Below are 140498 nucleotides of genomic sequence, written 5' to 3'. Positions count from 1 at the left end.
AATATCTTCAAATTGAGACTAAATCTGCCCCATTTAACAGGACTGCACAGTAGTCACTCAGGCTGAGTTTTTAAATGGGGCCATCACAGTACTAACATGACTCGTGAAGCAAAAGCAGTCCTTTTGTTGTTGTTGTTGCTTTGCTGCACAGTATGTTTGACTTGTTGTTGTAGGAGAGAAGTTAGATTAGGTTCAGGCTCCAAGTGCTTTAAAATGTAATTTTTGGGTGAACTGCCCCTTTATGCAGCATGATGAATCAATAGTCAGTTGACTCTAACTTGTCCATAGGTAATGAATGTGGCGTGAATGGTTGTCAAGGAGTCTGCCTGTTGTCCTGTGACAACTGAGATGGTCTGCAGCCCCACCTCAAGCTCCCTGAACTGGTCTTTGCAGACCATGAGAGAGCAAGTGGTAAATTTACAGCAGGCGAGAGTACTCTGCTGCTCTGTGTCCAATTAAGTAGTTTAATGCAGCTCAAGTCAGAGCACCTTTCATTAGAGAGATTCAGGAGCTCCATATTTTCCACCTTTAGTTTTGATCAGAGACTAAATCCTCCCCACCATCGAGGTCAGGGAATGAGCCACTCACCAGCTGTTCCTTGCTAGAGGGGCTGTGTTCCTTCTTTAAAATACCTTTGATGGTGATTTACTGCTTTCATGTCAGGCAGCATGCTCGGTCAGCTCACGTTTTTTCTTTTTCTTCTTTGTAAACTCACGTGTGACTTACCAGTAAAATTTTGATGTCTTTCATGCTCGAAAATTCTTCCGCCAAGTGTTGAAAGACCGAAAGAGAGCGTTTTGGTTTATGCACAGGCATTATTGATGCTGTGTGTAAATTAATTGAGCCTTGGTTTATTGCTATATTTTTGAAATCCTCAAACTTTTAGCTGGGCCTTTTATTCTTTTCAAACTTTCTGTCCTATATACACTGTTACAATAGTGTATTCTAATATTTAACATGACCAGAGGGGCAGAGCGAGGATGATGAAGGACTGCACTAAGGGTCAGTATAAAACAGATCATTATATGGACGTAGAAATTTTACGATGACATATATAATAACGTTCAGGCGTGCACTGCCTGTCGTACATACTGATCATAAATAGAACCCGTGTGTACCATGAGACAGACGCAAATGACCAGGATGGATCAGATCTCACATTCGTCTTGGTGTGTGTTGCTCCAAAGCCAAAGATTTTGACGCGAGGACTGTAAAGATGCTTTTATTCTCTCCCACTCTTAGCTGGGGTATGTTTTAGATTAGGAAGTTGTAGGAGTTGTCTACATGTGAGGACATGACATGAAGGTCAAATAAACTAGTTTCTTATAGGGTCTTGTCCAGCACCTCCAATGCAAACTCTCTACACACACTTATTATTTTGGACCGTAGTCTAAAATCACATGGAGCTGTACAGACCACAAACAGATACTTTCCTAATTTGTTTCCCTAATTTTGCACAGACAAGATTTTAGTTCTACTTGTTAATGCAGCTAATAGTTTATCATTGTGGTTAAGTGGCATATATAATAAGTGGGACAAAGTTCAGTGTGACCACCTATAGCAGATGTATTTGTTTTTATCGCTGTGACACAAACACGGAGAAAAACTCCCTCCCCCACTAAAGACAATAAAACTGTGCCTTGTGTGAGGAAAGCATGCATGTAGCTGCCTTTCATAGGTTGCCTTACTGAATGCTTCATGTTAGTGCACACTTTGGAGGGCAATAACATGTGTCTATTTAAATGCCTTTTTGCATAAGAAAACAGGATGTAGATTTTAAAAATCCTCTTTCTTTCTCCGCAGGATATGATTTGCTTCAATTTCCACATCATTCAGATTATTGTTTATTTATTTATTTTTTACCGCCACTTTTTTCACCAGGAGTAAAAAAAAAAAAGTTTACTGTATGCTTAAAGGCGATGTGGGACAATTATCAGCGACCACGATCGTGATTAAGCTTTCTGCGGTACAGCACAGACATGCACATCTTTGCCCCTTGGTCTTCTGCTTAGCTGCAGCAGCATAGCCCACACCAACTAAACCTCAAGGTGCTGCTCCTCAGCCCAATAATACTTTGGCACTGCAGCGCCGCCCTTCTTGCTCACGCCTGCGTGTGAGCCACAGAGACACATCGCGGCGTCATTGGACAAAACCGGGCGATATGTAAGAGCGGCACCTGCACGTGTGTTTGCATGTGAGCTGGGCAGGCTTTGCTAGTCAGGACATGATCCGAGCTTTTTGTCCCACTTTTTGTGCAGTTTTTTCTTCTTTTTGGTTTTTCTGTCAGAGTATATCAATTAATATAATCTTCAAGTATTTCTGATTAATATCTTATTTGGGTTAGATGGTTATAGTTATTGCCTGTTCGTAAATTTAGAAAAGGTGCTATAAACCCTCGCTGTCTGTGTTTATGTGATCGTATAACATTAAAAGAACTGGAAAGAAAGCTAAATAACCGAATAAGGGTGGGGAAAAACTCGGTTAAAATACGTGTTGCAATAGTTTTTTTATATCTTATTTAGGTGAACATGTATATAACTCGGTCAACCAATGAGAGCGCAGATAGTTTTCAGGAACACGCCCCCTCGCGCTGTAATATTAATATTCATGAGGTCAGACTCAGCCGGCCAATCAACACAAAGCCAACAGGAGGTTTTTTCACAAGGAGGCGCGGTTTGTTCTAAAAAACAAAAAAACAAACCTTTCGACTGTCACGGTTACCGAGGAAGTGGGTTAGAGAAGCTCTAGTGGATAAAATTCGTTTGAGTGGATTCAGTGGATTTTGAAGCAGTCTGTGACGGCGGTTCAGCGGGCTGAGGAGCTGGCGTTATCAAGCTAACGAGCTAACCCGCCGTGTTTGCATCTTTTTTTTGCACTTGCTCCGCGGTGAACTTTGAATAATAAAGAGACAATAAAAAAGAATTATAAAAATGTCTGGAGAGCCACTTCTCGTCACGGTGGAGACTGCCGCTGGGGCCCCGAGTTCATTCCCGCTGGTTTTGAAGAAAATAATGGAAATGCCTCCGCCGAATATACTGGACGGAGACGACGGTAAGCGCAGAGCTGACGAAGAGGAAGAGGCGGATGTCGGCTCTAAAACGAGTTCACCCGAATAAAGAGGCTGGCGAATAATAAAAATAATAATTAAAACAGTCTTCTTATCATAACAGTGTAGCAGCCTGTATACGGTTGGCGCTGCGTGTGCTAACACCTCTGAGGGCATATTAATTTTGCAGCGCTAGCTGCAGTCGCTATGTACCCTAGAAAGGCCTCCTCTTTTCTCCTGGGTCCGATTCTGCTCAGCATCCAGACTTTTCTAGACACGCCCCTGAGTTTAAATGCAATTATTTTGCTGTTGTTGACAGGAGGCACTCTTTCTCCGGTTAAAACAAAGTAATATTTTGATGATAAAACCTGGTTTTAAGTGAATAAGAACTTAAATAAGCGTGATAACATTCTCGGCCTGGTTGTTTTTCCCCCTCACTGTGTGTTTACTGTGGATATGAGTCCTTCAGTTTAAAAACCGCATAACTGAATCATAGTCATCTTAAATGGCGTTCACTGTTGCTGCTGTTGTACTGTATACTGGATGTAGTGGTGTCAGGGTACTTAAAATAGTTTTCTACAGAACAGTGACAGATGATAGTGGGAGGGGGAGGAGATTTTACTGTAACACACTGGATAGTTTGGGGTAGAAACAGAGAGAAGAAAAAAAATCTTCTTTCTCAGCACTGAATACATTATAAAGCCATGTTTTCTATGTCAAAGCAAAATATATATAATATAATATTTGTGAAAACTCCATATGTGTGTGTCTCTGTGTATATTCATGTGTATCTTTCCTGTTTCAGACACCGACAAGGAAAAGCTGTGTCTTGGAGACACCGATGACCTGGGTGGAGGAGGGAGTGACATGGGTCCTTCGGCCGCTCTGACCCCAGCTATCTGGGAGAAAACCATCCCCTATGATGGTGAGAGCTTCCACCTGGAGTACATGGACCTGGAGGAGTTCCTCATGGAGAATGGCATTCCCACGTCACCAGAGGAGAACTTAAAGGGCACGCCAGAAGGAGACGCCATGAAGACGGAGAACCAAAAGGCTACGTCCTCTGCACAGACAAAGATCACCAAGCTAGTGTCTCCATTGACTCTGCTGCCCATTCAGGAGCTGGACAAGAGTCAGGAGGAAGTGGTGATCATCACAAAGAGTGATTCTGACATCACCTGTGATGTTGTTACAGGTGAGGCTCCTCTTGGCCCTGTATGATGTCAGAGAGAGCAGAGTGTTTATGGGGGCCAGAAGGAAGTTGCTTACAGAAGATAAGGCTTAGTTTGAACTGTGATTCATGCAAAGCTACTCTGACAAAATCTAAGGATAAAAATACAGAGTTTGTAGATAAGTATAATTGTATAAGAAGTATAAAATCCCTGCTGGAATTGTCCTAAATAGAGGTAATAATGCATGCTTATATTTCATATTTGGTTGTGTCACTATGTTAGCGAAACAGGATATGGTGTGATCTAACAATGTCACCTAATCCTGAAACAAGCTGTGGGTGGTAACTATTCTGGCGGGACAGCAGAAATAGAAGCTGGTGCAGCCGCATACTGGAGATGGCAGACTTTACAGTTGGTGTCTCATATTTCTGTTTTTGTTTCTTATCTGTGTGCTCAGAGGTGACCACTGACGAGGACAGGGTGACTCCTGAGCCCATCATCCCTGAAGAAATTGAGGTTGAGGTCAACTACGAGCCAGATCCTACAGATTTGGTCCTGTCGAGCGTGCCCGGGGGCGAACTGTTTGACCCGCGCAAACACAAGTTCTCTGAAGGTGATCTCAAGCCACAGCCTATGATTAAGAAGGCCAAGAAGGTGTTTGTACCCGACGAACAGAAGGTATGCTGGCAACTGGATGAGGAAGACCACAAAAAAATGCGCTTTCAGTCTAGCAGGCTGCTTCATTGTGTTTATGTGCCTCGTGGCAAATCGGTAAAACAGGAAGACAGTTGGAGCTCAAACATGTAGGGTTGTATAATCACACTAGAAACATTGCTGATGCCAATAGACTGGCAATTATATGTCAACTTTCTAATCATTCACTCATCGCTTTATTCAATGCTGTGTCTAATATACACGCTCTAAACTTGCATGTATCGGGGTAATTTGGGATTACTGTTAATAACTGATAAAAATGAAAGTGGGAGGCATGTGAGCTTGTTTTTAAAAATGTCATTTATTTTTGAAGGCGGGAACGCTAGAAAACATTTACAGTCACTGCCTGAAATAAACAGGAAATGTTTTTAAAAAAAACAAACAAACAAACTTTCTATTTATCTTTGTGCGGTTTGGAATTTCATCAGTGTTGGAGGTTTGAAAAAGGATCTGCTGTTGAGTTCTGCGACTCACCATGACTCAGCGATGTTATAATCTTGAAATCAGTTTTTTTCCCTGCTTCCTGCTCCTCGAGAAGAACGCTGGTTTTGTTTACAGGGACAAAGGAGCTTGGCTGTCAGCCATATTTGCAGGATTAGGCAAACATGGGTGAGATTCAGGCTGAAGTGCGTTGATTAGAATAAAGAACACACAGTAAGCAAGCTGTTTCTTTTCTGTTTTGCTCCCCCAGGATGAGAAATACTGGCAGAGGAGGAAGAAGAACAATGTGGCGGCTAAACGTTCCCGCGACGCCCGCAGGCTGAAGGAGAACCAGATCACTGTCCGAGCTGCGTTCCTGGAGCGTGAGAACACGGCGCTGCGGACGGAGGTGGCCGAGCTGCGGAAGGAATGCGGCCGCTACAAGAACGTTGTGGGGCGATATGAAAACAAATACGGACCACTGTAAGGGACGAGGAAAACACACATGCGAAATACACAAAAGGACATGCAAACCGAACAGTGTCAATATTTAGAAAGATAGATATTTTTAAGACCTGATCTTTTGCCATGTGACCGGATACAAACCTACCGTACCGCTGAAGAGAGGGATGGCCTTAGCTGTAAGAGAGGGGGAGGAAGAGGGGAGAATGAGACCCCTGTATAGCCTACACTGTGATGAAAGTCCGTCAGGGGGCTTGATTTGAATAATTGTGAGTGTATTTGGTGAACAAACCTGCTTTCATTTGAGTCACAATAACGTGAGAATGAGTAAAACAGCAGAGGCTTTCCTTCCATGTGGTACCTAAGAAGGTAAAGGGAGAGGAGCCTAAAGCCTCACTCAGCCTTCATGTTGGATATTCTACTTTACAATAACTTCTTGGTAGTCCCACACACCAGCCTTCAGAGCTGCCAGTTGCTGATGGAAACATTGCTTAATACTGGCCTCTCTTCTCCCCCCTTCCTTCCATTGTCATTCATCCTTGTTCTCTTCTCTTTTAAGAGCGGTGCCAGATGACGAATAGACAACAGTTGATTTATTCATTTATTTTTCCTAATGAATAAATAAATCCTTTGGTTGTTACATGGAAGAAGAGGATGAAGAACAGACGAGCATGTGTGAGGGCCGATGCTGCCAGCGAGATGTTATAGCATGTTAAGATATCAAATTTTTTAAAATCATTATTATTATATTTAGCATCTGTGCAAGTGAGAGGGGTGTGTGAGGATATTCAAGTGCTTCTTTGGTGCACCTCGCTTCTGAGGTGTCATTTTTTTATCATGTTTTGTACGACTGATGCTGAGATGAGATTGTTTGTGATGTTCGGGCTTTGATTTCTACATACAGTAGGTTTGGTTTTGTTTTTTAGGTGGCACATGTAATGGTTTAGGCTACATGGCTTCCCTATTGGGGTTTGCAGGTTGCTTCCAGCAGTTTTCATAGTAGTTTTATATCATAATATAAGAGATTGTGCAAAGAGTTGGGCTTTTCTTTACCCACAAAGACTTCTTTTTTTGACTGTGACATTTCCAATAACCTAAAAGCTTCTTCAGGGGATTTCTGTGACTTGGCAGGAAAAAACAAACAAAAAAAAAGCAGCCATGTTCACTTTTCTTCATGTATGAGCTTTCTACTAGCGGCGGCTCAGAGCTGTACATAAACGCTTAGTCCTCCCTGTTTCTGTGCTTGTCGCCCTCGTGCTGTGTCCCTCACAGAGTTGTTGCCTCTCTGCGGGTTGTCGATGTGGACTCGTCCATTTTCTGTCAGCAACACTTCAGAAGTGTCTGTGTAGAGTCTACTGATGCATGCACTGTAAATAACTCAGGCTAATGTAATACATTAAAATGTATTTAGCATCATAGACCATACATACAGTGCTATTTGAGTTTTTTGAAGAATCTTTATTTACCATTTACACCTGCTTCCGTATTACAGGTTTTCTGTCGAAACGCACAGTGTCTCTTCAGTCTCGGTAACACAGACTGTTGTGGGACGCCTCTTTAAACCCTTTGAGTGTTTTCTACGTCTAAAGCCATTTCAATGCAGCGAGCAGTCTGCCAGTGTACAGTTAACTTTGCATCCAAACTACAGCTGTGACTTACCCGCCGGTTACTTTGCTGTCCACTTTTGACAAAAAAGGGAAAGCGGTTTATTTCTCTTTCGCTGCAGGGCTTCCACATCTATAACTGTTCTCACTTTGTAACCTAAATAAAAGTGAACATTGTGTTCTTTACAATTTTTTTTTTTTTTCCATTTTTTAAAAAACAGCTTCCTCTTAATGAGTGGGCGTGTGCATTTTTGTGAAGTACAACTACAAGTAGGATTTTTGTGTAAATATTCCAGACCTCTTTAACAGAAAATTGTTTCACTCAAAGCTTTTTTTTTTTTTTTTTTTTTTTTTTTTTTTTTTTTTTTTTGTTGCAATGGTTGTTGCAGCTTCTCAGGAACAGGTCATTTAGCTAACTTTGTTGTGTGGGGTTTTTTCTTTTTTTTTTTTTTTTTTTTTTTAAACCTTTCTGGTTACATCTTTGTAAAGAAACATCTTTGAGTGTGGCAAGCTTTTGTCTTGTATTTACATTATGTAAGATTAAAGCCTTGTAGACCGAACTCCTTGAGTCTCTTGTTTCTTTTTATGCCATCTTATTGTCATGACTGCAGGATCTGAGGAAAACCTGGAAGGACAACTTTCAACTTTGGTACAAACGTTTACTTGAACCCGAGAATCATCTGGACCTCATAAACCACAACTTTGTATAAATTATAAGGGTTCACACAATTTTCTTAAGATCAAATAATTAAAATCAAGTTTTCTTGATGTTATTTAAGGCCATACCTCAGGAACAGGGGGCACATTAGTTCACTGGACTTTTTTGGTCATCAATGGATTTGAGTGAATGAAAATGACTATTCTGATTCTTGACAGATTTAAAGCTATTGTTGAAATTGTGACGCACTGAGCCTCTAACTAATCTGCTTATCTCAGAGTAGTTTGAGGAGGTGGATGTTCTAAAACAGGGGTCGGGAACTCCAGGCCTCAAGGGTTGGTGTCCTGCAGGTTTTAGATATTACCCTGGGTTAACACATTTAAATCCAATGATTAGTTCATTACCAGGCCTCTGGAGAACTTCGAGGACATGCTGAGGAGGTAGTTTAGCCATTAAAATCAGCTGTGTTAGATCAAGGACACATCTAAAACCTGCAGGACACCGGCCCTCGAGGCCTGGATTTCCCACCCCGTCCTAAAGCAACCCAGGTGGTGCTGCTGAGAGAAACTACAGGAAATGTCAGTAAACATGTTCAGTATCTCACATATTACTGCAATATGTCAGATTGATTCCTTTGTCTTTTTTCCTTCCCTCACCCACAGCTGAAACTGGAGGTTTTCTGTTAAAAGGGAGTTTTTTCTTCCCACTGTTGCTAAGTGCTAGCTCATATGGGGTCATCTGATGGCTGGGGCTATTGTAGAGTTTACCTTACACTATAGGGCAACTGTTGTTGTGATTTGGCGCTGTATGAATAAAATTTAATTCTACCGAAGAGCTGATCACCATTGTTAAAAAATAGATATATGTTCTTATTTGGTTTTTAACAGGCTTGACATCTTGTATTAGTTTCAGCGACTCTTTATGGGGCGATCGTGGCTCAAGAGTTGGGAGTTCGCCTTGTAATCGGAAGGTTGCTGGTTCGAGCCCCGGCTCGGACAGTCTCGGTCGTTGTGTCCTTGGGCAAGACACTTCACCCGTTGCCTACTGGTGGTGGTCAGAGGGCTCGGTGGCGCCAGTGTCCGGCAGCCTCGCCTCTGTCAGTGCGCCCCAGGGTGGCTGTGGTTACAATGTAGCTTGCCATCACCAGTGTATGAATGTGTGTGTGAATGGGTGGATGACTGGATATGTAAAGCGCTTTGGGGTCCTTAGGGACTAGAAAAGCGCTATATAAATACAGGCCATTTACCATTTAAATTTTGTGGCGTTTCCTATAAAGTTTTTTTTTTTTTTTAACCAGATGTGTTTAGTGGAGTTTCATGTATGCACGCATAATCAGAGTATAAGAAACAGGAAATCATCGCAATCATTGCTTTCGTGTAAGGTAACTAATACTCCTCAGCTGTACATGGACCCAAACCACAATATAAGAGAGACTGAAGCCCCTCACTGAAAGGGGTCAAGGGTCAAAGGGGGTTTCTTTTATTCGCCACCCATCTGTACCTTTTTAAATGATTACTAAAAACAGATTTACGTTTAAAAAAAAAAACAAAAAAGAAAAACGATATTTTTTTACAATGAAAATGTTATTTCATTTTGGCTCTTGCCCCCTGTGTTCAGCGGTCCACAGAAAGTGGGAGTATTTATACCATTAATGGTAACAGCTCAGGTCTTTCCAGCTCTTTAATTGCCCATTTTTGTGACGTGTTCACTGATTATTTAAAAACCTTGAACGCTAACAAAGCAGTCATAGAAAAAAAGTACAAAATTGAGTTTTATTGACAAATCAAACAAAAGTTTTTTTGTGAGTTTTAAAGAAAATCTGAAAGACTAAACGTTGCACTGGGTCGTCGTGGTCGCGTTCACCTCTTCTTGAAGCCGTACTTCTTTCGTTCATAGAACAGATCTGTTTTGGAGCTGCCCAGGTTTACAATCTTAGGACATCCATCTCGCTGGAGAGAGAAGAGAAAGACATTTTTTATCTTAAAGAACAAGTCTCTTGGATATTTTGCTGCTTCAGTATCCGGTGTCAAAGTGAAGAGAGGAGCGGGAAACTCACATCTTTCTCCTGGATGGTGCATTCTTTGCAGTAGTAGGCGTCGGACACACCAGGCCCCCCACATATGACGCAGCGCCCCTGATAGGAGCCGTAGTTACACTCATCGCAAATACGCACCAGTGTGCAGGGTCTGACGTAGGAATCACAGATGACACACTTTCCATCACCTGGACAGAGAAGAGAGGAAGAAGAAAGGTTTAAACTTACACCGGAGGAATTTGAGTTTAGACTTGTTTGTGCATTTTGGGGTTTTTTGGACTAAATAGCTGAGACAATAGGAATTTACAGATATAGTGACTATGTTGACTGTAGAGTTTACAAATAAAACAACAGCAATAAAATCAATGATTAAAACTAGAGATTAACATCTATACTCTGACTTATTTTCAAAAGCAAAAAGGTCATGTCTGCCAATACACCCCCTGGGTGGTCATAGAGAGTGGTGGGGTTGAGAATAGTTCCCTCCCTGCTCTTCTTTCTTCGTCCTCTAATCAGCGAACCAAGGTCAATCATTTTATAGTTTCGAACTGCGTTAAAATCTTTAGTCAGATCAAAAAAGGTTGTGCTCTACCAGACACTTCGATCCATACACCGATATATTGTAATCATGCATTTCCACCCTCATGTTTAGTCGCCTCTTTTGAGGTCTGGACACAGAAAGGTATTATTACTCTCAAAGACTTATATATTGACAGGCAATTTGCATCATTTACTCAGTTGCAGAACAAGTTCTCTCGCCCTGCGTCACATTTTTTTCATTATTTACAGATAAGAATACTCTGACGAACATAGTTTCTTAATTTTCCATCTCTTCCGGGAGAGGGGTCAATTTTTACACTCCTTCTGAGCTCCCCGGATTCTAAAAAGTTGGTTTCTGGTTTTGTGAAAGCTTTTTCAGAGTATTTAAATTTTAAATATGACTTTTTGAAGATGGCATGGGAGGAGGAGCTTGGTTTGCAAATTGGAGATGAGGTGTGGGAGAGGAGTCTGAGTAAGATTCATTCTTGCTCTATAAATGCAAGGCATCAGTTAATTCAATTCAAAGTAATTCTCAGACTTCATTACTCAAAAACTAAACTGCATATGATTTTTCCTTCTATCAGTCCGATATGTGATCGTTGTAAACTTGGAGAAGGCTCTCACTCATTTATTTTGGACTTGCCCCAAACTGCATAACTATTGGTTGGACATTTTTAAATGTTTTTCTGATATCTACAATTGCACATTAGATCCGGACTCAATAACGGCATTGTTTGGATCTTCCTCTTCCCTTTTACACCTCAGCTCTGCTGCACAAACTACAGTTTTGTTCGGAATAGTAATTGCTAAGAAAATTATCTTGACTCTCTGGAAGTCGGATATTGTACCTCAATTCAAAATGTGGCTAATAGAACTGACTGCTCTACTGCACATGGAGAGGATTAGGAACACATTAGCGGACAATCTTAGTAATTTCTTTGTTGTGTGGCAGCCATTTTTAGATCATGTATTAAAACAAAGCTCTCTTTGATCAATCGCAAATAATTCAGTCTACCACCATAGCGTTTTATTTCTGTTTATTGTCAGTGTTGAAGTAGTATTTTTGTTGTTGCAGTGTAATCTTTTGCATTATATGTGTGTTTTTGCCCTTGTTGTTGTGTTGTCTGTTTTGTTTTATTGGTTTTTTTGTTTTGGGGGGGGGGGATTGTTTTTGTGTCTGTTTTGTCTTTTCTTTTATATCAAAAAAAATAATTAACATACATTAAAAAAGTAAATATTACTGGTGTAATAAATAAAAAAAAAACCACACAGATTAAATACTGATTGTTATGAACGTGGTTATAAAAATACAATTAGGTGATTAAACTTGAAGTTAAATAAATTAAACAAAAATATGACATAAACAGACTTTAACACTAGTTTAAAATACATGCCGTTAGTTGTTCCAGATATTCCTCACAGATAAAACACTTACATTTCTCGCAGAGTCTCCCGATTGCTGCGGGATAGAAACGAAACAAAGTCAGTCAATGTGACAGGAATTCACACAAAAAAACAAACCCCACTTTCTTCTAGTTACGATACCCTTCTAGCCACCAGAGCCCACAGACCTGCAGACACTTCCAGGCTAACACATTTTCAATGAAATCCACGCCATGTTAGCATGGATGCTAACGCTATGACCTACAAAACAACAACAAGGGACTTCCAGACTGCAGCAAAATCCACTGTGCCGAATACTGAAACGTAAAATGAGTCCAAACTTACCAACACCAGCTTGTTTTCGACAGAAGATCAAATCTGGATGATGTTTAGCCATCTTCGATTTACGTAGGTAAAACGCTTCTCTTTCTTTTTCTTCTTCTTCTGCTGCTGCAGCTGGTTCTTCTTCTTCTTTGTCGTTTTTTGGCAGTTGGCAAACAACGATGTGGTGCATTACCGCCACCAACTGGCTTGGAGTGTGGGCCGGAATTCGCTCATATCAAATAATCGGAAAATAAATAAAATAAATAAATACTACAGGATATATATATCCATTCATACAAATGAGTTTCTTTTAGAAACTGAAACAAAGCCATAAAACGTTCATATCTAGAATTCCTTTGCAATAAATCCTTTATATCTAGCTTAATCCCCACCAGATTTTGAATCAGTTGTGCTCTTTCTTCCTGATAATTTTGATTTTGGTTTAATTTATTCCACTGCGATTACATTTCCCTGTTTGACGTTGCCCTATAATGAACAGTGTACTGTTTAATCCAGTGTGGCCAAATCTGAATCAAGATATTATTGTCTCCTCTCTCCTGGTCCTCCCTGTGCTTCTCATGTTTCTTGTTTTCCTTTGAATGGAATAAAACCATCTCCCTGTCCTCTCCTCCTCCCACAGCTTTTTGCCCTATTTCCCACATTATCTCTTTTATCGTACTCTTCATTTCAGCTTTGCTAATACTGACAGTTAAACTTGATCTCCTTTAGCAGCCTAATATTAATTTGATCTATTTGGATTTCTATTGTTTTCCGGGTTGCTGTCCATCCAAAACTCTTTGACTCCTTCACCTCCTTCTGCCAACAAGGTTTAATTGTTTCCATTGTGGGGTGATCTTTTCATGGGAAAATATGTTAAATGGTAAATGGCCTGTATTTGTATAGTACTTTACTTGGTCCCTAAGGACCCCAAAGCGCTTTACACTACATTCAGTCATCCACCCATTCACACACACACACATCCACACACTGGTGATGGCAAGCTACATTGTAGCAACAGGTGCCCTGGGGCGCACTGACAGAGGCGAGGTTGCCAGACACTGGCGTCACCGGACCCTCTGACCACCACCAGTAGGCAACAGGTGAAGTAGGACACAACAACCGAGACTGTCCAAGCCAGGGCTCAAACCAGCAACCTTCCGATTACAAGACGAACTGCCAACTCTTGAGCCACGATCGAAAAAATTTAAGATATGACACATTGATGCCATGTAAAGTAGTCAGTGTACAGCTCTAATAACAGTGTAAATTTGCTGTCGCCTCAAAATAACTCAACATACAACATACTCAACATCTAGACCGCTGGCAACAAAAGTGAGTACACACCTAGGTGAAAATGTCCAAACTGTCCCCCAAAATAGCAATATTTCGTGTGGCAACCATTATTTTCCAACACTGCCTTAAAGCGTTATGGCTTGCTAATCACCTGCATGTGCTCCAGAGCAGCGCATCTTGAGATGCTTGACGATTGCTCTCCAGATTCCTTCATCAACTCCTTACGTGCATTCATAGCCATCAGAGGTACAGTTCTCCAGATAAGATGCAATCGAGGCACAAACTATGTCAGCACGAGCAATGATTTACTGAAGAATTTAAAGAAAGACATCAAGCAGAACTTTGAAAACTGGACAGCGAGTTTCTCATCAACACCCCAGCACCTAGTCATATGAGTTGTGTCTGGGAAAGACAAATTATCATTCGCAAAGTGTACTCACATCAGCCCTTGAACAATGAGCCAAACAACTTGACAGCTCCTCTCTAAAGACATTCCAGTATGAAGTCATGGCAGTGATTAATAGCATTATTATTTTTTCCCTCCTCCCTCTTACCTGCTATTAACAAGTTCCTGTCTCTTAGGATTCTTGCTTGTTGGACATCCCCTTGGACATCTTCTTTTTCAGTTCCCTCGATACTGCACTTGGACTTAACTGCATGTTCTCATCCTCCTTCCTAAACTTCAGTATTATTTTGAATTCCTCTCTTACTATCTTCTTCCAAACTACAGCACTCCCTTCATCTGAACTTCTGCTATCGCCCGTTTCTAATTTGGCATTCCAACCAAATTTTCATCCTCTCCCCACTTACTACCTCGTCCTCGTCCTTTCCTAACTCCGTTCAGTCCTCTATACCCATATCATCCTCATCCTCTACCTGAGTCGACATTTCAGTCCAGTCACGACCCAGCTTATGCCATCCGCCGTTCACCTTCTTGCCCAGCTGCTGAGATCGGCAGCACCACCCGAGTCCATAACATAGAAAATTGGGGGCAATTTGACCAGTTCAATTCAGTTATTCAAATAATCTCCAGCTGCAACAGTGAAGTGGTTTACATGTGAATGAAAACCACCACAGCTATGAGTCCATGATCTAATACGAAGTCAGGTGAAAAAAAAGTTCACCCTTACTGAAGCAGTCATGTGAATTCAGAAGGATGCTCTCTGTTTCGTTATCATCAAGTTGTTTCTTAGTCGTTGTGTTTTTCCTGCTTCGTGCTTTTGTTTCAGTTACTGTTACTTCAGTTTACCACGGGCCCCGCTGTTCCCTGTGTGTTGTCAAGCCTCTGTCGGTGATGTTACCCGATTTTAGTTATTTCCTGTTTCATTTTGGCAACCTTTGTCCAGTGCATTTGGTATTTTGTTTTACCTTCCCTGTCTTCTTTTCCTCATTAGATGCACTTGTGTTTCCCGTTACCTGATGTGTTTTTATTGTGTCAGTCTCCCGTTTGTCCTTTGTCATGCCCTCCCTGGATGGTTGTGTGTTTCCTTATTTCACGGTTCCTTGAGATTTCTATTTTTTTTTTATTTTTTGCTTCTGATCAGCCACTCCTTGTATTTTTGTCTTTCTGAAAGTTGAGCGTTAAAGCTGTCCTTTGAGCTGATGTTCTGTCTCAAGTCGTGCATTTGTGTCCACATCCTGCCTGGCACACACGAATTTTGACACTCAGACTAGCTTCAGCTAGTGTTAAAGTTCACGACAGTACAAGTAGACTTAACAAAGATGGCTTGTTTGTAAGCGTTACCAGGAAAAAGCCTCTTCTCTCTATAAAGCAGCACAGCTTAGACCTCTACTGCATGACTTGTTTAATTTTTTTTCTCCACTAAGCGGCAGCACGCTTCGTGTCACAGCTGGACGTTAAACTCCAAAGAAGAAGAAGAAGAAGAAGGCCGCCTTACAATTGTGTTACGTCATCACCGACCCTCACATCTTTGTCAGTGAACAAAATGGCAACTTACTGTCTCACGGTCGCTCGGCTCCAGGTAAGAGACAAATTGACTAATTTCATCGCATTTGTCCAGCCGAGGCGGATGCCACCTTCTTTATGAGATTTAATAAATCTGACTGAATGCTGTGCTGACCCAGTTCAAGCACCGAGAGGCTGAAGTGGAGAGATAAGCTGAGACACTAGCACTGCTTAGTTGTCCAGGTCATCGTGTCCCGGCTGCTCTGAACGCATCTAGCTAGTTTGACTCAGGCTTAATAAATCACGACTATAGTGACTCCGTTTACCGGGCGTTACAGTGGCTGTTCGGAGCTGTCTAATGACCGTGGATGGCTCGGCTGTAATTGACAAGTTTTGGTTTTAACAGCAAGGTTAACCGCAAGGTTAGAGCTCCCCGCATACGCACAGAGAAGCAGCCTGCAAGACAGGGAAGTAGATATGAAATAACAGAACATATTCTAGGCCCAAAGCAAACATATTTATTCAGCTAGCTTTAAAGCCGAGTGATTTGTGTAATACATGCAGTAACCGCAGGTTTTCTTGTTGGCCAAAGAGACCAACAGGTGTCAAAACTCCCATTATATGAACCCGCATTGAACTGTCACTGACGTTTATTAGAAGTCACATGCGGCTTAAAGCGAGAGAGAAGCAATAATAAACACTCAACCTTGTAAATCAAGTCTCTCACACACATTTTATGGTTTTATTGAATTACTGTACTCACATTAAAGAGCTTCAAATTTTTGAGGGGACGTTTGACACTCTTTCCAAAGGTTGACAAAGTATTTTTGGCAAGTCTTCTGGGGAGGGGCGGTGACTCTCACATGTGACGCTTGAGAACTGGGAGCAAAATAGCATTCCTAAGTTAACTTCCCATTCTGGATGGTTTTGAGCTTAGCTGTTACTAATCCTGCTCTTCCAGCTGTGCCTCACAATGATTTTCAAAAGACGACCAAAGTGCTAAAAATATTTACACTCAAGTAAATCCAGATTTGTGTCGAGGAATGGTCCTTCTCTGCTTTGTTGTTCTGCTAACACTGTGTTTGTTTTTATGTCTCCAGCTGGCCCTGGGCCATGGTGCACGGCGCCTGCACATCTCCACAGCGTACAGAGCGAAGGCCAAAGTGTCCATGAGCCGCTTTGAGCCCACTTCCTTCATCAGCTACGAGAAGCTCCAGTCCAACATTGACATTGTGCGAAAAAGGTCAGCACTACCCTGATCTGCTCTATATTTGCTCTGGCACACATCAATGTTTCCTGCAACACTCGGCTTATCTGTTTGAATGCTTGGACTGTAGTGTTTGTTTTCCCTTTAACAGTTTCTCGTCATAGTTGTAGTGCCATTTGTTATCATCAACTACACAATCCTCCCTCCAGGTCCCTTTTTTTAATGTGTTATCTGTGATTTGGGAGATTGTAGTTCTGTCACGCATCTACTCATTACATTTTCCTCACTGAATCTTCTTCTGTTGGATCTTACAATCTCCCGAATATTTTTATTTATTTATTTTTTCCTCCAGGCTCAACCGTCCCCTCACCCTGTCAGAGAAGATTGTGTACGGTCACCTCGATGACCCCCACAACCAGGAGATCGATCGCGGCCGCACCTACCTGCGCCTGCGTCCTGACCGCGTGGCCATGCAGGATGCTACTGCTCAGATGGCGATGCTCCAGTTCATCAGCAGCGGGCTGCCAAAAGTGGCTGTGCCTTCCACCATCCACTGCGATCACTTGATTGAGGCTCAGGTTGGAGGACCCGAGGATTTAGCCAGAGCAAAGGTAAGCCATGTCCATTTCCACACTGTGGCGACTTCTTCTCATTAAAATATAACCTGAAACTGAGCTGTAGACGCGACTCTCTTCATAGGACGTGAATCACGAGGTTTACAACTTCCTGTCCAGTGCTGGGGCAAAATATGGCGTTGGCTTCTGGAAACCTGGCTCTGGAATTATCCATCAGGTATTTTTTACTAAACGTGCAAACAGAGCTTCAGTCAGACTATGACAGCTGTGATTATTGGGCTATAACAATGCTTTTTGTGTATTAACAGATCATCCTAGAGAACTATGCCTATCCAGGAGTAATGCTTATTGGCACAGATTCCCACACGCCAAACGGTGGTGGGCTTGGTAGCATCTGCATTGGAGTGGGTGGAGCTGACGCTGTAGATGTCATGGCGGGAATCCCCTGGGAGCTCAAGTGTCCCAAGGTTAGCGGATTGCAAAGTTCATCTTGCTCTTTTTTTTTCCTCTTTTTTTGTCATTTCATTAACGTTCTGTCTTCCTCTAAGGTGATTGGCGTGAAGCTGACAGGCACCCTGTCCGGCTGGACGTCTCCTAAGGATGTCATCTTGAAGGTGGCCGGCATCCTGACTGTAAAGGGAGGCACTGGAGCCATCATAGAGTACCATGGACCAGGAGTCGACTCCATTTCCTGCACGGGTTAGTAATCAAAAGCTTATGAGCTTGAAAGTGTTCATACAGTACAACTTCCTGTACCGAACACCAAGAAACAGCAGGATCGGAATGACTTGCTTAACCCTTGTGAGCACTTCAAAAATCCATCCTTTCATGATCCGCCCCAAAAAGTGCTCTAAAATATTATATATCAATATTTTTTTCCACTTTAAATGAGTCAGTCTTTTAAAACTACTTCTTCTTAAAATATCCATATCAAGTTTTAATTATATTTTCATTGTTTTAACCCTTTAAATCCCAGTTTGGGTACATGAGCGCCCTGTTTTTTAACAGAAAAAAACTAAAAACTTAAATATTTTCCATAAAAAACATTTGAAGTAATATTTGATAGTTATTATAATTAGGCCTTTAGATGGTCCAAAGATTGGCACCAACATTCTTTTTTTTTTTTTTTGAAAATATTTTTATTGAAAAAAGAAAACAGTACTTGCAGTTACCGAAATACAATCAACCTTTCTTAATTTTCCTAAGTAAATTAATATATATATATATATATATATATATATATATATATATATATATATATATATATATATATATATATATATATATGTATGTATGTGTGTGTGTGTGTGTGTATATATATGTGTGTGTGTGTGTGTGTATATATGTGTGTGTGTGTGTGTATATATATGTGTGTGTGTGTGTGTATATATATATATATATATATATATGAAAAAAACAACAAAAAAAACAAAACACAACGCGCCCCCCCCCCCCCAGTCCCACACAGATCAACACAACCATCAAACATATTAGAGGAATATAACAGTAACAAAAGTAGATTTAAACAGGCAATACCTCTAGACTAGCAAAATAAGAGATAAAGGGTTGCCACTTGTGAAAAAATTTGGCTGTGCAACCTCTCAACGTATATTTAATTTTTTCAAGTTTTAAAAAAAACATGACATCTTTAAGCCACCGGGAAATAGTAGGATACTTAGCAGACTTCCAATGCAACAATATTAGACGTCTCGCTAATAGGGATGTGAAGGCTATAATATCCCTTTGTGTGGAATCAAGTGTAAGTGAGCGAGCAGGAATCCCAAACACAGCAATCAGAGGACAAGGATGAAGAGTTACCCCAAGAACAGTTGACACAATAGCAAAATACCTTGTCCAGAAACCTTGTAGCTCAGGGCACAGAAAAAACATGTGGCTAAGGTGACAAGGAGAACCATGGCATTTATCACATTTATTTTCCACTTCTGGATACAATTCAGAAAGTCTAGACTTAGAGAAATGCACCCTGTGTATGACCTTAAATTGAATAAGTCCAAGACGAGCACAGGAGGTGGAAGATCGTATCCTCGTTATAGCCCGTTCCCAAGACTCCTCATGTATTCGAAATCCCAGTTCTTCTTCCCATGTACGCTTAAGCTTAACATTAGAGTGGTTACTAAAAGACAGAATAGCATCATAGAGTTTCGAAATGGTTCCTCTGTGATGAGGAACAAATGATAACGTAGTTTCCCACTGCTGTTCTGGAGGTAAAGAGGGGAAATTTGGGAAACACTTGGCAACAAAATTTCGAATTTGAAAATAGCGAAACAAATGGGTAACAGGGAGATTGTAACGAGAAGACAAGTTGGGAAAACTATCGAAAACACCATCCACATATAAATGTTTGAACTGTTTTATACCCTTGTCACACCACACTGAAAATGTCGAGTCCAAAAGTGAAGGGGGAAACAAATGGTTTTCGCTTAGAGGACCCGAGGAAGACGGCATTACAAAATTAAAGTGACGTCTAAACTGAAACCAGATTTTGAGTGTGTTAAGAACCACCTGATTATCAGTGTACAGAGAGGGTCTCACGGGTAAAGAGGAATAGAGCAAAGCCAGTAAAGAAGAGCCCTTACATGATGATAGCTCCAATTTACACCACGAGGAACCAGAAGATTTTAGCCAGTAGCAAAGTTTATGGATGTGAGCGGCCCAGTAATAGACTAAAAAATTAGGTAATGCAAGTCCTCCACTAAATCTGCATCGCTGCAGCAAAGTTTTAGAGACCCTAGGTGGCTTCCCTCCCCAAATGAAAGAACCAATAATCTTGTCCAGTGAAACAAAAAAATGTTTCGGCAAAAATAAGGGAATTGACTGAAATAAAAATAAAAATTTTGGTAAGATGTTCATTTTAACAACGTTAATCTTACCGATTAAAGAAAGGGGGAGATTACCCCATCTTTGAATATCAGATGTGACCCTAGATATAAGAGGAGACAAATTTGCTGATTTAAGGCCAGCTAGAGAGCGAGTCACGTTAATCCCTAAGTACTTAAACCCAGACGGACTGAGACGAAAGGGTAGATCGGACTGTTGAAGTTGACGTGCTGCCGTATTAACAGGAAAACACTCACTTTTCCCCAAATTCAATTTATAACCTGAAAACGAACTGAAGTTCTCCAGAATACTTAAAACAGCAGGGATGGAGCATGCGGGGTCAGTCATATATAATAACAAGTCATCCGCATACAATGATACTTTATGTGTAATTCCATTACGGATGATTCCCCTGAATACAGAAGAAGATCGCAATGTAATAGACAGAGGCTCGATGGCAATGGCAAAGAGTAAGGGAGACAAAGGGCAACCTTGACGACAACCACGACCCAGCGCAAAATAATCAGAGTAAATATCATTAGTATGAACACTGGCTTTAGGGGACGAATAAAGAAGCCGAATCCAGGAAATAAATTTATCACCAAAACCAAATTTCTCTAAAACTGCAAACAAGTACTCCCACTCCACCCTATCGAAAGCCTTTCAGCATCTAAAGAAATCACAAGTTCAGGAAGTTCAGATAGACGCTTTGAGTAAATAACATTAAAGAGTGTACGGGTATTAAAAAACAATTGCCGTCCCTTTATAAAGCCATTCTGCTCTTCAGATATAATTCGAGGAAGCACATCCTCAAGGCGAGATGAAATTACTTTAGCCAATACCTTTGCATCGGCATTAAGCAGAGATAATGGCCTGTAGGAACCACAGGAGGTTGGGTCCTTGTCATTTTTGAGAAGGAGCACTATGGTTGCTTGTGTGAAAGTAGGTGGTAATGAACCGGTTTCCAAGGATTCGTTAAACACAGACAAAAGCAATGGTGCCAATTTACCAATAAATGTTTTATAGAATTCAATTGGAAACCCATCCGGGCCCGGGGCTTTATTAGACTGCATAGCTGTAATAGCTTTTAATACTTCTTCAACAGATAATGGGGAGTCCAATTGCCCCGCATCATTAGCACCAATAACAGGGTTTGAAAGATTATGAAGAAATGCATTCATTTTAGCTTTATCCGTGGGAAATTCGGACCTGTACAACAAAGAGTAAAATGTTTTAAAGGTAGAATTAATTTCCAAGGGATCTGTAGTAATATTGTCATCAGAGTGTTTAATAATGGGGATCACACGCGAGGAGGCCTGACGTCGTAACTGATGTGCCAACAAGCGACTAGCCTTGTCACCATATTCGTAATATGAGCCACGACTGCGTAGTAATAAGTGCTCAGCCTCTTTGGTTGACATAAGATCAAATTCTGCTTGCAAATCAAGGCGCTGCTTCAGTAATTCTGGAGAAGGGTTCAGTGTATAACTTTGATCAAGGTTACTAATTGCAGCTATAAGTTCTTTAAGCCTGGCATTAATCTTTTTATTAGCACGGACAGAGTAAGAAATAACTTGACCTCTCACGTAGCATTTAAGAGTCTCCCATAGCAGAGAATATGAGACAGAATCATCCTGATTGAAGGACAAGAACTCCTCAATAGAGCCTGAAATAAATTCACAAAATTCTTTATCCGCCAGAAGGAGAGAGTTAAATCTCCAAAGTGGAGGGCTACGTTTATGGGTAGAAAGATGAACATCCAATAGCAGAGGAGAATGATCAGATATTACAATACCAGAATAGTCGGAAGAATTAACACATGAATTAAGAGTTCTGTCGATGAAAAAATAATCAATCCTGGAATAAGACTGGTGGACCTGAGAGAAGAATGGAAAATTTTTTGATTGAAGGGTTGCGAAATCTCCATGGATCAACAAGATCATTCTGTTTCATAAAATCTGAGAATGTTTTAGACATAGATGATAGAGTCAAATTACGAGGACTAGATCGATCCAAAATTGGATCAAAAACACAATTCAGATCACCACCAAGGATAAGCAAATGTGTATTCAGAAAGGGGATGTTACTCAGCAATCTATTAGCGAATTCAGCATCATCAAAATTCGGGGCATATACATTTACCAACAAAACCTTTTTCTGCATTAGGGTACCAGCAACAATGATGTATCTACCGTTCCTATCAGCGACAACATTGGTCAAAGTGAATTGAACTTTCTTATTAATGAGAATGGCCACTCCTCTAGCCTTCGAATTAAAATTTGAGTGAAAGACCTGACCTACCCAAGGGCAATATAACCTATAATGATCCTTAATGCGAAGATGAGTCTCCTGTAAAAATGCTATGTCAGAATTTAGAAGTTTCAAGTGAGTAAAAACCTTAGATCTCTTAACAGGGTTACCCATACCTCTGATATTCCAACTAATGAATCTAAGAGGCATACCTGACCCAGCAATGCTGGGGTCTATATTTCCATTAACCATTTACAAAAAGGAAGAGGAAAAAGACCAAACCAAAATGCCAGTGGCCATGAAGAGCCGAAATGGGACAGCCCCCCCCCCAACCCAACCCTGAACACAAATACACCCCCAAGTCTCCACAGAACAGAACAAAGGAGACAGCAGTGTACCCCCAAAGTAGCAAAAATGATTCACCGAAGTGACTGGACTAATTGTTGTCTAAATAAAAATAAAAGCGAGAGAGGGAAAAATAACCTCTCACCAACTTCTCTACAGCATAACAGTGTGCGCGTAACAGTAAACATGTTTTTTTTAAAAAAGGGAAAAAATAAAAAGGAAACCAACCAACCAAAAAAAGATCTCACAGTACAAAATATGACTTCCTCAGAAGGAGAACTTTCCAACAAATCACCGAAAGTGCATAAAATTTAAAAAAACAAAACAAAAACAACATACATAAATAGATAAACAATTAAAACAAAAACAACCAAACAAAAAAATAAATAAATAAAAATTTAACAGAAACGAAAAACAACTCAGTCCTATGCAAATCAATGCAGCAAGCTTGGAGAAGATTGTGCCGGACTGGTCCGAAGTTCAAGAGTATATTATATGATCCAGTTTCAATAAATAACAATGAAAATAAAAGGAACCAGCACACCAACAGTACAATAACCAGCACAATGGCCTAAGAAAACAATGCACAGGTGGCGTTAAACCTAAGGAGAGCGTGAACCCTTAGCAGCATTACAGTGTCAAACTGAGGCGCTAACGAGGCTCACCCAGAAATCAAAGTTTTGACATAATCACTGGCCTCCTCTGCCGAAACAAAGTCCTTCTCGACACCCTTATATGTGATGCGGAGTCGCGCTGGATGAAGCAGGCCATACCGAACACCGTCAATGCCACGGAGTTGCTGCCTGACCGTGTTGAATGCAGCACGAGCCCGTGCCACCCTGGCGGTGTAGTCGGGGAAGACTGAGATGGTCCGATCTCCAACTTTAATCTGTCGGCGTTCTCTAGCACGTCGTAAAATGTCGACACAGTCAGTGTGGTAATGAAACCTGCATACAATGGCTCGTGGACGGTCGCCAGGCTTAGGTGCGGGTTGGAGGGTCCTGTGCGAACGATCCAAAAGCGGCTCCTTCCCCAGATCAAATGCTTCTTTTAGCAAGGAAGCTACGGCGGCAGTGGTGCACGTGTCAGGGCCCTCCGGTACTCCCACTATCCTAACATTGTTGCGCCGCGATCTGGACTCCAAATCTTCACACTTACTTTCCAGCTTGGCTACATGAGCTGTGAGACCCTTGATAGTGTTTTTCATCTCAGCTATATCATCAGAGCAGACAGTAAGTGCGTGCTCCATCTCCTTCACCGTACCTTTTAGCTCAGACATGGTAGCGTCATTTGCAGCTTTATCGATCGCCAGCTGCGTCTTCACCGCCTGCAGGTCGAACTTAATGGTAGACAAAGCATCACCCAGAGTATCCTGAAGTTCCTTTTTAAAGATGTCGGCGATATCTTTCCTCAGCGAAGCCAGCAACTCGACCTTGAGAGCCTCAATATCAGGATTAGCTTGACATGTGGGGGGCTTTGCAGGAGACGACGGCTCACTCGAGGGTGTGGTCGCGGTTTGCAAACTAGGCCTCAGTTGTGTCTGAATAGTACTGCGGGTTTTAACATTTTTTGCTGCCATTTTACGCCGGCCCGAGTAAAACTTCTCAACAAGACAATCCACAAACCAAAACAGGACTGAAAATACGGCCAAAACGCGCGAATAAATAACAATTTAATCGAAATCGGCGGGAGCTCCCAGACTCGCGTCCTACTCCATCAAAGCTCAACCGGAAGTCTCCCAACATTCATTTTGATCCATTATTATTTTTTGTGCAGGAGCACATTTTTAAAAATCCATCCTTTCGTGACCCTCGGGACCAAAAATGGTCCCAAGTGACCCCAAGGGTTAACTACAGCCTGTCTGTGTGTGCAGGAATGGCCACTATTTGCAACATGGGAGCAGAAATCGGGGCAACAACCTCCGTGTTTCCTTACAATCACCGCATGAGGACCTACCTGAAGAAGACTGGACGTGCAGGTGTGTGCTGAGGTCACAGCTGATGTGTTGGCGTCCTTTTTAAATACATTCATAATCACCTAGAGAGTGATGGAAACCTGCAGAGTTGTGTCATTTTAAACTCTACTCATTGATTCCATCTCCACGTGTCTGTTCTCAGAGATCGCCGCTGTGGCTGATGAATACTCGGATTTGTTGGTACCGGATCAAGGCTGCGAGTATGACCAGATCATCGAGCTCAATCTGGACGAGGTGCGTCCCGTTTTAAGTTGAAACAGAATGCATGTAAAAGATGGCTATAGCCACTGTGACTTCACCAAGTAAATTGTATGTATTTAAAGAAGTTTGACCATCATGATGTTGGACACTAAACACACTGTTGACTTGTATTAGCTGATTTGAGGCCTAGTAGACAACTGCTCACCTAGTTGGTGCCTACCCATCACTCGAAGAGGCCACAGGCTTAATAATTGACCCTCTTAGGCTTAATACAGTTTTCAGACATGTTTTTTGTTGTTGTTTTTCTGTATTACTGTCAAGTTACATTATCACAGAATGGTCTGCTTTGTTGTCATTTTTCTGCCCCAGAGGTACTATCAGACTGTAATATCCCAGAGTGCTGTCACAGCTTTTCAGTATATCTCTAATTACCTTCTGCACCAACACAACTGATCATGACTGTAACAAATCAGAAGAGTGCAAGTGAGAGATGCATACACGCCCGTAATGATGAAGTTTGTGTGGTCCATTCAGCATTGTGCTGTTTGTTCGTGTAGCTGAAGCCCCACATTAATGGACCTTTCACTCCTGACCTGGCTCACCCAGTGTCTGAAGTCGGTGCTGCGGCTCAAAAGAACGGCTGGCCGCTTGAGGTGAAAGTTGGTACGTAACTCTCCACTGATGAATAAGCTTCAGGGCTTTGTTTGTACTTCATGTGATTATGGACTTCTAATTACAGAGCTCAGATTACAATTACAGAGCTCCTTTAGCAGTTACATAAAGCTACATTTAGGTGCCTGCTTATTTAGAAGGAGATGCGCATGTTTTGAATTGGGGGATTTTTACAGTAGATGAAGTTATAAAGTTGCTTTTTTTTTTTGTTTGTTTAAAAGGTCTGATCGGCAGCTGCACTAACTCCAGCTACGAGGACATGGGTCGTGCCGCCTCTGTGGCCAAACAGGCTTTGGATAAAGGCCTGAAGTGTAAAGCACAGTTCACAGTCACCCCCGGCTCAGAGCAGATTCGTGCCACCATTGAGAGAGATGGATATGTGAGTGTCGGCACATGGAAGCAGCGGAGAGTTGCACTTTCATTACAGTAACAACAGTCTAAAGCAGTCTAAATTTAACCCTTTTTTTTGTTTGTTTTTGTTTTCCTGCAGTCAAAGATCCTTGGAGATGTTGGAGGTGTGGTCCTTGCAAATGCATGCGGACCCTGCATTGGACAGTGGGACAGGTAGATGCTGTCTCAAAGTGTTTGACTGCTTTGACTGCATACCGAAAAAAATGTGTCTTAACTAGTGCCGTCAGCGTTAATCTCGTTAAAAGGACGTTAATGCCATAACCGCATTAACGCAGCAAATCTCAGTTAGCGAGTTAGCGTGGATTGCCCCGTGCGTGGGGCTGCACGGCGTCAACGCGTTAGCGCGGTTAGCTCGTTAATGTGTTAGTGCCGTCCAGCTCCACGCACGGGGCGATCCGCACTAACTTGCTAAATGAGATTTGCTGTGTTAATGCAGTTATGGCATTAACGTCATTTTAACGAGATTAACGCTGACAGCACTAATCTTAACATATTAAAACACTGCTTCTATTAGCTAGCTAAAGACATTCTGTCTTCCCGTTCGGTGGGCTTTGGTTTTAGAGTGGCTGTTGCTCTGTGGAGCCTTGACTTGGAAAACTGCAATCTTTTTGTTTGTTTCAGGCGCGATGTGAAAAAGGGAGAGAAGAACACCATCGTCACCTCCTACAACAGAAACTTCACTGCCAGGAACGACGCTAACCCCGCAACGCACGCGTTTGTTACCTCCCCCGAGGTAAACCCACAGCAAATCAGCCCACACTACACACAAGCCTCCTTTTCACAGCTTAAAGCTTCCCCTCTCCTCTCGTCCATCAGATCGTTACTGCTCTTGCAATCGCTGGCACATTAAACTTCAACCCTGAGACAGATTACCTTACAACCCCAAGCGGGGAGAAGTTCAAACTGGAGCCCCCAAATGGAGATGAACTCCCATCCAGGGACTTTGACCCTGGCCAGGACACCTACCAGCACCCTCCTGCTGATGGCAGCAGCCTCAAGGTGGACGTCAACCCTCAGAGCAACCGCCTGCAGCTGTTGGAGCCCTTTGACAAGTGGCACAGAAACGATCTGGAGAACATGCAGGTCCTCATCAAGGTGAGGGTCCTGAAAGGGCATTGGTCTGTCAGATTTGGCCCTCAAATTCTGATCAGAGTCAAAATGTTTATACACTGGGGTCTGTCTATCTGTGCAGGTGAAGGGAAAATGCACCACAGACCACATCAGCGCCGCAGGACCTTGGCTGAAGTTCCGCGGTCACCTCGATAACATTTCCAACAACATGCTGATCGGTGCGGTCAACAGCGAGAACGATGCTGTCAACAAGATCAAGAATCACCTGACAGGAGAGTATGGAGGAGTCCCTGACGTGGCTCGTCACTACAAGGTAAAGACCAGAAGGAATCACTGAGTCTCATTTAAAACCAGAAATCTCTTCTGACATGCTTTCTGTCATGTTGCGTGAAGGCCAACGGCATTTCCTGGGTTGTGGTTGGTGACGACAACTACGGTGAGGGCTCGAGCCGAGAGCATGCTGCACTGGAGCCCAGGCATCTGGGAGGGAGAGCTATAATTGTCAAGAGCTTCGCTAGAATCCACGGTACTGCACAAACACGAGATGAGCAGAGGAATCGTAGATAGTAGCGTCACTTAATTCGCACCTCAACCTGATTTTGTCATATCCTCAGAAACAAATCTCAAGAAGCAGGGCCTGCTCCCCCTGACCTTCAGCAACCCATCAGACTATGACAAGATCCGCCCCGACGACAAGATCTCCATCAGAGGACTTAAAAGCTTCGCTCCAGGAAAGGTGAGCGGGTGAAGAAATACTGAAAAAGCAGTCATAAACGCGACTGATATTCTTGCTAACAATCATGTCTTCTCCTTTTTTCTTTTTCCCCATCCTTGGCAGCCTCTGACCGCAGTCTTAAAACACAGCGACGGCACTGAGGAGACCCTGCAGCTCAACCACAGCTTCAACGAGACACAGATCCAATGGTTCCAGGCGGGCTCCGCCCTCAACAGGATGAAGGAGATGCAGCACTGAGAATGAGGAAGATGATTGTCAGAGGGGGGGAACCGTGGTGAAGATTGTGAAGAATAAGGAGGATAAAGTATAATGATTATTTCATCGTCAGCATTATCTTACAGTTCTGGCTGATTTAATGTGTCTGTATGCCTGTAAGAGTTAAACGTAGAGCCAAGTGTGAAGCTAATGTTCACCGTGGAACAGTTTGCTCCGATGTTAAAATTTAATTCATCAGTACAGAGTTATTGTAAGCAGCCATGTTTCAGTGAATCATTGATAACCGGTTAGAGATTCTGTTATAACAAAAAAACGAGGGACACACTCGCACACTTTGACACACTAATCGGTGACATAATACGCTGCAAGCTGATGCTCTGCTAGTGCGTTTGCAGTGTAGAGGGCAATCACCTTATTGCTTTAGGATTGTGTTGACCTCTGCATGGCAATGTTTGGCTTCATCCAAATTGTCCCAGTGTTATTCCAAAGTTCACCCTAAACAGCTAAAAGCTGCCGTGCATTGCATGTCTAAGCCCATTTAGTCCATTTAGTGATGGTCAAAATCCAAATGTTGTTAAGCCATATGCACGTATTTATTCCCCCTGAAGTTTAGCTCGTCTGCCCCCTGGTGGCCACGAGGATGTGGTTTGCTGCGTAGCAGGTCTAGCATCTTCATATAAATGCCCACTTTAACACCAAGTTTGACATCTTTTCCTTTATCTAGGAATTTGATCTAGGGCATTCTGGGAAACTTAGCTTAGCTGCAACATGTGGGACGCACTGAACATCAGATTACTGTGTATCTAACTGTGAGAGGGGGTCCTTTGTCTGGTTGTACTTCATTACAGTACATATTCATTTTAAGACCCAAAAGACGGTGTTACATTTCATGCTGTATTTAAAAAAAAACAAAACAAACAAAAACAACAAACCACATGCTTTAATGCTGCTCGTGGATACAGTGACTGGCACTCTTTTTTTTCTTTCCTTGCTAATATCACAACCACTATCCCTAAACTGTTCCCAGTCAGTCCTTGTGTCTTTACAAGATCAAGCACTTCAGCCGACCCACTCCCAGTTATTTATGTGTTACTTATTTATTTTTTTTCTGCAGACTTACCTGCACCTCCATAAAAGCACAGGGTTAACTTGGACCTCTTCAAACCTATATCGTCAGGTTTTTGGTTTAATTTTTTGTTTTTTTGGAGGGCTTTGGTTTGCTGCTTCTTTTGTTTATTTTTTACTCCACCAATAAATACGATGGCATTGTTGGGGAAATGCTTAAAATAATTGTGACCAATCAGAGTTTTAAAAAACATGTTAATGAGGACACTCATAAGAAACCCAGACCAGTGATCTGTGAGGGTGTCAGTTTAATTAAAGGTCCCTCTGAAACCTTCACATGACAGAGTCTAATGCTTTTCCAAACTTCCTGGTACCCGATGAAGCTCACATCAGGTGAAGGATTTAACCCCCTCCCGATTCTAAACCAGTGTATGTCAAATGTCCGCTTTAGTGTGCTTTCTGTGTTCTCTTCCTCACAAATGATATTTTCTGTATAATAGAAATGCAGTGGGTTGTACAAACAATAAAAATTCACAGATCTCACTTATTTGCCTGTGTTCTAGTGATGTGACTTCATATGAGCTGATTTCTTCTTTTCTCCCTCTTAATAAATGTTTTAAAAAAAACATCCTCACAATATATTTCACACATTTGGAACTAAAAAGGAGACTACAGAAAGCGAGGTTGGTCTTTGATTTCTGATATTCTGGATTGATTGAAGACCTTTAGATTCCTAAAGTTAAAAAATCTGTAAATAGTGGTGTAGTCAGATGGGTGTGGATCTGGGGGGAATGTGACATATTTTTACACACGACTAACACTATGGTAACCTCATTTTTTTATTTTCTTTTTTTTAAATAAATCCTCTGGTCCTTTTCCTCTAAGCCAATCAGTTGAAAAACATGTTTGCAGCTATTTTAAACAAAGTGTCAGTTCTGAAATGTCACAGAAACACGGGATGGCTATAAAGGCCCGGAAACGATTTTCAGGGAGGAAATTTTTAGTTACAAGACAGTGAAGATGTGTAACTGCAAAAATACAAGCTGCAGCTGTAAAGAAATTTAAATACATATTTAATTCCTGAGATACTGTAATATAAGAAAAAGAAGTGAACACTGTCAATTTGTCTCTATGTAATAAAGAACAGCTGCTGTAGTAAATGATTTGGAGTGAAGGGAGCTTTAATAATGACCAAATTTCATCCATAATTTAATATTAAAGTGCAAACTCCAATGCTTTAATGAATTTGGGTTGTACAGTTAACAAAAAGAATCGTTTGCAGGTGCAGCTGCGCAATATAAGAGAGAACCCCAGCAAGCCTTTTTTTTAAGCAAGTGACTGGCGACCGTGGGGAAGAAGAACCCCCTTTTCTTAAGAGGAAGAGACCTCTGGAAGGTTGAGGAGTGAGAGGGGAAAAGAAGAGCACAGGAGAGTAAACAGGACACAAATTATTGCAAAGAATGAATGAGAGGAAGGTCTAAACTCATGTCTTGTTATCAGACACAGGATAGCTTTCAGTCATCTGAGACATGCGAGCCAAGCGGTCCAGTTAAATTAGCTTTTGATGGAAAGCTGTCAAAGAGGTGCCCATGACCACTAATGAAATTGTGTCTTATTATTAAATCAAAGCTGACATGACTTTTAATTTTCAAGGACACTCAAGCACAGGCCTGTGACTCATATAAAACCATCTGTCTCACACTATTAAAGCACCAGAGACTGCTAAAACATTAAAAAACACGCTTCCCTCCGCGCAGAGAACAAAGAGTGGGGTGTAGGATAGGGAAGCCGTTGTTTTCACCACCAACCCCCCCACCTCCTGCACCCCCGCCCCATCTCTGCTGCCTCCTTTTCATTTGCTGCTGCTTTTTTTCTCTCCTCCTCCCATCCCACCCGTGTGCGCCGCGTCCATACCAAGATCCACTGACTTATCCGCCACATGTCCCCGCAGATTCAACTTCATAATTGTCTTACGCCACATTAAAGGACGGGGACGTGTTGACCTGACAGCTGATCGGCGCTTTTACAGTAAGTAATCGTTGGATCGATCTGGCTGATGGAGGGATTTACGCATCCAGCGCTCCTCTTCTCTGCGTCCGGCCGACGGCGGCGGTTTCTGGCAGTGTTGTGTTTAAATCTCTGCTTTCTAACCCAGAGCTAACATTTACTATAGTCTTCTTCTTCTTCTTTTTTCTTCCTCTGCGTGTTAGTGTATGTTAGGTGTGGGGGTTTTCTCGCCGTTAGTGGAGCATCCTCTCGCCTTCTTGTCTCAGGCTGCCACTGTGTGAGAATGTTCTGGAAACAAGCCGCCTGAAGGGCGCTTATTTGCTGCTGAATTATTCAGACTCCTCAGACACACAAATGATACTATAAAATCATTTGGGCGGTTTGTCTGTTTGAAAGGATGATGTAAAGTTTAAAGACAGGCTGTGTGTGTGTGTGTGTGGGGGGGGGGGGGAGCTGACGTGTGTCCCATACTGATGCAGAGGACCACAGACGGCCACAGTTTCACAGGCAGGGAGGTGCTTTCTTTTTGGCCTTTTGTCTGTCTCCTCGGAGCTTTTGTAGCCCCCTTCCTTCCTCTAGATCAGCCTTCACCCCTCCTGGTTAAAATGTTTGCTCTGACGGTGCAGACTCATTAGACAAATCCATTTTAGTGGCCTACTCTCAGCCTAATATATGGGCCAATGACAGAGGAAGCTGTGCCTGTCAAGTTTCTGAATTATTCAGGCTACATTTTTGTGCTTTGTCATCCATCAGTCATGCCATCAGTCCTGTCCTCTGTGCCGCCGTGATGACAGATGCGTGTGTTCGTCACCATCACTGCATCAGCTCTGTCTATCCAACAGGATCCCCAGCAGAGCCCTCGCTCAGCAGCCATTTGCAGTGTTTTTCTTTAGAAAGTCAGAGATCAGAAGCACTGCTTTGAGGATGCTGTGGACTTGAAATCCTTTAATATTCACAGAAACCAGCACGAACCTTTAGAGCTACTCTTAGGCACAATTTGGCTTTTTCAAATCATCTTTAAAGCTCGTTTGGTGATTAAATTTCTAATATAACCATTTCATATTTCACTACATATATTGTCTATTTCACAATTACTTGGTCGGGGCTTACCAACCAGTGACACGGTGTCATGTCATCAGCATCTAAGAGGATGGAAGCCTTGCTGAGGTTTCAGCGAACCATATATTAAACAGAGGTAATTAGTTGCCTCAGGTGTGGGAGTACTGTCACTCTTCTTTTGTCCTCCACTTGTTCAATTTTCTCCCTTTTTACATAGATGTTGATATATGCCAAGACTTTCACCTCAGTACTGCAAAAGTACTATTTTATGCTTGTGAGCAATAGTTCTCGAGGATTTCTGAAGGTCTTTCAAAAGTTTTCTTTGGACTTTGAACCAGTGTCGTATCTACATATAACAGGCAACTTAGGAAATACCATTTTAAATGAAATAAGAGCTTTGACTGTCTTTCAGGAAACCTGTAGAACTATTCCTGAAGCTGCCTAGGAGAGTTCAGAGTGTGAAGAATAAAGATGGTCTCAAAACATAAGCTCCTCCTGTAGCTTCTATTGATATTTCTGAAACTTGTATTCATTGTAATACAGCAGCCCAGTTGTTAACCTCTGCCTCAGGATCCTGTGGTCTAGTTCAAAGATGGCGTCAATCCCACTACACATGACTATATTTAGACTGAGAGTAAGAAACAGAAAGGGTGATATTGGATGGAGCCTGTGGTATTCAGTCTGGCACACATGCGTCTCATCAGTCTTTGTCAAACATTCAGCCTGCAAGCCTCAGTGATTCACTGGGAGGTGCTTGCTGATGGTCCCAGTAACACACCCGCCCGCATCTGCGTTTGTTTGATAAACCAGGTTTTAGCGTTAGCCGTTTAACCTCTGTTGAGCGATGCCCCAAAGCCGTTTGTTTCATGAGCTTGCTAATATGGCATTCATCATCTAGTGGCTCTGAAACGAAGCAGCTCGTTGTTTGAATGCAGACCAATCCTGTAATGGATGTCAGTCCGGTAGAGTGCGGCACTTTAATCTAATAATATGTGATGAGGTGGCCTTCCAGGAGAGCTTTGATATTTACATCATAATGGGACCTTTAGGCTTTATTGGTTTAAGAGGTGATGTTTGTTTTCCATAGCCTGAAGGAATACTAAGCCTTTTCAGTTTATCAAACAATTTTAGAGTCACTGAGTTTGGAGATGCTATACAACAATACATGTATGCTAATGTTTATGCATTTTCTAAATTCTTATTGGGGTCATGATGTTTATAGTGCAACAATGTGAGTAAAGGAAAGCTTTAAAGAACACATTGCAGTTTCATTAAAGTTAAGAAAAACAGACTCCAGGCACATAATGACACTATATAAATTAAACTGAGCTGTATTTGTAGCAACACTAGCCAAAACAACTGAAAATGTGTCCATTTATCAGTATTTTTTACAAAATTTTTATTACAAAGAAAGCATTGTGCGTATTTGGACATACTGGGTTTCTCTGTTGGTTGTGACTTTTATTCCTCACCTTTGTGCTGATGACAAAGCCGTATTCTCTTTCTGGCATTAACCCTTTGTCTTGTTCCTTCACTTTAGGGTTTGCTCAACTCCTTCACCTGTAAGAGCTCTCCTCTGAAAAGCCTCCTCTCCCTCACCAACGCTTGTGCCATGCAGGAGGTGTGAACCCTCCTCCTTCTCTTTCTTTGCAAACCGCTGGAGGAAACCCAAAAAGAGAGCAAAAGAAAACCCAGACTCTAACAAGTCACGATGTCAGACCCTGACCCCTCTTTGCCGACAGTCCCCCCACTGCCCCTCACTTCTCCGCGCACTCCCTTGCAGCTCTCCTTTCCCTTCCTGAGGGAGGGCAGCCGGGTTTGGGAGAAGGAGAGGAAACCACCACAGCCCGGAGAGCTGCCTAGCCCACTGCCTACTAAACGTACTCGCACATACTCAGCGTGAGTACAAATAGCGCTATTGGTGCTCTCTCTCTGTTTTTTTTTTTTTTTTGACTAATGCTTTTGTAAAATAATTATGCTGTTTATTTAAAATGCACTGTCTCTTTTTCCTCTTTGCTTCTATCTCTCTTCCTCTACAGGACAGTGCGAGCTAAATCAGGTCCTGTATTTAAAGGGGTGTGTAAAAACTTCTCCAGGTCTCAGGGTCATGGATTCATACGGCCTTCCCACGGAGGAGAGGACATCTTTGTCCACATCTCTGAGTGAGTGGCCGCACTGAAATGTCCTGGTATCAAAGTTGTCTTTGGACTCACAGTGCAGTCTATTTAACATGCACAGATCAGCAGCAAGTAAATGTGGGTTACACAGAAACTACTAAGACTTTACAGTATTTATTTTTTGACTGTGTAATTTCTCTCTTTTTTTATTTATGTTTTTTTTTAATGATTGGAGTCAGCTGTGAAGTAGATGGCAATTGTACACTGTATATAAAAGATAGCCTCTGGGATTGAAAATGGTTTAAGCCTGCATTCTTTCTAACGGCCAGCAGAGGGAGACTTCTCCGGCTGTAAAAGCACATCTGACTGTAAATAAGATGTTAACCTAACTCATTTAATTTATGACCTAATAAACACTTTTCTCATAAGTTTATATTCATAATTGCCACCTTCAGGACTTATTTGGTAAAGCCATACATTCCTTTTTTAAATAAATTATGTTCCCTATTAGCGTAAACAAGATAATAAAGTAGACGTAGCTATGTGCACCAGAAGTAGAGCCCCAGAAATGTACGATTTTTAAGACAGACATTTGGTGAATTAAATAATCTGATATTCCGATATAGTTTTTTTTCCCGTTCAGACTCACAAAACAGAAACAGAATTCGCTAACATTTGTTATATGTTGTTATTTACTTATTTACACTCTGCCCATCTCTACTCAGATCAGGAAATTGTAGAGTGGCCTCTAGTGGACAAACTATACAACATCACATTAGCACTCACTTAAGGGTTTATCTTTTGTCTCTTTTTCACTTTTTATTCTTCATAACAAAAGGTGTAATAAATTATTTTTCTTCATAATAAATTAATTTTTCTTTGTAAACACTGATACAAGTAGATCAAGACTGGCCAGCATCAACTTATAATATCTAACTGCCATTAAATCAATCAGGCTCTAACCTTAAATACTTGGTTCAAGGGTCAATAATGACAAGTAAGTTAGTCTGAATTTGAACATTTAACATCTCAAATTCACGTTTATATTAACAGCAGTTGGAATCCCATGATCATCTTTTATATACAGTCTATATAGCACAGGTAGAGTCCTCCAGGTTTGGTGGAGATCAGTGGTGGAGAAATTTGAATGAAATCTTAATCTACCAGAAGTATTTCTAAAACTCAATTCTCATTGGCTGTTGTGCATGAACGTAGCAGCTTGGTCGGCGTGAAAACAAGTCCACAGACCTTGATTTTAGTTGCTTGATTTAAAGAAAGCACTCTGCAAGAATGTGAAAAAATGCTTTGTTTTTACTTTTTCTTTTATATTGTCTCTGTTTCCTGAACAGCATTGAGGGAGAGTACGTGCCTATGGAAGGAGACGAGGTTACGTACAAAGTGTGCCCCATCCCTCCCAAGAACCAGAAGATTCAGGCTGTCGACGTGGTGATCACCCACCTGAATCCAGGCACAAAGCATGAGACCTGGTCAGGTCAGATCATCAGCTCCTAGACCAGGGATTTAAGTCTCAGATCTGCAAAGGCGAAGAGGGGTTTAGACTTAATTTCAGATTTTATGTTTTGGTTAGGGAAACGGTAGGATCAGGTCTGGGGCAGAGGGATGCGAGCTCGGTGTGCGGTGGGCAAACGCTGGCCTGAGGTGATAGTGGTACAGAAAGTAAACTTCTAGATATAAAAGTTAGGGTTGGGAGTTAAGCTTTGAATGTATGTGTTTGAATGTTTTTATTTGGAGGCCATGATTTGATCATTTGTGTTTGAATATTTCTGTTGGGGGGGGGTTAAAGGGGTTCAGGGTTTGGTGCTAGCAATTTTACTTTGGGGTAGGGAACATATTTAAGTTGGGAAATAAGTGGTTGTAAAGGAAGTGTCTTTAATGAGTTGGATAAAGATGTACTAGGGGCCGAAATGCATTTTGAGCTAATGAAACAGTTCAACCATACAGACTCGCACTCTGAGTTTTTGGGAGCAGCTCAGAGGACGTATGTGTGTACTTCCAATTTTACATATTCACACTGTGTGCCACCACTGCCAAGGTTCATTAAAAAAGTCACACTGAAACATTCATTTTAGCCATAATGTCTATGTTTACAACCGCAGAGGAGGACGAAGAAGAAAGATTCAAAGGAAAAAACACTTAAAAAATGCCAAGATTTTCCAGGTTGTTTACTTTTCCCAAATGGGAGCTATGAGTATACTTTCACTAGTAACTTTTCCATATTTGCAATTCACTCTTAATGCATTTCGGCCTCAAGTGCTGTGAGAAGTTTCACGTGTTAGGAAGATGTTTCCTTCTAAACATTGTAGCGCTACAGTATTTTTTCTATTTGCAAGTGTAGAAATCCAGTATTATTGTAGCCAGCTCCTATGACGGTCTAAAGTTTTTGTGGTAGACAGTGGGCATGTGGGCCTGCTGCTGAAAAAACAGGCCAGAGGGTTTGGGGTTGGTGGAGGAAATGGTCAGAGGGTGAAGGAACGGGCAGAGGATGGAGTGATCATCTGTAGTTGTGCTCGAGCACAGATGCAGCTAGCTTCGATGTGGGTGTTATAAAGCACGTGTAAGGAGGATGATTGAGATTAATGTCAGCAGTTCTCACTTTGTGGGTCATCAGGTGACGTCAATGATCTTAAAGAAATAGTTTAACACTTTGGGAAACAGTTATTTGCCTTACAGATTATAGGACTGATTTCTCCTTCAGGTCAGGGTTTCCTACTCTCACGTTTCTGGCGTGTGACAAATGCTTTAACCTTCAGTCTCATGCTGCTGGAATGAATCTTATTTGAAATATAGAAAACACAAAAAAGCAAGCTTCTGAGTTTCTCTTTTATAGAAAAAAAAGTTTAAACTAAGCTTTCCGCACACAATACAAACTCTAAACATCAGGCTTTTTCCACTGTTTAGAACCAACACTGATCCAGAAACAGTGGAGAGTGCAAAAGATTGTTAATGTGCTTATGTTTACAAAGGCTTGCCAGCAAATGTAGCCTAATCTGTGCACAGGAATCTTTTTAGGACTCTTTGTCGAACTATATCAAATACTTGCATCCTTATCGGGCACAGGATCACCTGCAGCTGTGTTCCACAAAGTGAGAGAGTGGTTTCAGCTTCATTACAGCTAATAATAGCTTCAGACACTGCGGTACTGAAAATGGACCATTAGAGCCTAACAGTGAATCACCAGTTAAACCATTTGTTACATAGCTATTCTCAGACTGAGTCCTATGCTTTATTAAAAGTCTGGATTTCTGCTCAAATTCAGTGACCATTGTTAGCAGTAATAAGTGAAGTGATGTTTACTTTACCATGACCTCTAATCATTAAACTAAAAGAACGTGATAGCAGTTAGCCTAGCAGCAATGAAAATATATTTTCCACATTATATTTTCTACTTTAGCTGATAATTTATGTGTGATAAATATGAAAATATAGCAAGCAGCCACAGCATAGCCTAGCATAGCATTAAGACCAGAAAAAGGGACAAGTAGTAGCCTGGCATTTATTTCAATTATCCTAAAACTTTAGGCTAAGCTAACCAGCTGCTACCTGATTATATAAACTTAGCACAAAACGTAAAAACATTTCTGTTTGATTATTGTTTCTTTATTGTAACAATGCTTCTTGACAATACATCTCATACCAGTGGAAAGTCTGCTTATTTCCCCTTATATGGTACCACATTTATAAGGACAATGCTTTTGTGGGTTGAGCAGCAGAGTGAGTATGTGGCTTGCGCCCATGTAACATTTACCAAATCTTCTCTGCCAATACCAAACAGTTTATTCTGCTATTGACTTTTGCTTGGTGTTGTATGTTGGATTGGATGATTGAAGTCTGAAGAAAAAAGACATATTAACAATTTAGTAGCATGTGGATGAACCGAACACAGGAAACTCAACTCTGCTGCTCAACCCATAAATGTACAAATGTAGTGTCATTAAAAGGGAAATAAATAAGGACTTCTAAGTGTTTAAGATTTTTTGCATTGTTACAACAAAGAAATAATCAACCAAACACAAATTTCCTTACATTTTGTGCTGAGTTTATGTATATGTATGTATGTACGGAGCCGTGCTGATCTTTTTATGGAGCTCTCAGCATGTGAGTAGAAAAGCAAATTTCAGTAAATGTTGAACTATTTCTTGAAATCATTCTCTCAAGGCCTCCTGGAGGGTCAAGCTGAGGAGAATGTGTTGATTTTTTTGTTAAATTTAGATGGCAGGTTGAGGATTTGAGAATTTACTGTAGAAAATCTCATATGTCACGGCAAATGACTGTAGAAAAAAACAAAACAAAACAAAAGAGCAGCAAATTTATTTATTGACCTATTTATTTTCATTTGTAACTAGGAGAACATCAGGCATTTGGTAATTAAAAGCTGCATTTTCAAGTACTTGTGCAAAACTAAGCTTGTTTGAAAAACACTGCACACCTCACTCTTATGATACTACCCTGTCAAGATCCCTTTGCTACGGTCTATGTCGTTAACGAGAGGGGAAAAAACCCCTTTTCTTAACACAAGTTTCTAATTTCTATGTAATCTTTGTCTAATTTTTAATATAACTGTGTGGCGTTCGAAATGACAAGCAAGTTTTGTTTGTTTTGGAAGTCAGCATGTTCTCTACGGTTTGTCGTAATCTTCATGTAGAATGTGTTAATTCATCATGCAGTAACACAGTCGGAGCCTTCACAGAGGTATCGTCAGATATCCTATGCATCTTTGATTCTTCTTCGTTTAATTATTATTTATTTATTGGGGGGGGGGGGGGGGGGGGGTTTGGGCCGCAAGTGTGACTTAACATCATTGTAGCACACTATATCTGTGTAGTTTCTTTACTGTGGGAGAAAAGAGTTTGTGTTGGCGAGCACTTTTATTTTTGTCAAATCACTGTGACACCTGTCTTTTGTTGTTAAGAAAAAATTTCAATAAAACTTACAATGGTATTCACAAAAGTTGTTGTTATTGTGAGTTCCTCCATCCCTTACTGGTGCTGCTTCATAGAGAAGTAAGTTGGTAGGTATTCTGAGAGCCGTCTTACTTTGACAGGGTTTTTGTTTTTTTTTCTTTTGCTGTGAATCTTGGGAAATATTTTAATGCATTTGTGTTGTGCTTGTTTTATGTCCATATCCTGCCCATTAGAGGGCGTCCCAGCAGAAATAATCTTCTGGTTCATTACATAGCTGTGTGTGGTAGATTTAAGTAAGTAAGTATAAATTATTTATACATCACATTTCACAGATAAAAATCACAAAGTGCTTCACAATAAAACCAGAAATACAAATAAAATAACATAAAACAGTGGAAAAAAAAGTTAAAAGCTTGTTTGTATAGAAATGTCTTCAGCTGCTTTTTAAAGGAGTCAATGGAGTCTAGACAGTGTAAAGACAACGGCAGAGAGTTCCACAGCCTAGGTGCCAGTGCCTGAAAAGCCCGATCCCCACGTGTTTTGAACCTAGTACGTGGGACCAACAGTAGCCTCTGACCTGACGACCTAAGTGCTTAGGATGAAGCATGAGGTTTCAACAGGTCAGAGATATACTGGGGAGCTTCACCGTGCAGAGCTCTAAAAGTTACAACTAAAATTTTAAAATGAACCCTAAAATTTACTGGCAACCAATGAAGAGAAGCCAAAACTCTTGTTTGTTCCGGTTATAAGTCTTGCCGCGGCATTCTGTACAGTCTGAAGGCGATTCAGAGCTGATTTGTTGAGACAAGTAAAACGACCATTACAATAATCCAAACGAGAAGAGATAAAAGCATGAATAATCATCTCAAGTTCTGCCTTTGACACCAGTAGTCTGAGTTTAGAAATGTTTCTTAGATGATAAAAACAGTTCCGGAAAAGTTGTTTAGACTGTTTCTCAAGAGACAGTGGACTGTCAAATATAACACCTAAGTTTCTGAGGCTCGACTGAAGCTCGCACACAAGAATTTCACTCACATGTGCTGTACCAATGTACCTGCACATGTGATGTGACAATAAAAGTGATTTGATTTGATTTGAAATGAAGGGTCTAAAGGACTGAGAGCAGGAGCAATAATCAAAGTTTCTGTTTTTATCTGCATTTAACTGGAGAAAATTATCATTTAGATCATGGGGGCGATCGTGGCTTACGAGTTGGCAGTTCGTCTTGTAATCGGAAGGTTGCCGGTTCGAGCCCCAGCTCGTTCGTTGTGTCTTTGGGCAAGACACTTCACTTCACACTTCATATGGCAGCTTCGCTCCTGTCAGTCTGCCCCAGGGCAGCTGTGGCTACACCTGTAGCCTCCACCAGTGTGTGAATGTGAGCGTGAATGAATAGTGGAATTGTAAAGCGCTTTGAGGTTCTCGAAAAGCACTATATAAATGCAATCCAAACTGGTTTGATTTCTGACACAATTATTTATAAAACTGAGATGTTTTGAAAGAACAGTATAACTGAATGTCATCAGCATAGAGATGATAAGAAATATTATTGTAACGTCTGATAATTTGGCCTAGAGGGAGTATATGCAGCAAAAAGAGAATCAGACCTAAAACAGATCCTTGAGGTACCCCAGAAGGCAGAACTGATGTTTCAGACAACACATGATTCATACAGACAGTAAAAGATCTCTCAGATAGATACGACATAAACCATTTTAAAACAACACCAGTAATCCTGAACAAATCCTTCAGCCTATTTATCATGATGCTGTGATCAACAGTATCAAAAGCAGAGGTGAGATCCAAAATAACCAGAACGGTGTCTGCTGCCATCAGAATGTCACTAGACACTTTAAGTAAAGCGGTTTCAGTGGAGTGCAATTTGCAGAAACCAGACTGGAAAATGTCCAGAACGTGAAAGTCATGGAGCAAAAAAGAAAGTAAGTGGGTTGAAACGTCACACAAACCCCAAAAATGGGAAAAACAGGAGATATTGGATCTCAAACAGACAGCAGACTTCTATTTACCACGATCGGTCACTTTCAACTGCTCGTTACTGCAAATATGTAATTGGGCAATCACGTGGGAGCAGTGATTAGTGCCTTTGAGCATGTAGATATGGTCAATATAAGCTGCTGACCCAGCAAAATGAGGAAGAAGGTGATTTCAGTGACTCTGAATGTGGCTTGTTCTTTGTCCCAGACGTGCTGGACAGACGACCAGCATTTGCAGCATTTATAGAGTAGAGTCTGAAAAAGAGAAAACATGAGCAGCAGTTCTCTGGCTGAAAATACCTTGTTGATGTGGCTAGAGGAGAATAGCCAGAGTGCTACAGATGGGCTACAGCTGCTGAAGAACGCTCCTGTCACCTAAGGATAGGAAACTGAGTCTACAATTTCACTGACACTGGACAACAGAAGAGAGACAAAATCTTCTCTGGACATTTTCAAAATTTAGTATAAACAACATGACAACATAGATCCACCCTGTCTTGTATCAGTGGTTCATGCTGGTGGTATTTTCTTGGCAAAGCTTGGGGCCCTTAGTACCAGCTGAACATCATTTTACTGTTATATCATTGCATTAAAAGCTAATCTGAAGTTTTCATAGTTCCACATTACTGAGGTGGCTGTTATTTAATTAGTGGGTTTCATCAGTATCACAAATGCTTCCATAAAATATAATAAAATCATAAAATAGAAATGCGCAAGGACAAGAACACAACACAAGTGCAATACTTGACTACATGCACCAAGTCAGAGTTGATTACTGATCAAGCAACACCACAGAGATAACCTGTAATTAGTTATCGATGCTTTTGGGCTTCCATCTTAATCAACAATGACAAGAAAGTTCATCTGTTAGACAACAACAGGGAGGGAGAAACGATGAGAAACAAAGTTGTGAGACATCTAAAACACATACTACACTGGGTAAGTTAGCAGCTCTTTCATATTCAGCATTAGCGCAGTGTAGAACATGTGAAAAGCATCTGTGAATACGCCCAGTAAATATACAGTAGTACTTTGGGATGAAGCTGAAAGTGAGTGAAGCAGAAGATGCTCCAGTTATGAAGAAAAATCAGTAAAATTGATTTTTTAAAAATGTAGGCAGGAAATGAGCAGCAGAAAGAAGAGGACTGATTCATAAGTACTATGTTTGTTTAGTTCAAATGTGATGTTTACACTGAACTGTCTTTAAATCCTGAACACTGCAGCCACATGTCATCCAGCAGAGAGCGGTTTTATGGGAATTCAGCAGCGCCACATGTGATTACTGTGATTAGGGCCAAACAGCAGATCAGAACATGAATCATGAGCTGTGAAATCAACAACCAAACAAAATCAGTGAAGATGCCTGGATATAAAACAGGAACAGGAACTCAATGAAATTAAAAATAAAATTAACTTTGTCAATGATCCCAGAATTTTCCTCTGCTGATTACAGCTTGTAGTTGTGGAGAAAACCTAAGTGTAAAAGAATAACATAGTTATTGCATAGCTAATAATTAGTTTATTAGTATATTATTACCATTATCAAACGTTACTGCCAAGGTCAGGTTGGCACTAATCTTTGTGTTTATGTTGAAAGGAAGTAAAAAGGTGGGTTTTTTGTTCACATGCTGATCGTTTTGACTGTGCGTGTTACTGTGGAGCTGCTCAGACCATTAAACATGAGAGTTAACTGACTGTGTGTGCATTCATGTTAATTAAGGTGAAGAGGTAGTGCTAACTGAGAAAGGGGACTCTCAGTTTAAAGTTGTCACCGGTGAACTGAATCATCAGCGTATGTGTGGTTTCACAGCCAAGCCATCTTATCTGGTATTGGTTTTATGGCCTGAACAACCTTTGATCGTCTCTTTTTTTCCCCTTTCTTTGCCGTCCTTTCCAGACAGGAGTGAATCAGACGTCTATAAGCTGTGCGTTTGGCTCTGTCTGTGGCACGTAGACACGGATGCCTGTTGTTGTGTAAGAACTAAATGAGGTTTTTTTCTCAGCTGTGACTTTGATTTTTCCATCATTATATCCTCTTTATTTCTTACTGACATTTTTGGCAATTTGTCTTTATTTGTCTATCTCCATGCTGGTGGTTTCTCTTAATTTAAATGATGAATTTTGCCAGTCAACATATGAGTTTTCATGTACAGGTAAACCCAAATCTGCATCATGATATTCCAGAGAACAGGATTTGCTTTCTGCCACTTTATTTTACCCAAAAGGAGGATTTTAAATAGTCAAGCTGTGAGTGAAGTACAGACCTCCAGCTGTAATTCAAGGGGTTTTTAAAAAATTAAAAAATTTGACATTAACTGAAGGGATATAGATTGTCCTAAATTTTCAGAGGCTAAAAATTCATCGGACAATTCATTGACCTGGAGTTACAAAGCCAGGCGAGGTCGGTTCTCTTATTATTTCATGACAAGTTAATAAGATAAAAGGGGCATCATTATTCTGGAAAACCTCAACAAACCTGTCAGCGAAATAGCAAAAACTGTAGTAGAGGACAAATCAACACAAAAGAAGGAATGCACTGGCCAGTACAGCTATGCCAAAAGAGTTAAAAGACCACAGAAGACTGCTAAAGTGGACGATTACAGAAATATTACCTCGATTAAGAAAAAACCCTTCAAAACAAGTCTGTCAAATATAAAGCCAAGGGCAGAACTGGGCTGGCAAAGACTCCAATCTGGCTCAACTGGAGAGCTTTAGAAGATGAAGGAAGAATAAATATTGGACTACATTTTTATAAGTTTTATAGCTTTAACTTTACTGATAAAAGTGTCCCATGTGGCCATTGACGCCTTATTCTTTGCTTAAATTAAGATATCTCAAGGATTAATCTTTTTTTTTCTGGGCCGTTTTCCTTTTTGCCAATTGAACTGTATTTCTGCACAAAACAATTTCATGGTACGATTCTCCATTAAATTAAATTTGTGAGTGTAAGACTATCAACAAACTTACAACCAAGCCATGCTCTGCGTGTTTGCTTTAAGCTTTAATTTATGCAGGCCATGACACAGCGCTGACAAGGTTATATGGCCTGCGTCTGTGTCTTTAAAGGTTGTATATTAACATGGTGACATAGAAAGAACAGGTGAGTAGCGCTTAGAGGAAAGTTGAAAGAGGAGCAGACTTTCGCACAGGATTTATTTTTTCTTCAAAGCCTTGGTGGATCAGGCAAAGCTTTAATCAAGGCGATCATAAGTTAAGAGTTTTCCGAGTGTTTTGGTGACTTTACTGAACTGGATTCAGGATCGGTGGATACCATGGACTCTCTTTAAAAAACAGAAGCACTCACCTCGGAGCTGAGAATGGGCTCGGGAAGCTGGTTACTGTGTTTGTTCATCTTTGGAATTCTTGTGGCATCGTGTCCTGGTGTTGGACAATGTGGGAGTGGGATTACAATCAACGTTATACTGTTGGATGATGAGGACTCTCCCTGGAGCCTCCAGTATGTGGAAGGAGAAATACTGAAGGCCATAGAGAAAGATTCAGCTATTAATGCTGCCCAGGGTAATGAAATTAAAAACTAAAACAGAAAACAAACAAACCACATGACAAATCCGCACAAAATCAGACCTTTTGATCTCTCGCAACAGCACTCTCTATATACAGTATGTATATTGGTACACTCATGTTTATACATATTGATAATTTAACACATATGTCACTGACTATTATTGTTCATTTATATTTACTGCTTTGCATACTGTTCCTATTTTCAGATTTTCATGTTGCTTTTCCCAAAAGTAACAATTTTAAAGCTGTTTTAGGAATTATTCAGGGATTTCACTATTAAAGACTAAAAAAGTATACAAGAAAAGTAAAGCTGCTACTGTTAACAGATATTCTGTAGTTAGTTTCATAAACTAGCAGATTAAAGATCGTTATCCTATTAATTACAAGGAAGCTACCTGCAATGCTTATTAGCTTACTAGCATAAAACGCTTGTTCTACTAAGCTAGGAGCTATCTTATACTAGTTTAGCCTGACTTTTGGTCAACATGACAACATACAGTTTGGTGTTATTTTTGACTCACCCACAGTGACTCACTCATTATTTAAGATAATTAAACATAAAAGGTTTTTTTTGGCTAGCAGGAATTTTTTATCTAGCCAAGTTTTTATTAAGTGGCTGTTAGGAAAGCCCTGTAGGGTTTATTTCTAAGCATTATCAATAAAACTTAAACAGAATGTCCCAGTTTATGACACAGGTAATCAAAAGTAGTTGTCTTGTTTGCCAGCTGAAATTTGTTGGTGTTTTATTTTTATTAGCAACTATGATTTTTCAGCTGTAGCTAGCTATTTAAGCTTACATGGTTCTGTGTCTTTTACTGTTGTGGAGTGTAAACTTCCCCAAATTAATAGATTTTACATATATGGTAGAATTCAGGGCCTACTTCCTCCACACACACACACACACACACACACACACACACACACACACACACACACACACACACACACGCACACACACACACATTTTATTTCTCTTTAAAACAAATCTAATATCCACATACACACTGCAGTTCAAAATGGAGAGAAAGTCAAAACTAACATCTGGAACTTTCTTTCTTTCCACACACCCAAGATCCAGCTGTGACTTTTAACCTAACTGCGAATTTCAGTGGGTTTGACACAACCTTATACTGGTACCGAGGCTGCCGGAGCAGTTCATGTGAAGCAGTTGCAGAGCTAAACAACCTGACGGTAAGTAGCTACAGTTTTATATTAAAAAATAGAAAGAATATTAGCATGTTGGATGCACATATACATGAGCTTGTGTAACCCTGAGATCTTGCTTCCACAGGACATTCATTTATGGGTTTATGCACCTTTTAGTTCGCAGACCTGCTCTCCTCATTAATGCCATAGACACCTTTTTTGTGCAAGACCACAAATCAAAATAAGACTATGCCAGTCTCAGTAAATTTCTGTAAAAACTTAACAGAATCACTGCTAAGCCAACGAAAACTATTATTTCACTTCCTTTCTGAACACCCCAGTTTTCCTTCAACTACTGTCAAAGACATGCCTTGCTTGGCCTGCTGGTATTTGCTGTCTACTGCCGAAGTCCCACACGACAGCCAAGCTTGAGTCGACTCCTGCTCCAGTTTGCCCCCATGGCAGGCACGGGACACCTTAAGGCCACAGCCCCTTGCAACTGCCTCAGCTAAGGAGGTTCAGAATATGTGTCACCCTCACCCTAAAAATCTTTTCTAAGCTTTTCCAGAGGTTGAGCTGAAGATCTCCTGGACTAGGGGCCTCTGCCCGATGCTCCCAGCGTACCTTTACTGTACCACTTGGTAGTTACTTGACAGCTCAACTCTCTACCTAGCCAAGACATCTGGTCCAGATGTGATGATGGGATTACAAAATCAAATATCAGTACCGAGTGCACTTATGAATACCCTTTGCAGGCCATTTCCCAGCCTTCAGCCCTCCAAGTTTAATTGTTATTAGCATGCAACATAAGAATGTGAACAATGAAAACTCCCAGCTGGAGTCCGCAGCTGGGCCATCTTCTTCCCCCCGCTTATGCGTTCGGTGCATAAGCGCAAATGACGGTCAGGACCCGTCCCCCGACTTGAGAGTAATCCTCTTGTCCACTGGGTGAAACCCAAACATACAGGCACATTGAGAGCATCTGACATGGACCCCTCTTGAATGCCTCCTAGGTGAGGTTTTTAATGTCCAACTAGGAGGAGATTTGACATATGGAAGAAATTCTCTCAACTGGCTTTGAGAAGAGCAGGTTGCAGAGTAGCAGTTGGATAGCTAATAGAAGAAGGTCTGGGTGTTTCCACCTCGTGCTTAGGAAAAAAGCATGTATTTTACTTTAGAAATATTTGCAAATTATAGAATTTAATGAGATAAATCTCTGAAAAACACTCCACAGCCATGAACAAGACACAAGTAGAAAAGAGGATGATGTTTGATTCAAATGCACTTGATTAACTTATCATCAGTAAGTGCGAACACCTCTATAAAAGCAGAGGTTTTAACAGTTTGCTGGTCTGGAGCATTCAGGTAATGCCAGGATTAAGACAATGCCAGGAGTAGATGTTCCAGCAAATTCACCCAAAGCCCAGACCGTGCAATGCTCAGAGAAACTGCAAAAAACCCAAGAGCTACAACCAAACACACCTTATTAGCACAATGCCCTCATACTAACTGTCAAACACCGTGGTGGAGGGGTTCTGTTTGGGGCTTGTTTTGCATCCACAGGATCTGGGATCGTTGCAGTCACTGAGTTGACCATGAATTCCTTTTAAGATGTGAGGCCATCTATCCAACAGGTTAAAAATGGTTCATGCAACAATAATCAAAGCACAGCGGCAAATCTACAACATAATTGCTGTGAAATGAAAGGATCAAAGTGCTGCAAAGGCCCAAAGTTCAGCCTGCCTGAAATTCTGTGTGAGCAACGTTCTAAAGAAGATGGGGGCAAAATTGCATAAGAATGATTTTAGAGATAAAATGATGACAAAATCATACAGAAAACTTCAAGGTATTCCTGCTGAAGGCACTTGTACAAGCAGGGCTGGGGTCTCAGTTTAACACAAAGTCTTTCACATGATTCTATAAGGTCCTATATAAATTCCAAGTAATGTCTTATTATGCACCACACCTGAGATTTTGCACAGTTCTATGGCGTATTGAGTTTGTCTGAGTAGTGTAGTAAACAGATGTTTGCTTGTTTGGTTGTTTTTTGCCTTGGTGCATGCTTCAAGTTTGGAGTATGGAGCATGTAAAATGTTCAAGTTACAAGGCTTTTGGATATGTTGCATCATTTGCGATTTTATCTGAGCAGGTGTTGTAATAAAAATATTTTAGACTTTGTTACACCCTGATGACTTTATTATGTTATATAGTAAAATAAACCTGCTGTCCCACAGTGAGAACATTTTTCCACAAACCACTTCTAGTGCAAGGAAAACAGGTCGATTTCCAAGAACCTGGAAGAAAACAAGAGTTTGGGTCTCAGGAGTTTAAAGATCAGGCAAAATTTACATAAAAATCTGTGAATTATTCACTGTATATGTTTTTATTTTTGCAGGAATCAGGAAATCTGGGATGTGCTGTGCTTGGACCCACGTGCACCTTAGCTACTTTCCCAATAGTTGAGTAAGTTCTGAATTTTTCAAGGACATGATTCTGCCAATAAGCTTGAAAAGGACACTTCAGATTTTCAAACAGGTTTTGCCTGTGTTGCACTATGCTTATCGTTCACCCGTTTATCATAATTAGTCGATACCATTGTCTCCCACTCTTTTTTATTCTCTTCTTCCAGTAAGGAAGCCGGCATGAGTCTCAGTAGACCCATTCTCTCAGCGGGAAGCTTTGGTCGCTCGTGCGACTACACCTTCAACTTGCAGCGACTCCTGCCACCTGCACGCAAGATCGTTGACTTTGTCACCCAGTTCTGGAAAGAAAACAATGAGCTCAAACCTTCATGGAAGGCAGCGTATACTTATAAAACAACGAACCCCACAGAGGAATGCGTTTGGTGAGTAACCCATCTTTAAGGAGAGACTCATCTGTTGTGAGCTATTACAAAATCTAATAAATTATATTTTTAATTATATTCTAGTTACATTTTTAAATGTAATAAAATGTTTTTAATTTAAATTATGCATTATATTCATTTTCATCTTCAGGTATGTAAGTGCAATTGAAGCGACGGTGGAACCGCTTGCCTTAAATATTTCAATAACGCCTCTACGCAGTCCCACAGAACTGCACAGCGTGCTTACATTACGCAACAGGACATCCAACTGTAAGAATTTGATGTATTTTTCTCAAACAAGATTGAAAACCTCTCTGTTTTCACAGCGAGACATAACAATGGCTTCAGTTTGCTGGGACAACACACACAGACAGTTTGGATTCTATTTTCCTAAGAGAGCCCAGGACCTACAAAGCACATTTAATTCAACTATTGAGTTTGTTAACGCTGTCATCACGAGGGAGACTCGGAATTTTCTGTTTCAGAAGGAGAGCTAGCTCGAGGGCCATAATAGCTTTTCTTTGAACTTCCTGCTGCATATTTTTACGCCACATTATGAAGGGTGAATTAAAAAAACATCAACAGTATCAGGCTATGCTTGATGGCTTTAGGTTTTGGTATTAACTTTGGTTTCAAGGTTGAAGAAGTAATTTAAATGGAAATCAAGTTTGTATTTGAGTCCCAAGGCCAACTAGGCAAAAAAACAGAAGAAAAAAAATAACTGAAAGACTGTTCTGTTACAAATACTTCTCCGCTGCAGTGTTCATCATGTGTGGATCACCAATGGACCTAGTGGAAATTAAAAACGGCTCTAAGGCTGCGGACAGCAGTGATATCGCCTTCATCCTCATTGATCTTTACAGGTTAGTGCTGTTGAATCATTTCACTTCTGTTCCTATTTATTCCACTTGTTTTCTTTTTCTCTAACCCCACAGCAGTGATTCACAATCAGTACTTCAGGAAATTTTTGCACATGTAGAATTTTTCATCAGACCTCTGCTGATTCCTCTACACAGTGATGTATACTACACCAACACATCGTCGCTGCCAGAAATGAAGAACGTGTTGGTGCTCACCATGCCGAACACCCGAAGCTACAGAATCAACCCAGACCTTAAAGACAACAACACGGTGAGCAAACCAGAAATACACAACTTCTCTCTTTGCAGTGCTTCTGTAGCAATACAAAAAAGGTTAGCTCTGATTGGCTGTTTTTGTTCCGCTCACTCTGAATAATCAACTTGTAGGGTTTTAAGGGAAAATAAGGGATTAACAACACAGGACCATGCCAACCAGAAATGGACCTCGGAAGAGTTAATAATAAATGTTCAATGAAATATCATTAAATAACGTCTTCACTGAGTAAAAAATATATAAAATAATTCATCACCTGTGTAGTGAAGGATGCATCTTAGAGCTCCTTCACTCAAATCTAAGGGCTGTACTGAGAAAGTAGTTCCAACCATCTGTCTCTGTCTGTTCCTCTGCAGATGAACGACTACATGGCCGCGTACCATGACGCAGTGCTCTTTATTGGCCAAGTGATGAGAACAATTTCTAAACAAAATCAGTCTCAGCTTCACAGGACGGAATATGTGAATGTAAATTACTTCAGAAACACCAAATTTACTGGTAAGGCAGGTGGAAGATAACAGCGAGGAGGGGGAAGTGCTTGCATACAAGCTGCAAGTATGTGTATTAGCAAATACACAAGAATTTACACAAGTTAGCATTTAATACTTTTTTGGCAGCTGCAGATAGTTGCAGTTAAGCATACTGAGCAAAACAGTAATAAATGCTAAAATTAGCTCGTGAAAAGTGGGAAAACACCATCCACCAAAACACTAATGAGCTGATCTCAGAGCAGACATGGCTACTGTGAGGTCGAACAGATGGAGGCTGTCAACTGCTATCACTTCTTTGTGTTTTCATTGACACAAAGAGTGTTGGTATAACAGCCCGCAGCTGTAAGCAGCCGGTTGTGAGTGCAAGTTTGACTGAGAGACGCATTAAAGGTTTACAGCTGACACACACGGTGAAATGAAGCGAACAGAAGTTTAAAAACGTTTGTGTGATTCTGCTCAGGGATTGCTGGGAATTATACGCTGGACAAGTACGGGGACAGAGACGTGGCTTTCTCAATCATCTACACCACTACTGACAACAAGGTATCTTTTTCTCCTGTTTTCTTTTTTGGCATTTAGCAGTGAATACACGAAGAAAAGATTCAAAATAAAACCTTACTGTGCTGCATCTCTTGCTTCTGGTTTGATGCTAAAATGTGTCTTTTTGTTTTTTTCCTCCCCTCTTGTGTCACACCCAGTACGATATTTTATTCACATTTGACACGGAGCGCAATAAAACCACAGTGGTGGAGGAGGCTCCTAAGTTCATCTGGGGGAAAAGACTTCCCAATAACATGCCAGACAGCGGTACATCGAAAGACACACACACACACACACACACATACGCATGTTTAGCTATATCATTGAGTTCAGTGGGCACAACCTCAAAATATGTCTTAACCTTAATATTTTAAAGATTTATGTTAAGAGAACTTCCTTTTTTGTCCTCTAGAAAGAAGGCATGTCCACCATAATGATTTAGATCTCCACAACAAGGCCTGATCAGTTTGCATCCACTCAGTCAGGTCGTTTTCAAAGACTTGCACTAATCCAGGTTCCGGTGAATTATATGTAAGGCTTCAGCTGTGGTTTAAGCACCTCTCTGTTTGTGTCCCTGTTTTCATTTAATAAGCATTAATGGTGGGTATGAACAGGAGGAAAAGTTATAGCAACCACAAACTGCTCCACGTACATCAACTTTTGCATGTTTTATATGAAGTGGTTTTATGGCTCAGTTCTTCTTTTGTTTCCTGTAGATGACCTCCTCACAGCCCTATCTGAGATAAGCTTAAATATTATGGCACTTGAACGCTCGGCCCATGTTTATCTTTTGTCCTCTGTGTGTCAGAAGCATCGGCTTGGAACTGAAATGGTGCCTCTTTTTTGTCTTTATTACTGCAGGCCCTGCGATTCGCGACATCATTATGATTGTGTTGGCTGTTACTGTGGTCGTAGTGGCCACGATCGCCTTTATTTTCTACAGGTATGCCGTAGCACATGGAACATGAGAATAACGGAGTTATTAAGTGTGTGGCAGATTTTAATTAAATGTTTGGATTCTCTGCAAAAGGTCATGAATTTACATAAATGATTTTGGCCCCATCATATAATGGCATATATAGTAGTACGGTAGATACACTGCTCCAAAAATTGCAGGAAAACTTTGAAAACACGACAGCTTTTAATGAGAAAAAAAACACAGTGGATATTCACATTGATGGGGACTTGGTAATGTGTTAGGAGTGATAAAGTGCCCCAAAATGTAATGGAAATGTAATGATCAACCTACAAAGGGCTGAATTCAAAGACACCCCCAAAAATCAAATTGAAGAAAAGCAGCAGCAGGCTAGGCCACTTTACAACATGCTCCTGATGAGATAATGGATGGTGTCCTGGGGGATCTACTCCCAGATCTGGACCTGGGTGTCACTGAGCTCCTGGACAGTCTGAGGTGCAACCTGACAGCTTCAGATGGGCTGAAACTGAAACCAAAGGTGTCAGGCAAGTGTGGAGGCCAGACATCGGTATCATCGTCCAGAAACTTCCTGCATACTCTCAGCATATAAGGATGGGCATTGCTGTGTATTCAGAGGAAGATTTCATCCTGATACCCGATGCCAGTCAGGGTCTGTAGACATCTCTGCGTCCCTCTATGTATATGCCTCCCCAGTGCATCACTGACCCACCACCAAACCAGTCATGCTGAAGGATGTTACAGACAGCATTGCATTCTCCACGGGTTCTCCAAACCCTTTCACTTCTGTCACATGTGCTCAAATGAACCTGCTCTCATCTGTGCAATGCACAGGGCTCCAGTGGTGGACCTGCCTGTTTTGGTATTCTGTGGAAATGTGAATTAGGCTCCACAGTGCTGGGCAGTGAGCACAGGGCCCACTGGAACACGCTGGGCCCTCAAACCAGCTTCATGAAGTCTGTTCTGATTGTCTGGTCAGAGACATTAACACTAGTGTCCTGCTGGAGCTTTGACAGTTCTCATCTTGCACAAAAAAGTGGGTTAAATCTCCTCTGTGCTCTTGAGACTGTCTCGGGAGACACAGCAAACCTTTTGTAAATGGCACGTATTAATGTGCCAACATGGAGGAGTTGGACTACCTGTGGAGCCTCTGTAGGGTCAAGGTATCACCTCATGCCACCAGGAGTGACACTGACCCCAGAAAAATGCAAAAGTAGTGAAAAAACCATCAGAAAAGATGAAGAGGGTCAGAAAATGTCAGCGACCTCCACCTGAAACTGAACTAACCTCCTCTAAACTGACCAGATTAGTGTCCCAGACGTGTAACTGGCTTGATGCTACACTCTGATTAAAAGGTGCTACAATTATCTTTTAGAGCTGTGTATATACGGACTTTCAGGTTACATGAAAAATAATCTGAAAGTCTGTATGTACTATACAGGTTATAGCTCTATTACACTCTCTAAAACATGGACTCATGACATGAAATTTAAATTGAAAGCTGCCTTTTATAAACATAGGAGTCAGATGCTTTTCGTGCAACCAACCTTTACCAATAATCTCCTGATGCAGTTTTTTCTTTCCCGCATAGACAGAACAGAAGAGATCGACTGCTCAGGAAGCGCTGGTCCCACGTGAACTCTGATCTCATCACGCTGATGGAAAATGATGACATCAACGTCATCTCCCTTAATGTAAGTGAAAACACCTCAGTAAACACCTCAGTCAAGTCAGCTTTAAGAATGCTGTGACAGCGACCTTCCTCTAACCCCCGTTAGATTGAAAGTAAGAAGAAAAAGAAGTTCAAGATCCGCTGTGCGCTCTACGATAAGAAGGTAGATGGACAGCATCCTGCAGTGTTTTCCAAATCAGTCAGCATCTAGTGCTTTTGCACTGATGAAAGTGAGTTAGCAGATGTAATCTGGTTGGTGCTTCTGCAATATTTCTTTCAGATTGTGATCTTGAAGGAGCTGAAGAACTCGGATGGGAACTTTGATAAAACCCAGAAAAGGGAGCTCAATGCGGTAAGACGTCTTATCACACTGAAATCCTTTTACTGCCAGCCCTCTTTGTTAATGTTTATCCAAACTCACTAGCACTCCACATGTTTGCCCCCCCTGCAGCTATTGCACATCGACTACTACAACCTCACAAAGTTTTACGGCACAGTCAAGTTAGATCACGGTGTCTTTGGCGTGTTTGAGTATGGCGAGCGAGGCTCGCTCAGGGTACGTGTAGCAAAACTTTCAATTTAAATCCATCTTCAGGTCTCAGTTTAAACACAGCCGTCAAGAAGTGTGAAGAATAAAAGCGTATTAATGCAGAACTGGGGTGTCTTTTTCTTTTTCAAGTGTGTGCTGAATGACAAGATTTCATACCCAGAGGAGACCTTCATGGACTGGGAGTTCAAGATCTCTGTCATGTACGACATCGCCAAGGTGAGAGAGAAGTGCTCGACTTTGCCCGTGAGCAGAACAATTATCAAAGTTAAGCATTTGCAAGCATCACATGCGGTGTGTGGCATGATAAGAGACCACACAAGTGGAGATTGACTCGTTACTCGCCGCCCTGAGCGGAAAAACGGTCACGTGTATCTGCCATAAAGCAGCAGCATTCACTAAACACCATAAATCATTACAGAGGACAATGTACTGAGAGCTTGACATAGTTAGTAGCAATCTGTCTTAATACATAACTGAAAAAGGGTTATGAAACTTAGCGTTAGTCAATATTACTCACCATTCATGCAGCGTGACATAAAAGATCCCTGAATAACTGGTAATAAACTTTTGTACCTGATGTAAACTGCAATGGGATCACTTCACCTGTTACCGTATAATAAACTGAACCCAGAACATCATCATCAAAAAGAAAGGAAGGTTCGCTCAATCCTGACACTTATTTCACGTGAGTAATAATCGTTTACTAAAACTTTAGAAGTTCTATCAAAAGCCAAACGGACAAACTGAGTGTAATGTGACTGCCAGGATTACACAGCGCTGTGCAAAAGTCCCCTCATGTCTTCATAGTTTGCTTCCAAGGAGCCAGATTTTGTTGCTTTGTTCAAACGACTCTTAAGCAATAGTTTTGCAGGCTTTCTGAAAATCTTTTAAAGTTTTTATTTAGACATTGGCTGCTTTTTCACTCATTTTTTGTCCAGTAGACTATGCAAGCATAAAAAAAGGGATGAACCAGTGTTGTATCTACACATAACAAACAACTTTGCAAAGAACCCATTTTTAAACTATCTTTAGTCATGTTGTCACTGTGAGCTGAAGGATGGACAAGCATAAAGAAAATGGATTTATAGTTTCAATAAGAAGTACATATAGTGAAGAGGCCTCCTTATCTGTAACAACTGTGATCAAAACAAAGCCATTAAAAGACTGTGCCTCTAAAGTTTGATCAGTTTGATTGATGTCACAGTGCGATAAACAACTTGGCAACTTACCAGAAAGACTCAATATTATCCCACTAGTTAATAATTAAATGATTAAACATTTAAAATGTAACATTTAAGTGTTGGTGGGGTTTTTTGTTCTAAGCTTGTTGTTTGATAAGTCAGACCCTGTGAAGGCACAGTAAGCTTTTATATAAGTATTTTTTTCTGGCTCAAAATTATTAAAAAGGTTTGGTTTAAATGAAGAGCAGGATTACACAGGTCTGCAACCAAAAGGTGCATAGGATCTTTTGACTGCTTCTCATAGATTTTTACTCACTGAAACGAGGAAAAATATTTTAAAAATTCAATTTTGTCAGGTTTTCTTAATTCATGTTTTTAGTTTAATGTAAACTCTTCATGTTTTGCAAAAGCAAACTGTATGTAATGGAGGGAAATGGAGGTCATTTTTGGATTCAGCACCCTAAAAAAACATAACATTTACCAAAAATATCCCATGCGACTGAAAAAATAAATTGTTTTTGCAGACCTGTGTTATGGGAGCTGCTGTTGCACTTGCCTCTGCCTGCCAGCAGAGGTCATTAAACACCAGATTACTCACCGCCTCTTTGATTTTCCATAAATCTCATTACTTCCACCAGTGGAAGGTGTAATGTTGCTCTGAATCCTCTGTGCAGGGCATGTCTTACCTCCATGCCAGTGACATTCAGGTTCACGGTCGCCTCAAATCCACCAACTGTGTGGTGGACAACCGCATGGTGGTGAAGATCACAGACTTTGGCTGCAATGCTTTTCTTAGCCCCTTCCAAGGTGACGCCGCAAACAAAAATCCTCCTGAAATATCTTTTTGTTCTCTTCTTTACCTGCTAACGTTTGTCTGTCTCCACATCATCCTGTCAGACTTGTGGACAGCTCCGGAGCATCTGAGGAACGAGGGCACGTCTCAGAAAGGAGACGTCTACAGTTTTGCCATCATTGCGCAAGAGATTGTTCTCAGGAAGAACACCTTCTACACTGAATCCTGCTCCGACCGATCAGGTTTCCAACACTCAAATACAACACGTGACAGTTACAGTCATTTTGTTTGCAAATGATCATCTCTGCACCACCAAGTTCAGAGTGAAAGAAAGAAGACCTGTTTGATCCGGAGCTACACTACAATGCCATCTGCGTCTCTGTGTGTTTCTCAACAGAAAAACTGTCCAGGCTCAAGTCATCCTACTTCAGACCTGATCTTAACTTTGAGACGGCTTCAGAGAAAGAATTAGAGGTTTTTTTTTCCATTCATGTGCCAGCTTTATTTTATTTTCAGCATCTGTTTTGTCTGTATTGTATTCAAATTGTTCTTTCCTCCTGTAAGGTGTACACGTTGATAAAAAGCTGCTGGGACGAGGACCCAGAAAAAAGACCTGACTTTAAGAAAGTGGAAATTTATCTGGGGAAAATCATCAGGTAATAATGCTCTCTTTATGTTATTGCTGTTTTCAGCTATCAGTGTGCATGTCCTGGTGTAGCCTTTATAGTTTCTGGGAAACGGATTACAGATTTCTAAATATATCTCCCTCCTCATATCCCTTTTCTTCTCCTCTTCATCACTCCAGTAAAATCCATAATCAGGAAAATGAGAGCTACTTGGATAACATGATCAGACGGCTGCAGATGTATTCCAGAAACCTGGAGTACCTGGTGGAAGAGAGAACGGCTCTCTACAAAGCTGAGAGGGATCGAGCTGACAATCTTAACTTTATGCTGCTGCCTGGGTTTGTTTACACTTAAAGAACAAATTCACATCATTAGACACTTAGAACAATCAGGACATAGATGCTAAATCATTCATGCACTGTTAGAGAATTCGTTTTATTTCTACATTAACAGTGACCAGCACTGAGTTTCAGTGGTTAGCACTGTCACCTTAAAGCAAGAAGGTCACCCCTTGCCTACGTTGGTTTTCTCTACGTTGGCTTGGTTTCTTCTCAGAGTTCAAAGACATCCATGTTAAGTTTATTGGTGATTCTAAATTAGGTGTAAATGTGATTGGCCGTGTATGTACTATGCCTCCAAAAACAAGTCAAAATTTGAAGAAGAAATATGCTAAAAATGCTAAGTGGCTGTAAAAGTTCAGCTAAGCATAAATTGTTGGATTGAATATTTTTAATGGGTAGTATACATTTATAGCTATATAATTTTTAAAAGTGAATATAAATTTGAGTTTAAACAGCATAAACTATTGGATTAAATAGTTGAAATAGATAAGTTAGTAGTTACAGTATAGTTTAAAAAGCTAGCATAAATTAATGACAATAAATGATTAGAAAGGTTACTTTAAATTGTTTGACTGAATTGTTAAAATAAGTTTTGTAAACTGACGGTTAAAGCGTTTTAAAAGTTAGCATAAACTACTGGATTAAATATTTTAAATAGGTAAATTAGTGGTTAAATAATGTTTTCAGAGTCTCCTGCATGGGGTGGGAGATGACAGCTTAGCCACCATTGTCCTGTCACTCACCACCTCCACTGGGTCCATCCTAACACAGAGCTGGCCCTGCGGATCAGCCTGTTCAGTCTCTTCCTGTCCCCGGCAGAGATGCTGCCACCCCAGCAGACCACACTGTAAAAGATGGCTGAAGCCACCACAGAGTCATAGAAGGTCTTCTGGAGTGGGCCCTCCACTCCAGAAGACCTGAGACTCCGCAGCAGGTACAGCCTGCTCTGCCCTTTCCTGTAGAGGGCGTCTGAATTATGAGTCCAGTCCAGTTTATTGTTCAGATAAACACCAAGGTACCTGAAGCTGTCAACATTGCATTTTATTCTGTTGTATATAGTATTTTATTCTATTCTATTGTGTACAGTATCTTATTCTTATTATCTTATCCTATTCCAGTGTTTTTTCTTAATTTTTGCTTCTGTAACTTTGCACTGTCCACTTTCTGCTGTAAAAAACAAACAAACAGTGGGACTAATGGAGGTTATCTTATCTGATCTTATGTTAAAAAATTAGCATTAATGAATGGCTATAAATGGTTAAAAAGTTACCATACATTGTTGAATAAAATTGTTAAATGAATAGTTAATACAAACTGACTAATAAAAGGCCTAGTCTAATAGTAACCCTATTAATTAAAAGCTATATAGTTTTTAAAAAGCTAACACAAATTAATGGTTAAATAGTTACTAAATTAGCATACATTTGTCTCTTTAAATGGTTAGAAATGTTACCTTAATTATGAGTAAATAATTGAAATAATTAGTGTTAATTAATGATCAAAACGTTAGTGTAAATTAACAGTTAAATGGTTGTAACAAGTAGCATTATTGAACTGTTTAAAAAGGATAGTTATTTAAAAATAAACGATACATGGATGAAATGGATGAATGAACTGTTGGGGAAACTTGGGGGGGCCTTTGGTTTAACCAACTCAAAATCAGAATGAAATCTCAATGGAAAAAATGTCTTTTCTTTATTATGTTTCTCTCTGTGGTTAAAAGCCCGGTGGTTAAAAGCCTGAAGGAGACCGGGGCTGTGGAGCCAGAGCTGTACGATGAAGTTACAATATATTTCAGTGACATAGTTGGCTTCACCACTCTGTGCCAGTACAGCACGCCGATGGAAGTTGTGGACATGCTAAACGACATCTACAAGGGGTTTGACAGCATCGTCGACCACCACGATGTGTACAAGGTATTGGCAGGGATGAAACCGAAGACATTCAGGCACCCGGCAATGAGCACGAACATCATGGTTTCCTTTACTATCCTCAGGTGGAGACAATAGGGGATGCCTACATGGTTGCTTCTGGTCTTCCAAAGAGAAACGGGAACAGGCATGCAGTGGATATTTGCCGCATGGCGCTGGACATCTTGGCATTCATGGGCACCTTCCAGCTCCGGCATCTTCCCGGTATTCCTGTGTGGATACGAATCGGTGTACACTCAGGTCTCTTCTTCTTTGTTTTTCATTTTTTAAACTAGTCATTTTGGCAAATCAATTCACCTCCTGCTGATCTTTACACTAATTCTTCTGTCTCCTGGTTGTTTGTGGGTTCAGGTCCCTGTGCGGCGGGCATCGTGGGAATAAAGATGCCCAGATATTGTTTATTCGGAGACACGGTCAACACAGCATCTCGTATGGAATCTACAGGACACCGTGAGTGGACACATGTAATGAACAAACTGATTTACACTGACATTTTCTCCAGCCGCTTCCTTTGTTCTCGTTATTTTACATGAATGACTTCCCGTACATTAGTCTAGCGCAATTATAGAAGCCAGCAGTCAGCCTAATTAAATAAAGTGACCACAGCCAAGCTCTGTTGTCTTTCTTTTTATCTCACAGCCCTGCGGATCCATGTCAGTCAGCCTACCATAGATATCCTGGAGAGAACAAACTGCAAGTTTGAGTATGAGATGAGAGGGGAAACATACCTGAAGGTAAAGGTTGGTCTCTACATTCAATGTAGCAGCATGTCAGCCAAATTAAATTGAGATACAGTGACAAAAACCTTCACTGCGACACTGATGCCAGTGACTGTGATGAATATGTGGGGTTTTTTTAGGGTAAAGGCACAGAAACAACTTACTGGTTGACAGGTGAAACTGGTGAAGACTACGATCTTCCTACTCCACCCACAACGTGAGCAAAAAGGAGATAAAATCCTTTCACATGCAGCTCCGCATCTGAGATTCACTCTTTCAACACGGTGCTTTCTCTTCCAGTGAAAACGTCCAGCGGCTCCAGCAGGACCTCGCCCACATGACCTTGACGTGTTTGGAGCGTCGCTCGCGAGGTTCCGTGCGAAGGAAGAAGCTGCTACCAAGTCAGAGCAAGGAGGACACCAGCGACCAGGGGTCAGAGGTCGAGTCTGAGAGCAGCCTTCCCGAGTACCTGCATCTAGCCACTGTGGATAACACACTCAGTACCTTCCTGTAGAGCATGCTGTAACTATTTGCCTGTTATTGCATATAGAGCAGGAAATCAAGCATAGAAAAATGAGGAATTAAAAGTCCTCAAATATTCACGCATTATTTCCTGCCATCATTTTGGGTGGTTGGAAACGGCGGGTGGAAACTTTGTACTATGTAATTGATGTAATGCTCAAGTGTCATAGCTGAAAGCCAAAACCTTAGATTTGTTCAGTGCAGATTTTTTTCTATAACCAGTTGGGGGATTTTGTTATCCTCCGTCAAAAGAAAAACGGTCAAAAAGGGCATTTTAGGCCAACTTTGAAGGTCTGGTACTCTGCTAAAACAAGATTTAGCATATTTAAGGATTCATTTTTATCCAAATTTTGATTCCAGGCTCAGCTTCTAGCTCTTTTTCCTTTTATGCCAAAATTATTTTTTGCTACATCTGTATTTTTACACCTGTGAATGTGTAATAATACGGTTCGGAAATTGATCTACATACATCTATAAAATAGTGTGGAAACCCAAACTGAAGTTATGAGGGGTCAAAGACACTTGGAAAAATAAAGAATAAATAAATAAATAAATAAATAAATAAATAAATAAATAAATAAATAAATAAATGCACAAAATTTCAGCACCAGTTATATCGCAAAAAACAAACAAACCCAAACACAGCTGATGCTCATGTGGTCAGGTGGCAGCGCTTTTGGATTTGATTCACTTACTATGGGATGAGCCAGCCGCAGCACCCTCGCATGCCAGTGCAGATGCTGCTAATGGCCTGTTCAACTAACAAAACACAGGAACACGATAAGAACAGAAGAGGCCGTTTTGCACAGACAGAAATGCAGGTTCGCCCTTTTTGTGCATTGTACAGTTTGGAAAAGGTTTTAGAACTACAGTAATACATTTGTATTTGTAATATATCCTGTTGTTTTTGTCATTAATGTTCATTGTTTCTGCTGCTTAGCTTAAAACTGGGTTATTCTATTTATGTACAGCGCTTAATGTGTATTTATTTCCACATTTGTCAGCCAGTAAGTAAATTATAGGTCTCATAAATATCTATAGACAATGCTTATAAAAGTCACAACTCAGCACCATCTGCATTTATTACTTTAACCAAATGACGGCCAGTTTTTGACTCCGTATACATCTCATGTCATGCAGAGGAGGCTGTATTGAGGAAGCTCAGGGAGGAAGATGCTGCACTGCAGGCCCTTGAAAAAGTGCCTTTGTTATTGTATAGAGCAGCGGTCCCCAACCTTTTTTGCGCCACGGACCGGTTTAATGTCTGACAGTATTTTCTCGGACCGGCCTTTAAGGTGTTGCAGATAAATACAACAAAATAAAATGATACGACCAAGACAAAAACTGGTATTTTGTAAACACAATAATGAAAGCGAAGTCACTGTGTAATTGTGTAACTTTATTAGCAGCGTCCTCCTGAAATGCGCCGCAACAGAGTAACATCAGTCGTGTCCAAATTCATGGGCTGCATCCTCCTGAGGACCCGGCCTTCGCGGTCTACGTAGGCCGGGTCCTCAGGAGGTCGGGTAGGCCGGAAGTAAACTGCTGTGAAATTGGACGGTCTAGCCTTCTGATTAGCGTCACTGCTGTGTCGGTGGAGTTTAATAAACTCGGCTGTCTGCTCCTTGCTATCTAAAATATAACAGGACACTGGCGTAAATTCTCGACCATTTCGCACTTCTGTTTAATCAGTTTTCTGTTTGACGTTTATTAATCGCCCGGGTGGGTTCCTCCTTGGTGTTCACACAGCTGAATAAAGTTTTATTTTATCTAATCTAATAACTTTAATCTCAGCCAAACCGATTTACTCGCGAACAAATAAAACACTGAAAAAAGCCAAACAATAACATTTTTAGGTTGTCTAAGTGACTTATTACGTTTAACCTGAGTAGCGAAAGCCCGCGGTGATCTGAAACTAATGTGCCGGGAGTTGTGCCATTCTCGGCGGCTCTAGTGATCCTCGAGCTCTCGGCTAGCTATCGAGCTGGTGGGTAACAGACGTCTCCGAAAACGTCGAAGCACTTTTGCAAATATGCGATATCTTGATAAACCGAGCAGATATTTGAAGTTCTCACCTGAAAATATGTTAAAAGTTTATTTTGTGACCCAGAAAGATTAATAAGAGTAATTTTAAAACTTAGTAGCGGCTGCGAACTGCAGTTTGGCCCACCATGAATTCTGGGATATGGTGGGCCACGAAGGACATTCGGAGAGTCAACGAATTTGGACAGCCTTCGGCGACCATCCTCCTCTCTGGTCGCTATGGTAACGCACAAAAACATGTCTTTCAAAATAAGACAACTACAAAACAAATATAGAGTGCATGAAAATATATAGAAAATGTATTCATAACACAAGGGAAAAGACCCAGGGAAACAGAGTTAACGATAAAAACCCTGAAAACCATCAATTTCACTCCTGAGCCTCAACTCTCGCTCGTGGACCGGGGGCTAGGGACCGGGGGCTAGGGACCGCTGGTATAGAAAGCAGTGCACAGTGGGCTCATTGTGATCAGGGCAAAAAAACAAAACAAAGACTTTGTACCTTAAACCAAATGTTTATTTTTGTTGACAATGCTGACATTCATTTACATTAAATTTAAAAAAAAAAAAAGTACATTTTCCTTTCACTCTGTTGAAGATGTCATATGTTCAGGACCGCATGAAGTCCAGTTTTGAAACTATCCAAACACTGATTCCTGAAGCCCGTACGATTCATGCGTCACACATGGATCCGTTTCATGCTCACAGACAGTAAAGTGGCTCTACAGACAGCAGATGAAAGAATCTCCAGCATCAGAGAGAAATGTTTTTCTATCCCGATTTGACGATGACAGATGTTTGGTTTTTTTGCACAGGCTAATGAAAGAGCTCTGCTGTGTTTACACATTAAGTACTAATTGTACAGCAAAAATGAAGTGAGGGATCAAGCAAAAAACAAACAGGGTACTGTAACAGGACATGCAAATGGAGGTTTATACATTTAAGTGAGCCAAGACGAAAAACTTGGAATCAGTAAACCTGCTGATTATACAGTATGTGCTGTTTGAGATCGTCAGGACAGTGAAACAGAAACACTATTCTTCAAGTAGAAACGAGCAAAAGTACCCCCCCACACGCATCTAAAAACAAACGGCCAAATTCTTACAATGTAATATTCAAAAAGAAAGTCTAAGAATAAATTAGACATCAAAACTTACAAAACAATTAAAAAAAGGTGGTGCTTTTTATACAAAACATCTTAAACCAGCTTCACCTCATGCATGCAGCTGTTTGGTGTGCACACTTACTCTTTATCTCTACAGGAACACCTCAGTAAATGCACGAGAAGACAAAGTAAAAACAAAAAGTGAGATTGTAAACCATCTACTGTAAAATATTAAAAGCAGCCACTTAAAAACGCATGGAATAACAGCTACGATCATGCTGACATGTCTGTTTTGCTGCTTGAACTCAAGGCACTGAATGAATTAAAAGCCACAAAGAGAAGAGGAAAAAAAAAAGCCGAAGAAATGAAATCTTTTGGTCTTCTCTGTTCTGTCAATATCACTGTTATGAGTATCGTACGCAGTAACTGCAGGCTAACTACACATTTAACATTTACCGTGTTCTGCTAATCCTCCTAATTAGGGATCGGGAGGATCCCACAGGTTGAGGATATGTTTTCTGATCAGTGCTATAAATGGAAAACAAACATGGAATATTGTATTTACATCCCATTTATTTTTTTTTTTATGTTAAATTGATTTTATTATCAAAATGTTAGGGGATAGAGGGGAAGGGGGAAAAAAAAAAAAAAAAAAAAAAAAAAAAAAAAAAAGGTTGCCGACCACGATCTTATTTCTCGATTGTCTCAAATTTGTGACCCCTGCACACTTGTTGGCTGTGTGTTGCTGGTCAGTAGGTGTGCTGTAGGAGCTAAACAGCAGGAGGTGAGACTAAAGCTGCAGGCAGACGATGCTTAACACGGCTGCTGTAGTCTCAGAGGCAGAAATAATCCCTCTGGGCTTGCGTTCAATCTGAGAAGCGCACCAAATCTTAATTTGAGGCTGAAAACAGACCAATAACTTACATCACTTACTCCACAAATGTACTTATTTATGCATCCAAGAAGTGCTGAGTTGCATTTTAATGTTAGCATCTGTTCAAGTAAGTGTTTTCTTATAAGCTACAGCGTGATGTTGGACTATCCGGTTGTTCAGTGATGACGCGATGAATCCTACTTCCGGGTCTAAAGTAGTCTGCGTTTAATATGGCTTTTGTGTTGTTAACATGTTTAATGTTATGTATTTTCTTCTATTTGATCTCAAAAAGCTCCTAAAACAGTCAGTGATCCCTGTTGACCTCCCTCGGCTTTTATTACCACTAATCATTTATTTAAGCTCAGTCTTTAAAACCTTAGGATGTAACTACAGCCCAGCCCATGCAGCAGTATATGAATGACTAACCTCGTATTGTGGATGGATTATCTCAGTTGTTCTCCTGGCTGAAGTTTGGTCCTTTTACAGCATCCTGCCATGCGATTACATTTGTTCCTGACCACCGAGAACACTCACGGTAACTTTTATCGAGTGGGAAAAAAGTTAGCTTGTTTATATTATGCTAACATAGCTGTGTCGCTAGCGGTCACCTAGCACATCATTATATACCAGCTAGCCCAACTTCAGTAACCCGACAAACGTCACTGCTGTTTAGTTTTCTGTCTTCATTTATGCTGGAAGTGATAGCAGAGCTGTACGTTTTAATTTGTTTCCAAAACCCCGCAGTCAGGACATGCTATATTGTATTTAGATAGAAGCTAGCGAGCTAACTCCCTGCTAACTTCTAACTCCGTTAAATGTCATAAATTCATTTTCATGGATGCCTGGATGTTAAACTCAATTGTTACACCTGGTAGAGCAGAACGCTGATCATTTTATTAAAGATGAAAGACTTTAGACAGTTTTTCAACTCTCAGTAATGCCATAGTGATCGTTTGATATGTGGACCTGCAGCGGAGTTTAGACCCAGACACGGCTAGTGATGTCAGACTGAACAACCGGATAACAGACCTACTCTAAATTCTTATCTACATGCTTTAAAAACCTGCTGTTTTATAACTAATGTATAACCCTTTTGGTTTCACCCTAACATTCACTAAGTGCACCTCCTGAAATTTAATAAACACCAAATGTGAGTGGTGTATTTGCAGAGTGATGCCTAGAGCTATAAGGAAATTGGCCACAGTCTCGTGCATGAGTCCAAATGTGATCTGTGGTGTGGTTCTTGCATGTTCACAGCAGAGGTTGTTAAAAGTCACGTGGCTTTCTTTGACATTTTATTTTCAGTCATACACCTGCAGTGCAGCAGATCTGCTTGCTGTGGGGCCTTTATTGGAACTAAAAACAGGATATGATCACTAATATTACAAAGCTGTGGTACACCAGACTCATCCTTGCCCCCTTCCTCCTCCATGCCTGCTTTTTAAGCCTTTCCTGACTACACCAACGTCTCCAAGTCTGTTGAGGCCAAAGCAGGAACTGGATCCCAGCCATGGCAACAGACCGAAGCAACACTGCTGTTGTGCAAGGTGATGCAGGTATGCATCAGCACAAACAAGGGATATATGTATATACGCGCCCATGTGTGTGTGTCTGTGGGCAACAATGTAGAGCAGTTTGTGTTTTCACCAGTGCAGCGTGTAAAATTGTCCCCACAAGCACATTTTTGACCTACTTCAGTTACACAGTCCAAACCAAGAAGTGGCTATGCTAACACACAAACACACACCCTCCTGAATGACTGAGAGCAACAAATTAGTGGACTTTGAGTTGAGCTCGTGAAGATTTAATTACTTGAGTACGCTTGAAGTCATCTTTAAATAAGGCTGATATGGGTGATTTAACACACTTTTGCTCTGTGTGGTCCAGCAGCTGCTGGCAGGTTTTCTTCACAACCAAGGTGATTTTTTTTGTCATGAGAAAACCTCGTACCAAACTATGAAATACTGTCAGGACTTCAGCAGAGTCGATGGTCAAAGACTGGGCAACAATTGCATAAATCACCGGGATAGCTGCTTCATTGGGAAATAAAATGATGCAAATCCTGTGCAGCACAGATGGGACAGCTCCTCCCAGGTTAACCAAGACGAGGCCAATTCTCTCCTGTCATATTAAGAATCAGCACCTTGGTTCAGCCAGATCTAATATGGCTCTTTGGTCATGATTTACTAAGCTGCACTACTGCCCTTGGCAATATAACATCTGCACAGACACAACACATGAGCATGTCTGTAAATTAAGGTGATTTCACTTTTTTCTTTTTTTAAGATGGTATTGCTCCATTGCGTTAACAGTGATATTAGACATTTTTGGATGTTTGCTAAAACTAACCAGCATTTTGTCAATGAAGTGGCAACAATGCTACGTATTGCGCTGACTGTCCACGGACAAAAACACACAAATGCCATGTACAGAACATGACAAGCATAGGAAAAATAAATTCTCGTGATTTCTACATCCGGGACCCGTGGATTTGAAAAAGCTGCAAAATGAAAGACAAAACGACAAAACAAAAACAGACATTAGAGATTGGAAAAGTGCAGACATAAAATCTACAGTCACTGCAAACAATCTAAGCTATGGTTTTGGCTGCAATGATGGCAATGATGATGAATATGTTGAGCAACTGAGAATAAGTGACTTAACTATCACGCATAATGACTGGAAACAACAAAACAAACACAGCCATCTTCGCTACTTACTACATACGAGTGTGTGTTTTCTGCTTTGATATTTACTGAATTTTAAATTGTGCATTGTGCAAATGTTAATTACACATGTGTGTGACTTTACACTGACACTGTATATGTATGTGAACAGACTGGGAAGGACATCTGAAGACTATTGCTGCACTGAAAGGTCAGAGATATTCCATGTCACAGCATTGACAATGAGAGCCCATAGAGACGCAGCTCTCAATCGATACATGTGAGGCTGTGTGGGGAAAGTGACATTTCCAACCAAGCGCCAATTAGCAAAATTCATCACATTCTCTCACACACATGCATTTTATCGAAATCTGTTTTCCATTTAATCACAGTGACAAATAACTACATATAAAAGATGGTCTTGGTATCTTGATCACAGCTGTTTTTTTTCTCTGAACAAGAACTGGTCATATTTGTGTCAAATTACCAGCTAACCACTGTGATTGGTGATCGAGTGCTAACACAAACTAATAAATAACAATAACAATAACTATTATTATTATTATAATACTGGTTACTTTAAATGTTATACACAAAACATCAGTGCATGAATTAAAAAAATACTGACACAGTGCTACACCAAATCCCAGGGGACTACCTTCGCGAGTTATCGTGTTCACAAGATTTTCAAAAAACTTGACCTCTGACCCTGACCTCACTGAGATTTGAACTCCTCTGACATATTTACTAGTATTCATTCGAAAAGTCTAAGTTATCGTGTTCACCCCATCAGCCTTTTTACAGTTAAGGGGTAAACTTGCAGATAAAGAGGAAATCGCTTCGTTCTTGTCGTTAGCTGCAGGGACACTACTGGCATGTTACTTTAAGAGCACATTTTGCATGCTGGTATAACAAGCATATCTGTAAATATAGGACCAATAGCAATTGTGCAATGGTGTAAATAACTTATAATTATCCTAAAAATATAATACAAGTTAACTGGTCCTGTGCTCATGTTGGTTATGAGCACAAGGCCTCCATCCTAGTCAAAGTAAGAGTTTATTTTTGTTGTTTATGGTCCAAATCATGATTAGCGATTATGCATGTGTTATATTTTGCCCATGTTTTTTAATGTGTTACAATCATTGCAACCTTACAGTTTTCAACCAGTAATCTAAATGCAACATTCACTTTGACCTAGAGCTGGGCGATATAAGATTTTTTCATATCACGATATTTTTTTTTCATTTCAGGCGATAACAATATCTATCACGATATAAGCCAAATAACTATATTTGTAAGATTTAAATGTGCCGTTGCTCACAAGTAAAATGTGAAATAATCAGCAGCTTGTTTTTATTTAAATATTTATTTCCCATAATAAGTTCAACAGGGTAGATGTACTTAAGGAACATGAGACTTTTTCAGATAAATAAAGGCAAATATTGCAAACTACACAAAAGGCAGCCGCTAAAGCGTTTAAGTTTCAAAATAGAACAAACGAAACAGGCTAAATTGTCAATTCCACTTAGAAACAAAATATTAATTCTAAAAATAAATCTTAGTTTGTTTTACAGAAGAACAGACAAAACTGACTAACTTTTGTCAATATCAAATAAACTGAGAACTAAAAGGAAATTCTCAATCTCTCCTTGTTGTATAGCTTAGCTTTTCAAACAGTTTTAACAGTTACTTTAGTCTGACAAAAGCCGAATGATGAATCAGCGCTTCCAGTCAGAGACTGAGGCTACGTCCACACGTACACGGGTATTTTTGAAAACGGAGATTTTCCGTTTTCGTTTTAAAAAAAAATAATCCCGTCCACACATAAAGGCAGAAATGAAGGAAAACGCTGCTATGAACATGCCAAAGCAGCAGGTGGCGCTAGATTCCTAACCGTGCAGAAATGTTGGCCAATCAGAAGTCTAGAAGCCTCGGTGGGAAAAAGTAAACAAAGCTGGGGCATAGAAGCAGAACCGAGTCGTATGTGTGGAGGGACAGTAACTGTGTGTATATGTAAGCATTTAAACACTGCAGAGAGTAGAATTAACAGTAACAGTATTGTAGAAATTCATTTCACCGAAACAATAACGTGGCGCACAGTGTGACGTCAAAAAATGCGCACACCTTTGACGCTGCGTTTTCTCCGTTTTTCTAGTCCACACGTAAATGCAAAAACGGAGTTTTCAAAAATCTTCGTTTTCAGTGACCAAAAACGCCGTTTACGTGTGGACGAAAGATGCAAACGCATAGAAAAATCTGCGTTTTCAAAAATACCCGGGTACGTGTGGACGTAGCGCATGCACCAGTTTATTGTATTTCCAGACTTGCTTTCGGCACAATTTACAGTGCACGCTACTCTGTTTTTTGTCAGACTTGAAATAGCCGAAATACCTTCACACTACGGAACTTCTGTGGCTCTTCCGTTCGACAATCTCTCCGGCATTGGAACCATCATCTGTTTTCTCTTCGGTAACCTTCGGTCACGCTCGGTTGATTTCTCTAGTCGGCACACTCATTTCCTCCATTACCCGGGCGGTACGGTGGCTGGCTGCTTCCCAAACAAATACACATGTGCGGCTTGGCACTTGTGCTGTACGTAACAAGTCACGTGACGTGACGCTGCGGCTGTGATTGGTTCGGCTCTGCGCTACGTAATTTGGATTGGCTGTTTTTTTTTTTGTTTTTTTTGTTTTGTTTTTTTAAGAGGACAAGAGCGGCGAGGTCTATCGCGATAGTTTAATTTTTCTATCGAGAAAAGGTTATATCGCGATACATATCGTTATCGTTCTATCGCCCAGCTCTACTTTAACCACATGCACAACTACATTTGGTCATTTTAACATGGGACTGACTCAATGAAGAAAGAGCTTCAGACTGAAACAGAAAGGCAACTGTAAGGCCATACTCAATGCTGTGCCATGAAACCTCTTCTATATTTCTCACAGACATCACAGACATATAGACACACACACACACACACTAAAATCCACTACATCTACCCACTAGCACATCTTTTGCACAGTTCCTCACCCAGTCAGGCATCTCTTTGGAACAAAGAAACATGACTCCCTCATTCTCTAAGCCACTCATTTGGTGTGGTATCTCTCCCCCCCTCTTCCTCCTCCTCCTCCTTCGCCGCTTCCTCCTCCTGCATCTCTGTGGGCTTCATTCAGCATGAAGGAAGGAGGAGAAAATACAAAAGGGGAAAAGAAAAAAAAAAAACGCGACAGAAAAATGACAAAAATGAGCACACGGATGAGTGTCAGTGAGTGGACAGTGAGAGGCAAAAAACAGACACAGATATATATTAATATATCCACATGAAGGAGGAAGAACCAATACAGTAATGATTGAGAACTGCAGGAATGAAAGGCAGAGCTGTGTGAATGATGGAGTGAATGTGTTTGTGAATGACATTTTGAGGGGAGTGACATTTGGAGCTTTGAGTGGAGAGGCGCAGGATCAAAGCACACTCATATCACCTTTAATGAGCTGAGAGACCTCTACTCTTTCACACATCGCGCAACAAAGCAGAAATACACACATACGAACACAGCTAACACACAGCTTAGCAGCTTCTCCCCATAGTGTATTTTGAAATATACTTGTGTGTTCATGCAAAATATCGAGACTCACCTTGGTTTTGTGACTCTGCTCTGTTCCCAGCCCAGATCCGGCCGTGTGGAGCTCCTTTGATACGACGCACAGGAATTCAGCCTGATCCTCTGTTCCATAGCTGTACGACGAGCCGATGTTCACCATCTAGAAAGAAAGAGACGCAGATGCAGAGAGAAATACAGAGCAGAGAGGGACAGAGACAAAGACACACAGTGAGTATCATGGGGACTTCCAGCACAGGAGACAGAAAGTGGAGATCCCATACTACAGCTAAGGAAGGTTGCTTTTGCTCATGCATGGCTGGGGGACGGGGGAGGACGCAGCAGTAGATTCAAGCGCTGTGTACTTGTGGAAACAGCAAAACAACTGCGGGTCAGCTCTGCTGAAAAATATATGAAAATCATAGCTGTGCAGCATGCAGGGGAGCCAAGTGCTAAAGCAGAGGAGTGGGGGAGGGACACAGGGTCTGTGTGCGATTTTTAGCCTACAGTGTTGTAAAGGCTGGCCAGTTTAACGCCATGAAGTCTAGAAGTATTAAACATATTAACAGGTCGTCTTTGGAGATGTGGCCAATAACAGACTGACATTACAACAGACAAGAAGGCGTGTTTATTTGACAGAACTGGTTCTCCAAAATCAGTATCATAATTTTAAAACTATAAAAGTTTACGATTTCTTTAAGATTACAGGTTCTGGGACTAACTCACACGGACTCACTAGATTAAAGGGGCTGTTTAATGGCTCAGTCACGCTAGAGTACAAATTAAATGGCAACCTCCTTTCAAATAGGCGACAAAAAAGGTTGCCCAGTGACTGCATCAAATTCAGCGACCAAATGTAAGTAGGTGTGGGGACTAAGCGTTGTCTGGTCCCCATAGGTGTCTTTAAATAGTCGTGGTCCGACACGGACCGACTGCAATCGCGCTCAGATGTCTGCAAATAACTGCTGTGTAATTTATAAAAGGCAGACAGATTGCCAAAACATCGCAATCAGTCTGTCGGTCTGAACTGATGAGTGCAACTTAGTTCTGATGAGTCTATTTGCCAGACGGGGACTTAACTAAACTTGATGTAATTTGGTTATTCCTACATTAATGCGATGTTGCTGAGTGCCTGTCATCCTGCAGTTAAACTCTCATCCTGGAGCAACTACGCTTCCATTTATGGAGGAACTTCTGAATTTCTTTTCTAATCTGTGTGGTTCTGGTTAGACTCTGAATGCAAGTAGTTACTATGAATTTCTATTTATTGTGGATTTCTGTATGCACAGCAATAGCTTTGCAGGAGTTGGACACAAATTTATGATTTCCACTGATTTGTCACAGTTATTTGCCATATTATCACAAACGGATGATACATAATTGCCAACTTCACCCTATTCAATCACAAATTCACAGCAGACTGATAGAAGGTTGACTTCGAAGGAAGTATTTGGAGACCTGGTCCCCAGCTTCCAAGCAACCATTTCAAACTCCACAAGATTGCCAGTTGATGGCACATGGATGTAATTATTTTGCATGTGCTGTTGTCTCCAACCACCGTTTTCTCTAGTGTCACTGTAACATTAGGCCAGCAAATCAAGAACTAGACTAAGGGCATAATCTAGGATTTAATGGAAAGTTCAGATTGGGAATGCAAACAGCAAGGCTCGGGTCAGGACCGAGGGGTTAGACCAAGGGTCACGGTTAAAGGGTCAGCAGCAGCGTGAGTCCAACCCACAGTCCAGAGCAGTCCGGTGCGGGGCTTTCTGCAGGTGCGCACGCTGACCTGCTCAAACTTCCAGCCGTCCGACATCGTGGAGACCATCTGAGTCAGCTCCTCCTCCTGGCACTGCAAAACTCGGTAGACATGCTTGGGGGGCACCTGCTAGTATAAAAGGATGAGAGAGGAAAGAGTTGACGATGCAGGAAATGAATGAAAAGGAAGGTGCAACCATTTCCAGAGATACAAAAAGGGAAGTAAATACTGACACTGCTAGACTGAATTCTATGAATTTTCCAATAAGGTGCAGTCATTTCATATTGCATAACATTCAACGCTCTGGATTACCAAATCCTATTTGGGCAGTTTAAAAGCCAGCACCACTATTTTCATATTTCTGCACAATATTTAACCCTGCTAGGCAAACACGAGCAGTGAGTCCAGTAAAGAACAGTAGGATAAGGGGAGAGTGGGAGTATGTTCGAGAGGGCAGAAGGATTATATAAGAGTGAGTCCAACCATCCCGAGAAAAGCAAAGAAAGAAGAGAGAAGGCTGATGTACAGCAGCGGCCTCTTTATAGAAGCACCCGGGGGAACAAAATCATTAATAAAGGCTGAAGCACTGAAACGCTCAAACGTCTATATCCTATGACTCTAAACAATACTGCAATATTTAGCACAGGACATGTCAGAACAGCTAAATACAGTAAATATTATATGTTTCAAGAGTAATAATACAATCAACATAAATGTGATATACTGCGTTTTATAGTTGGAAGCTCAGTGATTCACTGTTGACAGGTTGTGCGTTTACCTGTGTGGCTTTGGAGTCTCTCTCTACGATCCTCTCTTTAATCAGTTTGATGAGCGGGGTGATGTTGTAAAATTCGGCCTCCTCCAGGACACCTGGTCACAGAAGAAACACTCAACTCAGCTGCTGTGTGACACTGTAGTGCAACATTTCCACGCCAGATGACCTCAGCTGCACCCTAATCATGTTGCAAACCAGTCCAAGTAAACAGAATATTCTTTAAATATTATTGTTTAATATTCAGCTAAACATCATTCATATTTCAACCACTGTATACTCCTTTAAGCTAACAATTTTTAATTCTACTTTTGTCCTTTATAGAACATATATTTAACCACATCACTCTACTATTGATTATTAGTCCTGGCCATCTGTTAACCATTACTGTCAACCATTTCTTAATTATTCATTAACTGATTTTAGCTACCTCAGTAGAAGACTTATACATTCTTCAGACATACCAAATCTTCATATAAAGTGCACAAATTCAATTAAAAACACAAAAGCAAAAGAAAGGCATCAGGGAAAGATTGCATCATACTGCAACAAACGTGCTAGTATTATTCTTATTTCTACTGGCAAGCAAATAAGACAATCATGCAGACCTTCTTCAGCGAGCTCCTTGTTGTAGACCAGTTTGCCATGCCGCAAGTAGTTGAGGATGGGGCCAAAGTAGGTAGGATCCCTATCAATTACATAAGCTCCAGTCTCATCCTGTTACAGAAAAGAGTCAGAGACAGACAGAGGACAGTCCATTATATCATTACTGCATTTTTACAGCCTTCATAACACATTTCCTCATGTTATGAAGTGTGGAGTTTTTATTTTGCATTTGTGCATGTGATTCTATCTGAAGCAATGTAGATGGTGACATGTTGCTCAAGAACTGTCTGCAGTCACTCTTGTTTGTTGCTTGTGTTTTACTACTGTTCACGCTTGTGCTACTTTCTTTATTCACCTCTTCTCTTGGTTTCACTTCGTGTGTGCGTGTCTGTTCCACTGTGCGCTCCACACTGTGTGGACTGAACTCAGATTTACTCTGGTAACAACAGCTGTTTTTACATGGGAACAAAACAAAACAAAAAAAAAAAAACCTACTGGTTACTGAAAGTCAGCGTAAACTGTGTGCTCATGTGTGTCAACAGCCTACTTCACTTGCATCTCCAGGCTACATGTGACAAGCTTGCCTGGTTGTTATGTCATGACTCCTATCCCTACACATATACGCTCATCCTGCCTGTGCTCTTCTCCATAATGAATGCTTGAAGCACATCGCCCTTTAGAGTCGAGTTCATAAAAGAGCCACTGCTGGAGGAGTTCAAAAACATGCCAATAGGAGATACAGGCAAAGGCATATAAATTAAGGGGAAAAGGGGCGGGACTTGTTGGAAATTATATGATTTTCAAATGCCGAATTCCTCAGCCCAAAAAACAAACCATTATCTCTTGATAAGAGAGAGTACATCAGAGTTAGCTTTTCTACAGATTTAACCATATACCAGCATTTGGCTGGTGCTATATACAGAGCTATTCTGCGTCTCCATATATAGACTGAAAGGACAGTTAATGCAGTAAGTCAATGAGCAGGAAGATATCCAGCTAGATAATGAGAACATGCTCCAGTCACATGACTGATTCTTTTTCTGACTGCCTGCTCAAGCAGTAACAATCTTGGCCTGTAGCAGCATCTTGTGCAGATGGATGTTAGCACTTTTATTTGCGTGTTCTGCATGCACATGCACAACACAGCCCACTATAAGAGTAAGTTATATGGTCAGCAATATTGTTGCTTCTGCTACTACTACAAACAAAAAACCCTCAGAAACAGCAGCACTGCTGGTTAAGCTCTAGCTCTGTTATAGTAGCATTTGCTGAAAACGGAGAGTGAGGAGTGTAAACACCAGTGTACTCCTCAGAGCACTCTGTAGGATGGAAGGAGGTGGGGATGGATTAGATGAAAAACAGGGGGGGTAGGAGGACAACAAAAGATCAGTAGAGGACAAAAGATTAAAAAAAAAAAAAAAATGCTATGAGAAAAACAAACAAACAAGAAAAATACCCTGGTTTGGAAATAGGAGGTAAAGGAAATTTCTTTGTATTAAAGAAGGTTCAAAGAAACAGGTGGACACTGTCACAGACATGGATGAATAAGACATATGGGTTTTACACATTTGTGTATGTGAGCAAGAAAGCAGAGATCAGAGTTGAAGACCAAGAGGCACCGTGTATAAACTGAGTGCATGTTAGGAGAGTATGCGTTTGTACTGAAAAACAGTGATTAGAGCGTGAAAAAGCTGAGACTGCAGCTCCGGGCATAAACATAGGTACATACAGACACACTCGACATCCTAAATGAGCAGAGCTGCAGTGGAGGACAAACTGACGCCTCATCGACGTGACTTGACTTGACAGTGTGGCCATAACAACACGAGGGGAAAGCTTTCTGAATTGTGTCACAGCCATCACTTGAGTCTTGCTGTCTTTCTCCATCTGCTATTGGTTGATTTTTAGTATTATTACTCTTACTATACAGGTGATCTCTCTCTATCTACTGACTGGATGCCAAACTAAAGCACCAGCACCTCAGAGAAAACCAAATTAGCACATTTCCCTTTGCACTTCATTTACAACCAAAAACGTTGTGTACATAAGAACCAAACAAGCAAAATAAATCCAGTCATGACTATCAGTCCATGCTAATGTAAATTACACTGAATTGCCTGGGTGCGCTATTTTTCATTGGCGGAGCAAAACAGGCATTTTAGTTTAGCTTTCAGACATTTGATCCTTATGTCTTAAGCGTTTATAGCAATTGTTTATTACAGTTGCATAACGCATTATGAAAAACTAGAATGAGTTTCTCTTTACTTCACCTCATGTTCTGCTCCACTCTGTGTGTATTAGTTTCACCATGTTACACACAATGAAACAGTAAGCAGAGGATCACAGCAGAAACAATAGCAGGGACTCTCACACTGAGCTAAAATGAGTATGAATAAAGTACAGAAATAACAAAATTTTAAAAATGGCCTTTTTTATGAGAGGTCACTTTCTCAGTTTCATTATTGTGGGAAGTCCAACAGACTCAAAGGGAGGGAATCAACAGTTATGACATTTAGGTACTCATTAGTTGATGAGTTAATGGTTTACACAACATTTGTTCAGGGAAATAGGATGCGACTCTATAACACTTCCCTGTAGCGGTAAGGACGTCCAGTAGCCCATCGCCTATAATCTAACAAAACCCCATTCACCTTTTAAAACATGCGCACAACAATTACCTCCTAACTAGGGATGGGTACCGGTATTGGTTCTGACATAAACGGTAGGTACGTACATTCTTTTAGAGCTACAGATTAAAAACGCCCAAATGCGAAGCGGTCAAAAGTCTGGCTGTACTTCACATCAAAAGATGCAAACTCAGCAGCCTGCAACAAGTGCTTTAAGGTGATACTGTGCAAAGGAGGTAACACCTCGAATCTGATGAAACACCTGGCGACGCATAGTGTTTTTTTAAAGCCAAGAAATACACCGTATTTGACAGCTTGCTGCAAGACCGAGCACATACTGCGGGTGTGGTGCCTGTTATCGGACCCGGAGTTAGCAACATCCCCCAAGAGCCCGAAGAGGAGAGTCCTGGCCCCTAGCCCTGCCAGTGTAGCAGAAATGATGACGGATGATGATGGCAGCAGCAGCCGTTCTTCTCTGCGTGAGTAGCTTAATGTTGTTCGTGTGTAATTTACGTTGAGTAAATGGTAAATGGCCTGTATTTGTATAGCGCTTTTCTAGTCCTTAAGGACCTCAAAGCGCTTTACATATCCAGTCATCCACCCATTCACACACTGGTGACGGCAAGCTACATTGTAGCCACAGCCACCCTGGGGCGCACTGACAGAGGCGAGGCTGCCGGACACTGGCGCCACCGAGCCCTCTGACCACCACCAGAAGGCAACGGGTGAAGTGTCTTGCCCAAGAACACAACGACCGAGACTGTCCAAGCCGGGGCTTGAACCGGCAACCTTCCGATTGCAAGGCGAACTCCCAACTCTTGAGCCACGATCGCCACAGGCTAAACACGTTATTAAAATAATGCACGTAAGGTGAACTAGCAAACACGGTCGTAGTTACATGCGGCTGTCTTCTTGTTTGATAGAGTGATACCATATAAGCTCTATAGCTGCAGAAAAGGCTAGCATTGTTATCTTTTTACAAAAAACCCCAGCTAAACATGAGAGGTTTTTGGACAAAGTTTGTGTTCTCCATTCTTTAAGCATTGGTTCAGCACCATTTAAGCACCGGCACCATTTCAAAAGTACCGGGTTGGCACCGGTATCGGATAAAATCTAAACGATACCCATCCCTACTCCTACCTGTATCTCAGTGTTAAAAATACTGAAAGGTTTATTTTTCCAAAAAGTTGTGACCTAATGCATTTTTCAGGTATGCCAGGCTATCAGTGCATCTCAGTATATGCTAGCATACAGAGTCTCACAGCAAGTCCAGTTTCTTTTTCTACACTGTACTCCTTGTATTGCTGCTATAATATCTGTGCAGTTGAAACTATTAAGTATTACTAAGTATTATTAATACTATTAGTAATCCTCAGTCTTGGTGAAAATAAGAGATAACACATTCATTTTTAGCCTGTCTATGAAATTCTGATATGAATGGGGGCAGGAGTTGTGATAAAACTCTAGAAATAAGGGTGATTTCTAATTACGGATCAGCCTAATTTATGGTCTGTGGGATCAAAGACGGCCTAGCTAAACTACTGACTTCTCAAGTGCCAGTGACACTTTTCGTGTGGGAGGCATAAAATAAGCTTGGTCGCATGTGCCTTTTTTTTTGCAAACTTTCCCAAACACCAACTACACATTTGTAAGCATGTAAAACACTGCCCCATCCTATAGCTCTGACTTATTTTACCTGTATATGTATCAATCTAATTATACAAATAAGTTTAAGGAAACAGGAATAGCAAAGAAAGTTGTGAAATCCTGCCATGGGATATGGTTAAAACACCCACCAACCTCTTACTGTGTTCTCAGCCTTCAATTTGTGCATTTTCAAATTTACAAGTTTAAACAACTCTGAAGCAAAAACCTTGCCTCTAGCATTTTTGGAGGCTGTGTTGACACTGTGGGATGAGATGGGTTTTGTGGACAATTAATAAAGTTAAAAACTTAATTAACAAAAAATTTCATGCGTACGTGCAAATAATCCCTAAACCACAGAACCTGGCTGTGTTGTTATGGCCCACAACCAGTCATCCATGGTGTAATTGGCTTGGGATGGTGCGAGATCATCCACACGGATAAAGGAGGGGAGCCCTGGGTTTGGTTGGGTGAGGAGGTAGAGCATTTTAAGTGCCAGTAATCTCATTAAAACAGTCGCACGGAGACAGATTGTAAGCGTCTATGTGGAGGTTTAAAAAAAAAAAAAAAAAAAAAAAAGACAGACAGGAGCTCCTAAGTGCAGACATGCAAACGTCTGAGAGGGAGGGGTGGGAGGATTGTCCAGCACCTAAAAATCAGCTCCTCTCTTGAGCAAAAGAAACACAGGCTGAAGTGCTTTTAACTGATTTGGATTTACAATGTTCTGTGTGGTAACTAACTCGAGGGGTGGCTCGTTTCAGCTTGATGTTGGCCAGTTAACAAAGTATGCTGACACACACACAAAAAATGGTGAGGCAGCGCTCGAAGGATAGCCTGTGTTGCTCCAAACTGTAGAAGTGTGATATTTGCAGTCAGCTGATGAGATGATGTGACCTAGTTTTAGCAGGCAGTGTCTGTTTGTTTGGTCTCCAATATCAACTTTCACGTCTTAAGAAGTTTGACAAGCTGAGAGGAACAAAGCGCACTCACTGTTAAACACTTCCTTTAAAAAGAAAGACGCAGATTTTGTTTTAGAGGAGGCTAAATTGAGCCAGATATTTTCAGACCAACTGTGCATCAAATCTGCTCCCTCTTTCATGTAGTTAGCTGTTAAGATCAGTGCATTACTGATTCACAAGGTCCGTCAATTTGTCCCGCATTTAATTCTGGGAATAATAGCACAAATAATTACTGGTTACTCAAACTCTTTTTTTATTTTTAGGCTACTAGAGTTGAGCCCTTAATCTTCCAGGAATTACAGTTTCTTTCTGGACTTTGAAAATGAAGAGTTCCTGGGTATAAAACAAAAACATTTCTTGTTATCACTGCAGTATTAACTTACATAATGGATTAAGTAAACAAGGACTCAGGACAGACAACAGATGATACGTTTCTCGGATCTGGCAAAGCCTTTATAATACCCCGAAACACATCTCTCTGTGAAGTCCATCTATAGAGCAGTATGTTTTGCTGTATAAACATTAAACAATGACTCAGATCATTACGCCACCGCGCTCCTCTTGCTCCCAACTCCCAGTTGAGGATTCAGAGTCTCACTGACAGCTCAGTTCCTGTTTTTGAGCTGCTAGCAAATGGGTAGTAATCAGAAGAAAAAGAAGTTTACTTAAGTATTCTTCTCCGTGGTTTGAGATTCAAGAGTTTGTGATACAATGCATAAATTAAAGGGCACGAGCAAAAAAAAAAAAAAAAAAAAAAAAGCATGAATGTAAAACAAAGTGAGTCAACTACCAAGAGCGAGAATGCAGAGAGGACAAGAAAATAATACAGGGAGGTAGAAAATAATGAGGAGGAAGGAGAGTGTTGGTGTGCGTCTGAATATTTGTGAGACACAGAAAGAGAGATTACATGTGTGTCATCAGGCAGCGCAGAGAAACCTCCTGTCAGGTCACAGCTGAAGGTCACACAGGAATATTCTTTCCATAGCACCCAGAGGTGCAGCAGGGGAACAGTCATCACTGCTGCGCACCACAATCCCACTCAATCCTCTGCGATTGTTATTTCTGGATCTGTCGCATATTCAGTTTGTAACCTGCTTCAGTGACTGCACATGTAATAATAATAACAGCATAAGCGATGTGGCAAATCATCAAGCCACATCTTGATCTTAAAGGGAGGCTCGATTCTAATCCTAAGCATGACTTGATGCAGTTTTCCCCGCTGGTTTAGTATTTGTGTCACAGTTTGGGACTGGGGTGAATACCACATGTAGTCGTACACTATGAGCAGCCACTAAAGATTCAAACACCAGCCTAAAATTCCCCTGCTCTCCCGCATTTCCTGTTTTTCCTGTAACAGTCACAAAAAAAGAAAAGAGGAGAAAAAAAAATCTTAAAATAAACCTTTCTAAAGGTCAGGAATTGACTGGCAGGTGCACAATGTTCTCAACTGAAACATGACATGTACTTTTAGAAGGGTGAATTTCTTTCTATTTTGGTCCACTGCTGTTCCTGACTAAAAAGTCAATTCAGTCGGGACCACTATAATCAAAAGGAGATCGCCACTTCCAGCTGCAGTAATTTGTATTTGATAGCATGGCTCTGCCCTTCCGCCATGTGCATACATGGAAAGCTGGAGGCAAGAAGAGCAGCAAGACCTCAGCACAGAGCTGGCAAAACCCCGCTAAATACACATTTAGTCTGATAGGGCATGAAAGGAGAAGCTGGGCAGAAGGCAGATTGCATAATGGCTTGCAGGTGCCCCACAGCTGCAAGGGGGGTTAAAACCAGTTAGGCCCCATTCACATAGGCTTAGATACCAGTTGGCGATCCCCGGTTACGGTCTGGTATACTAGGTTACTGAGCGAAAATTCCCCAGCTGGTTGATGAATGGTTGCTCACAGCAGCTACTCAGTGGTTAATTAGCGAGGGTCTGCAGACAAATCAGCAACTTCCATAAAAACTATCAGCAATTGTAGCAATCTGCTATCACCCAAAAGAGCCGCAAGGAGGGTTTTTTTGATGAATCAAAACTAAGCACAAAGTCAGCAATGACCCTTAATGACTAATCTAAGAATATATTAAAATGTATATTTTTAGCCCCAGGATTGTTGTAATTTGTCTGAAATTGTATGTATTGGTTCACAAAATAAATAAAATTTCAAGGAGTGCTACAACAAATTATTGATTTACAGATTGACCTACACAATTAAACATCAAATCATTTAAAAAGTGAGAAAGAACCTATGCAGTTTCCTATATTCTATGGCGATGTGGTGACAAGAAAAACCAAACAAACGCTTATCCATCTGTCAGCCGATTAACTGAATATTTGCAACCCTACTTTTAAATTGCTAATTTGAATAACTAATTAATATCTCTGGAGTGCTCTGCTGGCCCATGAGTTTAACACATTCACCATGTAATTGTATCATCACAGGTTTGTGTTCAGTCAAGGTCTTTTATTAATCGTTACCACCTGCTTTATTTCCTGCCAGCTCTCTGCTGTGCTACCTAATGTACTGTAGTATAAAATTACACACCACTGATCAGACAACTCCTCACCCCCTCCTATTTTCTCCAGAAAAGCTGAAATTTTGGCAACATGGAGGTATTCACCTGCCTGCAGCATTGTATCAGTTTACAGTGGGCTGTGGTTCACGAGGAGGACCTCCCCCCCCCACCCTTTGTCATACTCATGCATATCAAAGTCCATGCAGCATAATAGAAATCTGCATCATTCATGAGTCTTTCAAGTCCTTTCAGTCTACATGTGACAGCCAGACTCTCCCTCTCTCTTACCCTCCCCATAAGATGCCAGCTGTACAGCTACCAACTGTGTGGCTCCCTGCAGAAGAGGAGGCACGTGTTCATCCATCTGACCCAAGCAACATTCACATGAAGAAAAGCAGGAGAGTGGAAGTGCTTCAGACTGCACGTATATCTCCTGGTTAGTGGGCTGCTCCATGCCTATTTGGAGCTGCAGGAGTGGATTTCCGGGAGAGGACAGATGCAAGTTTTAGGGAAATCAGTACTCATGTTGGAGTGATATCATGGGATACAATTCCGTACTTTATGGAAACAGATGCACACGCATTTTATAGAAAATAATCGCCATTTTAGACCAAAGCAGTAAGCCTGTTAAGATAAATCGAACCAATCGTGTGTTAACAGATGCCTCAACGATCTAAGCTGTTGTTAACTTCAAGCCGCTGCAGATAGCAGGAGTGTTATCAAGAGATCAAAAACCGCACCAGTGTCTCTGTTCTTAACAAATACAATTGCGTGCCACAACACGAATGGTGTGCAACGTCTATTGTAATGTACTGTCACCACATTCGTTTTCATAGAAATCTGATATATGGCACAATGTCACTTGCCAGTACCCAGAATAATAGCGTCTGAGACAAAGTAACTATCAAACTTAAATGCTCACAGGACGTTGAAACCATCACAAAGAAAATAAGTGGAGGAGGTGCAGTCCCAGCTCACCCGCTGCTGTGACAAAATAATAGTTATGTTTCGCCCGGAGCGAAGCACCGTTCAGCGGGGGTTAAAGCGTCCTGGCGGGGCTTACCGTGTCCGAATGCAGGTCCTGCTGCTGGCACAGCCGGTACAGGAACGAAGTTTGCTCCTTGAGGAGCGTCTGCCGCGTCGTGAGGAACACCGTGCCGCCAACGTTGAGGCGAACCCACTTCCCGTTGTTCCCCCCGTTAGGGTTGATAACCGAGCCGTTACTGATGCTCTGCGACGCCGTCCCGCCGGATTCTGTCGAGCTGGCGGTGGCAGAGGTCGCGCTCTCTCCCGCCTCGCTGTCTTTGTTGTTATTATTGTTGTTGTTATTGTTGTTGCTGTTGTGGTGGTGGCAGCCGTGGTGTGTCGACAGTGCAGCGGCGTCCGCCGGTTCCCGCTGGTCCTCTGCCGTCGTTGCCATTTAGGAAAAAAAGCAGTTGGACACAGACCAGATACGAGCGCGGTGGACCCCGGACTGTTGCCTCGGCTTTTTCTCTCAGCTATCCAACCGAGCATGCTCCGCCCCCAGAGTACCCACTCAAAGCAAGCTGGTTAAGTTACAGGAAGTTAACCACACTATGTCCCAGAGACACTTTCAAAGTAAAAGCTGTAATGGCCGCTACAGAAGAAAATAATATTTTCTAATCAAGTTTTAAAAATGTTAAATTTTATCGAGGCAAAAAACAAAACAAAAAAAAACTGTCTACGCTGTCTAGGTTTATACTTCGCTTTTGTCATCTTACACTAATGAGTGATGAATTTAACCTTCCCTTAGTCTGGTGGTAAAAACACATTAGGAACTGACAAGTAGGTAAGAGTAGTTGAGAAATCCTATTTGTTATGCAGTCAAATGTTACTTAAAATTGTTACTTGAGTTTATTCATTTTCCCATAGGTACTATACATGGCAGTCAAATGCAATTATCATAACTTCTCTTTTTTGTCAACCAGATCAGAAACGTGAACCTTTTGTGAATATTTTATTTTGAAAATAACATCTTTTCCTTTCATATTTTGCACAAAAACAGTTGTTGTAGTTTTTGCGAATTTTATTTCTGTTTATATAGACAAAATGCACCACAGGTTATAATTTAATTTAGTATAGTTAATATTAATGCAAACTTAGATAATTTTCTTCCACAATGTGCAAACCTGAGTAGATACTGCATAGAATTGAACTCAAAAACAAAAATACTGTAATTATAATAAATATAAAACGAACAGGATTTTCCTGATGGTTTAAATCCAAACGTTTGTGGAAACTTTACACAGAGTGTTAAAATAGCGCAAACAAGCCGACAATCCTTATGCCAGTTCAGAGTACTCTGTCACTAATAGATAGATGCTGTGAAATAAGACCAACACAACACTACATCACAAACACCTCACTGCATCTAGTGGCATCTATTTCAGTATACTTCACTTTGATCATTTGTTGTCTGTTTTTAAAATGGATTATTAAATTATTAATTTAAAAAAACACCAATGTTGGCAAAATAATCAAGTTTTTTACTCTCTGTTTAGCTGCACCAACAGGATTTTCAGTGTTGTGGCGCAGGCTTTGTGAATTTGAACACAGCTACACATGGACGCATGGCATCTTCCAGCTCTGTGCTCTTATGGCTTGTCCAGCATGGGCCTCATGGTGATAAAGGGAAAGTTGTACGTGTGGGGGAGTCCCTGATGAATCGTGAAGTTAAAGGACTGCCATGAAAATGGGCGCAGACCCCCCTGGGTCGTGGGGCCATTTATTGCCTCGGCGACCAGCTGGAGCGCCATCTGGTAGTCCGTCACCTATACCGTGACACAGAAATGAGGAGGGAACAGGAACATGTGAAAGAAAGGTAATTTAATGCTTCTAATCAAATCTTGTTGCTTCATTTGAAATACTGGCTTCAACCACTGCACAATTTAACTTAAACTGAACTGAACAGAAATCTACACATAATTAATGTGAATGAATCTTATTAACTTTGGAGAGTGTTTTCATATTTTGCCAGCAGCAAATATATTTTTTCACTTAATCTAGGAAATATCTAACAGACAGATTAGCAACAGTGTTTGCACACACATTCACAAATGCTAGAGGTGATAACCTGGCCTTTATTCTAATACCACCAGGTGATATGACTAATATCACCTGGTGGTATATCTTGTTTGGGGCATCTATATTTGGACACTAGATTTACATATCGGTTTTATTGTCGCCATATTAGCACTGTGGATCACAGACAGCAGTCTAACAAAAAGATATACTCACTGATTTGTGCAAGGCATCTCGGTTGTTTGTGAGCATATTTGTCCCAGACTGATTAACAAGGTGCAAGGTTTGTAATTCACTGTGATATAAAAATGAATGCTAGCTTTAGCAAGTAAAAAATTATAGGTTTAAAAAAAAAAAAAGATTCTTACTGGATGAGCTCACTCTGCAGTTTTTTATTACAAACAAATACAGAACAGCTGATGGGCAGATCAAACTGAGAATTTGAGCGCAATGCTCAATTCTGTGGTATCAACTTGTCAATCACAGGTTAGACACGCCCTGAAACACACCCTGATATACTCCCTGTTTTACTCTAACGTAGAGAATCAACATCTTGCTCTATTAAAAACAACACACACCTAGAAATAGTTAAACAAATAACAAAAGGAGTAAAGAGAAAAACTGCAGCTTTAAAAAAAACAGGGAATTTAAAGGGCATGTGACAGCGGTGACTCTTTAACCAAAGGTTATATCGGCAGACAAAAACACAAGCAAAACACATGCTGTACTTTGTATTTTGTTTTTATCCTCACACTGTAACAGAGCTGATTCTGGCCTAATGTGCTGGTGTCCTCTGACCTTAGTGTCGTAGCAGCCCCCTGGCCGTGGCCTCCTTGGTCTCAGGTCGTTGCGGCAGCAGATGGTTTTGCAGGGATGGCCCTTTGAGTAGGGATCTTTCTTGTAGTCTGAAACAGAAGCAGTCTGACGTTTAGTCATGCTGCTTTCACTTTGACGGGAACAAAAATATCCTGGGCTATTTGTGTTTTCTGTGACGTGCTTTGAGCTCCAGAGCGGACATACAGCGCGAGGAACAATAACTCTGTTGTTTCACCTACTGTTGTATCTCATCATGCGTTTGAGGGAGCTGAGGTCGGACACCTTGGCCTGGTCCCTGCGGAGGATTTTAGCTCGGGGACAGAGATCATAGGAAAAGTCTTCCCCGTATCTTTTCCACATCACACTGTACCCACTCAGGTAGTAGATTTCAGCATGAAATGGTATATTGTATGACGGCCAATAACCTGTTAAATGGAGCACACTGGAGGGGGAGGTCACTCAGAAATCAACAACAGCAGTAATCACACAGATACAGGTGGTTTCTTACCTCTGCGTAACGCCCGAGTCTGATCGGAGTGCTTGACTTTGCCGGGAATCTGCTCTACAACAGTCAGAGCTCCATCCCTGATGCTTTTACTCAGAGAAATCCTGCTCAGGTCCACCACCATGTACTGGCTGTTATATGTGCCTGAAATACAAAGGAAATACAGATCCACTCCTTCCTGTCCCATGGACACTTGGATTTTGTGTGTCAACAAATATTGGAGGGATTTTGTGAGATGTGGTACAACTTTATTTACCTTTACTCACTAAAAGACCAATACTGAAGTAATGTAATCGGTCTAGCTCATGTTGCTGCATGTTAGCTATCCTACTGTAAAATGAAAGCTTACATGTACAGTCTCGCATGCACCTGAGGGATTTGGATCTAGAGAGGGAAGCACATAAACTTTTGGCTTCTTAGATACATATTTGCACATGCCATAAAAACCGAAAACATAACCCGATCTGAATGAAATGACATCACGGTCTGCAGGTCACTGCAATAGCTTGGCAGGATGATGAATCTGAGCGCCAATTCTGCTGTTTGTTAAAGAGCTGTCAGTCTCAAGAACACCCTGTCCTGTTTTCTCCTCTGCCCTCCATAGCAACGTGATGTGAAAGATCAAAGCATCCTTCCCAATTAACACACACAAGCATTGTGTAATTGAGAAGAACGATGTGTTTGAGAGACTGCTAAATCTCTATGGACATGTGTCCTGTGAATTTTTGCATTGCCAGCATTACGTCTAAAAGCCAGAAGGCAGGGCAATAACAGCATGCATTAGTGTGAATTAGTGGCTCCATATTACTTACTTACTTACTTTGGCTTACTTTGGTTTTGAATAAAGCCTCAAAACTCAACTTGCCTTAATTGACATCACTGAAATCTCACCTGAGTTGTATCTGGAGAAAACCTGCGCCCACTCCTCTCCGCTGTGCGCCAGACCGTTAGCCAGTCGGACCCTCTGCCAGGCCAGCAGGCTGTGAGGGCTGAGCTGAGAGAACAGAGAGGCATTGAAGACGCCGATGGAGGTCTGAGTCATCAGCAGGCCGCTCCCAAGGAGGTAGAAGTCATCCAGAGACATCAGGAAGCCTGGAGGAGGAGAACACGCAGCAGGTTTCTTTTTGACAGTCAACAAAGGAGTGGGGGAGGGTTGGGGGTCATTTGATAAAGTTGGAGCAAACCAACGGTGTCGTGATTAGATCATCTGCAACTCACAACATGCTTAACTTGTATTTATTAGCAAATGGAATAAGTATCTTTAACTCAACCAGTGATTTCTGATTTTTTAAAGGCATTTTAAGGTTTTTTAAGGTACTACAGTAATATTAATTTGTTATTAAAATATATAAAGTCAAGTGAAACAATCCTGCTTTTTATGATTACTTGTCTTGTTACTTTCATTTATATAGCACATATAAAAAGGGAACAGAGCTTTTAGTTGCTTCTTCACATGTGTGGACCTCTGATTATGTGCTAATGGACTCTGGAAGGAGATGCAGGCTCCTGTTGTGCAATAATAAATATTAATTTGCCAGTTAAGCTGATAAATGAACAGCTCATGTGGGACAGACAGATAAGCAGAGAGGTTTTGCTGTAAATGCATTTTAAAAATCATTTATCTGTTAATTTATTCTGAGGTCTGTTTATTAAAGTGTGGCTTAATCCAAGGTGATTTTCTCCTATCATGACAATAAAGTAATCTTGCCTTGTCTCAAATGACTGCATGCTTCCTGAAATGATTTGCACACAGCAATAAAAATGATGTCCCAGTTTCTTTTAGCAAGTCTTTAGCATCTTTTAGCTCAGATGTTTTCAGTTTTCTGGTCTACAACTTTATTATTTTGATTCACTCAGGAAGCTGTTTTTAGCATATAAAATCTGAAAACCCAGTATACAGTATAATATCTGGACTCAACAACAGCCATACAGTGTTTGTGACCAGCTGCTGAAAATGGGTCATCAGTCAGCCCATAAAGTACTACATTTTGTATTTCCCTCAGCATTTAGCTCTGATGAACTGGTGGTGTATTAAAGTATTTATATTTAATGCACCATGTGCATTCTAATATTACTCTCTATCCACTTGATACGTAACTGTATGCTAACATGTTTCCCATTGTGGTCACGTGTTAGTGCTGTGCTCATCACCAACAAATGTGAGCACTTCAATAAAAGGATTATTTTATAGAGTTTGTGTGTGCTCCTATAATGCCACAATTTCTCCCAGTAGTGGATGTCACAGCAAATGTGCAAAGAAACTGCAAAACATCCAAGTGATACATCACAAACTCTACAGGCCTCAGTTACCATGTTAAATATTGACATTAAGCACAGTGCAATTAGCAAAAGACTGAACAAGCAGTCTTTTTTTTGGAAGGATTTCCAAGAAAGAGCCTCTTCTCTCCAAAAAGAACACTGGAGCATGCCTCAATCTGCAAAATTGTAGCTAAATAAGTCACAAAACCTCTGGACCAAGAAGACCACAAGACCGTAGTGTGCAGCGCTACATTTGCTGAAAACCAAACACAGCATATCAGCACAAACACCTCATACCAACTGTCAACACTGCGGTGGAGGGGTGATGACCTGAGACCTTTATGGTCACCGAGTCAAGCAAGAACTCCTCTGTGTGCCAAAGTGTTCTAGAGTCAAACGTGACGACATCTGTCCGATAGCTAAAGTTTGGCTCAAATGGGTTCATGCAACATGTCAACAATCCCATGCACAACAACAAATCTACAACAGAATGGCTAAAAAAAGAAAAGAATGAAAGTTCATAGACCCAGTCAAAGTTCAGACCTCATCCTGACTGAAAGCTGTGGATGTACCTCAGGAGAACACCCCCAAACCTCAATACACTGAAGAACCTTGTAAAGAACAGTAGATTGAAGTTCCTTCCCAGCGACGTGAGAGTCTTTTAAAGTCATAAAGAAAACAATTATTTCAAGTTATTGCTGTTAAAGGTGCTTTTCATGCTGTGAAAACTTTATTTTCATGTGACTTCATAACTTTTGTTAAAGATATGACTATCACGCTCATGAATCGCAAGTACCAGATGTGTTATCAGCATTCCTTTTCCGAATGCGTGTATTATAATTATTTCAAGTTTCATCTTGCCATACTACTTTTATGTAGAGTTACACCAGGTAGAATTACTCTATACTACTTTGTATTCTATACATGAAAAGGAAAAATAATAAGCTCCTCTGAAAAAACACATCCAACTCCTGCACTAGAAGTACAATATTAATATTATTAACAATAGAAGCCAGATGTCTTTGAATATTTCCACCACTGAGACTGCCCAGCACCTCTTCTTGTTCTCATGGTGCCGACCTGCAGTGCATGATAAATCCTCAGTACTGTTAGAGGGGAAGCAGCTTAGGAAGGCCGCAGAGGGCACACATCACCTCTGCTGACCCCATTGTATTTCATCTCTTTGTTTCAATATAGTGAGGTGATATCCTCGGCCTGCTGCTCTCTAAATATAGTGCTTTAAAACCACTTGTGTCCTGATAGGACTGTAGTCCACCAGAGGATTTTTTTATGGCCTGGTCCACTTGACAAATCTTTGGCCACAAAATTTCTCAGTCTCCTCTAACTCTACAGCGAGGGGAGTATAGCTCCGTTCGAGCATGTGCATAAACACACGCGGGATTCAGTGTTTTCTCATTACTGCCTAAGCTGCATGCTTTGCAGGAGAATTGTGTCGAGTAGGAAATGTTCATTGGGGATTTGGGTTAATTCCTAGATGTCAGTGTTCATATTTTCCCTTGTGGATTAAGGATAAGAAGTTCACCTCCCCTCGGAGCTTTTGCAAGAAAGAAGTGAGGTCTGTTCTTTGAAAAACCCTCTTCTTCTGCAAATTGATCTTTTTTTCTCGAGACACATTGATTATTTGAGTATATTTATGCATATAAGTGTGCGGTTGTGCGGCTCTTATACTGTATGTGATATAGTAGGAGTGTGTGTACCAGGGTAGCTGCTGAACGACATCTTTCCAGTGGCTACGTGTGTGTCAGACACCTTGAAGTCCCAGTGTTTATAGATACGCATGGTGGCTGCATAAGTATACCAGCTAGAGTGGCCAACTAGCAGGTTCTCAAAGCCTGGAAGAACCTGAGATACAGAGAAGAGAGAGAGAGAGAAACATCTATATTTTTAAAAGAAACAAGACACAATCAGTGAATCATAAAAGAAAGAGTTTAACGTGGATGCAACTTTATTAAGATACATTAAAGGGGTCTTAAAAAATCCAGTAGCACACATCCATTTGAACTTTGTTCCATAGATTGTTGTACGTGAAAGAGGAAATAAGCCCCTTGCAATGGCCTTTTACACTCATCTAAAAGAAGAAAATCCTGCTCACAGAGGCCAATAAAAGCAGTTAGGTTTGTGTTGAGGTTTTCCCAAGGGCTCCCTCACATGAGCCAAATGAGCTTGGCCTAACCTTTATGAGAGCTGTGCAGTGGCCCATTCCAGGCATCCTGAAAGCGCCGGACCCTGCGGAGGAGTTGGAGCGAGGTGTCAAAGCTGGGACAAGATCCAAGAGGTCACCGACACCATTTAGAAACTGGACCGTGAACGCTGATAGAGGCTGCGCAGGAGGGAAAGAGCAAGTGGCAAGAGATCCATGAAATGACTGTGACAACTCTCTCACAACCACAAACACACACATACACACCTCCCTGTGTTTGCTTTTGGCCCACAGTGCAGCTCCTGCGTGGAGTCCATCCAGCTGAGCCAGGATCAGTCCCATATGCCTCCACAAGGGGTCACTGTTTCTCCTGAGCTTCACCTGCTCTCTGGCCCACTGGTCTTGTTTGCTGGGGTTTATTCAAATTTTAGAATCAACGTTTATCTCTTGATGGTGCAGTTTTACATCACTCTAACAATCAATAGGTGCATAAATATAATTTGTAAATTCTGTATAGACAGTTGACAGTTATGAGGCACTATCATAGAATGTATATAAAAGATGGATGTAGACGTCCGCTGCCTAAAAGAGTCTTGTAAAGTTTTCAGCTAAGCTTTGCTGTCTTGAACCCAGGTGTGGCGGGTAAGGTGTGAATATGACAGAGAACTGACGCATACCACTGCATGCTTTATATTTACACAGCTGTGAATGAGAAAGTATTTGACTTTCATAACAACAACCACATCACCAGAATTTATCAAGTAAGACTTAAGACTGAGCCCATAAACTTAGTGTTTCCTGAGGTCACAGATTAAGTGAGCATTAAGATAATTTCCCTAGACTTCTACACAGTCTTTGTGCCAACAGGAGAGTCACCTCCTGCAGGCTATTAAAAGCAGAGAAGGGCTACACCCATCTTTTATATACACTCTGTGCACAATACTGGTTAATCAAGCCTCTGAAAAAGCATCTTGAAGGCAATGGAAAACAAAGAGAAACGCTTATAAATCTAGCATTAGACATGGGATTACTCTTAGCTTAATCCATGGCTTTGATTTGATATAATTTAACACTGTACCTCAAAAAGTTTTTCAAGGGCTCCAGAACCTTTTCATCCTTGATCAGCTGAGGGTACATGTTGGAGTAATGACTGAACATCTGTCTGCAATGGAAGGAGAATAAGCAGTGAGGGATTAGCCCACATAAAAGCAGTCCACATGTTACAACCAGAGCTAGCAGCTACACCTAATAAGAAATGTAATCAAAGTGTAACGATATATTAACTGAAGTTGACCTGTATCTGCATTAGGTGTCGGACTGCATTGCTGCCACATGATTGGCTCACTTGAAAATTGCATTTATGGTGCTTAGTGTATTTTCATGCTTGCACTTAGCCTGTGCTGCTCACCCAGCAGTGAGGTAACCTTCCAGGTAGCCAGCCAAGAAGAAAGTGGTCTCATCTTCCTGAGTGATTCCTCCATAGCCTGCATTGATCTCCAGGATGCCCCATCCTGAGAGGAGCAGAGTGTCATTGAAGTACCCATAGGCTTCCCCCTCCGTCTCCATCAACCCCTCCTTCAGGATCACACTTTTCTGGGCAGCATCCCAGTGCACAGTGGCCTCTTGGAGCTCTACCATTGTAGAAGGATGGGTTACATGCTTGAGGTTAGATAACACACATTATGTAAGATAATGTCATGACACCGATAGAATAATTACAACAGCTTTCTCATGTGTTGCTATTTTCTGTCAAATTAATATTAATTGCATATTAATATTATAAGAACACTAACACAATGTTGTGTTCGTGTCCTTGCTTGAATATACAAGCATTTTTTTCAACTTACATTTGTTAACATAAGTGTTACAAAAACATTTTAAAAAAGAAAACGTGTTTAAATGCATTTAAATGGCTATGGTATTTCGAGTTACATGTTCAAATAGTGTTACATTTTAAAACTGTTAAATTTAGCCGGGATAGAACAAAGTAACTGTCCATTAAAGAAAAGCTATGTAAGATATAACCATACGCCTTCTTTTATAGCGGTAAATATATTTATTTTGTGTTTAGCGTTCAGCTAGAGTTATAGGGATATAAAATTGGTTCCCGCCGTGTACAGACACGCCACAGTAAGGTTACTCACGGTAAGTTTGGAGCTTGACGTTCACTCTTCTGAATACATCCGTGGATTTTGTGGATACAGCTAAAGTGCTCAGCAGTACGCAGAGTGCCATTCTGCGTTTTTCCATGTTAGCCGTGGAGGTCTGTGTTCTGCCTGCCTCTCGCCTAGTTAGACACACATATTCTTCAAACGTATTAGGATTTATATGTGAAGATTTTCTTCTACAGACAACGAAGCACTTAAACTGTGTCTAAGGTGCTTGTTACGATAGCGAAAAGTAGAACACCCCAGATGGGACTCGAACCCACAATCCCTGGCTTAGGAGGCCAGTGCCTTATCCATTAGGCCACTGGGGCCGTGTACAAAGTAAGGCGGGGCCAGTGTATTTTAAGTACAGCCGTAACCTACTGAAATAGTGTTCGTATTATCTTTACTTTTTGTACATTATCATTATCTGCATTGTGCTGTTCATAATAGTCAATTTAATGTATGGAGTTATTTTTTTTAATTATATGAGCTCATCCGAATAAAATATTAAAGCGTCGTACCCCAAAGACGGTAAAAGATCACCATGGTGACGTTCCGTTACACGGGTTGTTCCATTATCATTCAGAAACAGGAAGATCTTATGAAATTCTAACTAGTAGGTATTAAAATGTGAACACGATACCCCCCCCCCCCCCCCCAAAAAAAAAAAAAATGTAAGACGATGGATTAAATTTTAGTTTCTTTAAGGGTATTATGGTGGACATTTTTTCCCGAATAGTTTGTGCGAAAGTCGTGGAATGTTTCAGGATTGCCCACTTTGGACAAATGGAAAATTCGCACTTGCGCAGTGGCAAGCATGTTCTGCGAGAAACGGATTCAGGCGAACTTAAATAAATACCCTGTATGGAGGTAAATATGTTAGCTGTATATTTAAATTGAAACAGCATTACCTAAATACTCTGAGAGGCAGGGGATAATTTCATTAAATTGTGAGATATAAGTAATTCACGCAGCTAGCCACCTAGCATTAATTTGGTCGTGCACCGCTAACGACGGTAAACACAGTGAGAAGCTAGGTGAAGCTAGCGTTATCTTAAAAATAGTAATTCTCTTTCGGGTGCTGTCTCTGATCTAGGACCTTAAAAAATCTCTGAGGATGCCTCTGTTTGGAAACCCATTTAGTCCTAAAAAGGTTCCTCCACGTAAATCCGCCTCCTTGTCCAGCCTCCACACGGTGAGCTAATGAATTTTAGCATCATTCACACACTGGAAACACTAGTTGTACAGCACGTTCGGGGGGGGGGGGGGGTTAATCTGCATAACACCCTGAGAGATAGCATTAACCGTTATTTATACCTCTTTATCTTTTTTTTAGTTGGATCGTTCAACTCGAGAAATAGAGCTGGGCCTTGAGTATGGCCCTCCTGTGATGAACATTGGAGGTCAGGTCTTGAAATTTGAAGAGGGACAGTGGATTACAGGTAATGGGTTTTCTGAATAATTACCTTTTAGTTCTCTCTCTCTATGTGTGTCTGTGTGTGTTATTATCTGGTTCCTTGTGGCCAACACAGCATAAACGTTTTTTTTCTCCTTTGTGAAACCAGAATCTGGTGGAAATGTGTCTAGTAGGGAAGTTCAGCGGCTTAAGAAAAAAAATATCCAGCTGGAGGAAGAGAATAACGTATTAAAACTAAAGATTGAACTTCTCCTGGATATGGTAAGATCAATTGTCATTACATTGTGAGTAATATTATGGATGCAATATTAGGCTCTGAGGTAGGAAAGGTTTTTTTTTGCCTCCTCTGTAAAGCTGTTATAACTGCATAATACTTCTTTTTTTACAGGCTGCATATTATATTTAAGTTATAAATGTAATTACCAGTTCATTCAATTATATAATGCTTACTTTTTCTTTTATTTGGCTTTTATTTATATCTTATGAACTTTTATTATATAGTTCCTATGTAGAGCACTTTGTTTCAGCTGTGGTTTTTTTAAAGTGCTTTATAAATAAAGGTGATGATGATAATGATGATGATAACCCGGTTTGTCGCAGAAGGAGTAAAATAGTGATCTTTAATCTTTTCCTTCAAGTTAACAGAGACTACCGTAGAGTATCACCTGATGGAGAAAGAAGTGGAAGAAGTCAAGACTCAACATCGAAGAAAAAAATGACAGATCTGATCTAGTGCCTCCATTGAATAAAGCGTTTTCTTCCAAGTAAATATTTTTGTATCGATAGATAACAGGACAAAAGTAATAATATCATTCATTTTCCTCAAAATGAGGATTCTTGTGTGTTACATTTTACTCTTTATTTTCCGCTTACTGTATGTTTTCTGTTTTTAATTTGTTGAATTATTTCACCTTAAAAACCTTCTTTGTTCAATACACAGCCAATTTTCTACACTTTGTACATTTGTATGTGATGTAAAACCTGCTTTTTAATATAATTTTTTTCTATTTTCTCTTTGGATTAAAAGTAAACTCCATTGACAAAAGGCATTTCTTTTTGTTTGACTTTCGGTTTTTAGAAAATAACATTTGTGAATTGTTGGATTCATAGCAGCTCTAAAAATATACAGTAACACAATAGAAAGAATAAAATAAGAAAAGTAAGGCTTCATTCACTATTACAGCTTTTCATTCAGCTCCACTTCCAAATAGAGCAAAACCCTCATATACAGTATGCCTTCCATATACTTACTGAGCAACTTTTGGGTGGTCAGAATTATTTATAAGTATTTTTAATACATAGCATACAGAGCTTCATTTTTTGTACATTGTTTTTTATTTTATTTTAACAAACAGAATAAAAACATGCTTTTGAAACAGGCTCAAACCCGTGAAAGGAAAAGGGAAACCGGAGGTGTTAGATTTAATTCTTTTATTAGTTTTAATAGTGCATAAACCTGCACAAACTCTGAGGCTGGATCTGTATCTTGAATGTCAGCATCTCCTTCCCAACCGACCAATAAAGCCTGATTTATGCGTGAATTATGTTATGTTGTTCAGTCAGTCATAGGTGTTTATTGAGCACTGTATAAAATTCAAATAATCAAATATACGATTATGATTTTATTTATTTATGCATTATTATATTATTAAACAGATAAGCGTTACATGCCACTTTTATGAATGATTTAAGTCTCTTTATCCAATTGGTCAATGCACCTTTCAATCAAATGCGCAGTGCAGCTTATACTCCCAAGTGCGCATGCGTACGTCTCCGCGAGCGAAAGAGGCGTCTGCCAATAGCGGGAGAGACGAAGTACTTTTTAGTCTTTTCATCTAGCACTTTAAATCACCGGCGTTTCGAGTGAACTGTTGTATTATTCTTTGACGTTGTGGTGGACTTTTATAGAACTCACCTATAACAATGCCTCGTGGTGGTAAGTATTAAAACGAAAATTCACATAATGTGCCTGTTTTTGCGAGTACATTTTAGCTAGCGGATCATTAGCCCTTTGAATTCACACATGCTTAGCATGTTTAGCATGCTACATAGTTAGCATAATGTAATTTGCCGGTAAGAACGGTTTATTAAAGGCACCAGAGACGTACCGATATCCAATTATTTATTTGTTCTCACGTGAGCTCAGATGACGACTTGGTGTTAACTTAAACCTCAGTAGTCTTTTTTTGTTTTGTTTTTTGGTTGCTTGCTTTTAACCGCTAATACCGTGCGCAGAGAAGAAAGCATCCGGGTCAGTTTACATACATAATCAGTTATTGAAATTTCTATTTGGAGGTTGTCTTTGTACCAGTTTACATCATAAATATATGGTCAAACTATTCGGGTTTTTTTTCTTTGTCTTTGTCGGTACGTCCTTCTAAGTCGTCGGCTGTTAGATTTTCCGGTGAGGGGAGCTGGCCCTCTATAAACGTCAGTGTGACTCATCGGCGCTCACGGTATCTTCTCTTCACGCAGCAGGCTGTGTGGATTTCTGAAGTCACGTTGTGAATTGTGTCATCAGCCAAAGATGGCTCTGGGCACTTGTTCTCAAATATAGGGCTACATGGTGAGAGAGCACCAGTATTTTTTTCATAGTTGTGTCTACCCAGTGATTAACTTTGCAGGTTGCTTATAAGTTATCACCCAGCCCCAAATAGCTGATTGTATTCTCAGAATGGTAATTCTGTTCCTCTGGATGCAGCATTTTCAGTGGGAGCACGCTTTTGTCGCTTATTCAAACGACTTGTTTAATGTTTTATGTTGCTAATTAGGGCTGCACGATTTTGCATAAAATGAGAATCACGATTTTTTTTTTTTTTTTTGGGCTTAGAATTGAGATCACGATTCTCTCACGATTTTCTTTTCCAATAGGCTATAAATATTTATTGCACTTATTAACTGCACATCAACTTCGTAACAATTGAAACTGAACATAAAAACGATAAATAAACATAAAAACAACAAATGTCTCACGTTTTGTTGTTGCCGCAAAATGTTGTACTGCTTGAAATTCCGTCTCCACCTTTGCTCGACACTGCGTGTATAGAGCAGGTAGTGCAACAATAGAAACGCACTGTGTAGCGTTTGTCTAGGCCTAGGGTGTTGATCATTTTCCTAAATCCCTCGTTTTGCACAGTGTTGATGGGAGCCATATCTTTGGTCAGGTGATAAGTAATAGCCTCCGTAATGTCTTTGTGCCTGCGGAAGTTCGACGGGTATAGGGAAGCGCTGTATAAGGTTCCCGTTATTGATGTTTGGGTGGTTGACCGGGACGGATTTTCTCCTGTCGCTTTCTCGTCATCCCTGACGTGCTCTCCGTTGTTTTTTCCCTGCTAATTTTAGCATCACACGGCACAGCTTCTGTATCACGTGGTATAAGGCTCCGCCCTTGTCATTTGTTGAGCAGGAAGAGAGAGCGCTTGTTTTCATGCAGATTACGTCCCGCATCAAAATGCAGTACAGTCGTCGTCGTCGTATTTTTTTTTTTTATTTTATTAAATCGTTGTCACTTGGAAATGAGATCGCACATAAGTATGAATCGAGATCGCGATTTTCTAACGATTAATCGTGCAGCCCTATTGCTAATAGATGGTCTTTTTGCTGCTGACAGCTTAAAAATTGTCTTGCAGGGAAAAAGGGCCACAAGGGCCGCGGGAAGCAGTTCAGCAACCCTGAAGAGATTGATCGTCAGATGAGAGCCCAGCGAGAGATGGTGAGTGAAACTTGTTGGGGTTTTTTTTTTTGTTTGTGTGTGGTGTTTTTTTTTTTTTGTTTTTTTTTTTTAATAACAAATATTTGATTACCCTAAAAGACATTAAGTATGACTGTATGTGTATTTTAACAGGAAGAAAATGGTGGTGTAGAGAAAGAGGGCTCTTCAGAGTCTGAGGAGGAAAGCAGCAGCGACGACGAGTCTGAGGTGAATGTGTTATTAATTTGTCAATGGGTGAATATGTGTGTGTTTGTGTGAGAACCTGAAAATGCATCTTTTTTGTTTTTCACTGAATGCTTACTGTCAAAAGCACCGTTTAGACCGGGGTGGCCAAACTCAGTCCACGAGGGCCGGTGTCCCTGCAGGGTTTAGATCTCACCTTGGGTCAACACACCTGAATCACATGATTAGTTCGTTACCAGGTCTCTGGAGAACTTCACATGTGGAGGAGCTAATTTAGCCATTTAAATCAGCTGTGTTGGTTCGAGGACACATCTAAAACCAACAGTCACACACAGATATGTTGTATACATTTGGCACCACACCATAAATAACATGATGGATGAAGAAATGTCTTTATAGGAAAACAACTACACCCAAATGATTCATTACAACTACAGCAGTACACGGTTCTTAAAGGTAGTTTGTGTAGAGAATTTGATGCAAGCCCTGTCATAGTGATTGGTGTTACAAAGGTTTTTCTTTCTTTATGTAGGTTAGAAAGAGGAGTGGAGTGGAGGGGCTTATTGAGATTGAGAATCCCAATCGTGTCGCTCAGAAGAGCAAAAAGGTAGCTGAAGTAGACGTCAGCGCTCCCAGAGAGCTTTCTCGCAGGGAGAGGTGGGTGTCAAACAAAAGATGTTTTGGTTTGTGCTTCATACCTTTTCAAGGGGACTAAATATTACTATCTTAATGTATCTTTTTCAGGGAAGAGATAGAAAAGCAGAAATCAAAAGAGCGCTACATGAAACTTCATCTTGAGGGTAAGACTGAGCAGGCCAGGGCTGATCTCGCCAGACTGGCTATCATCAAGAAACAGAGGGAGGAGGCTGCCAAGAAGCGAGACGAACTCAGGAAAGGTGAGAATAGTGAAAATTGTGCAGTGTGGAGAAAGTATACACCTTGCTGCTCATTTAAATAGCTGCTTTAAAAAAATATGTCGTTTCTGAAAATGTGCATGAGTGCACAGAACCACAGATTTATCCAAGATTTATTTCAAACTACATCTCTGTAACATCTCTAAAAGTTTGTAGATAACAATCTATCTGTCTGGAGCAGAGTGACTGCATCATGCTTGTTTCTGTGGCTTTTATATTGTGAGTAATGGAGCACTTTGCATCCTCAGTGAGTTGAGTTGCAACACAAAAGCTCCAGAACATAATTCAACATACCCTCTCTGGCTTGGGGCTGTAAGAGGATATGAGATTTGTTTGTACAGGGGGGGAAAAAAACTTTCTGTGTAGACAAAGTGTTGTACTGCCAGAGAATACAAATGCATTTTTCTGAAATGAGGCAGGGCAGGAACTTCTAAGAAAGCGCCAGGATGTCAGATGTTTGCAAGGCTTGCTGCTTTAGTGTGCCGTTCTCATAATTACAATAACCAACAGGAGACTTTATGACTCAGATTGTTTGGATGGGTTTTATGGAAATGTTTAGCACTTTGAAATTCAAAGCTTTGCACTGTTTTCTTTTTTTTGTCATTTTTCATCAGAGAAAGAAGCGGAAGAAGCCAAAGCAAAGCGCTAGTCCTCCACCTGAAAGCTTCGCCATGTACTTCACTCTCAGAGGGATGGAGGGAGAAGCAGAGGAGAACGGGGAGGGGACTATTATGGGTAGTGTCAGATCAGGACTGCTCTTAAACTCCTGTACCTCATTTTAAATCAAAGTTCGTGGGGCTTCCACGGCAAGAGAAAACAGGTGGAACAAAACAAGATGAAGAGAAATGGAACATTTGGAATGCCTCCAGGTTTCTTTAAAACTCCTTCAAGGTTCCAGAGGAGACAATCGCAGGTTTTCCAAGTGCTTCACAGCCTCTTCATTGCTCCACACCTACCAGGTTTTTAATTCAAAAGCTGCTGAAGTTATTTGCATTCCTTTTGATTTGTGCATTTTTTTTTTTTTAAAGCAAGATTACCTAATAGAAGTTTACTGTCATGTAAAATTGCATGAGGATTTCTTTGGTGCTTTACTTTTTCTCCAGTTTTAACTGTTTTGTAAGAACTCAAATCAGCGACAGGAGAAGGAAAGAACATTATTAAACACATGAACTGATATAGGAAGTACACTCTGGATTTTACTACTTTGTTCTAGGTTTAAAATGGTATGCTGCAGCTCAGTTATCAGAAATCAGTTGAGTTGATATTTTGCATAAACGTTTCCTCATTCTTCTCACTCCATTAGAGTAAAGTCAAAATTTCCAGAAACTGCTGTCCCCTTCTTTTTTTTTTTTTTTCTTTTTTTTTTCTTTTTTTCCGTTTGCCATTGATATGAAAACAGATTTTTAATTGGAAATTTACAGAGTGGAAATAATTGGCTGTTGTCTCCACCACAGCGAGACATATTGTTATTTGGTTTGTCTTATGTCCCGTGATTGTTTTCAGTACTTTCTTACCTTCAGTCAACTTACTGTTCATGTTTCTTGGCCTTAGACCACCAGGAACAGCCCATGAAATTCCTTTAAAAGAATTTTTTAATTTTTTTTTTTTTTTTTTTTTTTAATTTTTTTTTTTTGGGAGGGAGGTGATGTATCTGTATTTAAAAGTTTAATCTGAAACATCCTCAGTATTTTTGGCCTTACGCTGTTTCTAGTGACAGCTTCTGTATTTCTGTAGCAGAGTGTCTTTTGTCGCCTTGTTAAAGTTTACATGACACCAGCTCACTGTTTTTTCTGTAAGTAAAGTGCTACAGTTAACATACACATACTTTCTTAGGTACATTACCACTCAGCAGTAATGCACTTATATACATAAGCACCTCTAAAAACAGCTTCCAGATGATGGCCCGGCTCCTCTCACGGAGCAAAAAACCCCCGAATGTTATTAACTTCACAAAGAGGATTTTCTGCAGGGCAGCTGAATTGTCTAGACTGAACAGGTGAACATAATAAATTGGTCATTATGTGGTGAGTTGGAAATTATCTTGAACAAAATTATGGTGTTTTCCACGATGTTCACTGGACAAAATGTTGAAACCATGAGGTGTAAGAGGTGTTTTCCCTCATGTATTTGAAGTGATTTGAAACAATAAACTGATCAGCTGCGTTGCTGCATCTAATTTAAACTGCAAGCATTGGACTGTTTCATCTGCTCACCTAACACGGTAAAACATGTTGTTCTGATAAACGGATTAATTTGGATGGGCCTGAAAGTAATGGCGCACTTGTGCCAGATGCCAAACTATGTCCAGTTCTGTACAAACGTCTCAAGCCACTCCTAATTCAAAACGTATATATGATAATAGGTAAATGGGTGCAGTGATTAAATATAATATGCAAAAATAAATGCAGTAAATGAGGCAAAAACAGTTTATGCGATTCTAATGAGCTTGAAAATCAGTATTTGGGATGAGTGCCTTTATTCTTCAACACATCCTGAACTCTCAGGCACCTTTCTTGTCATTTCTTTAAGTAGTCTTCAGGAATAGTTCTCCAGGTTTCTTGAAGGACATTCAAAGGTCTTTGTTCTGCTGTTTGTCAAGATGATCCCACACTACATCAATAATGTTGAGGTCTGGACTCTGGGGTGACCAATCCATGACTTAAAGTGCTCCATTGTCTGTGTTTGGGATCATTGTCATACTGAAAAATGAAGCTGTTACCAATCAGACACTTTCTGTATGGTATTACATCAAATGGTGCTTTTTTTGCATCAAGAATTCCATCAATTTTGACAGGATCCTCAAAATCAGCTTAAATGCAACCCCGAACCACAACAGAGCATCCATGTTTTTCAGATGGTTCAGGACACTGACTATACTTCTGAGTTATATTTTACTGTATTATACCTGTTAAACTGTGTTATCTTTGGTATTTTTCATGGCTTCAGCTAAAGAATTGGAAAAAAATGTTTCTTTAATTTTTTTTCTTGATAGGTTGTTAGTAACAAAATACCTAAAGATACAACTTAAATACTTCATATGCAGACACAACACTAGTTTATTCTTTGAGCTGAGTTACTCAAGGTTGCCTTAAAGCATGACCAAAAAACCAAAAAAGTCTGGGGTGGGGTGAGGGGTTGCTCAAAATGTTTGCACAGTGTTGTATGAAACCCACAGTGTTGCAGAAATGTAATTTGACTCGAAGCCAAAAGAAATGGTCAGGAAACTGCTAAAAATAAAGACTCAGTTTGTCATGTGCATTTTGACAATGCTGCCACCAGGCTGTAGCATGTGGCAGTTGAGGGCTGGTTCAATCTCACTTGCACCCTCTGATCGATTTAGTGTCAATGCTGAAAGAAAAAAGAAGAATAAAATCTGGAAATGAAGCTCAGGTGCCATTTCACCGTGATCCAAAGGGAGAACTGTCATAGCTCCCTCCTGGAAGGTATTTTGGAGCAAATACAGCAATATTTTTAAGCGTATTGCATTTCACTGCAAATCCTACACGTGCAGTTTTTAACCCTCAGCGAATGAGCAGTGAAAATAAAGATCATTTATCTACTGTTTGCAAAACACTACACAAGTAACAGAATAATATCACAAAATAACATCAGAAAAACATAATGGCTGTGATAAGCTGATTTCATGTGCCTCCTAGTTGAGTTATGAAGGGCATTTTGTTAAAATCGCAATGTTGATCTACAAACACTCTACAAACTTTAATGTAAAACTTTAACAAGTACAGTAATGTTTCATTTTTTTTAAGGCATCATTATTCATTTCTAGTTAATTCATGGGATTAACGTGTCCTTACTGTAGTTTTTGTTTTTGGTAACAGATTTCGTACTAAGAGTGTCTGAGCCCAAACAGGAAGGGGAGAGCCCTCTGTGACTGCTTGCCTAAATCTAAAGTCAAAGTGAAACAAGAAGAATAAAAACATCTGTGTGCCATGAATGGAGACATGATTTGCAATCACCATAAATTTAAGAACAATAAATCCCAAATTATAAGAATGGTTCTCGAATCCAGAAACGGAGCTAAAAGAACGAGTAAAGTAACTTCAGACACGATTAAAGGCGAGTTACGCTTATTTGACGCTAAACTTAAAGAGACTGCAGAAAGTCAGTGCTGTGTTTACAAAACAACAACCAAAAAAAATCCAAAAGATCTAAAAATGTTAACCGAAAAGGAAGCAGACTACCTGAAGCAAAAATTAAAATGCCCAGATTTTTAAAGAGGAATAGAGTGGACTCGTTAAAATGGAAATAACTTTTAAGCTGACAGGAAAAAAATGTTACAAACAGCAGCTCAGTTTCCTCTTTCGGCCATTTCACATCCTTTTTACCTTAGTTTACAGAACTACACATTAACCACAGCCGTGCCTGAAGGATATTTTAAGTGGGCGAGCATCATTCTAATTACAAGATGCAACAAACAAACGCAGCGCTGCGCAAATTATTCCTCATGAGATATCCGTCTGCAAAGGCGGATCAACCTTTCATGTAGTTAAAAGTCAAATGATACCTACACAGTCCCACTCATTCTTCTCTGTCACATCATGCGTCATTTTAGACTGTCAAATCATAGTGTGACAATGCAACAACAAAAAAAAAAATCTCTCTTCCCTCTCACAGCCTGCATATCATCTGTGCAACTTCCTCATTCGCTGACTTGTGCTCGACGTGACTTGAGAGCGTGCTCCTGAAACGAGAACGAAAACTGAAGGCCAAAACACGCATGCATAAACACACAAAAACCAGACAAAGCAGAGGCAGAGCCACCGGTCTGTGCTTTCTCTTCCTGATGCAGTAACGCAGCCTGGAGCCTGTGTGGACTTTTCCTCCACTTTTTTTCTTTTTTAATTAACAGGATACCTTGCTGAGTCGATCAAGAGTGGGTAGGTCAGGTAGAAAGGCTGGTTGGACTCTGCTGCCAGCATGCTCCGGCAGTCTCTGAGCATCCTGAAGCAGTTGGGCACTGCGACAAGGTAAGCCTGAACTTGTATTCTGAATGTTGCATTTAAACGACATTATGATCACATTTAAAGTAAATTTAAGGTCTTCTGTGGCGCCAAACGTTGCGTCGTGTAAGACAGATGTCCCTTGAGTTACATATTGCCGCATTAGATAAAGAAATCAGTAACCACAGCCGTGACCATAGTGTAATGAATATACATCAGCTTGAACAGTAGTATTCGGTGGCTGTCTGTAGGGAAATATCACTGAGACTTCTCTGCTTTATTTTTGTCATTTATGCTCATCATATACTACCAGCCACCTTAATGCCACTCCTGCTATCAGACTACATGAAAAATTATCCACCGCTGCGTTACTAATACGATGGATCGCTTTACTTTGAGACTTTATTTTCTTTAACGCTAAGAGGGAGGGGAATTCTCAGTGCAGTTTTCGTATCAGTTTGATAATCTGATTTGATTTTTTGTATGTTCTCACTTTCAGTGTGATGGAAGTGTGTAAAGTAGCTGGTTCCTCTTTAAAGTGACTCATACTGTTTGGATTTTGAGGGAAACCTCGGACTCAGAGCGGCTGAGCACTTCTGAACAGAGAAACTGACTCAAGGTTGTGGTGAATGTTAGAAACACACTCTGGAAAGATGGTGGCTCTTTGTCAGGAGGTTGCTTTTAAATTGCTAAACTGATATTTCAACAGTGCAAACATTAACTGGAAAATAAAAGCCTTTGTCACAACAGTTCTCTGGGCTTTTTGAAGGCTCTTCAGCTGATTCACATACTGCTCGCTAAAGCCTCGTTAGAAATTCAGTGGAAGGGTGTCTGGCAGGTAGCTTATTGAAAGGAAACGGGGAGAAAAGGCTGAGGTATGCCTAATTACACAAGAAGTGGACTGAGAATTGTTGGGTCTGATGGAGTGTTAAATCCAAATTTGAAATTCAGGTCAGGAGAGTTTATCTGTAACACACGGTGGAGGCTCTGTCATGGTTTGGGTCTGCATTTCAGCGAGTGGTGTTGGAGAGCTTGTCAAAATTGATAGAACTCATAGATTTACTGGACTTTAGCCATGTTGCACGGGGAAAGTGTTTGATTGACTTCATTTGTCTTCAAGACCCAAACACGTTGTCAGAGCAGTATCAGAACACAGTGGAATAGTAATGCACTGGGCTCTATAGATCCCGGACCTCATCACTGAAGCAGTCTGGGAACATCTGGACAGAGAACAGAACAAAAGACCAAAATCCAAAGTACAGCTTTGAATATCTTCCAAGAAGCCCAGAGAACTATTCCCGAAGACTACACAAAACCTGCATACTAGAGTTCAAACTGCCCTGAAGAATAAATATGTCATATGAAAAATAGACTTGGTAGTTATTCAAAACTCTGTTTTTGCCTTATATACTGTATTTCCATGCAGGTTTGCACATGTTTCAGTAAACACCCATTTCCTGTTTTCCTTGCAAAAAAATGAAGTAATATGGGATGGCTTAAGACTTTTGCACAACACCTTAAAGTTGAAAGTAGGTGCCAGATTATGTTAGGCATTCCTGTGGTTGACTACCACTGAGTGACTGGCGTTAGCAAAGAAGTGGGTGACTAAATCATGCACCTTTGCGCTATTTGGTTTTCTTGGTACAAGCTTGCATGCAGCAGGGCTAGAGGAGTGTGGTTTCAGGCTGTGCTCCCTTTACCTTTGACGCATTCTGGTTTAATAATAAACTCGGCAGCGTGCATCTGCAGCAGGGCAACGTGGGCTCCAACTAACACGAACAGCACTTTTCACTTTGTACTGGAGCGTTGAGCTCTGATGAAATAAACACACATATAAATAGACATATTGCACACTGATCTAAACACATACACCTCTAAGGTCTCACATACAATTCCTAATAAAGTATATGTGCTCTAAAACAAGCACCTACTGAGGATTTCTTCTCCTTGTGTTGCGAAAGGCCAGATTTTAGATTCACGAGAGGAATTAAAACTATACCTTAGAAGTACTGAAGCATAACTGAACTCTTTGTGAACTGGGCTTGGTTTCCTTTCAGCTTAGCACAAACATAATGGCTGCAGTGACTTTTATCGGCTCTCTGTAGATTGCTTTGCCTCCTCTTGTGACAGCAGAGAAACTTGTGGTGTTGCAGTCCTCCCCACCTGGTGCTAAATAAACCACAGCACTACCCTACACGCCCATGCTTAGGCTCTTGTCATGGTGTCGCATGTTATTCAGGCCTAAAATGTCCTTTATCTTTTACCACCCCCACATTTAGATATATTTATGTCCCCCATGCAGAAGAGGCGCAAACTGCGAGGCCACTGCACTGAAACAGTAGGAAAGTCAGTTACCTGGTACAGAAATAACTTTATCACGTGGTGTGCTCAAATACACCAAAAAATTGCGATGACTTCTTGGTGAAAGTTTCATTTGATTTGTTACTGAAAGCAAGTCTAGTCAACTGGGGCTGTACTTTATGTTTGTGACTAATCAGCACATATTAATTAGCACAGCAACATGCTAAACTGAGATAGTCAACATGGTAAACATCACTTACCTGCTAAATGACTGTATATAAAAGACTGATGCCAGTGCAGAAGTGCCTTAAAGTGGCATTCTTTCTGATGGTCAGCAGGGTGTGATGCATCGTCCAAGTCCACATATATATGAGAAAGATTCATGACTATATTCATGATATTTCGGTTATGTTAGGTTATATTGGTGTTTCATGTGTATTACTTGATGTTTGGGTCTCTATTTATAACTGGACAACTTTTGGATAGTCCCACTATCTAGTCTCACAAATGAGTAATAATGGCTGAAACTGTATTTTACCCGATTAATGAACTAGAAAACTAGATTTAACTGTACATCCCATGATTCAACAGTTTGTAGAAGTAGTAGTGTGAAGTACTCATTTTCTGTATGACTTTATCAGTTTCTCGTATCGTTACGGAATTATTTTGACCCACTCTTCTCTCACATGTCGTGCATTTCATTCAAGTTGATGTCTGGGCTTTGACGTGGTCACTACAACACCTTGATTCTTTTCCAGTCATTCTCTTGTAGGTTTGCTGCAGCGTTTAGGATCATGTTCTGTTGCATGTCCTTTCTGACCTAAGCTTTAGCTGACGGACAGATTGCCTCACGTTTGACACTAGAGCACTTTGGTGCACAGAGGAGTTCATGGTTGACGCAGTGGTTGCATGGTTCACAGATCCTGTGGCTGCAAAACAAGCCCAAATCATCACCCCTCCACCACCGTGCTTAATACATGAGACATTTGTGTTGATACTCTGGGTATAGCTCTGGGTTTGATTCTCTGGGGCTTTTGGTCAAACATGGAGCTGTCACATTGCTCCAGAAGATTTGTACTTTTTTCAGGCACGGCCACCGTGCTGAGCTGAATTGTTCTTTTTGTAGAGCCTTTCTGCTAAGAACCTTTCCAAACAAGCCACACTTGTTCGATCTTTTTATAGCTGTACTGCCATGAAGATGAAAAGATTACACAGTTTGTGTAATCTGTAGATACTAATTTAAATGTAGCTCTTGCGGTTTTTAACAGTTTCTCTGCTACTTATCCTCTGAATTCCTATGGAAGCAGTAATGGTGTATTTACATTTTTACCAGCCTTAAAGTCCAGGGCCCGTATCCCTAAAGAATCTTTGTGCAAAAAGTGGCTCCTAGCGGCCAAATTCTAAGAAAATTCTCAGAGTCATGACGTTTTCTTAGAATTTCCCCTAAAAGTGACACGACAATCCCAGTTAATATAAAAGCTATTCCTCAAGATTCCTAACGCTTAAAAGGGCTCCTAAGGCAAGATCTGCTAAGAGCAGGGAAGAGGACTTTTAGTGGCTTAGGAGTTCCCCTAAGCAGCTGCACAAAATGGCCAACAGAAGAGGCAGGAGAGATGTCCTGCAAACACTGGATGACAGGGAATTATTGAGACGCTACAGATTGGATCGTGCAGGAATCATGTTTGTGGTGGATCTCCTTAGAGATGCAATTACTTCACCAACTCGACGCCACAACGCTATTACACCAGAGACGAAAGTAATCACAACCCTGAGGTATTTGGCAACCGGGAAAATGCAACAATGCAGCAGTGATGACTTGGGTCTGCAATCACAGACATTGCTAAAAGCTGAGCGGTGTTACCCTCGTTAAGACCACACTGGACTTGTAACGTTGTGATTTCTACTTCATTAATGACAGCCCCTTGAGATAGGCCATCTTGTTTTCAACAGGGTCCATATCGTTAGCTTCATAGCATAATTGCCTAAGTCAATGACTTAGGCACTTATGCTATGAAGCTAACGATATGGGAGTGAAAGTACAAAATATGTCAGCTAGGATATTAATATGAGCAAATAAGACACAAATCATTATTTGAACAGGGTGTAATGAGTTTAAGTTTTCACATATTTTAGATTCTAATGTTAGGCTATAACCCCTACAGCTTACTATTCATTTTCCAGATATTTTCTTGAATGTGAAATATTATTTACAATTACAGTCAGCATAAGATTAGAGTGTATAATTATGTTTATTGATTTGAGGGTACATCCTTTGCTCATTATCACCAAAAGCTCATTTCCATCAAACTTGTAGGATCAACCAATCACGGCTTTTGAAATGATGACTCATACCTAGCAACGGGGTCAACCACACCTCCTCACTAAGATAGGATTTTCCATCCATTCCTTGCTCAGAGTTCACTGAAAATGTTCTGGAATCACTTCTAAGCTAAAACTCCTGGCAAGGAATTTTTAGGTTAAGTTAGGAGCTCTCTGAGAGGATTCTCAGAATCTTTAGGGATACGGGCCCAGGTCTGGTTTGTTATGTCTAGTTTAAAATAATAATATATATGTAAAAAAAGATAGCAATGACTGAAATAGTAAACTTTAAACTTCAAAACCAGTGTGTGATGTCATGTTGGCTATGTTCATTGTGAGCACGTTAGCATGCTAATGCTAGCATTTTTCAAGTTTCCGTTTTAAGCACAGGTTACAGGTTGGTTTCAAACATTGAGACCGATACGATTTTTAAGTCAAAATGTACATTTCAAGCCCCTTTATTTTTTTGACATTTATTTCTTTTTAGCTACAGCTAACAGAATTCTTTCACATTTTGATTAGCCGAGTAACAATTTTTAGACCACAGAATATAAAAACAGCAGCACAATATCACAGTCCAAGGTTGCATGTTTGAATTCAGTTGATTTAAATAAATTTAGAAAACCCTGAATATCAACAGACACGTGTTATCCTTAGCTTAATTATATGTATTAAATCAGCGGTCCCCAACCTTTTTTGCGCCACGGACCGGTTTATGTCCGACAATATTTTCACAGACTGCCCTTTAAGGTGTCACGGTAAGTAACACCAGTGCCAGTACCAAAAAAAATAACACACGGGAAAGACCCAAGGAAACCGAGTTATCGATGAAAATGATTAACCCCGAGCCTCAACTCTTGCAGCCTGGTACCAAACGACTCATGGACTGGTCCGTGGCCCGGCGGTTGGGGACCGCTGCATTAAATATCATGCTAAAACAATACATTAAACAGCAGATCTTTTCTAAATTAATATCATTTTTTTGCAGGTCACAAGATGCTACCGACCTTCTACATGAAGACCTGGTTATGGTGAGAAAAATAATCTGCTTTACCCTTACAGATTTCTTTTATTCTTATACTGTTATGAATAACGTATTATTCAAGATACAGTGTGGTTTATAGCCATAGCTGTATATTGTCAATGGTTACCACAGCGATGCTCTACTAGCTCTACTAGAGGACACATTCACTTACCACCCACTTTCTATTTCATGTAAATTTATGCAACAATAGCATTTTTCGTTTGCACACATCATTTATAGCAGTAAAATAATAAATTAAATACCATCATTCGACGCTCTAAGGTTCACCGTATGTGTGTTTGACCAAAGGTGGAGCAGAGGATTGAACCAGCCAGGAAGGCAGCTCAGGTCCTCCATAAAAAGCTGCAGAGCTGCATGCAGAGTCAACCGGGGCTGGAGGCCGAAAAACGAATGGTAGCAGTGTTAATGCATCTGCGTGGTTTATGGAAATGCTCTGTTAGTTACTGAAAAATGTCACATGTCCTCCTCTCTCTACAGAAAAAACTTCCTCTGATGCTTCTGTCTGTCAGCATGGCAGAAAGTCTGAAAGACTTCGATGCAGAGTCCTCAATCAGGTGACAGGTTTGATCTTCTGCAGTTACCCTTCCACCCCTCCATTGATCCATCTGTGTTCTGTACTTGAACTCCAATGCTCTTACTGACACTAGAGTCATGCAAAAACCTCATGACTGTAGTGTGGAGGTTTTCGAGTTTTCACTTCTGGGTGAAAAAAGAAAGAGGATGCTGTCTATGACTTGCTACCAGAGCTCTGTGCATCTGCTTTATTTAGAGTTTAGCGCTATAATAGGTTAGCCTGATGGGTTGCATGCATGCCATTTGCTTTGTATATTGATTTATCTAGTTTAAATCTGAAGGAACATGCTTTTTTGCACTTTTAAATGAAATTTATAGCATGTCTTCTGATATATTTCCAAAACAGTATATCAGATTTGAGGTGGATATTTATCATGATTTGGTCGTGTGTGTGTGTGACAGGAGGGTGCTGGAAATGTGCTGTTTCATGGAGAAGATGCTGGCCAACATGCTGGCAGACTTTGAGATGAAAATGGAGAAGGAGGTCCTGGAGCCACTAAACAAGCTTAGCGAGGTGACAACAGCTTAATGTTCATGTTGCTGAACAGAAGATCAGTGATGAGCAAAACCAAGAATATGTTCTGATATAATTTAGGCTAAAAGTGCTTTTTTAATTTTTAACCCGTGAAGCTCCTTCATGAACAGAAGGGTTTTTCTCATAGTTTAGGCTTTCCTGTTGAACAAAATGACTCAGTTTGCATCAAACATTAACTGGAACCCCCCCCCCAAACTGTTCAAATGGTCATCAAACCACAACTTAACTGATGTACACTGAGGTGTCAAAACTTGTCATTATAGGTACAGAGGAGGTCGTTAAATGCTAGATGAGTTAACTACTTGTGCTTTTGTAGCCACTTGAACGTCATTGTTAAGTCTTTGCTATATTCTGCCCATCCCCTGTATGTGATTATTTAGAAATATAGACTACACTCATGCACAATCCTCTATATGTAACTAAATGATCACATAAAATCTTTTTTTTCCCTTTTTGTGTCCATTTAGGATGATTTACCTGAAATTCTAAGGAACAAAAAGCAGTTTGCAAAGCTCACAACAGATTGGAACAATGCAAGAATGAGGTGAGGTTTTTAAACATCCTGCACTTTAACCACACACCCCACCCCACAATTTTTCAAATTTTTATATGTGTCGGCGTGTGTGTGTATGTGTGGTCAGGAGTCAGGCTAGCACTGGACCTCAGGCAAAGCAGGATGGGCTTAGGGAAGAAATGGAAGAAGCTTGGAGGAAGCTGGAGAGCATCAAGGTACAAGTGTTTAAGTCTGTTTGGAATCAATGGCGTCGTCTTGATCTCTGACCTTTTGCTGTTGTCTCTGTAGGACCAGTACTCTGCAGACCTGTATCACTTTGCAACTAAGGAGGATGACTACGCAAATTACTTTATTCGTGTGAGTCACCGTTACGGTAATGATGTGACCTTTTTCTTAACTTTGACTTTTGTTTCTTTTTATATCCACCGCCTCTGCTTCTCTCTTGGTCAAAAAATAGCTTCTCGAGCTGCAGGCAGAATACCACAAGAATTCTCACATGTTCCTGGATAAAAACATCAGCGAACTCAAAGAGGATCACAGTCAAAAAGGTAACCCGAGTTTTCTCAGGTCCGTGCGTTTCATCCGCTGCACTGATGTAATATTGCGATACGTGTCATCATGCCCTGCTGTGTGTTTTGCAGAGTCGTCACAAAGCCTCTCCAACCAGAAGGTCTACGGGGAGCCTCTGCTCTCACATTTGTCTCAAAGCAACAGAGAAATCGCGGCGCCCATCCAGGAGTGTATTCACATGCTGCTGAGAACAGGCATGAGAGAGGAGGTACCGCACAGTGTTCGCAGTCATAACACACAGACCCAGAAATATGCAAATTAAAAGTGCTTTCATTGCCCACTTAAATTGCTGTGCACCGTCCAAGCCTGAGTGCACATCATATTGCTTTCTGAGGTTATTACTGTTATGTAACTCTCAGGATTTATGCTGCTCTAAGCACTAATTTAGACACTTTGTATACTCTTGGATCACTATAATGCATCACATGGTCTTCTCAGGCTCACGGCTCAGCTATCGGCTGAATTGAGGAGCTGCACAAAGGCCCAGTGTTATATGAATAGTGATTCTTTTGAACCAAAGCTAGTGTAGCATCACAGGAACAAAGAAAAGAGCTCCAAATTAACATCACAGGTCCTATTTAAATCAACGTGTACGGGCCAGCAGCTCTGCAAAACTGGAGTCAGATTTACTCACTAAAATTAAAAAGAAGTTTAGAGCATTGGTGTGTTAATGTTTGTTCATTTGCAGTAACTACAAAGTACAGTTAAGATTGATGGGAAAGTAATCAGTTTTGCATGTTAAGCACAAACTGTATGGGCAAACTGAAAGGGTGGAAAAAAATCAGTGTCTAAACGTATATAATCAGTAAAGAGGGTGTTAACACTTTCTTTCTGAGCCGTGGGGGCTTTCCCTGGTTATGTTGATTTGAACTGACTGACTGCTGGCTGGTTGCGACTTCTACCGCTCGAACGCTCTTTTTTTTTCTCCCGTTTTTCATGAACCATCGTCTTTCCTCAGGGTCTGTTTCGCTTGGCCGCCGCAGCCTCGGTGATGAAGAGGCTGAAGACGTGTCTGAATCAAGGGACGGTGGACCACAGCGAGTTCAGCATGGACCCTCACGCCGTGGCAGGTGAGGCTGTGCCCTCTTCCATTTCCCGTCATGAGGGCTCTTCCTCATCTGGCCAGCCAATGTGACTTTCACAGCTCATTTTAACAACCCAGTTCCTCTTCTGTTTGCTCCAAGTACAGCTTCCTGTGAACATCAAAAACACCACTTCAGTGCGCTAGAATTATTTATAGCATTGCAAAATAAAAGCGTTTATTAATGGATTATGTTGAGAAAACAGCAAGAAGGTTAAATTCAAAATGGAATATTTTGGGTTAATAAATATATGTGTTTTTATCTAACGGTGGGATTTACTTCTGAATGTGTCGACAGGAGCTTTGAAGTGTTACCTCCGAGAACTTCCCGAACCTCTAATGACGTTTGACCTCTACAACGACTGGTTTAAAGCAGCAGGGTCTGTACAAAATCGATTTCTACATTTCTCATTTTGACTGTGGTGTGTTCCTTAACTCTGACCTCTGACCCCATAGGGAGAAAGAGCTGTCAGAGAAGCTGGAACAATTCAAGATACTTCTAAAGAAACTGCCACCTGAAAACTACAACAACCTCAGGTGTGTAGTCTGTGAATAGCTTTTTTCTTTTTTTGCACTCACACGATCAAATGTTCTGACGAAGAAGTTGTTGTTTTTTAAATTTACCTAACTGAAATATTTCAGCAGTATTGTTGGCTCATGAGTCATGATGGCTCTTTGTTTTGTATATATATAGTATGTGTGGTTAAGACAATATAAAAAAGATGTATTGGGTTCAGTTTTGTCCCTTGTGTTTCTGCTCAGATGTCTAGTTAGTTTTTAATGTGTCTTGAATTAGCTTCTGTTGGTCCTGTGTATGGTGGACCTGAGAGGTCAAATGCACTGCAACCTAAGAAAACACCAGCAAATAGAAAAAACACTGCAAAAACACACAAAAACACAAGACACACCCAATAAACAACAAAGGAATTTTAGTAAAACACAATAGAAGTGAAAAAAAAAAACCCTGATGTTTTGTGTAATGTGTGTTTTAATCACATGATTCATGTAACTGTGGACACATGCCTGCTGTTAGCCCTTTACTGTTAGCGTCTCACTTCTGCAGCGTGCTGTCACGTTGGAGCTTTTGCTGCCATTTTTCCTCTTTCCTTTGTGTTTTATTTTACTTCCTTTGTGTTTTATTTTACTTCCTTTGTGTTTTATTTTACTTCCTTTGTGTTTTATTTTACTTCCTTTGTGTTTTGCATGCTTTTGCAGAATTTCTCTATTTGCTGCTGTTTTCTTGTTTTTGACCTTTAAGGACCACCATACCTCATCAACTAAGTCAGCGAACTATGCATCAACATGTTATCATTATGTGTGGCTTAATAGTGCTGTGCAATACTGCAAATTTAGGTATTAATCTGATACCGAGTTAATACAGGGCCAGTATTGCTAATACCGATACAAATAGTGATACTTTTAAGGCATTTTATGTTTAGGGAGAGCAGTGTGACTTATGGGATGACTCATCAGCACATTGCAAATTCTGAACACATTTTAGTGATCATGAAATCACTGTGTGTACTTTTTAGACCTGGAATATAAACGTACCTGTCCCTCAGTTACTTAGAGTCAGCTTCTATTATTTCATTGTGCATGTTGGAGGTATAAAAGTAACACCACTGAGTGGGCTACGCAGTGAACTTAAAGCAGAGAAACAAAGTTTTGATCTGATACCACTCAGATATATCTGCCCACCTTAAAAGGCTTAACATTTGGCTCATACTACCCTTATTTCAAAGCACAGCCTCAGTGTTGCTAACATGGCAGAGGAAATCAACAAGTCTTATATTTATTTCAATTTTCATATATCTTGTGTTAATATGTCTATAAGTCTTCATTTTTTTCTTTCCATCTTCTTTTCTTGCTTATCAGGTACCTGGTCCAGTTCCTGTCTCTGTTGTCTGAGCAGCAGGCTATAAACAAAATGACACCAAGTAACATCGCCATCGTCCTGGGACCAAACCTGCTCTGGCCGCGAGCTGAGGGGTACGTGTGTTTAATCATATTCCAAGTTATTCCTGTTCTTACACTGTTAACAATATTTGTGCTTTATGTGAGTCCTTCTCTGCTCTCTCAATCACTTTGCCTCGTTAGGGAAGCTGCTCTCTTTGACATGGCTTCAGCTTCTTCAGTCCAGGTGGTGACAGTCATTGAGCCTCTTATTCAGTACAGCTCTGATCTCTTCCCCGAAGGTAAATGCACTCTTAATGTAAACTGAAAGCTGTTCTTTGAAGACTTGTTGTTCAGCATGGCTAAAAGATACATACACTGATGCGGGGATATGATATGATACAGAAAAATGAAGAACTGGGCCCTTAGACATGTATGTGACTTAATTATCTGGTAAGAAAGCCAGATCGCAAACAATACAGATCTTCACAGAATCACTTTTACACAATATCAGTTGCTCTGACTGAGTCTGCTGTTAACCACAGTTCATGTGTGGGTGGGTTTTAATGTAACATATTTTTTTCTTTTCGTATTTGCAATAACCACAATTATTTTATTGTATTTTATATCTTGCTAAAAACACGAGTTGCAGTTAATATGAATGTTGCTTTGTTCTGTCAAGAATACGGGAGAAAAACATGGAAATGAATAAAGCCTGTGTTATTTTTCACCTCTCTGCAACACCCGCTCAGAAACTTAGTACACCCTTAGATGCACCCTTGCACAGGAAACTGTGCATGTGGCAAGTGGAGCAGGTCAAAGATGAATGTAGATGATGTGAACGGGGATGAACGTGTACATCAGCTGAGTGCAATGAGTAAGACTCTTTTTATTTATTTGTTTTGATCAGCTCTCTCGTTCGAGATCCCAGAACTTCCCGAGGTCCTGGATGCGTCTCTGCCCTCTCCCGTTGTCCCAGAAAAGGGGAAACTGAGCAGAACTGTTTCCTCCTCTTCCTCCACAGCCTCCTCGTCTGCATATCACTTCCCTCTTTCCAAGACAAACAGGTACTGCGTAATAAGTGCAGTAATCATATCAAAGATATTTATATTTTAAGATATGTTATGATATGATGTTAAATATTCAGTGGCTACAAATGCTAAAAAGTGGAAACTCTTTAAAATACTTGAACCTGCAGCACAGCCTCTCAGGACAGCGGCGTCTCCTTCCTGGTGAAATCTGGCTCTGTGAGCGGCCGCAGTGGCACCTCCACGTGGGGCAGCCCTGAAGCGGAGACGGCAGCACCTGCTCAACCAAACAGGACGCCCAGCAGCTCATCCTTGACCGATCCCGGCCCGTCTCCGGCCTCTGACTCTACAGCCGCGTCCAGCTCAACAGCAAACCAGAACCCGACTCCGCTTCCCAGAGCAGCGGGATCTGCGACAAACTCAGGCCAGGCCCGGAGTCCCACCCAGAGGCAGATCTCAGAACAGAACCCGCTCGAGCCAATTTTGGAAGCACCGCCAGATTCTCCCAGGGCATTAGTGAAGATCGCGTCACCGTTTAAACGTAAGTCAAAGGTTCAGTCAAACAGGTCGAGCTGGGACTGCCTCTCCAGAAGCACTTTCAGCACTTTAGTTTTTCATACGTACACACGAGACATTACATTACTCTAATATAAGCTGACGCAGGTGAAGCTGGGATATCCTATTACGCATTATCTTTCAAATTTTAAAGATCATGATCTCAGTACATAAAGATGAGATCATCAGGGTAATTTTTACCATATTATAAATATCCCTACCAAAGGAGCTATTTTTGGACTGAGCGTATCTCTATCAGCACTTACTGTTTCTTTTCCATTGTAGAAAGCTCAGTACAGACTCGTTAGTCAAAATAGTGGCTTGGTAATTCGATGTATTTTAATATGAGGAAAAATACATCTACCGCTGTTATTTTAACAATCAGGATGTACACAGGAAACAGGAAGTCTCACACCGCTGACCAGAGTATCAATCTTTAGGTTCATGCGTCATCTCTTACACTTTTTTAACTGCCTCGCTGGCTGAAAGATGTTACCTTATAAGTATCGTGCTGTTCATCTATCTACCAAACCATTTTTCCTTAAATGCAGTGCATTTCTATAATAGCTTATACAATGTAAAGCAACTGGGTAGTCACATACTTCCACCAGATGTCGAAATTTGATACTAGAATTTAAATGAAACTCTGTCAATGAAGTAAACTAAACACATAAATCAAATATAGTTGAATGAGAAATTACATATCTGTACATATCGGCTAAACATAGACTGTACGAGCACTGAAACCGTAGCTAAACCTGACACATGTATATAATATAGTGATAGGTTTATAGTCTATGTAACATGTAGAGTGTGTTAACCTCTAGAGCAGATTGTAACAGACATGTGATTTATTTGGTGTTAACTGCTGTATTAGGAAAAACAGATTGCATATAATTGCCATTTTAATGCCTTTCAGTTGCAGACTGATATAAGACTGACTCAACATGTCAACATTTGGGGCAGTGTTGCTCAAAAATCTCATTTTACAGCAGAAAAACCGAGAAGTGAGATAACTTTATCTTACTGGATAACACAGATAATGACGTCTTTTAAATATGAGGACATAAATTGCAAAAGAGGTGATAAATTGCAGTATGTGAATTATTGTTATATCACATCGTGTCTGGTGTTTCAGCTCAGGCATTAAAAATGCGGCTAAATCTGTCTTTTATTTACAGTGTATACCACAGATATAATTCAGTTGTTTAAAGTTTGTGATTTTCGCTTTCAGAAGTGCATGACTTCTTGTACTCGTGCGCTCAGTGCTGTCATTCCCCCCCCCCCCGCTATCTTTCTTACAGCAAGGAGAACTTTCCCCCCGAGCAAGTCTAACCAGCCAAACGAGCAGGTCACGGTTCAGTTCTCCAAACCAAAACTGCCGCCACCTCTCAAGTCACATGCCCCTCCACCCCCGATTGCACCTGCGACGGTTCCAGACACTAGGCCCCATCCGATGCCTGCACCCCGAGGACAGCAGGCCAGCATGAAAAAGCCTCCTCCGAAAAAGCCTGGACTCAAAGCTCCAAACTGCCCTCCACCTCTTCCCCCACCATCACAGGCAAAAGAGGTTCCTTCTATGGCACAGTGAGAAACAAACGTCCCTCAAAGTTCTGTTATTGAGTCGAGCAGAACAGCCGCTGAAACACTTTCATATTTTGTCATTAAAAAAAAAAGACAAAGAGTGCTGGGTATGCTTAGATTGTTCGGTTAGTTGATTTTAAGTGTTGCAGATTTTTTCCCCCGTAACCAGCCTAGTAATTTTATTTATTCTGATGGTTTTACGGTCAGAGAAAAAAAATAGACCTATGATAAATGAATTCACAGCAAAAATATTTTCCTGTTTTCCTGTGGAATTGTCCATAAATGTACAAAACAATTGTATTTGTGTAAGCTATTTTAGTGTGGGAAAACTTTTTTTTTCTCTGTTTTTGGCATTTCACTTATTAAACGATACCCCACCCATAAACCGATAGTGGCTGTGCTCACTTTGAACAGTCCTCGAAAATTCAAACTTTTTACAGCAGTGTTTTGGGGTTTATAGAGTGTGTCTGGAATATTCCTTTAAACCAACTTGAAATGAATGCACAACTCATTAAAAACACCTTTATTGTCATTTTATATTTTTGTAGTATAATTGCTGGTACTGGCTGCAGCATATGGATGTGAATTGCACTATGTACTTACTGCAGGTGCTCATACTGTATGTACATATTCATAGGAAGTCAGCAGATATCTTCATGTGCAGCTGTATAAAGTAACATATGCATGATGTTTCCTCTATTAAAAAAAAGCAATACACGGGTCGGACTTCATAATCATAAAAAAGGTGCACAGATTATCTATATAGGTCTGCAGCATACAATGCACAATATATAATTCAGGCTTTAGTTGCATCTAGCAAATACCAGTATTACACGTAGTATTACATTGGTCCACGTAGTGTAATAAATGAGATCTCTGATTATCTGATGAGACTTTATACTGTAAGTTCTGGGATTTCCCCTTTTCTTCTGTTCTTCCCTTTTTTCTCCCCTGCTAGTATATTCCTGAGTAAAAAGAGATTGTAGTGATAGCAAAAGTTTGTGTTAAGACCAAATATATTTTTCCAACCCCTCCGACTTCCTTTCTGTGTTATCATTAGTAATCTGGTCTTGCACCGGAAGCCTTTCCCCCTCGTATATGAGGAAGTGTAAAAAAGGATAAAGTGAACGTCAGGCGTTGCAACTTCCGCGTTGAGTAACGCTGGGCTTTCCTTTGATTGTAACTACATTCGCTAGTACATCCGCACTTTCCATACCCTCCATTGCTTCAGTTATTTTCCTGTGCAGAGCAGGAAACGTGCAGCAGCCAAGTCTTTCACTCCTTTTAGGTACATTCAGCAGCAGGTTTGAATCAAAATTTTATATCCTCGGAGCACGATTGCATAGAAGGAATTCTGTATTAAGGGCGAAGGGTGTTAAGTTTCCATGCTCGTTCTGTCAGCAGAACCAGCCTTTTGTCAACCACATGATGATTTTACATGATTGGTTTGATTGGACTTTCAGAGGAATTACACATCACATTTTTTTAAACAATTTTTTCCAACACGTTTGATTTTCTGAGCTCAGACTTTAATTTCGTCCTCGTCATCCATATAACTGTAGGATATTTTCTTCCTTGGCTGGCTCATGAACTCTGAATCTCCGGTCTCAGCCCTGTTCTGTCCCTTTAAGAGGCCGGCACCATAGTGACGAGCGAGCACGTCTGTAGCACTCTGAAATCGTTTGCTCTCCATCCTTACTCCCATCATTCCCCTCTCAGAAGACCCCATCACTACATCAGGAACTTTAACAGAAAGCCCGACTCCATTCGACTCCATTGCGCTCCCCTCCTCCTCTTCCCACTGGGCCCCATGTGGGATCTTTCCACTCCCACAGTCTTCCTTCAGCAATGAATCCACGTATGAGATTGTGGCCAAGGAGTCCATTTCTGAACCTTCAGCGGTCAGCCCGCATGCTGACCCTATCTCCTCTCCCTCCCAGGTGTGGCTGCGCTCCTCCGGGTGGCCATCGATGAGGCTAAATACCTCGCTCATGAGGGAGGGGCCAAGGTCAAAAGTGAAGGTATCCAGGGAGGTGAGGGAAGGAAGGGAGTCGGAGAAGGCAGTGGTGCGACAGGGGTCGGAAGTTTCAACAGAGGCGGAGCAGGTGGACAAGATGATGTCAGAGGGGTCGGTCAGAGAGCCGCGGTGAATGTTGGTGGAGCAGGAGGTGGGGATGGAGATGGACGGCTGCTGACGCTCGGAGCGCGAAAGGCGAGGCAAGGTGACAAAACCAGACTCCAGACCTGAGCAGGAGACACATGAAATCCATATATCAATAAAAATCTGCTCAATCCAGAGGTTACAAAGAAACCTCTAAAGCAGTAACAAGCTCAACCACAGAATACCAAAAAAACAAGATGAATACAAACAAGTTAACTCTGCATTGAAGAGTTTGCATATGCAGCTCTTTATAGTAGATTGATGCAGTTGCATGACTTTACATTCCATTCCAGCAGGGGGCAGTGTTTATTCATATTGCTTCACGATTAAAACCTGGCAAAAAACCACTTCAGCATCCAAAGTGCTGACTTGTCCCGTTCTTGTGAACAGTGAATCATCGGCCCGATGCTGCCGGATCACAGAATAAGTCACGCACTCACAAAATGCTGCCTGCAGGACGAAATGGGTAAATTACAGCACTTCTCAGTGCCAGCTGTATCGAGCCAAGAGTCGGGAGGTTTTCATTTCAACCAACGAAAACAGTTACGGATTTTACAGTTTGCACATTTTAACCAAAGAGAGAGAAAGAATTAAACCAGTTTATGGAGGATTTGTTTCAAGAAAACGTGCAATCTGTCATAACGCAACATAACTGGAAACTTAAGTAGCTTCAGTTCCGTTATTATTTTAAAGGCTTTAGATAAATAAAAATGTTTGCAGACATCAACTCATATCCAGATAAAAACATCACACATACCTATATATAGTTATTTAAAACCTGTTTTCTTTCACTTTCACTGGTGATCTGATCACATTTCAGGGATTAAAGAGGTCAGAAACTCAAATACAATCTGATCACTCACTCATCATTTAAAGGAACAGATATGAAAGAAACTGGATTCCTTTCACTTAACTATAAGATTTGATGTCAATATGCTAAATATGAAGCTGCAAACAGGTGATGGTTAGCTTAGCTTAGCAAAAAGACTGTAAACATGGGCAAACTGCCCCCTTGACTCTGTTTAAAGTTAGGCTTAAGCTTCAAATCTCATTTATTAAGAACAATGAGGCGTCCTTTAAGCTTTTTTCTGGTCCTTATTGTTTCTAACAATATCTAAAAATGTAAATCTGTTTCTTTAAATTTGAAGATCATGAAGTCACTGAATCATTAGACAAATAAGTTAATGATAAAGTGAAAATTTAGAAAGATTTAAAAAAAAAGATTTTCCTGTGGGCTGTTTTTATATTCACCAAACCCTTCACACACACACACACACACACACACACAAAGCAGGCCAGACTGCATCAGCCATGAGTGTGGTGTTAACAGGGGTCATTCAAACATTCAAACAGCCTCCCAGACAGCTCGCTGCCAGCTCTGTCTGGATCTAGGTGTGTTATCAATGGAAACGCTGCTGATTAGAGCCAAGGTGATTCATAAGGACATCTGGGGCAGTCTGCCTCTAGATCTCTGGGTACATGATGGATTCATTTCACTGCACTTCAACAGATGATCCCCACATTCCTACAGTTCCTAGTTAACGCTGGAACACTGTGCTGGAACTTAACCTATTTGACTTTCGCCCACATGAGACATTGTTTACCAGTGATGTCATTTAATAGAAAGGAAGGCACTTAGGGACACCTTAGTGATTTGGTCGTTAAAGGATTCCTGAAGGACTGGGCCTAAGAGCGTAGGGACTAGGGCCTGAGCCTGAGAAGTCCACGAATTACCCAATTAGTTTCCCACAGTAAACCGGGCTCAACTAGTGTAACATTAGCTTATATAGCAAACCTGATTTGTGGCATTTATGGTCCCATGTTGGGAGAGTAATTATGTGAAATCAACCCATGCAGAGGCTACAGAAACAGACTTGTGTGCACGACTATAAAGCACCAACAGCGCACTGCTCGTGGTGACAATATCCATAAATTTATCTTGAATACGACTCTGCTAGCCGGTATACTCCAGGGTACTAATGACCATTTTGTTCAGTGTATTTACAATATTCATTACAAGCAAAGTACCATGGCAGTACCTTGGAGAAAATCAGCATTCATTTAGTGTTTCTGTCCTTCCGATCACTTACTGAATGGAAAATCCGTCTCTTTACCCGCTAATTTCTAGTTTTCCTTCCTGATGTTTGGTGTAGGCTGGTAAGGGCTAATAAGAGTGATAAAAGTGAATCAAATTATGCCACGCATAATCATTTGATCCATAAAAACCATATCTCCCACTCACCATAAGAGCTTTTCTTCTCCTCAGGCGTGTTTTGAGAACTGGGGAAGAGCACTTTGGTGGTGGGGCTTCCATTAGGCATATCCACATCCAGCCTGGGCAGGGAGATGGCATTTTTGATGATGGGAGAAATGGCAGGAGGCGGTGGAGAGAAATCCTTGGATGCCTCTCTGGGTCGACTATCAGAGCCCCTCCTAATTTGACGGAGGGTCCTGGAGAAGAAAGCTCCGATCTTGTTGTCGGGACTGGAAACAGAATCAGTTTCCCCATTGTTCCCGTTGGCAGTCCCGCCGTGATTGCTGAGGAAGGATGTGTCCCCAAATACATCGCCACCGCGGCCCACGTGCATGGTGTGACGGAAGTCTCCCAGAGGAGGGCTAATCATGTCCACTGTTAGGTCTCCTTTATGGCGACGCTTGCTGTGGGAATGTGAGACCAGACCCTTCAGACCTGACAGCTTTTCCTGAAGATTCATGATCAGAAATCAAGAATGGCTCGGATCTTCTTGAGAATCAACTCGAAACAATTTCTGGAATTGCCTTTAGTCCCACAGAAAGGTCAAACTTAACAATAAATTTCAACTTCTCTCCTTTTAGAGTTTTACCAAAGTCACTGACAGTTCGTCAGTCCAAAGTATGGACCTGGAAAATAGCTCTCAATGGTTATTCCGAGATCTGAAGCTGTGTCGTTTTTGAGGCTGAAACGTACAGTGCCAAATAGTTCACTAGAATAACATGTCTGTTTATTATGTACAGGCCAAGTTCTGTCCCAGTCTTTGTAGCTTGTTGACATGCATAGCTGGCTGAATTAAACAGGCACAAATTGAGGAGAACACTATGCAGTTGTGTTCCTGGAGGCAGCCGATCCAGTTGGAGTGTGGTCAGGTGGAATGGCTCGCTTTGGGCTTTGGCTTTGTCAACATCAGCTCAGAAATAGGTCCAAATCCAGCTGCAAACGGTTCTGCGGTCACACCATGGAGCCATCTATTGAAAGTAAAAACAGGGAAAAAACATCTATCTTTAAAATGTAGACAGGGATGTGCTTGTTTTTAAGGTATATTGAAAGAAATGGATCACACTTGCAGTTTGTAATGTGTAAGCTGAGATTCAGAGAGAGACCCTGGTGCTTTCTGTTTCTGGATGCTACACGGCGTTGTAAAGTACAGTAACTTTTCTTTCTTTCCGCAGGTTTTTTAAGATTCTGCGTTCCAAGTGTCCGCTGGTCTGGAACCATCTAAATTTAGACCACAGTTACTGCTCCGTGAAGCAAACCAAAGTCTGCTTCTTATCCATGAGATGGGTGTACTTTCAGGGAATTCCTGCTTCCATTTTGTCTTGCTTTGTCTGGAGAGCAGGTTACACAAATTTCATTTTACACTTCCCTGGAAAAATGACTCTCAAAAAAGCTTTCAAAGCAGGAGCAGCAGGCCTCATTCAGCAAGCTCACATTTGTTTATAAACAAGCAAAATATTCTCAGGGAGATAGGAAGAGATAATGAAAATATCCTGATAAGAAAATTACTGTTGCTATCTGGCTCTAACACCAGATTACTGCTGTATAGAGCTCCCAGCAATTCTAAGTACAGGCGATGTGCTTTGTACAGTAGGGGGAAAAAGTAATATGTTAAAATGTTAGTTATTATACTCTTTTTTTTTTTAAATACATCTTTCACTATCCTACCTTTTCCCCTTAGCTCTTTAGTTGTACCTTCTCTGAATTTTGGTATTAGTCCAAGTTTAATCCTTTATCTCTTTCCTTCTTTTATATTTTTTCCAGTGGCTCCACAGTGTAGTGGTTAACACATTTGCTTGAGATTCCAGGAGAAGACGCAAATCCCTGGGAAGGTTGTGTGAGGAAGGCAACCCCTTGTGGCTGAGGGAAAAGAAGCTTATAATTATATTTCTTTTCCATGTTTTCAATGTCTGCTTCGTTTCAACATCAGGAAATTAACAAGATTTGTCAAATTTATCTGAAGAGTTAGGGTTTAAGCTTTTAATTTTTATTCAGGTAATATTAATCAGATGTTTTATTTTTCTTTAGAATGTAGCAGGATGGCATTCTGTAACCTTTTGTAGGAGAAGCTGAAATATTTTAACATAAATGAGCCTTTTCTCAAGCACCACATTTCTATCTCTATAGCAGCATGCTGCACCTCTGCTCTACAGGTCCCTGCTTCTGCTACATTATCAACAACAGATGAATGAATTATCTACATTGCAAGAAACTGACTTTCACTTTCAGCCCCTGGTATCTGTGGCCGTAGATGACACGGCATTGAAGACATGATCTGGATGCTGATCTGTTCCAACTTTTCATGACGCTGGAAAAAGACACTTTTTGACAGTGAAAACTACTGTTAACTACATAAAAGAGAAACGCGTGGATGACATGTGTCTCTAAATAAATGTTACGCTCATGGTTTGTAGGCAAGTCATGGCACTGCTGCTGTGATGGGCTGACAGAGAGGATCAACTCTAACCTATTCACAAGTTAGAACCTGCACTCCATGATGCTGTAAAACACATCACGGGGACTCTTAAACTACTCACTAAATGAGACAGTAGCAGACTTTGCCTCCTTCGTAGTATGGAGAATTGAAGATGAGGGTAAAAGAGCAGCAGGCTGCAGATGAAATGCAGCAGGAAAGCAGAAAAACCCATCATCAAAGCAGAATGTCTTCTTGTAAATATTCTGCAGTGGAATATTTATTTATTCTTTTTTTCAGCTTTGTGTTGCTGAAATTTGAGATGATTTCCTGTTAAATATTGGCAAAGCTAGACAAATAGCATTAAGCAGAAGGGAGATTTAATTCTGGCTGTTTTTGTCATCTGCTCTGACAAGCTTCAGCATATATAGGACTCTTTATGAATAAAAAATAAAAACAAAACATAGCCCAATCTGATGCCAGATCATCAGTAATTAACAACAGCTAGCAACTAACTTTTTGTACTCCATTTTAATTATGTAACATAACTGATAATCCTTTGCTGCCTTTTTTCAGTCCTGCAGTTCCCCACTTCTCTAAGTCTGTCTTGGCCCTTTGTCATGTGTTCGTTGCCAGCAGAGTAATTGATATTCAATTTTAAAATATTTTAATAGCATGAGCCAACCCTGACATGGACTTCTCGTTCTCTCCACTTTCCAGATGCAGCGTCTAAATATCAGTGGGCCTCCCACGCGTGCACAGGCCCCGTCTGGCTTCATTAATGACTGGCTATGGTTCATGAAATGGAGATTGCGTCAGGTCCAAGGCAGCCTTTCTAATTTGCTCCTGACCGCAGTCCCAGGCCCTCCGCTCCACTTCCCCTGGCTGCCGTTTTAAGAGGGGCATCTGGGTGTGGAGGGGGAGGAAATATACCACATACCAGCGCCGAGTAAAGCCATATCAAGGCTTGCAAAGGGACACAGAAGGACCGCTATACCGAGGTGCGATCTTAAATCTGAGACAGCGTGCAGGCCTGCAAGAACCTGGTAGATGCTCCCATGAGCGGAGCTAAAGCAACAGGCTACCTCCTTGATTAAAATAACGTGCGTGTCGTTAGAGACAATAAGGGAGTAATTCCAAATAAGGGGGAAATATTCATCTTAAGTTAGAGAGAAAAACCCCATCCTAATTGATAACCTGCAGCATTACCGGAATACCGCACACATGGAGGCATTAATTACTCTGGCTGTGTACTTACGGAAAGCTCTGCTCTTTTGTTTCTGCCTGTAATCCTGTTAAAAAAAACCTTTGACCACAGCTCAGAGGGGGTCGGTCCCTCTGACTCATGTCATGTACTTGAAGCCTCCGGGCAAAGCTCAACAACCCATCCACTGTCCTTCTTTCCTCACTGAGAAACTTATTCGTGTGCGCTTGCTGTTTTCTGCACACTCCAGTGAATTATATAAACAGCATGAATTTAAAACAAGCATCAAAAACACATTAAATGGTAATAAGTCTAATGCTATAATCCAGGGAGTAGTCTTTGTGCATTCGTCTTAGATATCAGAAAAATAGGGGAGCACTTGACAGCAGGGACTTGGACATACCCTGGATTATCCCCTAATCCTTCATCTCCTCCATTATCCTCGGTATGGCACCTCTGTCTGGGCAGAGCCTGGCTGCTTCAGCTTGGAACCACTGGTTCTGATTTCTGCAAGAGTTGAAATACAATACAAATGAGTCGGAGGGAAGGAAAGAGTGAGTTTAAAGTGAAGTAGGGTAAGAAGGAGGAGTGAAGGGAGAGGATGGCAAATGCAGGCAGAAAAGAGGATGAAAGGGATAGGTGGTAGGAGGAATGAAAGAAAGCGAAAAGGTCAGCTGAGGAGAAAGCAAAGGGAACAAGATGTGAGAGGATGATGGCACGCTGATGGATGTTTATGAGGAGAAAAGAAGGAACGCAGGCTGTGACATAAGGGAAAAACAGTGGGATTGGTCCACAACCTTATTAATATAATCACTCTTTCAACAGCTGTTTTATGGATAGACTCGTCTCACAGCAGAAACTCTGACTTGTCAGAGCAGTTGAAAGCACAGGTTTATTAAAGATGGCTGGATTCCACTTGTGGGAGAGATCCCTTTATTGTGGACAGGGTTAGCATAGGACATTCGCTGTTCCCAGACAGCGAATCTCAGCGACTTTGGTGATCCAGTGTCTGAGACCTATTAATGTGAGTATCATTTTATGTGGCCCAATGATGAAAATCGAGCATCAAAGCACTAAAAGTTGTACCTAATCACACTTTTATATTCAGTTTTAAGCTGCTTTTCTGGCGAAGTTACTGTTCAGGGGATTCTCAGAACAACATTTCCATGTCACTGTGTACAGTATTTTCCTGAGGTGGCTTTGCTGGATATAAACCAGAGTAACCACAGTCTAATAGGAGCCGTGTGTGTTGGTTGTTGTGTGTGCACGAACACATTCCTGAACATAGCATCAGTCGGTGGAGTCTTTACTACTATCAAACATCCGTCTCTTCAACCTCTCCTCTGATTCAAACCATGTTTACGTCCTAATCTCCATTTTTTTCTTTTCATTTCTTTCCTTTAATTTGTCTTTCCTTTTTAAACTTTGTTTCTTTCTTCATTCTGCCTCGTTCCTTTGTTAGTTTTGTTTCCATTTTAGCTTTCTTTACCTCTAATTGCTCCTTCTTTGTTTTCCTACTCCTTGAACGTCTTGACTGACTTATGAAGGATGTAAAAGCTTAAATATAACAGCCGTCAGGCCACACACACACTTCTTTTCATGGCTGTAACTCAAAATGTTTACTCTGCTACAGTTTGTCTTGAGTAAAATCAGCGGCAGACTTTGCGTTTTATCGTGGCTTTTCCCCTCCCTGCTCTCTCTCTCCCTTCTCATGTCCTCCACTCACTAACCCCGCTAACCAGGTGAACAAACATACAAGATAAGGCCACATTTTTCAGGGTCAGTCTTTGGCTTTCAATTACCATCCTATTTTCACCAACCATACTCAGTTTGAATCCAAGAAAAACACTGCTACACTTCCTCCTCAGTCAAGAAAACATTTTCATGCTTCAATAAATATCCATACTGTCCGAGCCTCTCTGGTTCCTCCATCTGCTGGATCTGGCAGACCTAATTTGCCTGCTTTGTTGGATATTTTCTGTTTTTATCTCTTTCATACTCATAGATGCAGTTTTTTCTTTACTGCTCCTGCACTATTTTTGGAATATTTCAAGTTTTGAAATAGTCAATTTACTTTCTTTATGAGCATAAAAGAATACACAAACACTACAAACCACACATAACTAATATTCACTGTACAGTATATATGAATTAACAAGAACAAGACATTGCAGTATTGAAATTAGCTAGTGTCACCTTTTAGCGGGTGGCTTTTTCCTTTTGGTTTGTTTGCTAAGCCTAACCCTGTTTCTTACTCCCGCTGACATTGCCAAGTTTTTTGTTCTTCACAACACGTACATCATTAACAGTGTTAACGGTGGCAGTTATACTCCAAAAAGTCTCAGTTTTAGTTTGCTGCAGGCAGTTTTCCTATTCTAAAGCTACAGCTAGCTCAATAATTAAGCTAACATTAGCTGCACAAGCTGGTTCGCTAATCAAAATATATCTGCACATATATAATGTAGCCTATAGCAAAATTAAATCAGCTGAAAAAAGTTTTTTACTTAACAAAATGTATTAAGTAATCTTGTTAAAAAAAATAACCTCCTTAAATTAAATGTGTTTCAATTAAATTCTGAAGAGGAGAGAATCTGAAATTTCTGTAATATTTTACTCCCAATACGAGTGATCATTAAAGTCTTCTGGATAAATACACACAACAAACATCTATTTTCAGGCCATCTGTTATGGTGTACAGACACCCAGTATCACATTGGGGAAGTTCTTTAGCAATCTTCTTACATGTTATGTTAAATATCATTTGTGTTTCTAGTTCAGCAGTTCAGGTTGTGTTAGATTAGCTAAGCTGTGACACCACAGGTGCAGTGAGCTGCAGGTTTGCTCATGATTCCCACATTGAGTCAGATAGTTATAGTCAGAGTTTAATACTACAGTAAATAACTTAGTCACACAGGCACATAACCAGTTGGTCACCGAGTAGCAACCACTGGTTCCTGGGGAAAAATGAATATTTCCCAACGAGTTGTGAGTGGTTGGTGTGAAATTGACAGCTAAGTCACACAGGACAAAAGACCAGCCAGTGACCCCATGATAACTATCTATCGGGAACATAGACTCTGGCTTGTTTTCAAACAGTTGTTAACTACTTGCAAAGTGGTTGTAAAACCAAAGACAGCAATGCAAACTGTACAGTTAGTCCATTTACCTACAAAGTAAAAGTTGCTACTTTTAAAACTTGTTGGTTTCAGACACAACTTTTACTTTGAAAGTGCTCAGTGAGTGGCTAGTTAGAGAATTTTTGCAGACAAGGCAGCATCTTCCATGCAAAATACGGTTAACTGTGATAATTTGTGAGTGAGGAAAGGAACCACAAGGAGATTTTTGCGGTACAACAACCACAAAATCTGTCAGCAACTACTCGCTAAGTAGTCGGGAATACAAATGTTTCCCTACTGACCAGAGGCTACCAGAGGGTCACCAACCAGTCTCTAGGTCTGTTCACTAGGCCTAAAATACAAAGTTATGAATTAAGATGAATTAAGAAGTTGTCTCAAACAGGAAATTTTTTCATCATTGTTGGAAACACTTGATTTTTGATTTTTTATGTGTGACGATGACTCTTAAAAATCTTATTAAAAACTGTCTCAAATATAGGTTTGGTGGCTACACATACAATAACCACAACGTGCACAGATGGATCCTTCACTTCTATCTTTGATGCTTACATTATATTAATCGATGCTGGCTGAACCTCAGACCTTTTAGGCTGCAGATGGTTTATCTTTCCATGAGCCAACAGCAGCCAGCAGTGGCCAGGCAGCTGTTGATGAATAGGTTTGCCATTTTCAGCCTCTTAAAGATTTGGTGTAGACTTTAACCAGTGGGTTGAAACTTGTTGCGTGGTGTGAAAGAAAATACGGCAACTACATTCACACCTTAGTAACTGACCCTTTCCTGGTTAGTTGCGTCAATGACACCTAAAGGTCACAGAGTTTCCCTCAGAGGAATGTAGGACTCAGGTAAAAAAAAAGAAAGAAACATGAAGAGATGAAAGCAATGAGGAATGTATGTACATGTTTACTTAATCAAGTATGTTTTCAAGAACTATGTCATTAGTGCAAATCATGTGGGGGGGTGTACAGAAAACTCATTACACTGCATGTGTTAACCATCTGCTGCTGCGTACAGTACTACAGGATGACAATATCAAGGCAAGTACTCAAGGAAGATATACTGTATGGCTACCGTGGGGAGATTAATTGAGGGAATTACAGAGCCAGTTAAACATGAAAAGGTCAAACACGGTACAGACAGGTCCTCAGAAAGGAAGGCTGAATCCATAACAGCATGTGCTTTATTGGATTTTAAGTTATCATCGCCAGTGACACGGCTGGATGATTATCGACCACCTCAGAGCACGTTTGCCTACTGCAGTCTGTTTTATCACTGCATACGTGTTAGTGTGAGTCTGTTTGTGTTATTTAACAGGGTGGGCTCCCTCAGGGGCTCTCCTGCAGGACGTAGGGTCAGAAGGCCACTCGCCTTAACTTCACCAAGTCAAGTTCCACTGAATCAGTGCACATCCCTGACATGTACAAAAATTGATAGGTTACGTAGTGTGACTGCTGTAATTACAAAGTAGCGTGATCAAAATCAAAGCACATGCCAGATTTTATTTTGACCACGGCTGCAGTGGTGAAATGATATACAGCTGCTGCTGGATATAAATATGCTGCTGAAAAGACTGAGTTTCATGTCAGACGCACAACAAAAGCCCTTATCCTGTACAGTGTGACCACTAACAGCTGGGCTTCAGTCAACATTATTACACGTCTTAAATGAACTGCCTCAGCCGTAACTGAACCTGGATTTACTTCCCTTCTCTCACCACTGGAAGAATTTTTTGTTATAAAGTTAATTAAACAGTATATTTAGTTTTTTAAAGGTGCTGATAATTAATCACATCAAACCACAACAATAATGTCAGCAGGCGGTTAGTAAGTTCTTTTGATTCATGTCCTCACCGAGCAGGTAACGTATCCAGATAGAGGCGAATTCAAGTCCCTCATAAGATTGTAATGCATTTCTCACATTGAGTTTATATATTCATATGACATAACTGCTGTAATATACAACAGAAATCACTACAAAGTCAGTGCACTTACTCCACACGCACGCTTAAAGTCTCTGCGTGGTTATCTAAAATAAAGTCATATCGTGTTCCCAGTAACTTACCACTGCGGAGCTCTTATTTGGTCGTATTCATTTCTTCACAATAACATATAATGGCTAAACGTCCAAAGAGAATATAAACTCACCTCAGCAAACTTTAAAGCGCAGAAACAGTGACCGCTTCCCTCAGGTTTAATTATTTTTCAGTGGGCAGTGCTGTGTAGGTTGGGGTGGTGTGAGCGAGCCGCTGGTGCAGCCGGACTGTCCCGCTGGTGCGCCGGGTGTGAGGAGCGGGGCAGCGCGGAGGATGAGGAAAGGGGCGGGCTGAGGTTCAAATAGCAGCGAAACCATTAGAGAGCCGCGACGGGAGCTCCTACATTGCCTCATGCTCCGCTTCTCTGTCTCTCCCCAAAGTGGGTTTGTGTGCAGGTTTTGACGCCGTGATTTTAGAGCCAGACTGAGGCTTTCTGACAAATGTGAAGCCTACTCTATCATGACATAAATATATATATGTAATATAATATATATATTTTTTAAAGAAACTACCCGCAAACTCTGGTCAACTGGGAATCATCAGACTTTATCAGCTGAGTATCTGCTGACTTTGTTAAGAGGAAGTAACCTCCTAATTATGAAATTGTTTAGCAATGACATTGTCTTAATAAGTGATTAATATACGTCAAACTAAGCCCAGTGAGCTTCATTGAATTTTAAACCAGGGGTTTTCACAGAGTTAGAACATTTTCCAGTAAACCCTTCATCATCCTGACACCACCCCTCACAGCACCAGTAATGACTGAGTAACATGACAGATGGACTTGATGTGTCACAGTATGTGTCACATATCAGAGCGTCTACAACGTGGGGATGGTACCACGGACACAGTGTTTATGTTTTAACCTGTCTATATGCACTTTAATGATGCAGCACAGTTTTATAATTTATAGCAAACTATTCCAGAGGAGCCCTTGGTTGCTATGGGTTGCAGACTCCTTAAAATTTACAACTTGAGTTGTGGCTGCTAATTTTGCTAACAATATCGTGTCAGCCATGAAGAAGATGTGGTCATAAAGGGACGGACATGGTCAGCAGCGACACTCCTGTAAGCTGTGGTATGCTCACTTGCTACCGGGGACCCCAAAGTACACCAAGAAAGTGTTCCTCACACCATTACCATCCTGAACAACTGATAGAAGGCAGTTGTTAGCCTGTGTGAGTCATTAGCCTGAGGAGCTGACAGGAACAACACCCAGTGTGGCCTTCTGCTGCTTTAGCTCATCTGCTTCAGAGTTGAGTGTTCAGAGATGCTCTTCTGCATGACTTAGTCGTAACGAGTGGTTATCTGAGTTACTGTTGTCTTCTGAAGCAGTCTGACCATTCTCCTCTGACCTTTAATATGAGGCATTTTCACACAGAGGACTACTTCACTGGATATTTTCTCCTTTTTGGGCCATTTTCTGTGAGAAATACAGATGGTTGTGTGGGAAAATTCCAGCAGATCAGCAGTTTCTACTCAGACCAGGCCATCTGGCACCCACAACCATGTTCAAAGTCACTTAAATCATCTTTCCTCCCTATTCTGCTGCTCAGTTTGAACTTCAGCAGGTCGTCTCAGCCATGATCACATGCCTAAATGAGTTGCTGCCATGTGCTTGGCTGGTTAGATGTTTGTGTTATAGATCAGTTGACATTTATATCTAATAAAGTGGGGAAAAAAGTGCATGCAATCAACCGGCGTTAGACTGGTGTTCTCCTTTAACTATTGGCAACATAACTGTGGGGTTATATAAAATTTTGAATAAAGTCATACAGGGCTATAAATGTTCTGTTGATACAGCTGCACACTGACAAAAGCACAGACGAGTGACAAATAGAAAGGAAAAAAGCAACATAAAATGTCTCACTAAGGTGGTGCCAGGACATTTTCTCTCAAAAATATTTCCGTATTTAGTGATTTTTTTGTTGGTTGCGAAGGATGATGCCTAACGTATTGGTCCAAATTCTGTCCTAGGCTTCCAACTGGAATCAGAACTGCTGAGTGTGAAGATCGCAGGATATGATTCATGCCATTTTCAGGTGATCAGTAACAAAAGCTAGTACTGATTTGCAGTGATCCTTTTCTGTAAGGGGATAAGTGAACCAAATTTATGCTAAGTTTCTCCACAGCATCATAGAGCCCCTAGATTGCCTCGCTATAGGGGTCTAGAGATAGTTTTATTCCTTTAACTCGCCTTCAGTTAAATTTCTTACACGTGAGACATTTAATCGCACTAAGGGTAGTTTTGTATTTCAGCGGTGTTTCCAGAAAACAGTTTGAACTGAAATCCTGAGACATGACACCCGTCATTCTCATTTCTGTGATTACTCAACAGTCAGAAAAGGGGAGTGGAGGTTTGTTGGTCGTAGGATAAGTGCCTGCTATTTATGACACAAATGTTTTTTACGTTTAAGTCTCTTAACTACAGCATAGCATTCCCATCATAGGGATAAGTTGGTTTTACTCTAATGCACTCTGAGGTGAGTCGAGTTCTCCATAAATGTCTCAGCATGTTCAGCTTTAAACTCCAATTAAATTAACTACGCCCCAAGTGCAGGGCTTAGGCAACAGCCTTTGGGAGTCCAGTCCCATTAAGCGCACATGACAATGGTCCCAGGCTGACCTGTCCAACAGGAAACAGGGCCTTATCAACAGGAACAGAGTCCCCATCCCGTCCTCAAAGGCCAGTAAAAGGCCCGTCTGTCGTTAAAGCTCAGGGGTGGCCTGCAGCTCTGCCAGCTCTGGCACTTCAGCTGACGACACCACAGCCACATTCCACTCGCGAGTGAGCTTAAACATTTCCAAACCCCAGGTACTATTCACACACAGGGGCACACACACACTTACACACACACGAGGAAGTATCGCAACTTGGAAAACTGCCATCATTCAAAGTTTCAGAAAACACTGTCCTCACATTCCCAAAGGCTTAAGTTGGCCTTACACATTCTGTTGAATATAAAGTTGCTTAATGCTGCAAATCTGCTCTCAAATATCCACGTTGGGGTTTTTGTTTTTGTTTTGTTTTTTACCAGATTTCAAGGGCTTGATGAGTTGCTGTTGTTCATTAGCACATAGTTGAACATGTCAATATGACAGACGTTCATCTGTCGGCCATTCTGATCTGAATACCGTCTCACATTTGCAGTCTTGGTCCGTTTCAGGAGCTTCGAGATGAGCAGAGAAAACCAAATGGATGAAATTTGGTTACTTGTTGCTGATTGGTCTATGATTAGTGCATTAGCTGATTTACAGTGTGTTTGGTGACAAAGGGCTGAGCTCTTTAAGCACAGACACTGTTTAATACACACCTCTAATCTGTCTAAACAGTACCCGGGGGTATTCAAGGATTTGTGTGTGTGTGTGTGAGAATGAGTGACTGCATGGCTGTGTTTGGTCTGTGTTGTCACCTGCTGCCTTTGCCAACACTTCCCAGGCATGAAGTGTTGTTTATGCTGCTGCTGCCTTCACGCCAGCCTCAACAGAGATTTGCTCAGATGAGCGAACAGGCATCAGATTCATTCGCAAATATTCACTTGAATGCTTTTGGTTTATGTGGTCAAACTGGCGTTTCTTACGGAGAATCGCATTTTTTTAAAATGTGACAAATTTTGGAAAAATGACAGTTTATTATATTTAGTTAGCACGTAGGAATGCAAACCATCACTTAAAACACTGACAGATCACTGAATAATATTAAGTTTCTCCATTCAGCAGACCCAATGAAAAATAGCCTTAACAATGAATTGATGCTACTGAGAAATGTTACACTTTTCTTTTGTTATTACTGTGAACATGGATGTCTGTGATTTGTTGTCCCAGTGGTGTAAATAGAATTAAGTGTGTCTGAACATGGAAAATACAGAATGAATTTGTTTGGTGACATTTACTTTCAGTTACAGTTTAAAATGCATTGGAAGTGCCAAATACTTCCTCTTTTTGTCACGGATCGCTGTGCGGCAGGCAGGAGTAGGACCCAAAATGCAGGACTCACAGGCACGAGGGAATAAACTCAAAAGGCAGCTTTATTGCGTAACAGAAGATGATAGGCGATACAAAACTAGACTGGGAAAAACTAACATAAAGCTCACCAGGAAACACGGGGGAATCACACACAGCATGAGGGACGACGTCACACTGAACAGAGGGAGACGCAGACAGAAATACACAGAGGGTTAACGAGGGAAGTGGGAACACACGGGGAACACAGGTGACACTGATAATCATAACGAGACAGGGCGGGGTGAACTGAACACTGACGGGAGAGGTGAAACAGGAAGTACAGGAGGAGAGAGAGCACGAGTAGAACCCCAACGTAACAGGCAGGGGAGACATGGAATAAACACGAAAGGGGACAAGGGCTCATAAATACATAGAGGGTACACAGGGGGAAGAGAGAGCACGGGGAGAACTTAGACATAATGGGCAGGGGAAGCATGGAATAAAATACAAACATACAAGGAAACTAAGAACGCTGGGCCAACATGGCCCAGGACCATGACAGTACCCCCCCCTCAAGGGCTGGCTCCAGACAGCCCAAACACAGAAAAACAAAACCAAACAGAAAACAACCCAGGGCGGGCGGCGGGGGCCCAGGACGGAGGGCTCGGAACAGAAAACAAAAGAAGAGCACAGCAAACACCGGAGCCCAAGAAAACAACCCAAACACAGAGCAGTTCAGGGGGCCAACCATGCGGAAGGCAACGGCAGAGACGTGGAAACAGTTCAGAAGGCCGGCCGTGCGCAAGGCAACGGCGGCGACGTGGAAACAGTTCAGGAGGCCGGCCGTGCGCAAGGCAACGGCGGCGACGTGGAAACAGTTCAGGAGGCCGGCCGTGCGCAAGGCAACGGCGGCGGTGAAGGAGACGACGGAGCAGTTCAGGAGGCCAACCGCGCGGGAGGCGGCGGCGATGATGACAGCGCTGGTCCGGGGGCCGACCGCGCGGAAGGCGACGGCGGCCACCCAGGAGAAGAGGGTCCGGGGGCCGGCCGTGCGGAAGGTGATGGCGGCCACTCAGGCGATGACGGTGCAGTTCAGGGGGCCGGCCGTGCGGAAGGCGACGGCGGCCACTCAGGCGATGACTGTGCAGTTCAGGGGGCCGGCCGCGCGGAAGGCAGCGGCGGCGGCTCTCCAGTGTCAGGCGTACTGGCCGAGGCCCGGTGGGCACAGGACCAGTCGAGACGGGACCAGTCAAGGCGGGACCAGGCGAAGCACAGGCTGAGGCTGCAGCAGACGAAGGCTCTGAGGAGGCTGCAGCAGACGAAGGCTCTGAGGAGGCCGGGCCAGACGAGGACGAAGACTCTGAGGAGGCCGGGCCAGACGAGGACGAAGACTCTGAGGAGGCCGGGCCAGACGAGGACGAAGACTCTGAGGAGGCCGGGCCAGGCGAGGACGAAGACTCTGAGGAGGCCGGGCCAGGCGAGGACGAAGACTCTGAGGAGGCCGGGCCAGGCGAGGACGAAGACTCTGAGGAGGCCGGGCCAGGCGAGGACGAAGACTCTGAGGCCGGGCCAGGCGAGGACGCAGAGGCTGAGGCCGGGCCAGGCGAGGACGCAGAGGCTGAGGCCGGGCCAGGCGAGGTTGCAGAGGCTGAGGCCGGGCCAGGCGAGGTTGCAGAGGCTGAGGCCGGGCCAGGCGAGGTTGCAGAGGCTGAGGCCGGGCCAAGCGGAGCTGCAGCACAGGCGGATGTAGCCGGGCCAGGCGATGACGAGGCGGTCGCAGATGGCGGCTGGACAGGCTCCTCGGGCCCTCCAGCTGATGCGGCGTGAGGCTGAACGGGCCCCTCGGACCCTCCAGCGGAGACAGGAGGCTGAACGGGCCCCTCGGACCCTCCAGCGGCGACAGGAGGCTGAACGGGCCCCTCGGACCCTCCAGCGGAGACAGGAGGCTGAACGGGCCCCTCGGACCCTCCAGCGGAGACAGGAGGCTGAACGGGCCCCTCGGACCCTCCAGCGGAGACAGGAGGCTGAACGGGCCTCTCGGACCCTCCAGCGGAGACGGGAGGCTGAACGGGCCCCTCGGACCCTCCAGCGGAGGCCAAAACCACGCCAACAGGCATGAAGTCCTTCGGCCGACATGAGGACAACTGGCGCTGCACTGAGCACTGACTCTGCCCAGGCAATGCGAACATGGTGCAGTTCTTAGGGGGCTGCTTAAACTTCAGGGGTCCAGAATCAGCTGGTGACTGAGACCTCGCCTCTGGGGAAGCCCTGGAGTGGCAAACTGTGCCAACGGCGGCTAAACCATGGAAAGTACCCTGAGTAGAAATCCAGTTACCTCTCTGCATGGAGTGAATGAGCAAAACTGGCGACACAGGAGACTGAGCGGAGAGTGGCTGCTGGGCAGCTAACTGAGTTACTGGAGACACGGGTGAGAGCGGGAGCTGAGCTGCTGGAGACACGGGTGAGAGTGGGGGCTGAGCTACTGACGGTGGTGAAGTAGATAACTGCACGGGAGACTGAACTGAGGGCGTCTGCACTGGCACAGGGGACTGAACTGATGTCTGTTGTAACGGAGGTGGTGAGAGTGGAGAAGGCAGGGGAGTTGATGACTTCACAGGAGAATGAACCAGGGGTGAGTGCACAGGAGACTGAGCTAGAGGTGGTAGTGATAGTTGAGGGGAAAGTGGAGCTGGTGATTGAGTGGATGACTGTGCTAAGGGAGGCTGCACTGGGGACACTGGAGACTGCACTGGGGAAAGCCGGGCTGCAGGAGACTGCACTGGGGACACTGGAGACTGCACTGGGGACACTGGAGACTGCACTGGGGAAAGCAGAGCTGCAGGTGACTGCGCTAGAGACTGCAGTGATGGTTGTAGTGGAGGTGTGACGGGTGGAGGAGTGGCTGAAGTGGCTGCGGGTCGGGCGGCTAGTGGCTCAGCTACAGGGTATGGTAACGGCAGGGCTATGGGTTGAATGACTGACTGAGTAGCAGCCTGAGTGGCTGGGTGTAGTGACGGTTGTGGTGGAAGAGAAACAGGTGGTAGTGTGGATGATGGAGCTAAGGGCGACTGAGTGGCAGACCGAACTGATGACTGAAGCGATGGTAAAGGTGAAAATGGAGCTTGTGGTGGAGTTAATGGCTGAGCTAGCGGGGACACAGGAGACTGAACTGAGGGTGGCTGCGAGGGAGCTAACTGAACTGAGGGTGGCTGCGAGGGAGCTAACGGAGCTGTGAAGGGCTGCGAGGGAGCTAACGGAGCTGTGAAGGGCTGCGAGGGAGCTAACGGAGCTGTGAAGGGCTGCGAGGGGGCTGACTGAGCTGTGAAGGGCTGCGAGGGGGCCGGCTGTGGGGTGGCGCGTCGGCGGCGTGAATGCCGTTTCTTTTTTGATGATGGCTCTGACGGGCCGAGCGGCTCCACATCCGGCCCTTCAGGCAGGTGGGTAGTAGCAGCTGGGGGATGAAGGTGGAGTTCGTTGCGGATTAAATCCTGTTCGAGTGGGTGGAGCGCACTGAGTAGCCAGGGAAGACCAGAGATTAAACGCTGTAGTTTGGTTTCCACAGCACGGCGAAATTCCTTTCCCTCATGTTCGAGCCACAGATGCAGGAGTCTTTCCACGGAGTAGATAATGTCCAGACGCAGTTCTTCAGGTGGGTTGAGTGCTGCTGGGTCCATATCTGGTGACGTCGTACTGTCACGGATCGCTGTGCGGCAGGCAGGAGTAGGACCCAAAATGCAGGACTCACAGGCACGAGGGAATAAACTCAAAAGGCAGCTTTATTGCGTAACAGAAGATGATAGGCGATACAAAACTAGACTGGGAAAAACTAACATAAAGCTCACCAGGAAACACGGGGGAATCACACACAGCATGAGGGACGACGTCACACTGAACAGAGGGAGACGCAGACAGAAATACACAGAGGGTTAACGAGGGAAGTGGGAACACACGGGGAACACAGGTGACACTGATAATCATAACGAGACAGGGCGGGGTGAACTGAACACTGACGGGAGAGGTGAAACAGGAAGTACAGGAGGAGAGAGAGCACGAGTAGAACCCCAACGTAACAGGCAGGGGAGACATGGAATAAACACGAAAGGGGACGAGGGCTCATAAATACATAGAGGGTACACAGGGGGAAGAGAGAGCACGGGGAGAACTTAGACATAATGGGCAGGGGAAGCATGGAATAAAATACAAACATACAAGGAAACTAAGAACGCTGGGCCAACATGGCCCAGGACCATGACACTTTTGGTCACTGGCTGTGTGATGGCCAAACCCATGGCCACACTCCAAAAGTCGGTAACTCCTATGTATTTTCATTTCTTCATTTGAACACAATAACACATGTAGTTTCCAATAAGTTTACTGATTGGTTTGGATACATTTGTTCTATTTGTAAGCGCACACATTTAGTTTACTTATGTATTCATACCAGTTCATTACTTTGTTGGATTTTTGACTAACCTTTGTTTCTTTTACTTCTCACCTGCCATGATCCCTGGGCATTGTCAGACAGAAGCTGGTGGCCAGGGTTTGAAGCTGTTAAATACAAAGAGGGATAATTGGACCACACCACCACTTCCTGCTGAAGGGGAGAATGTATGTTTTCTTTAATTAAAAACAAAGTATTTGTACTTTAAATTAAATATATATTGAGTTTAGGGTTCAGTAGTTTTGATTTTCTTCTTTGGTCTTTAGTTTATTAACAAACCAGGCTGTACTGCGTTGTTTGTTGTTTATGATGTGTTTTGTTTCAAAGTGTTGTTTTATTTATCTCACAAATAATAATATGCTATTTTAAAACTTTCCTTTTAGTTTGAGCAGTGTAGTGTAACTAACTTATATATAGTGCTTTTTTGATTTGGATGAATAAAAATAACACAAAATGTAATTGTCCCAATTGCCAGTCTTGGCAGCCGGGGATCAGTCCGCCAGGGCCTTCGCTCCTGGCCGCCGCCCGGCACACAATGCACCCAACCCCTATGGTGCCTCCTGCGGGTGATGGGCCTGCGGGAGGATGGGCCCATGTCCCCTTTTCGGGCTGTGCCCGGCCGGGCCCCATGGACTAAGGCCCGGCCACCAGACACTCGCCCTCGGGCACCCTCCCCGGGCCTGGCTCCAGGGCGGGGCCCCAGTAACCCTATCCCGGGCTGGGTAAACTGTTCCCTCGATGTTTTTCTCATAAGGGTCTTCTGAATCGCTCTTTGTCTGGTCCCTCACCCAGGACCAATTTGCCATGGGAGACCCTACCAGAGCGTGTTGACCAGGGGGCAAATGCCCCCAGACAACATAGCCCCTGGGATCCCTGGTACACATAAACCCCTCTACCACGATAAGGTAGCAATTCCCGGAGAGGGCAGTGGATGAGGCAAAGACTCGGGTGTAGGAGGAGTTCGGAGAGGCCATGGAAAAAGACTCGAAGAGATTCTGGCAAACCGTCAGGCGTCTCAGGAGGGGAAAGCGGTGCTCTACCTGCACTGTGTATAGTGCTGGCGGAGCGCTGCTGACTTTGACTGAGAAAATTGTCAGGCGGTGGAAGGAATACTTCGAGGACCTCCTTAATCCCACTGACACGTCTTCCGAGGAGGAAGCAGAGTCTGGGAATGAGGGGAATGACCCGCCAATTTCCGGAGGCGAGATTCCAACTACAGGGGGATCACACTCCTCAGCCTCCCTGGGAAAGTCTATGCCAGGGTGCTGGAAAGGAGAATTTGTCCGCTAGTCGAACCTCGGATACAGGAGGAACAATGCGGTTTTCGTCCTGGTCGCGGAACACTGGACCAGCTCTTTATCCTCTCAAAGATACTTGAGGGTGCATGGGAGTTTGCCCAACCAGTCTACATGTGATTTGTGGACTTGGAGAAGGCATTCGACCGTGTCCCTCGGGGTGTCCTGTGGGAG

General features: G+C 41.5%; 11 protein-coding genes and 1 non-coding gene across 20 annotated transcripts in view; 7 read left to right on the top strand and 5 right to left on the bottom strand.

Moving 5' to 3' along the window:
- The window catches only part of tefa (TEF transcription factor, PAR bZIP family member a), an 8983-nt gene extending 1005 nt beyond the window's left edge, over window positions 1-7978 (top strand). The window contains exons 1-5 of one of the 2 annotated variants that reach the window (XM_004557578.6): window positions 2635-3051; window positions 3852-4241; window positions 4676-4896; window positions 5624-5835; window positions 6374-7978. In XM_004557578.6, the coding sequence (XP_004557635.3) occupies window positions 2931-3051; window positions 3852-4241; window positions 4676-4896; window positions 5624-5835; window positions 6374-6395 (966 nt within the window). In that variant the 5' untranslated portion in view covers window positions 2635-2930 and the 3' untranslated portion in view covers window positions 6396-7978. Of the gene's footprint in view, window positions 1-2634; window positions 3052-3851; window positions 4242-4675; window positions 4897-5623; window positions 5836-6373 lie in introns of those variants that run through there. The other variant, XM_004557580.6, reaches the window with a different exon arrangement.
- Window positions 7979-9829: 1851 nt separating this feature from the next.
- phf5a (PHD finger protein 5A) lies at window positions 9830-12536 on the bottom strand. Its single transcript, XM_004557577.6, has 4 exons — window positions 12380-12536; window positions 12087-12110; window positions 10133-10299; window positions 9830-10025 (listed from the first exon to the last, which is right to left on the bottom strand). The coding sequence occupies exons 1-4, from the start codon at window positions 12429-12431 to the stop codon at window positions 9936-9938; spliced, it is 333 nt and encodes a 110-aa protein (XP_004557634.2). The 5' UTR covers window positions 12432-12536; the 3' UTR covers window positions 9830-9935.
- Window positions 12537-15483: 2947 nt separating this feature from the next.
- aco2 (aconitase 2, mitochondrial) lies at window positions 15484-29666 on the top strand. The gene is made up of 17 exons (XM_004557576.5): window positions 15484-15633; window positions 16658-16800; window positions 17117-17375; window positions 17464-17556; window positions 17648-17806; window positions 17888-18038; window positions 24646-24750; window positions 24890-24981; window positions 25506-25611; window positions 25842-25999; window positions 26111-26184; window positions 26653-26764; window positions 26848-27126; window positions 27224-27415; window positions 27496-27628; window positions 27717-27838; window positions 27941-29666. The coding sequence occupies exons 1-17, from the start codon at window positions 15598-15600 to the stop codon at window positions 28073-28075; spliced, it is 2349 nt and encodes a 782-aa protein (XP_004557633.1). The 5' UTR covers window positions 15484-15597; the 3' UTR covers window positions 28076-29666.
- A 1304-nt stretch (window positions 29667-30970) lies between these two features.
- On the top strand, window positions 30971-39270 carry csdc2a (cold shock domain containing C2, RNA binding a). Its single transcript, XM_004557574.5, has 4 exons — window positions 30971-31147; window positions 33726-34084; window positions 34225-34347; window positions 35652-39270. The coding sequence occupies exons 2-4, from the start codon at window positions 33897-33899 to the stop codon at window positions 35812-35814; spliced, it is 474 nt and encodes a 157-aa protein (XP_004557631.1). The 5' UTR covers window positions 30971-31147; window positions 33726-33896; the 3' UTR covers window positions 35815-39270.
- Window positions 39271-44231: 4961 nt separating this feature from the next.
- On the top strand, window positions 44232-61062 carry gucy2cb (guanylate cyclase 2Cb). Of its 2 annotated transcripts, none has more exons than XM_004557575.6 (27): window positions 44232-44737; window positions 45816-45934; window positions 48285-48352; window positions 48519-48734; window positions 48886-49004; window positions 49495-49597; window positions 49751-49865; window positions 50225-50366; window positions 50820-50902; window positions 51058-51166; window positions 51761-51842; window positions 53425-53527; window positions 53612-53668; window positions 53786-53857; window positions 53957-54061; window positions 54185-54271; window positions 55911-56043; window positions 56134-56271; window positions 56427-56503; window positions 56594-56685; window positions 56835-56993; window positions 58720-58912; window positions 58993-59167; window positions 59279-59377; window positions 59567-59661; window positions 59787-59863; window positions 59947-61062. In XM_004557575.6, exons 1-27 carry the CDS (start codon window positions 44536-44538, stop codon window positions 60158-60160), a joined length of 3234 nt encoding a protein of 1077 aa, XP_004557632.3. In that variant the 5' UTR covers window positions 44232-44535; the 3' UTR covers window positions 60161-61062. The 2 variants fall into 2 exon arrangements, with proteins under 2 accessions (XP_004557632.3, XP_023009143.3); XM_023153375.3 differs by having other exon boundaries at window positions 59567-59667.
- A 1643-nt stretch (window positions 61063-62705) lies between these two features.
- kctd17 (potassium channel tetramerization domain containing 17) lies at window positions 62706-82907 on the bottom strand. Of its 5 annotated transcripts, none has more exons than XM_004557570.3 (7): window positions 82396-82904; window positions 73594-73702; window positions 72992-73083; window positions 72196-72339; window positions 70495-70620; window positions 69889-70021; window positions 62706-66689 (listed from the first exon to the last, which is right to left on the bottom strand). In XM_004557570.3, exons 1-6 carry the CDS (start codon window positions 82750-82752, stop codon window positions 69929-69931), a joined length of 921 nt encoding a protein of 306 aa, XP_004557627.1. In that variant the 5' UTR covers window positions 82753-82904; the 3' UTR covers window positions 62706-66689; window positions 69889-69928. The 5 variants fall into 5 exon arrangements, with proteins under 5 accessions (XP_004557627.1, XP_004557626.1, XP_004557629.1 ...); XM_004557569.3 differs by having other exon boundaries at window positions 72196-72342; window positions 82396-82894; XM_004557572.3 differs by having other exon boundaries at window positions 72244-72339; window positions 82396-82892.
- A 281-nt stretch (window positions 82908-83188) lies between these two features.
- plbd1b (phospholipase B domain containing 1b) lies at window positions 83189-92867 on the bottom strand. 2 transcript variants are annotated; one of them, XM_004557560.4, is made up of 12 exons: window positions 92787-92867; window positions 92260-92402; window positions 91524-91746; window positions 91194-91277; window positions 90383-90524; window positions 90149-90295; window positions 89673-89817; window positions 86587-86787; window positions 85699-85839; window positions 85430-85615; window positions 85173-85279; window positions 83189-84124 (listed from the first exon to the last, which is right to left on the bottom strand). In XM_004557560.4, exons 2-12 carry the CDS (start codon window positions 92363-92365, stop codon window positions 83948-83950), a joined length of 1659 nt encoding a protein of 552 aa, XP_004557617.2. In that variant the 5' UTR covers window positions 92366-92402; window positions 92787-92867; the 3' UTR covers window positions 83189-83947. The 2 variants fall into 2 exon arrangements, with proteins under 2 accessions (XP_004557617.2, XP_004557618.2); XM_004557561.4 differs by lacking the exon at window positions 92787-92867 and having other exon boundaries at window positions 91524-91626; window positions 92260-92777.
- trnar-ccu (transfer RNA arginine (anticodon CCU)) lies at window positions 92522-92594 on the bottom strand. The gene has a single exon. It is a non-coding gene; the product is annotated as a tRNA-Arg (tRNA).
- Window positions 92868-92979: 112 nt separating the features above from the next.
- Window positions 92980-94451, top strand: cby1 (chibby 1, beta catenin antagonist). The gene is made up of 5 exons (XM_024799529.2): window positions 92980-93135; window positions 93362-93460; window positions 93602-93707; window positions 93831-93943; window positions 94321-94451. Exons 1-5 carry the CDS (start codon window positions 93130-93132, stop codon window positions 94399-94401), a joined length of 405 nt encoding a protein of 134 aa, XP_024655297.1. The 5' UTR covers window positions 92980-93129; the 3' UTR covers window positions 94402-94451.
- Window positions 94452-95438: 987 nt separating this feature from the next.
- Window positions 95439-100679, top strand: pdap1a (pdgfa associated protein 1a). Its single transcript, XM_004557563.4, has 6 exons — window positions 95439-95618; window positions 97312-97394; window positions 97527-97601; window positions 98110-98234; window positions 98322-98473; window positions 99106-100679. Exons 1-6 carry the CDS (start codon window positions 95606-95608, stop codon window positions 99138-99140), a joined length of 483 nt encoding a protein of 160 aa, XP_004557620.1. The 5' UTR covers window positions 95439-95605; the 3' UTR covers window positions 99141-100679.
- Window positions 100680-103141: 2462 nt separating this feature from the next.
- sh3bp1 (SH3-domain binding protein 1) lies at window positions 103142-117984 on the top strand. Of its 2 annotated transcripts, none has more exons than XM_004557566.6 (18): window positions 103142-103476; window positions 109058-109100; window positions 109403-109507; window positions 109592-109668; window positions 110090-110201; window positions 110690-110766; window positions 110864-110951; window positions 111025-111093; window positions 111194-111284; window positions 111378-111514; window positions 112265-112376; window positions 112686-112767; window positions 112844-112924; window positions 114263-114376; window positions 114485-114582; window positions 115191-115347; window positions 115479-115849; window positions 117168-117984. In XM_004557566.6, exons 1-18 carry the CDS (start codon window positions 103427-103429, stop codon window positions 117452-117454), a joined length of 2151 nt encoding a protein of 716 aa, XP_004557623.3. In that variant the 5' UTR covers window positions 103142-103426; the 3' UTR covers window positions 117455-117984. The 2 variants fall into 2 exon arrangements, with proteins under 2 accessions (XP_004557623.3, XP_004557624.3); XM_004557567.6 differs by lacking the exon at window positions 103142-103476 and adding an exon at window positions 107819-108282.
- On the bottom strand, window positions 117956-130915 carry cdc42ep1a (CDC42 effector protein (Rho GTPase binding) 1a). Its single transcript, XM_004557568.3, has 4 exons — window positions 130756-130915; window positions 125880-125983; window positions 121851-122830; window positions 117956-119691 (listed from the first exon to the last, which is right to left on the bottom strand). Exons 3-4 carry the CDS (start codon window positions 122320-122322, stop codon window positions 118970-118972), a joined length of 1194 nt encoding a protein of 397 aa, XP_004557625.1. The 5' UTR covers window positions 122323-122830; window positions 125880-125983; window positions 130756-130915; the 3' UTR covers window positions 117956-118969.
- Between the last annotated feature and the right edge of the window lie 9583 nt (window positions 130916-140498).

The sequence above is a fragment of the Maylandia zebra genome, linkage group LG8 (assembly GCF_041146795.1).
Source record: "Maylandia zebra isolate NMK-2024a linkage group LG8, Mzebra_GT3a, whole genome shotgun sequence".
NCBI classification, from domain to species: Eukaryota; Metazoa; Chordata; class Actinopteri; order Cichliformes; family Cichlidae; genus Maylandia; species Maylandia zebra.
Note: the sequence above shows the minus strand (reverse complement) of the source record. Positions and strands in the feature narration are given on the sequence as shown.

Excerpts from the sequence above, each read along its gene's own strand:
- gucy2cb (XM_023153375.3), top strand. The coding sequence starts at position 44,536 with ATGGGCTCGGGAAGCTGGTTACTGTGTTTGTTCATCTTTGGAATTCTT. Across the intron at positions 51,843-53,424 it reads ATCGCCTTTATTTTCTACAG|ACAGAACAGAAGAGATCGAC; the intron begins GTATGCCGTAGC and ends TTTCCCGCATAG. Across the intron at positions 56,994-58,719 it reads AACTTTATGCTGCTGCCTGG|CCCGGTGGTTAAAAGCCTGA; the intron begins GTTTGTTTACAC and ends TGTGGTTAAAAG.
- csdc2a (XM_004557574.5), top strand. The coding sequence starts at position 33,897 with ATGTCAGACCCTGACCCCTCTTTGCCGACAGTCCCCCCACTGCCCCTC. Across the intron at positions 34,085-34,224 it reads CGTACTCGCACATACTCAGC|GACAGTGCGAGCTAAATCAG; the intron begins GTGAGTACAAAT and ends CTTCCTCTACAG. Across the intron at positions 34,348-35,651 it reads ATCTTTGTCCACATCTCTGA|CATTGAGGGAGAGTACGTGC; the intron begins GTGAGTGGCCGC and ends TTTCCTGAACAG.
- aco2 (XM_004557576.5), top strand. The coding sequence starts at position 15,598 with ATGGCAACTTACTGTCTCACGGTCGCTCGGCTCCAG. Across the intron at positions 17,807-17,887 it reads GGGAGCTCAAGTGTCCCAAG|GTGATTGGCGTGAAGCTGAC; the intron begins GTTAGCGGATTG and ends TCTTCCTCTAAG. Across the intron at positions 27,416-27,495 it reads ACGTGGCTCGTCACTACAAG|GCCAACGGCATTTCCTGGGT; the intron begins GTAAAGACCAGA and ends TGTTGCGTGAAG.
- cby1 (XM_024799529.2), top strand. Across the intron at positions 93,708-93,830 it reads AGAGGGACAGTGGATTACAG|AATCTGGTGGAAATGTGTCT; the intron begins GTAATGGGTTTT and ends TTGTGAAACCAG. Across the intron at positions 93,944-94,320 it reads TTGAACTTCTCCTGGATATG|TTAACAGAGACTACCGTAGA; the intron begins GTAAGATCAATT and ends TTTTCCTTCAAG.
- sh3bp1 (XM_004557566.6), top strand. The coding sequence starts at position 103,427 with ATGCTCCGGCAGTCTCTGAGCATCCTGAAGCAGTTGGGCACTGCGACA. Across the intron at positions 111,515-112,264 it reads GAACAGGCATGAGAGAGGAG|GGTCTGTTTCGCTTGGCCGC; the intron begins GTACCGCACAGT and ends GTCTTTCCTCAG. Across the intron at positions 112,377-112,685 it reads GGACCCTCACGCCGTGGCAG|GAGCTTTGAAGTGTTACCTC; the intron begins GTGAGGCTGTGC and ends ATGTGTCGACAG.
- cdc42ep1a (XM_004557568.3), bottom strand. The coding sequence starts at position 122,322 with ATGAATCTTCAGGAAAAGCTGTCAGGTCTGAAGGGTCTGGTCTCACAT. Across the intron at positions 119,692-121,850 it reads GGAGAAGAAAAGCTCTTATG|GTCTGGAGTCTGGTTTTGTC; the intron begins GTGAGTGGGAGA and ends TCTCCTGCTCAG.
- plbd1b (XM_004557560.4), bottom strand. The coding sequence starts at position 92,365 with ATGGAAAAACGCAGAATGGCACTCTGCGTACTGCTGAGCACTTTAGCT. Across the intron at positions 89,818-90,148 it reads ACTGCACAGCTCTCATAAAG|GTTCTTCCAGGCTTTGAGAA; the intron begins GTTAGGCCAAGC and ends TCTGTATCTCAG. Across the intron at positions 85,280-85,429 it reads ACGCATGATGAGATACAACA|ACTACAAGAAAGATCCCTAC; the intron begins GTAGGTGAAACA and ends CTTCTGTTTCAG.
- phf5a (XM_004557577.6), bottom strand. The coding sequence starts at position 12,431 with ATGGCTAAACATCATCCAGATTTGATCTTCTGTCGAAAACAAGCTGGT. Across the intron at positions 12,111-12,379 it reads TCGAAAACAAGCTGGTGTTG|CAATCGGGAGACTCTGCGAG; the intron begins GTAAGTTTGGAC and ends TCTATCCCGCAG. Across the intron at positions 10,300-12,086 it reads CGGGAGACTCTGCGAGAAAT|GTGATGGAAAGTGTGTCATC; the intron begins GTAAGTGTTTTA and ends TTCTCTGTCCAG.
- kctd17 (XM_004557569.3), bottom strand. The coding sequence starts at position 82,752 with ATGGCAACGACGGCAGAGGACCAGCGGGAACCGGCGGACGCCGCTGCA. Across the intron at positions 73,084-73,593 it reads CAAGGAGCTCGCTGAAGAAG|GTGTCCTGGAGGAGGCCGAA; the intron begins GTCTGCATGATT and ends TTCTGTGACCAG. Across the intron at positions 70,621-72,195 it reads GCACCGGACTGCTCTGGACT|ATGGTGAACATCGGCTCGTC; the intron begins GTGGGTTGGACT and ends CTTTCTTTCTAG.
- pdap1a (XM_004557563.4), top strand. Across the intron at positions 97,602-98,109 it reads GCAGCGACGACGAGTCTGAG|GTTAGAAAGAGGAGTGGAGT; the intron begins GTGAATGTGTTA and ends TTCTTTATGTAG. Across the intron at positions 98,474-99,105 it reads GCGAGACGAACTCAGGAAAG|AGAAAGAAGCGGAAGAAGCC; the intron begins GTGAGAATAGTG and ends ATTTTTCATCAG.